General features: G+C 50.7%; 2 protein-coding genes across 2 annotated transcripts in view; both read right to left on the minus strand.

Moving 5' to 3' along the window:
- Positions 1 to 293: 293 nt before the first annotated feature.
- FOXK1 (forkhead box K1) lies at positions 294 to 69,571 on the minus strand. The gene is made up of 9 exons (XM_081255568.1): positions 69,023 to 69,571; positions 23,162 to 23,347; positions 12,238 to 12,394; positions 11,623 to 11,769; positions 10,892 to 11,085; positions 9,484 to 9,650; positions 9,092 to 9,376; positions 8,020 to 8,244; positions 294 to 7,445 (listed from the first exon to the last, which is right to left on the minus strand). The coding sequence occupies exons 1-9, from the start codon at positions 69,541 to 69,543 to the stop codon at positions 7,177 to 7,179; spliced, it is 2,151 nt and encodes a 716-aa protein (XP_081111694.1). The 5' UTR covers positions 69,544 to 69,571; the 3' UTR covers positions 294 to 7,176.
- Positions 69,572 to 79,323: 9,752 nt separating this feature from the next.
- LOC308629024 (uncharacterized protein) overlaps positions 79,324 to 143,851 on the minus strand; it is a 159,136-nt gene continuing 94,608 nt past the window's right edge. The window contains exons 4-7 of the mRNA XM_081256471.1: positions 98,976 to 99,322; positions 98,472 to 98,553; positions 93,852 to 93,984; positions 79,324 to 79,402 (exon numbers count right to left, since the gene is read on the minus strand). Coding sequence (XP_081112597.1) covers positions 99,292 to 99,322 — 31 coding nt within the window. The 3' untranslated portion in view covers positions 79,324 to 79,402; positions 93,852 to 93,984; positions 98,472 to 98,553; positions 98,976 to 99,291. The remainder of the gene's footprint in view (positions 79,403 to 93,851; positions 93,985 to 98,471; positions 98,554 to 98,975; positions 99,323 to 143,851) is intronic.

Consider the following 143,851-nt stretch of genomic DNA (forward strand, 5'->3'; position numbering starts at 1 on the left):
AATGAAGAGTAGCCCCACTCACCGCAACTAGAGAAAGCCCGCGCGCAGCAACAAAGACCCAACGCAGCCAAAAATAAATAAATAAATAAAAGAGGAAATTGTTAAAAAAAAGATGCGAATTAGCCAATGTAACTCCTAAAACTCATTATTCTCACTCTTGCTTGCTCTCTAGCTAAAATCCTAACCTGTGATTAATCTCTCACTGTTGTATGAAGGCTTCATCTGGAGCGGTGATGGAGCACCAGAGGGAGGAAGAGAAGTCCTCAAACCTTAGTCAGCACCGTCGACCACTGTGAAATCTGAGAAAGGCACGTCATCAGCTGAACGAGGGGATGAGTCCCACGCACAAACATGAGGGAAACTTGAAGATCATGGATTTGTGACAAACCCCAAGTCAAGAGCCAGTCTGCGGCACCAACGCCCAAGCGCCCCCTTCCGGTGACTGTCAATCCAGCAGCACCCCGAAAAGAGCAGGCGGCGATTTCCCCGCAGCTGAGGGGGCGGAGCTGCCGCTCCCAAGACCACACAGAGCCCCGTGTCGTTTCTTTAATATATAATTTTATTTCTGGTTATAGAAACAAATGCTAAGAGGAGAAACAAAACTTCCCCATCCACATACAACAATTTAATAGATAAAAGAACAGTTAAAATGAATGAGAAACAAAAAGTAGAAATTTTAAACTTTGTTATAGCTTTAAAACATTAACGTCTGGTACAATTAGAAATCACATTCAGATCTCAAACTTAAAAAAAAAAAAGTATGGCTCCTTATTAAAAAAATACTGTATCCCATTTGAAATGAAAACGCAGGCCGGCCCAGCTGCGGTGGGCCCCGCCCCATCCTCTCGTTCCCGGGCCGGGGTTCGAGCCGACCCTCCTGGGTGTCCCACAGGCCCGATCACACTCACAGGTGGTGCAACTTCCCATCCAACGCTCTGGGACCTAATTCACTGTACAGGATACCACCACTTTTTAAAGCACTGATGATTAAACATGTTGTGAAAAATACTCTAGACAACCACCATAAAAAAAAAAAAAAAAACCACTCACACACAGACACGCCCCTAACAACACCCGCCCCCCCAAATGATCTTTACAGGAGAATTCTCAGTCAGATAAGAAGGAACGATCCGTGCTGGGTTTAACCCTCCCCCACGTGCGCCAAGCTGCCCAAGGTCAGGGCCTGAGTGTAAGCCACGAGCAGGGACACACTTTCTTCTTTCCTCCCGGATCCCCGTCCTGAGCTAGAAATCGAGCCAGGTCAGTTCTGGGCTACCAGGTACTCAGAAAGCCCTTCTGGAAGGAAGCTGGGAGGGGAGGAGGTCAGGTCCAAACTTAAAGTGTTGGGAGTTTTAAATCCTATTTTAACTGATCAAAAAAATTTTTTTGGACCAGTTAACCCAGAAATTTGGAGGCCAAGATCGTAAGAGGCCACAGGTGTAGTTCGATCCCCTTTAGGCGAATTAACTTCAAGCACAAAAAATCCATTTCAGAGTCACAGGCCTCATTCCAGCTCAGCCAATATGTTCAGAATTTGGGGACAGGTCACAGCACTCCTCGTGGCTCTGGGCAACAGCTCAGAGGAGCAAGTCCTATTACTGCAGGTAAGAAAACCTTTACACAGGAAGCACAGAATCTTTTTAAAGTGTCAGACCACTGGAACGTTAACCCCGGGGGGCGGGGGTCGCAGGTCTAAATGGCCATGTCCCTCTCAGGTCTGGCCTCCCCTGCACTTTTTACTGTTTCTGACACACAGTAAACCACCAATAAATATTTGGACGAATCAAGTGAGCCAACGATTCCGGAAAAGATTCTCAAATAAAGAATAATGAATTAGAATTCTTCCAATTCTACCTTGACTCTTAAAATAACTGGGTTGGGGCAAAAAGGCGAGAGTAGTTTGGAGACCTCTCACGTCTCCCTTGGACGCGAAAGGGAGACTAAAACCCGCAGGCATAAACTGAAGACACCCTGGCTCATCCGGCCGCGGGTGCGGGCCCCGTGCAGCCAGCTTTTGGCACGTCAGCCCAAGTAGAGAAGCGTGTCTGCTTCATCTTCTCTCGACCTCTTCCCAATCGCTACCAGCATGGTAAGCAGGTACAAGGAATGAATGAAACCCTCTGAGTGGGGCTCCTCCCTGGAGAGAAAGAGAGAAGCCTAGAAACAAAGTGACTGCTGCCTTCACTCTCTTCTAAAACACTGAGCAGCGAAAACCGTGAGGGAGAAGAAAAGACACTGAGGGTCCTGAGGCTCGCTCACTCGAAGAGTTCTTCATTCCAGCCCCGCGTGAGAACACAGCACCAGCGCCCTGCTCCTGGCCAGGGGCCAGTCTGCAGGCCGCCTCCCATCAGCAGGCCACAGGGTCACCGTGCTGCTCGGGGCGGGAACAGGGACAGTTTTCCCGACAGATCAGACCTCCACTCGGATGTGATGGGGACACGGGGGTCTCGTCACACCTAGAGGCACGAATCCTTCCAACCTCTCTCTTCTGCTGAGTCGCCCTGTGCCCCCGGAGCAGGCACGGGGGGCGGGGAGGGGCGGTGGTGGCGCAGCAGGACGCGGTCTGATGGCAGGAGGGGACCGTCCCTGCGGAGGCAGGGCTGAACTGCGGCCTGAGCCCGGCTGGGAGGCCTTCTGCAGAGACGCCCCCGACAGCCCGGCGGTGCTGGGGACACGACAACTCGGCAAGTGACCGTCCTTTCTTTGCAGCATAAGAGCAAAACTACTTTCCCTAAACACACTCGGCAGACGGCCCGTTTTCTATTTCCGTTCGGAGGAAATGCTGGTGGTGTGTCACACACCCTGCGCTGCAGAGCGGCTGAGACTCCGGGGCTGGACAGAGCGGGTGGCCGCTCTCTGCAGAGACCCTCACAGTCGGCCAAGGTCACCCGAGGGGCCGCGCGGTTACCGATGGCCGAGGACACCTGCAGGCGTCGGGCCCAGACCCGCCGCCCTTGGACCCAGAGGGAGCAGCTTCTGGTGGTAAAAGAAAACGCGAGAAGCGGGGCCCTGACAGGAAGGGCGGGCACACACGCAATGGCGAGAGCTGCGTCCTGAGCATTTTGAACCCTAACGCGGGAAGCAAGGCCTCGAGAAAGGAACCTGTGAGATGAGAGTAATTTCTAGAACATGGGGAAGCAACCTGAGGACCATGGACAGAAACCACTGCTGTGCCCACCGCACCCCAGCCCCGGGCCTCCCTCCCTCCCTCTCGGGCCCTCCCACCTTTACAGCAGCACGTGTGAATGGTTTAAATGGTGCTTTTATTAAACACCATCGTCTCTCTCGGCAGAGGTATCATGAGGGCGGCTTCGAGCAGCCGTGGAGAAGCCACTTTCACTGTCAGCCATGCGGGGACGGGGCCTCGGTTTAGCAACTCTGGCCGTTTCTACTTGCAGAGCCTCATGATCATTTTGGGTAACTTATTCTAGAACAAGCAGCGCACTGTTTACCCAGCACTGAAGCAAGGGGCGGCCGCCATGGTCCGTGGCGCCCGAAGCCCGTTCCCGGGGGCACGACAGTCCCTCATCCCAGATGAAGCCATCCCAGGGCAGAGCAGAACTTGAGGCTTTTGGAGAAAAACAGCTCATTCCCCTGCATCAACTGTACGTAAGTCTAAACCCTAAAAGCCCCGCAAACAAACCTCTCTTCTCTAACACGCTCTCACATTTGGTCTGTTCTTTGTCTGCATAAAGGAAGAAACTGACCAAAGTAAAAAGCCAAAAAAAAATTAAGAAAAAAGTCTTTCTCCTCCTTCTGAACTCCAAGCGGCCAAGAAAGGGGTTTCTGTCCACAGAGGTCTCACAACACGCCCCAGGAGATGCACAGCTCCCTCTGAATGGTCCCCGCAGAGCTACCTTTAGAGGAAGTAAGAGCATTAGCTGAACGATGTCTGCGACCTTGAACTAGTCTTTCGCCAGGACCAGTGAGGTCCAGAGAAGGGACCAGGCAGCCGGGGGGTCCCCACAAACCCATTCCCTTCCAGCCTGAGAATCACCGATGCACGTTTAGCAACTCAGAAATCCACTTTCACCAAACTCCCACAAACAGCAAGCCCCAAACATGAACCAACCAGGCCCCGGGAGGGAGACCGAGGGCCCCCCTGCAGCGAGCGAAGTCAGAGACGACGGCGTCCGGCCTAGGGACCACCCCCCTCCACCAAGCACGACTCTGATCTCATGGGGAATGCAGGCTGTGTACGCTTTACGGACCTAAGAAGAAGTGAAGCTGGATAGACTGTCTGAGCACTGATCACAGGTTCTGCCCTCGACGGCGCTGTGACTGGGAGCTTCGCATGGGGAGAAAGCTGCAGATGGCGGACGAGGGACACTCGGTGTCCACTCCGGGGCAGCTGATGAGCTCCTAGGTGCAGCCCTTCCCACTGCCGACGCTGGACCCAACTGTCTTGAAGGAGACACTTAACTGTTTAAGAGCAGTGATTTTCGTGACTTCCTTCCTGTGCAAAGAGCATGTTTTCCTGTATCTGGCACTGGTAAAGGTGATGACTCGTCAAGCACAGCCAGACAGGTGGACCCAGGTACCCGGATAGAGAGGGAGCCGCTGTGACAACAGGGGCCCAAGTGCCCTGCCCCGAGCCGCACCCGCCTGGCTGATCCTCTGTGCAGATCCCAGCCCCTGGGTGCCCTGAGGCTGCAGTGACAGGACCATCAGGCCAGGTCGACTTGCTTGCGCTTCCTGTCCCAGCCTCAGCTGGCTCAGCGCACGTGCCGCAGTGCATGCTTGTGGCGGGCCAAGGCACCGGGCCCTGAGGGCGGCGGCTCCCGTAGCTCTGGCCTGCCGCCCTTGCTCCCGTGGACGGGTCTGGCGGGGGGAGGGGGTGTGGAACCATCTGAGGACATCGGCGACCATTCCGGCCACGACGTGCATCTTCCCTGGGGAGCTGGCCACTCCTGGGCCCCGTGGCTACCAGTCCCAGGACAAGTGCTGGCGGGAGCCACGCATGCCATCTGGTCAGGTGACCAAAGGCCCATCCGGAAGCATACCATGAACCTGGAGTGGTAGGTCCCCCGAGACCGGGCTCCACAGGGTCCCTTCTTCTCCTTCCCAGGAGGAGCGAAAAAGGCACAAGCTCTCCACGTGGCAGAATGTCACCGAAGGATACCCTGTCCTGTCTCCCTTCCAGTTCCGGTCACCCCCCGCCCTCCGCTCCCTTCTCCCTGAACCACGGCCAGAATAAACAGTGGGATCGCCGCTGATGACAGACAGAAACTAAAGAACCTCAGAAATCAGGAAAGCACAGGGTCAGGGCCAGACTGGCCAGACCAGGCAGTGAGGCCCGGAGCTGAGGGCGTCCTGTGGCCTCAGCTGTCCTGGGCATCTGTTCTCCGTGGGGGGCGCCAGCTCTCCCTAGGAGGGCAGCCCGCGAGCAAAAAGCCCGTGCGGGAGGCCTGCGCGGCCCCGGGACCGAGCAGCAACGAAGGGTAAGGAAGCGATGGCCACCCCGGAGCCTGGCCGAGGACCCACGGGGGCCAGGCCACCGGCGTCGGGACGCCCGCCTCGGCCTCACTCGCTCTCACACTCGCCCACACACACCAGGCGCAGCCAAAGACACAGTCCACGCGACGCAACGCACAACGTCAGCGGGGCGTGAGCGCCTCTCACCCTGGGGCGGGAACAGGGCCGAGGCGCCACCCCTCCCCGTCTTGGCCGCGTCACAGGAGAGCTCCTTCCCACGTGGGTTCAGTGCCGCGGACGCCGGACCAGGCGTTTCCCGGGCCAGGCGTGCAGGGACAACCGCGACAGCTAGAGCACCTGGCCACGCCTGGCCCTGCTGTCGGGGGCCCTGATGTGGACGGGGCTCTGTGAGGGAGGAACCGTTTCCGCCGGGGCCTCCGGAGCTCGTGTGGAAGGGCTGACGCGGGGCGCCAGGCCAAGTTGAAAGCCACTTTTCACAGAGACGTGCGTAACATTTCCTGAGAACGTTCTCCCAGCGGAGCCGAAGGACTGCGGGCTCCCCCTGCTCTGCTCACGTCTCCGGGGGGCACAGGGGGGTCCCACCGAGGCGGCGGGAGCTGCGGGCCGAGCCCAGGGCCTCCGGCGCCGCGGGCGGCCGACACGGTTCCGATGGGAAACGCCAGGCAGGCTGTCGGGCGGTGAAGACAGCGGAACCTGGTGGGCGGCCACGTGGCAGCCAGCCATCAGAGCCACCGGGAAACGGGGGCCACTCGACGTGACAGCCCTCCTGTCGAACAGCCACCTCCTTCCCCCGAGGACCAGTGGCCGCGTGTCCCCCGTGTGGCCGGGACGCAGGCCAGACGCTGCAGCCACTGGCTCAGGTGGATCTTTCGTGTGAACGGCTTGCTGCCTTGAACACCAGTCCGGGAGGCCGTCAGTCTTTCTTGAAGTTAACAGACAGGGCAGCAGGTTTATCTCCGTGGGATTAATGCCAGTAAGAAGCCCAGACCTACGGCCGCTAAACTGTCTACAGACGAAAACCGCAGAAACTGATGATCCCCTCTGTGTCTGCCTCAGGTTGACGATGAAGCCTGAATTCCGTGTTTCAACAAAACCAGAAACACTTGGGGCCCAAAGCCAAACCAGGCCCCTCCCCTCCGTCCCATTAATGCCAATACTTTCTATGTCACTTTTAGGAGAAGAAACCATAGGACAGTCTGGAATCTGGCGGTGCTGCCTTTCTCTCACCTCTTTCCAATCTCTTACAAACAGGGCTGGATCCCCAGGCCTGTGCTCTCCTTTGGAGGCCCGTATGCACCAGGCTGCATCTCTGTCCCGTCCTCGGGGCGAAGGCTGCTCTGGGAGCCTGGCTCCTGTGCGGGGTCGGGGCCGCCTGGACGTGGTCCCGGAGACGCTGAGCTACCACCTTCTCCCCACGCCCTGGACGAAAGGCAGGGGGAGAAAAGGTGCTGCTCGGGGAGAAGGAAACGAAAACAAAGAATTCCCAGAACCGTACAATCAGCTGTCTGAACGTGTTTATGGGTTTTTGTTTTAAACCAGAGAGGGGGCAGGAGATAAGACGCCGGGAGGATGAGTGTGTCCGGGTGCACGTGGACGGAGCCGTCCTGCCCGTTTGGCACTGAGCTCGGTCCGCGTGGCGCCCTCTCATCTCGGTCCCGAGCGGCGGTGGTGTCGGCCGCCTCGGCCCAGCTCCGGAACTCCTTATGGCGTGTGTCCCACTCCACCTCCACGCGGGCGACGTCACTCCCCGGTCCCGGGGCCCTGTGGGCCGGCAGCCGCAATCGCCCCGGCCTGAGTGGTCACAGTCCCCACGGGCTCCTCCACTCGGGACCTCTTGAGCTCGGGTTCCCCGGGGGGAGAAGCGGAGGGGCCGGTGGCGGCGGTGCTGGTGGCCGCCGCTGCTGCCGCTGCTGCCGGCTCCTCAGGCCCCACCTCGCGCACACGCGTGACCACCACCGGGGTGGACGAACTAGCCTGAGCCGCGAGGAGCTGCAGGGGGCTGGCGAGGGCTAGGGCGGAGGAGAAAGAGTCACGTTGGGAGGCCGGCTGGGAGCGGCGCCCGTCTGTCCTGAACACAGGCCAGCGCGGCCACACGAGGGCCGAGGGACGCAGGGGCCCAGCTCCCTGGCACGCCGGGCGCCTCTGGGCAAAGCCAGCGGCAGCGCTTGGCCGCCAGCCCCTCCCGGACCCCGGCCCACTCCCCGCCCCGGGGGCTCCATCCCTGTCTCCTCCTCGCGCTGCCGCCTGTGAGTGTGGATCCCTCTAGACACCCCGCTGGCTCCCGCCTCCCCCCGGGCAGGGCCTGCCGGCACCATGAGCTCTCCTGCGTGGCGCTCAGGGTGCCAGTGGCGTTTCACTTCCCTCTCTGACCTCTATCCCCAGCAGGGCATGAGCCCCGTGACCTGGGGATTTTGCCTGTTCCCTCGGGGCTGCCCTGGCATCGTATCCCAGTGCCCGGCACACAGCAGGTGCTCGATAAACTGAATGGATGACTGCACGAACTGGGAAAATGTTCTTGCTGCACTGACCCTGGTCAAACCACAGAGCTTAAGGCCAGGAAGTGGACGCCGGGCAGGGCCTCACCGTAAGCGCTTCCGGCTAGGCTACTCGTGGGAACGGTGTGCTTGCCGTTCTGAGTGACGGCCCGGACCGGAAGGTGGTGCTGCCCGATGGTCACTGGTGTGGCCGGCTGCAGGATGGTGACCGTGTGTCCGGGGACCCCTGGGGCCATCTGGCTGGCCACCGTCTGGATCACTCGGCTGGCGGCAGGGATGGTGGCAAACGCGATGGTGGGCTTCTCTTCCAAGCCTGCGGGGACAGCGTGCGTCAGAGCCACACTCGTGGCACCCGCGGTGGCACTCACAGGCGTCCCAGCCTAAGCCTGTCCATGTGGGGAAGGGGGCCCTGAAGCAGGGACACTGGGAAAAGACCCTGGTTCTCAACTTCCATTCCAAAACTTCCAGTGATGGAATGCTTTGACAAGATAAAAACAAGTAGTAGGGCTTTAGGAAAAAATGTAAATACCTTGCACTTTAACCAAAGCAAGTTTAATCTAAGAAAAAAAGCATATTGTTTGGAATGAAAGGATTTGCACTTGGAGCCATAACTAAGTTTTCTTTCCCCAAAACGCATGTGTCGTGAGGATGGTATTACAGAAGATGTAGCCGCTGAGATCAGCCATCAGTGGTCAGTAGGATGCTGCTTCATTCAAAAGTGTTCCCTCGAGGGTCTCTGACAGCATTGGTTGCATTTTCAACATTTACCTCATTAATTCCCTGGGATCCAGAGTTCTAACTCAGGACTTTGTTTTTTACTTTGAACGCCTCCTAAGGACCCCTGCTGGGGGTTCTACAGGACTCTTCCTTCGACTCCAAGCTGAGGCCCCGTACCTAGTTCAGGGGCACCTGGGGGCGCTGGGCATCCGAGGTGCTGCGCACAGGGAGGGAGCAGCATTTCAGAGGACGATCAGTGCTGCTTCATAGGACGCGCTTCCCGAGAAAGAGGAGTGGGGAGGAAAGGCCACAGCCCGGGAGCCACTGTCCCCCAGAGACAGCCTGGGCCCCACGCCTGGGCTCTGCAGCCCCCCTGGCCCAAGCTGACAGCTCCACCTTCTGGAGACCCACGTCCCCACCAAGGGACTGCGTGGCGAAGTTACCTCTCGCCTCACTGCCCAGGTCCAGCACGGCCGTGCCCGCCGCTTCGTGGGCAGCCCCCGCCGAGGCCTGGCTGGCGAGGATGTATCCGTTGGCGGAGCTGGCGGAGCTGGTGACCACCCTGAGCATGGTGACAGGGGGCGCCTGCTGCACCACGTGGATGGCGTGGCCCGAGGGCTGCTGGGCCGTCACTAGGGAAGCCGGCATGTAGGCGACGGGCTTGGCCACCAGATTGGGCGGTCGGGGCGGCACGGCCATGATCACCGGCTGGGCGCTGACGGGAGAGCCTGCGGAGGAGGATGCGGGTCAGCGGAGACCCCCGCGTGCCCCCTTCCTGGGTGGGGCGTGGCTCTGAGTTCCGCCACATCAGACCAGAGGACAAGACCCTTCTTACCGGGTGCGCTTTGGGAATACCGATACTCGGGAACAGAAGCTAACTTTGCCCCAAAGTCAGGGTCGTGCGGAATGGGTGAGCCCTCCCGGGATAGGCACTCTGGAGTCTGCAGGCCACTGGAACGCGGGGACATGAGCCCGGGGTGGGTGGGTGAAGCTGGGGCGCTCCTAGGAGGGGGGAGACAGGACCACAGCAGTGAGTACATACGACAAGAAACGAAGACGCCACTTATCAAAACGGGAGATGTCTCAACACCCGTGCCCTACATGCTGCCTTTGCCCAACTTTTCCCGATGCTTCTCTGTCCTCATGAGGGACTTCCGACCCTGGCACTCCGCCCGGTACACGTAACATCACCCAGCGTTTAAAGGCCCAGCGAAGGCCACGATCCAAAGTGTTTACCTCCTGAAGGCCCGGGCCAGCCTCCCAGGAAAGCGGCTCGGGCTTCTGGGTGAAAAACAGCAGCTTTGCTGGGATGGGCACCAACCTCCCCCTGGACAAATCGACACCCGGAGAGTAAAGCACATGCTGGGAGCCCAGCCGTTTTGTCTCGCACAGGTTAATAATCCACAGAACACTTCGCCTGGGTCTAAAATCGAGCATCTCGCCCAGCTCCTGCCCAGAGCACTGCCGGGATGGGCTGGACAGTAGACTCTCCCCGACCCAGGCCTAGCGGCCTCATCTGACCTGTCTGACGCTCAAACTGGTGGCCACTGGGTCACTCTCCAGCCCTCGTGTCTGTGACGGCCCTCTCACCATGAGGCTCCGAGCTCCCATCAGGGCCTTGCTAATCCGGCTTTGCTCCACCCGCAGCACAGGCACCCCTGCCTTCTCTCCCTGAGACGTGGCGCATGCCAAGCTCTGGCTGAGCTCTCCTCCTGGCCTGGGGGCTCCTTCCCCGAGCCCCACCCGCCCCAGTGCAAGTTCTACCAGCACAAGAACAGGTTCCCAACTACCAGTGTGACCTTGAGGACGGGCCCCCTTACAGACACTCTTTACGCGGGGTTCCCTGGGCAGCGCTGGACACACAGCGCAGGCCCCGTCACTATCCCCAGCTGGCCGGCGGGCTTGTCTACACGTGACAAGCGGTGTTGGTCACAGGGTTGAACTGTGTCCCCCAAAGACATACTGGGGTGCCACCCTCCAGGGCCTCAGAAGGGGGCCTTCCCTGGAGACAGGGCCTGTGAGAGGTGGTCGAGTCCGGTGAGCGGGAGGGGCCTCATCCGCCTCCGTTTCCCCCCATTCCCAACGCGCATCATCCCAGCGTCGGAGAACCGACGTGGAGGACCAGCTGCCGTGTCTGCTCGCTCCCTATCACAGGGTTGGCTGGACCTGAGCCGGTCTCTCCAAAAACCAGCGAAGAGGTTTGAGTGGCCACGGCCCCCGGAGGCGGTGGGGCAGGGACTTACCTGGACGACAGCGGCCCGAAGGGGGTGCGGAAGCAGGAGACACCCCGCTGCCTCCGCTTCCGGAACGCCTGCTCCACGAGCTTGGCCTCGGAGGCGGGGTCTATCCGCCAAAAGGACCCCTTCCCGGGCTCCTCCTGGGAGCGAGGGACCTTAATGAAGTAGCGGTTCAGAGAGAGGTTGTGGCGGATGGAGTTCTGTGGGCAAAGCAGAGGGAGTCACTGGTCACGGCGGGTCAGACCTGAGCACAGCAGCCAGGACAGCACGGCCCCGGGTCCGGGCCGGAGAGGCCTCCTCGGGGGCAGGGGGCGGCTCACTGGGGAAGGACAGGGGTTTCACAGTGGTTTTTCTTGTGAAAATTCAGCACAGGCTCACGACCACCCCTTATACAGGAAGCAAAACAGAAGGACAAGCCCTGGCCTGGGAGACGCCCAGCTCAGAGCTCGTACTGAACCAACTAGCCAACGGGACAGAGTGGCCCCGGAGGAGACCTGAGCGGCTGTGACGTGCTGGCTGTGGACAAGGCCGGCGACGGTCTGGTGAACCCACACAAGAAACCGTCTGGAAAGAGCGGGGACAGCGTGTTTCCAAGTTAGCGCAGGAGGAGCCGGAGCACCAAGTGCGGGAACGTTTCCGGACCCAAGGGGGCGCTCACTCTGGACACGGCGCGGCCGGCCGGGGAACGAGCCCCCAGCCCCCGGGGGTTGTAGAGTCGGGGCCCGGGCGCACCGCACCTGCCAGCCCTTGTCGGCTGTCCGGTAGTACGGGTAATGCTTGGTGATGTGTGCATAGATGCCGCTCAGCGTCAGCTGCCGGTCCTGCGCCGAGGAGATGGCCTGCACAATCAGCTGTGCGTAGGAGTACGGCGGCTTCGACTCGTCCTGAGGACACAGCCAGCGTGGGGTGAGCCTGGAAAGATGTTTCCGGTCCGACCCCCCCCCCCGCCCCGCCACAGGCCACCTGCTCACGGAGAAAACCCTCCAATGAGCGCGCAGATTTGCAGGGTATCCGCTAAAACCAATCCCCACGACCTCCTCTTGTTTAATCCATGTGGTTTAAGCTAGGAAGAGCTGTGTCTCCCCCATGGGGGTAAAAATTAGGTTTATTCATAGTTTAATTCTGAAATTTCTCACCTCCTCTGCAAACTGATTTAAAAACAGTTGTCAGATGGGAACGAACTAAGACAAGGCTGTAAGGCGAGAGCCTGACATTCTTCTCAGAGACTGTAATTACGCTCGGAGCCAACCCGTCCCCGTGGGCGGGACGAGGGGAGGACGAGGGAGGGAGGGACGGACAGGGACGCCAGCACCCCACGCCCGGTCACCGGCCAACGCGCCGAGGGCTGAGACCTTGGGGCTGTCCCCTCCGGACGCGTCGGCCTGCTGCTCCGAGGCGGCCTTCGCGGCGAACTCCGCCGCCAGCTGCAGGTCCGAGGTCACGTTCTGGACGAAGCGGTAGCTGGAGGACCCGGCCCCTCGGGGGCTGGCCGGGCAGGAGTTGGGGACACTGCGGAGAGAAAGGACACGTCCTGAGTTCTGACCCTGAGCTGAGAAGGTGGGCCCGGTGCTACAGGATGCCCAGACCCCCGGACGGCGCGGGCGGCCGGAGCTCATGTCACTGCCCCATTCCCACTGTCCTGACACCGCACCGAGGGCGGCCAGGGGACTTGGGCGGGTGGTGGCCACACGATGGCGCCCAAGGAGAGGTCAGGAAGCGGGGAAGCACAGTGCCCGCCTCCCCGACCGGTTCCCAGGCCCGCGGTGCCCACCCTCACGGTCAGAAGCTGCAAGCCAATCCGTGGGCGGGAAACATCGGGGCTTCCACTCTGGGTCTCAGCCCGCACGGCCCGACCTGTCTGCGGTCTGTCCCCGCTGCCCTGCAGCTGGCACAGCGGGGCCCGCCAGCCACAGGCGTGGCCCAGTTCCTGCTGCTAACAAGGGGGACTGCGGTCTTCAAGCCATGTCGAAATTTTGATTTTGTAAGTTACAAGTATTCAGAGAAAAACAACACAAGCTCTGAAAGTGGGACCCAAACCCAGGTAAAAAGTGTCCCTGCTGAGAGCTGACCGAGAGCCCGGCGTCGCCCGCCTCCTTCTGCTCTGCCCACACCTACCAGCGCCCCCGGAAGGTGCCCTCCACGCTCCCAACGCGCCCAGGCACTCCCGCCATCGTCCAAATGACAAGACGGCCCCCGAATCCCCACAAGTCAAGCTCATGTGAAAGCTCTTCGTGCCACTGTCCTGGACACACACGCAGAGCCTCCTCTCCGGCTGGGCTGCCCTCACTGGCTTCCCTGCCCAGCTCCTCAGAAGGGGGAGCCGCCTGTGGCTTTGAAGGAGGGGCTCGGGAGATAGTTACTAAACACGGGAAGGGAAGAACGAAAAAATAAAACACTGTGACTGGGAAAAACCTGGCAGTTGATATGAATGGTGAATTCCACTACAGTCGGTAATCACCCCTTTTTCGTCAGGAATCTGCTGCAATCTATGTAGAAATTTTAAGGAATCTTTTTTTTTTTTTTTTTTTGGTGGTACGCGGGCCTCTCACTGCTGTGGCCTCTCCCGTTGTGGAGCACAGGCTCCGGACGCGCAGGCTCAGCGGCCATGGCTCACGGGCCCAGCTGCTCTGCGGCACGTGGGATCTTCCCGGACCAGGGCACGAACCCGTGTCCCCTGCATCGGCAGGCGGACTCTCAACCACTGCGCCACCAGGGAAGCTTTTTTTTTTTTTTTTTTTAATTCTTGTTCTCCTCTCCTCTAGATTCCCCAAACATGGAGACAGTAAGTCCCGTGAGTATAGAAATTGTAACCAACGACCGTAAGGTAGGATGCAGTAATAAAAGCAGCTCTTTCTGAATTTCATTTTGAACGAAACATACAAAACCCCAGCTTATAAAGTAAGGTAGGAGGGGAGAGAAAGCGTCTTACTAGTAACATGCTCACACACTCAGCGTCAGGTCTTCCAAATGCACCCACCCGGGAACCAAATGCCATGGCACACAGTGGTTCAATGAAGGTGCAATGCTGATGGGGCCTGGGGGGAGGGGGTCCCTGAAGACTCTCTGCCCTGCTTCCTCCAACAACGTGGTGCTGCAGGACGTGCCAGCTCAGAAGCGCCGGTGTGCCAGCCCCAGTCCCAGACACGTTCAGCGCCCCTTCTGGACTTGCACACAAGTGAACCGAAACACCACGCCTGGCCCATGCTCTGACCACAGGGGGCGAGAACCGTCCCCCGGAAACACACCGGCCTCAGGACAGATCAGGAAATGTCCAGGTTGGTGGAAACAGACAGTGCAGGGCTTATCTGGGAAAACCTCGCTGACATCTGACCTGTGTGACCCACGGGGCACCCTGACCAGTGCAGACAACAGACAGCGACTTCTGGGCTTGGGCACTGGGGATCCATGGCCTGTCCCAAGTCCATATTTTGTAAAAGATCATAGAAAATTTATATCTGACTCTCAAAAAGCAAAACCCAGAGAAAAGTCTGTCATTCTCCACAGAATGATTTCTAGTGTTAATAATGAACAGCAGGCTCGCAAACGGGAGGAGAGGCCGGGCAGCCGCCACGCCACTTTCCACGACGCGCGCGGGCTTGTGCTGACAAACCCTTCCTGGGGAAGCGTCCGCGGGGACAGGGCACCGCCGATGCCCAGAGGGCCCAGCAGGCCCGGCCTGGAGAACGTGCGTTCGCGCACACCGCCGCACAGACCTCAATAAACCCCATTCAGCCGTCACTGCAGGCTGGCCTCCGCCCAGAGGGCTGTGCCTGGTACCCAGCCACCCTGGCGTCACACGTCCGGAGGGAAGGAGCAGAGGTGGAAGGAGGTGAGCAGGACATCTCTGGGCTGAGAACACGCGAGTCAAAGGCGGGCCTCGTGGGTGTGTGTGTGTGGGGGTGTCTGGGGGGTGTGTTCCACCCTGGGGAAACCGACCAAAACACTGAGTGTCCCCCGAGGGAGTTTCCTAGTCCTCTGCAAAGTCCCTGACAATCAGCAAAATAGGAAAGATTCCTACAGTCTAAACACACACGTTATCTCTAGAGGGGTGGGGGAGTGGAAATGCCGGGCCCCCTGGGACGCCAGGCTTCAGCAAAGAGCCGCCCGCTTCAGGGGCCCCCCAAGTGTCCGGGGTGGGGAAGTCTGATCTGCGGACGGGGTAAAGCAGCAGAAGCCAAGCAGCCTGGAACTACCCGACGTCACGTGATAAACACCGTTCTTCCCACCTTGAGGTTGAAAGTGGTAACGACGTGGAAGACGCACTTTAGGACATCAGTCACTGACCCCCCCCCAACCCCCCTTTTACGGAAAAACAACTCCTAAGTCACATTTCCATCCAGGCAAGAAGGGCCTCGGGTCAGGAGTGGACATGGCTCGTGGCTGGCCCGTCCTGCCAGCGTCTCACCAGGACAAACGTGCCGGGCCCTGGGACAGTCCAGGCCCAGAACATGACTCCTGTGACCGCCCAAGACATACCTGGAACCACACTGCACCCTGTATTCACAGCAGCCTGACGGAGATAGAGCGCCCAGGCCCACTGCGAGGGTGAGAGCCTGAGCTGAGAACAGCACATCTGACCAGAGGCCACTGTCCCCAGAGACGCGCTGACCCTCGTCCGGGCTCCTGCCGTGCCCACGGCGTGGCCCTTGCCGTGCCGCTCAGACGCCTGGCGGTCCGGTTCCGCCTGGGCCTCAGCAAAGCACGCAGGTGGGAGGCTCTGGGTCCTGCCCCTCCCGAGCCAGCCTCCTGGGAAGGAAGTCCTGCTGGTCCTGAACCAGAAACATTTTCTTTCATTGTTACTTGTTTATAAAGCGCTTCAGCCACTTAAAGAAAATCTGCTTATGGCACAATTTGCCTCAAATCGATTCCAAGTTGTAGAAGGGTTTTTCAACAGAAAAAAATTATAATTAAAAAAAAAACAAGGAAGTGGGAATGGATCTGAAATGGAGGTGGGAACGTGGGCTGCCCAGGCGTGGGGGCAGCGTGGCCCCTCCACCCTGGCCCTGTGCCTCGTTTGCCTGGATGGAGGGCAGCTGGGCCAGACAGGACACGGGAAACACACAGAGGAGGGGCTCTCGGAGGACGCCAGACGGCGGGGAGGGGGGTTGCTGGGGGGAAGGCAAAACAAAGCAGCAGGATCACAGCCCCAAAGAGGTGAAGAGGCTGTATTCACAACAGCAGGACACAATTAAGAGGACATCTGGAGAACAAGGAAATGCTTACAGTTTTTAAAAAGAGGAGAAATAAAAGTTCAATAAAGGGTGGAAGGAGAAACTTGAGAAAAGCAGAAAGCAGAAAAGAGAAAGGGACGGACAGAGGAACAACAAGGTGGGAAAAGAAGACGAGGACGCAGGGGGAGAGAACATCACAGAAGTGAGAAGATAACTTCCTAGAAAGGTAGGAAGTGAGTCTTCAGATCCAAAGGGTCCCATTAAATGTCCAGCCCCCTCCTAGGCACCCCGCTGAGACGGGGCCGGTGCTGCGGATGCCGGAGACCCAAGCCCCCCCCCGCCGCCCCCAGGGGGACACACCGTGTACAAAAGGGCCAGGATCACAGGAGCATCAGACTTCTTAACAGACACACTCGAAGCTAGAAAGCGACATCAGTTCTGAGCAAAAACGTTTCCAACCTAGAACTCTCTACCCAGGATAAACATCTATCTAGTGTGAATGGAGAATAATGACAATCTTCAGGTATGGAAGTTTTTATAAAAAAACTTACCTCTCCTGTCCCCTTCCCCAGGACTAGATGTTGTCCAGTAAAAGGAAGGAGAAGATCAGGAAAGGGAAGACCGGGGAGCTGGGAGAGAGGGGATGCCCAGGATGGGGTGGAAGATGATCCCAGGGTCAGAGGCGCCCCCTGCACCTCGGGGCCAGGCCTGGGTTCCAGGTGATGATATAAATGTGAAGGGTGTGCCAGTCGTCCCAGGTACCAGGAGATCAAACCAAACAGAGAAGGGGCCGCTGTAACTCCCGGGAGCGCAGGCCGGGGAGAGGCTGAGCAGTGTGACCGTCACACAGCCGCACTGAGGCCATTAACCGACACTTCTGATGTGATCTCGTTGGGCTGATGGGGTGGGAGGAAAAGCCAAGTCCTTTGTCCCACAGGAAGTCAGTGTATGATGATCTGAAACTGGGACACCAGAAGGTGAGTAGGTGCCGAGGGGCGTGAGGACAGGCTGGGCGTGGCCAGGGGCTGTCTTGTCATCACCAGCCCTGCAGAATCTTCTGCTTTCTGAGATCACATGCACATATTACTTTGATATGAATAAACCTTTAAAAAACACGAATGAAATCAGTACCACCTCTCTCCCTGTGGGCACCTGCTGAACGCGCAGCCCAGCCGTTCTACCCGCTCTGCTGGAGAAGAACCTGTCTCCCATCTGCAAAGTGGGGCTGGCAAGGCTGTGACACCACACGGCAATACCACACAGGACCACCGTGGAGGTGAACGGATGGACTGAGCTCCCAGCCCACCGCACAGGTCCAGCGTGTATGTCAGAGACAGCTCTATTTTTTTTTTTTTTTTTTTTTTTTTTGTGGTACGCGGGCCTCTCACTGTTGTGGCCTCTCCTGCCGTGGAGCACAGGCTCCGGACATGCAGGCTCAGCGGCCATGGCTCACGGGCCCAGCCGCTCCGCGGCACGTGGGATCCTCACGGACCGGGGCACGAACCCATGTCCGCTGCATCGGCAGGCGGACTCTCAACCACTGCGCCACCAGGGAAGCCCACAGCTCTATTTTTATCACTGTTCTTAAAATCTTGTGGCTCACGACCCTAACAAGTGTATTTTAACGAAAATAATCAAACCTGAGGGTTCCATGGCCTCAGCACGGACCGTTTAGACACTTCAGAGAGGTGATTTCAGACCCAGGAAACTAAGAAACTGGAAACAGCTGCCTGGCCCTCGGTGGGGCACTGGTCAACCAAATATAGGACACGTCAAACAGTACACTGTGCAGCCACGAGTGATGCAGTGACACGGAAAGGAGCCCGAGACACAGAGGGACAGGAGAAAAAACAAGCTGCAGGACATTCTGAGCTCCAAGGGACCTTTCTGGGGAGGGGTCACAAGTACTGACACCCGTCAGACAAGCTCTCGGGCATGTTCAGAGAAGATGCACCTGCAAATATGGACTTCTCTCCAAGAAGGTCAGTGCACGATTTTTATTTTCTGAAACATTTCAATTTTGTAGAGTGCACATATATTGTAATATTTCTGTAATCCGGGGGAAAATAAAGGGAAAGAGAGGCCAGTCTCTTAAGAACACCTGTGCTCGCTAAGAGACACTCAGTGCTGTGAAATCCTGGGACACTATTTTATTTTATTTTATTTTATTTTATTTTATTTTTATTTATTTATTTATTTATTTATTTGTACATTGGAAATAATACTTTATTTGAGGACTGAATAAGAGATTAGTATGCACTGCCTGACAGAGTGCTGATTAGATAGCAGACATTCAACATACTTCTCTCTGTACCCCTACTGCTTTTTTTTTCACTCATATCCAACATGGCCAATATTTGTATTTGGATATTTCAACTCCAAGACTCTTTACTTTTAGTGAAATTGGCCTTGCTTTCCAGAACGTTCCCTCCCCCCCCCTTTTTTTTTTTACAACTTTATTGGAGTATAATTGCTTCACAATGGTACTGGGACACTATTTTAAAAGGTTAACTCATTTATGAAACACACCTTGTCCCAGTGAGAACAATAAGCGAACAGGCCTGAGCCCAGAAGTACCAGGTGCATCTCCGAGCAGAGGGCAGATCCGGGCGGGGGGCCCATGCCTCCCTCAGGTCCTCCTCCAGGCTCTGCCTGCTTCCGGAAACCCAGAGCCGCAATCCGGAAAGGAAGGGCTCTCGGCGGCAGGGCACCAGGCCGGGCCTCGCCCAGAAGGCACACCCAAGAACACACTACTTGGCACCCATGCCCCGAAGATGTGCCCGAGAGCAGGGAAACAGCTGCCCCAATGGACACGAGACTAAAGCGCAAGCCCAGTCAACCTCCTCTCAACAATTTAAAGCCAAAAAACACCCGGGCACGGCTGTAGGCAGAAGGAAAACTATAAAGGACAAGGAGGGCCGCACCTTTCTGTGTAGATGAACCAATTTTTATTTCTCCCAAGTTTTCAGATGGGGAAAGGGACCAGGTGGGTGTGAGTGGGGCTGGGGGGTGCGAGGGCCACAGGTGCAGATACGGGTGCGGGACCCACTGAGGGCGGGTCTCCCAGACCAGCCAGGCAGGGCTCCCCACTGTGCAGGCACCTTCCTCTCTGGGTCACTCGGGGGAACTGAGGAAACGCTGCAGCTGGAAACTTCGCAACAGAATAAATCACTCTCAAGGAAGGATCCAAAGTTTGCCAGAAACACAAAGACCTTCCAACAGCCAACTCGACAACCTCCCAACTCAAGACACTTAACACTGCAAAGTGAGTTAGGACCGAATCTCGCGCAGCAGTGAAGCAGGACTGGGCTGCAAGGTCATGGTTAAAAGTGGTTTAGGTTCTGCGGTTGGTTGCTTAATTTTTATTTCCTACAGGGTTCCGCTAACCTTGGCCAAATTCCACAAAACAAATTACTTTTGGTTTTCATCTCTATATTACCAAAATTAAGAAACGCCTTACTCAAGAAATAGCTTCTAAAAACTTAGTATAAATTAGCTGCTCTCCTTCTGTGCTGCTCCCTTTCTCTGGTTGAATTTCAGCATTTTTCTTAACAAGAGAGTTCATTCATTTTCTGGGTGGAGGACTTCAGTGCAGGGAAAAAACCCCGCAGAACCCGCCCGCGCCCCCGCCCGACCCCCTAGGGAAGGAGGGAGGGGGCGGGTCAGCAGGGCGGGGCAGGGCCGCTCCTACAGGTGGGGCCGCTCCCCACACCTCGAGAGGACGGGCCCAGAGCCGGAGGAGGCCGCGCCGGGCCGAGGCCTGCGAGCCTCTGCAGCTGAGCCGCCGGGCGAGCGGGCCAACCTGGCAGCGGGCTCAGACGCTCCAAATGGGGACCGCGGCGGGGCGGGGCGGGGCGGGGATTGCGGAGGGGGCCACGGGGAGGGGAGGGGAGGGAAGGGGGGGAGGAGCAGGGGGAGGGGCGGGCGTAGGGCGTAGGGACGAGTACCCGGACGGGGACCGGGGCGCGGGCCGCTGCCGGCCGGGGTCTGCCAGCCCGCCCGCTTCCCCGGGGATCTGCTATGGGCGACGGGCGCAGGGAGGGTGCCCGGGCGGGGTGGGGGGAGGCAGCTGTTTGTAAACACGCCGGCCTCGCGCCTGCGCCGGGCGCGCCGGAAAAGGATCTGGGCAGCGAAACCTCAAGGGCCTCTGAGGTTTCCAGCGGGCAATCGGATTCCGCGGCGCCAAGATAAACGGATGTAAACAGAAATCCTTTTCTGTGACACTTAAAGGCCCAAGCGTGAAAGAGCCAGTCTCAAAGTTACTACTTTCCCCGCAAAGCTGTTCTACCGGATGAAGACCAGAGAGGCGAGTGCCCCGGGCGGCCCAGCGCCCCAACCCCACTCGGGCCCGCGGTCTCCCCAGTCACATGGCCGCGACTCCCCAGAACTGCGCAGGGACACCCGCCTCATTCTGCGCAGGGACACCATCTACGCCCCTTTAGAACCGCCGGCGCCTCCTACCACACAGGCGGCCGCAGCACGCGGAGCTGCTGCACTGGCTCAGCCTGCCGGCCACTGTTTTTATTCAAAATGTGACTGGGAATTATATCTATTTTATGAAGACCTCCAGGTACAAACCGAAACATTTTTCTTTCTTAAAAAGCGTCGCCAAAAAAAAAAAAGCGTCGATGTGGCTGGATTATGAACTGATGATTAGCAGCCCCAGGCCAGTCTAAGGCTGACCGCGGGCTCGGGTTTCACCAGGCGTGTCAGGGCTCCGAGGCCCACCCGGAGGCCCACACGCCTGTCTGGCTCCCTAAGGCACGTAAAACACACTTGGCCGCTGCTCCTGCAGCCGCTCTGAGGTGCTACTGGATAAAGGTGTCAGTGCATACAAGCTTTTCTATCCGCTTCACTGAGCTACAATTCACACACTACACAATTCACCCGTGTCGAGTGTACAATTCAGTGGTTTGGGTGCCTCCGGAGTGGTGTGACCATCACCTCATTCCACAATACCGTCAGGTCGTCACCCCAGAAAGAAACTCCACAACAGTGCACAGCCCACTCCCTTGAACCCCCAGCCCCCGGCAGCCTGTTTTCTTCCTCTAAGTGTTTGCCTATCCTGGACACTTCGTATCGACAGAATCACACAATGTGTGGTCTCGAGGGACTGGCTGCCTTCGCTCTGCATCATGGTTTCAAGGGTCATCCCTGTTGTACCAGGTGTCAGCACTGCATTCCTGTTTAGGCTGGAATAACCCCCCACCCTGTGGCTGTAACACAATTTCTCTCCACTCAGCAGCTGATGGACACGTGAGCTGTTTCCACTTTGGGGGCTGCTATGAATAACACTGCCATGAACCCTTGTGGATGAGTTTCCACGGAGACCTCACGACCCAGGGCGCTGCCGGCAGTTAAGGGAACCCTTTAACATTTTGAGGACCTGCCAGACTGTATTCCAAAGTGGCTGCTTCATGTTACTACACAAAAGTTTTTACCTATGCATAAATTATACACATGTAAGTAAGCGGAAGAGCATTTTCAGAGCACAGCTTCATCGTTAACTCCAGCGGAGCCCTCATGTTTTAGATTATTTTCAAGGTAGATGTCTCAAAGAACAGTGAGATGACGTGCTGAATTTCGGGTTTGAGAACAGAGCTATTGCTGGAAACCTGAAAAGAACTAAAGGAAAAAATTTATTTCGTAAATCCCTAAGGACTAAATAAAATAACACACGTCCAGCGGCTGAGCACAGGGCCTGGCGTACAGCGGCTCTCCGTCACTCACTGCTCGTCCTTGGCGTCCCAGACGTCTGCGATGCTGGAGGGATTCACCGAGGGAGAAAACGAAGCCCGAGGAGGCTGCAGGGACCCGCCCCCGGTTCTCCCACCAACTGGAGATGCGGCCAGAACCAGAATTCAGGTCTGTGACATTTCAAAGCTGTCCCTGAACTTTCTCTCCGTAAGAGAAACGCGCCCGCTCACGCTCACTGGCTCGGTAGGAAACGGACTCCAAGCAACTCAATGCAAATGACTCCACACATCATGGTAGGAAAACAAAAGGCAAAAGTGAAACCAATGGTGATGCCATGATTAACCCATCTGTGCTTCTAAGTGTAACCCTTAAAGGTGCAAAACCAGGGACCACGAGCCTGGCTGGTCAGCCAGAGGAGAGACCTGGTAAGACCCAGGGACGCAAAGCTCGAGCTCTGCTGGGAAGTGCTTCTCGGAGTGTGGTTCCCAGAGGCACCCCGGGGCCCCGAGACCATCTCAGGGGGCGTGCGAGGCCGAAACGGGCTTCGTGGCGACACCAAGACACGCTGTGCCTCTTCCACGGGCTGACGTTCGACGGCGCCCAGTCCGCGGTGGCAAGCGCAGCGCGTGGCAGGACCCGAGGCACCAGCACCAAATGCACTGGCGCTCGTGACATCGCCGGGGCCGCACACGCCAGTAAGGAACAGGCCAGCTTTGTTTCCCAATGTCCTTGATGCAGCGGTGAACTATTTAAAGTTTATTCAATCTTGATCCTCAAGTCCATGTCTTTCAACGTGTTTTATGACAAAAGGGGAAGAAGGCACAGGACCCCTGTGGTCGCAGAAGTACTTGTGCCCCTCAGAGGGAACAGCTCACCTGTCCCCTCCCCAGTCTCTGGCTACACACTTCACCCTCAGACCTGCCCCCAGGGACCCTCTCTGTATAACACGCCAAGGATGAGAAAGTTCGAGGACTTCCCTTTCTTCAAAATCTAGATTAATTTCTAAAACTTTGCAAAGGATTTCTACAAATAAAGTGTAGAAAAACCTAGTCCACCAAATCCTGGTATACAAATATTCCTTTTAAATAGTTGCACTGTCTTTTAAGACTGATACCTAAGCTTGTTTTAAAAGACCCTAGTATATAAAACTTCAAACTGGAAAAGTGACTAATTAAGTAGTGATTCTTCACTTTATAAAAGAATTCTCCAGAGAGTTTAAGTCCTCAGGTCCCTTGATGCACTTAAAATAGTTTCAAATTTTCCATCCATGGGCAATTTTCCAGAAACATACTTGATATTGTATGAAACACAGACCACCCATATCACTTTCCTCTTTCTCGGCCGCGTTCTAAAGCACAGGGCCCTGGCTTCTGCAGAGGCAGCCGCGTGAGGGGGCCAGGCCACTCACCTGATGGTGCCAGTCGGGGAGGGGACAGGGCTGACCAGGCTCCGGAGGTCCGGCTCCGGGATGTGGATCTTCAGCGGGGAGATCTGCGGGTAGAGCGGCCGGAGGGGGGACGCCGGGGCCTCCTCCTGATGGTACAGCGACGTGAACTGGATCTTTATGGCCGTGCTGGGGAAGCGGAAGGTGCACCTGCAGCGGGAGGGGAGTGGGACGTTAGGTCCAGCGGGGGAGAGGTGTCCCGGCGCGTCTACGCCGCCCGCCGTCACCAGCCGGTGCGTTCTCCGACCACGCCGCGCGCACACACCTGCCCAAACCTGCGCCCAAACCACGCCACCTCCACTCCCCTCAGGACAGGCCGGCGAGGGCACCGGGCTCCCCCCACCACGCGTGCGACAGCAATACCTCCAGCCCGGACAAGCCCCCTGGTGTCCCCTCCCACACGGGCTCCAGATGGCCAGCCGGCTTCCTGTCCGCCACGCTCGCCACGTGGATCCAGCACCTCGCAGAGAATGCTCCTTGGGAAACCGAAACGCCACGGTCACCTCCAGGGCAGCTTTTTAACGACAGGTGCCCGTCACCCAGAAGGTGGAAAGCGAACGCCGCCTGGGAAAAGCGGCAGCGCCACCTGCAGAGGCGCCGGCGGGGGTCTCGGAGGAAGCACCTGGAACCCGAGGGAACCGGCTGCCATCACCGTCCGTTCTGGCCTCACGAGCCCCGAGCCTCGTCTCCTCTACTGACAGGGGACCGCCCGCCCCAGGCCACTGCAGACCCCAGTCCCTCCCTGTGTGCGCACAGGAACCCAGGGCTCATCTCCCTCCCACAAACTCTGACCTGTAAAGCGGGGCACTGCTTGTCAAGCACACCTTCTAATGTCTAAACTGACCAGTTATCCACAAGTTGCTAACTGTGGTTAGCAGACACAGGGTGCACACCGAAAAGTCCCTGATATTTGGTCCAGTCAATTCAATTCAATTCACTTCACTGTCTAAGTAGCCAACTCCCTGCCACCTCCCAGCCACACAGCAAGCACTGCTTCAGTCCAATTCCCTTTTCTCTTGGTAAAACAACTTTGAAGAAACAAGACTGAAGAACAGGCTCTGGGACATGGCAGGTGGTGACCTGGCACCCCAGCATCCAACGGGGGTGCTCGAGAGCCTTCCGCCGGGGAGACCCACCTCTCAGGAAATGACTCAGCAGTACAAGCGTCTACTCTTGAGAGCCCCTGCCTGCATCTCACAGAGAAAATCAGGAACTCCAGCTGGCCTCACTGGCCAGTATAGATTCTTCCAGAGACACCAAGCAGAGAGCGGCTGCATGTGGCTGTCCAGGCAGAGCCCTGCAGCAGGCAGTGAGGCACCAAGACACTGGGACCCACGGCTACCAGGTCTGTATTTACAAATCTAGAAGCAGAACAAAGGGATCTTGATACTGTTCCAACAGAAGCTGTTTTCCTGTTTGATGCTGTTTTGATTCTCGGAAATTCAGCCTAAACACCAAAATGTCAGGGATGAGGATGGGGAGGTCTGGAATGGTGACATCATCCCTATGGTTCTGCTTATAGGGCCACCCCAGGCTATCTAAAAAATCGCCTGCCATCTCCTTCGTAAGCCAGTTAAAGAAACGTTTGCTGGGCTTCCCTGGTGGTGCAGTGGTTGAGAGTCCGCCTGCCGATGTAGGGGACACGGGTGCGTGCCCCGGTCCGGGAAGATCCCACATGCCGCGGAGCGGCTGGGCCCGTGAGCCATGGCCGCTGAGCCTGCGCGTCCAGAGCCTGTGCTCCACAACGGGAGAGGCCACAGCAGTGAGAGGCCCGCGTACCGCAAAAAAAAAAAAAAAAAAAAAAAAAAAAGAAACGTTTGCTGTCCTTTCCACTTCCTTTAGTTTCCCCACCCCCCAATGGAAATTTCCTCCGTCAGTATTTTGGCTAGAAAGTGACATCACACATTTGCCTAAGATGCTTTCTGAGGCCGAGGGTCTCTGCAGACCCAGAGGCTGGTCAGCTTTTGTAAGTCAGAGTCAACATTCATGCCCACCAAGTCTGAGATGGGCCCGGTGTCCCCGCGCCTGGGAACTGGCTGAGGGCTCCACACAGGTGAGCAGAGTGTGGCTGAGGTGAGCTCCACCTGTGAAGGACAGGACTGGATGAACAGCAGGGGTGTCTGTGCACATACACACACACACACGAACACCTGTTCCACCAGTGCTAGGTAGGAAGGCAGTAATGCTGACAAACAGTTAAAAAAGCATTTCTACACGTCCCTTTACCATTTGTCTCTTCCTTCAACTGCTGCAAATTAACAAAACAAGCTACGTGTTACTCTCTGCCAGAGGCGCGTGGAGTTCTGACTTCCTGCGTAGTGCAAGTCCCTGTGTTAACGTGAGATCGGACTACAACCTCGAGATCATGTTTCAACTACAACTGTCAGTACCAACTAGAAAGAGGTTGTGGCTTCTGGCCTCGGACAGAGGTCACAAGACAGGGGAATCTTAGAAAATGGGGTTTAGGGTGAAGATGAGGAAAGGCACGAGATCCGGAGAGAGGAGCTCTGGGCGGGGATCAGTGCCTGCCTGGCCCTGGGCTGAGGAGGCAGATGCCGGAGAGCATCGTCAGGCCCCCTTCCCTCTGCTTCCCAGCCTGACTTCTGCTGTGGGACCACCTGCTGTAACCCCTCTGCAGCCCTGGACGCTCTGAGCAGGAGAGATCACCTCCAAGACGCTTTCCAGTTCAAATCCAAGATGCTAGACAGACAGTACATGCGCACAGACTGGGGTTTCCGTGCAACAAAGCACAGCGTTTTATAGGTCAGGGATTTGGGCATGTCATCCGTGGCAAGCTCTACTGCCGTCCATAACGGACAGCAGCAGGACAGCTTCCTACTGGAACGGTGATTTTCCAACTAAGGCTTAACCACAAACATGTTCACATTAGTTACTGCAAGAGCTATCTCGAAAGCGTCTCCTGACTCACTCTTCCAAACGTTATCCTGAGGCAGCTGATCTCCTACCCAGGAGGAGGAGGAGGAGGAGGCAATACCAGGAAGCTGCTTAAGTTTAAACAGATGTCTCCCCAGGGTGCCCACCGAGGTGGCCAGCTGTTACTTCTCTCCCTGGAACATTTTCGTTCTGGTTTAGGGCCCTGGCTGGAGCTTCCGTGAGCGCGTCCTGCAACTAGAGCTCCTCTCCTGAAGGTGCTCCACGTTCAGGCTGGACCCAAGCGCACTCTGCCTGTGCGTCGGGGTTCCTGTGAAGGTGGGGATGCGCGCTGGAAACCGCCGCCCACCAGCCCAAGGGAGGCTCCGTGCAAGCACCCGAGTTCTGCACAGAATTCTCGCCCTGCTTTGCAGAGGCGACAGACAGTAGTCTGGTGGCTGCCCGGCGGGGGTCCTGCAGACGGGCGCGGGGCTTCCTTCCTTCGGAGGCGACGCAAACGCCCAGCCATCGGCTGTGGCGGCAGCTGCACAATTGCCAGGGTCTCCTGAAAACCACTGGCCTGGACGATCCAAGTGGGTTCTTCGTGCAGTGTATGAGCAGCACCCAATCGAGCTGTTTTTACTTTTTCATATAAATTTATTTATTTTTGGCTGCGCTGGGTCTTTGTTGCGGCGTGCGGGCTTCTCACTGCAGTGGAATCACTGTTTTTTAAAACGCTCTTGCCCTGAAGCTCCTACGCCCGGGCCCGCTCTAGTCTGGGAGCGTCCAGAAGCCTGGGCTCCTGGAAGTTGGGCCAAACTGGTATGGCCTCGGTTCCCTGTGAAGCTGCCCTGTTCAGTGTCGGGTCAGAGATCGCTGCATGAAGGCTGGTCTGGCCCCGCTCGGCCACTAATGAGCCTCGGGGCCTCGGGCTGTCACCCACCTTCATTCCCATCTCGTCCTTAGGGAGGAAGCCCCCCACCGGCCTCACCAACAGGAAGTTGTCAGAAAAGAAACATAATTTCCCTGTCGTCATTCAGTCCTCACGGAGAGGACACGGACCACCTGTGTCCCCGGGATGGGAGGGGGGCACCACCTTGGCCACCCACGGGCTGCAGCCCCAAGAGGCACCTCTAGGGAAACACAAGGACCCTGGACAAGTAAATGTGACACAAAAGAAAACTTCATAAGGAAGGCTGGGTGACAGGCTTGAAAACACCTCCCGGAAAAGACGAAGAAAATACAAGAAAACTTTGGAGGCTCAGTCCAGGAGGGAGAGTCACTCTGCAGAGGACGCCCCTCCTCAGGCAGCGACGGGGAGGGCGGCCCGGGACCCTGCTTCGTGGCCGGCACAGAACTGCCGCTGGCCAGGAGTCGCCAGGCGGTCACACAGTTTGAAGTACAGGGTGCAGGCTCGTCAGAGGGCAAGGATGCAAGTGCTGCAAGCTAGAACTCTGGTCACCTTCCCCGTGCCGGGTCCAGCGGTCCCCCGAGGTACCGGAGAGCGGAGCCTGTGTGCCCAGGATGCCACAAGCGGCAGGTGGACCAGGGGGACCACAGGGACCAGCGGCCGGGGCAGGAAACGGTGCCACCGAGCGTGCAGCCTCCGTGGCCTCAAAGGAGCCACGACTCGGGTGAGACAGGTAGAGAGGCCCCAGCCCAACGGCAGCAAAGACCAGAGCAGGGTTTTCAAGAGGGGCCCCCCCCCAGAGACCCTTGCTGTGCACCTGACCTGCAGATGTGACAGAGACAACGTGCTCGGAACAGCCCCGACCGGGCCTGCGAGGAGGCGCGACCGTCCCTCCCCCAGCTGCCCGGCCCGGGGCGCCGCCAGGAAGCACAGCAGTGTCGTCTCTGGAGCACCTCGGAGGAGGAGGAGGCCGGCGGACACAGAACCCTCCACGTGCAGACATGGGGGCAGCCGGGCAGGCCCCCCGGAACCTGCCCCTTTGGGGAGTGCCTTTGAGAGCAGAGTGACTGTGACCATGAGTGTGCGTCCCGCTCCTCCCTTTTCCAGACGGGAGCTGGGACCGCCTTCCTCTGCTTCCCCTCGGCACAGCGCTTCACAGATCCACCACTCGGGGCACCCCGATGCGGGGGCGCACAGGTAACAGAGACCCTGGACGTCCGCGATGCGGTCACCAGGTGGGACTTGGGCCGCCTCCCTTGACAATGGGATGAGTGGTTTTTACGTCAGAATAAGGGTCACAAACACGTGGGGGGCCGAAAGGGCAGACTATGATAGCGATGCCTAGTCCCCTGGACGTGTACCCTCTTCTGCTTCGACACTGAACTCGTTTCAGCTGGACGCACGGCCGCCCGACTACGGACAACGCCTCTCTGCCTCTTGTGCAACCATGAGACTGTGCTGGTTAGCGGGATGCGATGGTTCGTGCCCTTAAGAGGAAGACAGCGTCTTCTTCACTTCTTCCCTTCCTATGGCCAGGATGTGGGTGCAATGGCAGGAGCTGGAGCAGCCACGCTGGGCCATAAAACGGACACTGGGTAACAGAGCAACGGAACAGAAGAGCCTGGAGCTGCCGTATCAGATTACACCAGGACTGTTATACGCAAAAGAAATCCACCTCCCTTGCTATCCGGACCTTCGTTACAAAAACCAAACCTCTGTTCTAATTCTAAACAGCTAAAGAGCTCCCTATGAGGAACAGCTGAATGAACCACAGTGCACATTCACGGAGGAGTATCATGCAGCCATTTGAAAGGACGCCTTCCAGGACTGTTTGTCTCTGGGCAAATCTCTTAATGCATCTGATCTGTTCTCCTCATCAGGAAAACTGGGGTATTTATGGTGTGTACTGTGTAGGGGTCTCGTGTGAGTATCAAATGAAATAAGCAAAGTAGTTAGAAGCTCACACAGTACCTAGCAGGTAATAGGCACTCACTAAAATGGGCCCATGGAGGAACATTAAAAATGCTGATGACACAATGCCAAGTGAAAACAGCAGAGACTAAACGGTCCAGCACTGTGGCTAAAGGCCTGGGATTTGAAATCAGACAGATCTGGTTTGAGAATGGGCCGCTGGGACGCTGTGGGGGACCTGGGGCGAGTGGCTGAATCTCAGGCCCCTCCCTGGTAAACCAGAGACAGACAGGCAGGCCTGGTGCAGCAGGAGCCCTGGGGCAGGCGAGGCGGGCACAGCAAGCAGCCGATGACACTGGCTTCGGTCATTCTTGCAAACATCCCCGGGGTAGGAGTGGTATTTGAAAGACCTCGAGTCTTTCAAAATGTTTTTTAAATGTTGTAACCGTGTCCTTTAAGAAGTGAAAGACTCAAGAATAGGGGGAAAAAGCTGTTACACATTTGATGACCAGTATGTTCAAATTTTGAAAATAACCACAACCTAGTAGTGGAAAAATGGTCAGGCTTGGGGGCCAGCTGACAGCCAGTGGCCCCGCCCTCCCCCGCCGCCGTGTTCTAGGCCAGCAGGCGGCTTTTCCGGGCGGGCCCCAGACAACAAGCAACCCTCATTTACAGAAGGTCTGCAACTGGCACACCAGAGGCTCTGAGTTTTGTAAGAACTCCAAAGAACAGTAAGACAGTTCAGAAAATGGTTTTGAAAAACCTTTTACATATACAGTCCCCAAATCAAAGGATTCTGATCATCTTAAGTGTTTTTAACCTAAAATATCTATTTCTATTAAAAACGTAATACATTTTGCTAGAACATCTTTAAAAAACAAAACCCAAAAACAGAACCGAGCAGAGGAGGCTGGAGGCTGCAGAGGCCACAGTTCACTGCTGTGCTGGGAAGCTGTGCAGACCGGCGAGGGGTGAGCACGTGATCCAAACACAAGCTCCAGCCAGGAAGAGGGAATGAAGCGAAGAGCCCAGGCCCCGGGAGGGCGGGGCGATGACCGTGCTGACCAGGCAGCAGCTCCGCAGAGTCCCAGACACAACAGCAAAGCCTCAAGTCATCCTACTCCAAAAAAACTGACGAGTGCTGGTGTACTGAGAGGCCCCCGTCCCTCCTCCTCGAACCAAGGCCACCCGCAGCCTGGACCTCAGACACAGAGGGTCCCAGCAGAGCCGCACAGGGTCAGGCGCCCTGGGGGGGAACCCAAACCATCTGCCCAGGGACACTCTTATCCCTCAGTGGGGAAGCATCAGGTTTAAGACAAGCAAACAAAAAATGACTGTGTAAGTCGAGCTCCCAAGCTTTACAGTTTGGAAGATCAAATGAAGCAGAAAGTCCAATATATCTGACAAAGCAAATACCTTCCAGATTTGCCTGAAAAACACCAAAGGTTATCCAGTTGGGTGAATGGAGGAACTAAAAGATCAGAATTCCACTTCAAACGTCCTGGCTTCCTAAGGTTCACTGCCAACTGAACGGGCACTGCAGAGGCACATCCTGCACTGGGTGGCTCAAGTGTGGACCACAAGGCCGGGCTCTCCAGGGATGGAGCTTCAGACACAGCACCACCGCTGGGATGGACACGGCGACAGCAGAGCTCGCGGGCGACGGGCTGCCACCAAGCACAGGGCCTGGCCTCGTACCAGCAGACTCACATTCTTCAAGATTCTGTCCCCAAAGGCCACCCCCTGTACGGAGCCCGCCTCAAGGGCCCCTGCTTATCCCCGCTGGGCTTCCCAGACCACGGGCTCCCAGAGGGAAGTGTCACCTCTGCTGCTGCCTGTCACCTCCGCGCTGCGTACACACATGCTGGTGCACACGGCCAGGAGCTCACCACGCTCCCTGTCTCCGTGTAACTTAAGAGTCTATCGGGAGGTAAAGGCGGGTGTGAGGCAGGAGAGCGACTCCTTCCACATGGGTGAGGCACCCCGGAGGGTGTCGGCTGAAACCCAGCGGCCAGACCACAGGGAAACGATCAGACTTTTCTGACCCTGGGTTAACCTTGCAAGGACATTGACAACATGCCTTCTCTGTGTTCAGCAGAATCACTCAGCCAGAGAATCAGAGAACAGCTGGCATCCCTTTATCTCACATGGAGGGCAGGGGCCACTGATTTCACCGCTCAAATCCACGTCCACAGTTTTTACGGAGAGAGACTTGTGTGAAAATGGGAGCGTCTGCTGGCAGCCCGACCACCGCCTGCGGGCTGCAGACACTCCACGTGCAGAGCCCAGCCGGCCACAAGGTCAAGTGCCACGGAAGATGGATGTGGGGGGGTGGGTACTACAGTGGTCTGTGCAGTGATCAACACTGGCCCATTCGGACACTAACCTGATCTGAAGTCAGATGCCAAGATTATCTCCACATTACACATAGCTTCTCCCTCCCGAGGACAGGGTGTCTAAACACGAACATGAAGACCCAGGAAAGAGCCAGGTGTGACGCAACAAGGACTAGCACGAAATAAGTAATAACCACATTTACACTTAAAAATTCCACCCAGAGAGCAGCAGTACCGTGCTTCCTCAGGTCAGGGGCCGCCCCCTCCTGGGAGAGGATGCGGATGTGACACTAGGAACCTGAGACTGGTCAGGGGCTGTGAGCCGCTGGGACGTTAACACTTCCAGTTACCCAATCTGCAAAACCGAGAGTCTACTGCCTAAACCTTAAGCAACATGAAATGCAATAATGTAACATAATACAACCCAATGGAATGATAATACTAATTAAAAAGTAGCACTGGCTATTATTTATTACATGTGCCAGGAAACCATGCACTGAGCAGGTTAAGTATATCGACTAACCGGAATATTCCATCTCTCTGGACACTTGAGATATATTTACATACGTGTCTTTTAAGGACATTACGGTCAGGGCTCTGTGCTATTACAGCACCTATAAACCTGAGGGGCAGGAAGAAGAGCCTCCAGGACAGGGCGGCTGTTGCACTGGGGGGTGGGGGTGGGGAGAAACAAGAGGACAGCAGAACTCTGCTCTGCACGTTGGTTTTCTGGGTCCTGGCAAGGCCCAAGTTCAATTCTGTTAAACTTGGCCAAGGAAGCGCTTCAGAAGCTGAAGGCAGAGCCCAGGAGGCGCTGCCAGAAAGGTGTGGTCGCCACCACTGCCACCGCCCACCGTGAGGGTCGGGAGGGAGCACGTCCTTCCTGAGTGGACCGTTCCAGGCAAACCCACGAGCCTCCTACCCAGGCATTACCACCCAAACCAAGACCTTCCTTTTGATACCAGCCTCGGAGATACAGCAAAGCTCGAGAGGGGACCCCAAACACAAACCTCGGCTCCACCTCCAAAGAGAGCAAACAGCCTTTGCTGTTAAGGAAAAAGAAGAGACAAAAGTTCCATTTGTCGGAACACGACAGGAGCCGCGTGTGACTGCTTCCGGCCCGGCTCGGCTCCCATTCCGAATTTGGGAAATCCGACAGGCACCCTCGGAAACCGGACGGAGCGGCCCTGCACAGAGGCTGGGGAGGGCGGGCGGCTCCCCTGCCCCCCACCCCCAAGCACCGCACGAGGCGTCCAGCCCATTTCCCTTAAGAACTGAAACCGTGAAAGCTGTCGAAGCGCCCAGGGAGGTATCACAGTCGACAGAGGTGGAGAAAACCTTGCCGCCTGCCGAGGCCGAGGCCGAGTGGGATGGAAGTGCACCGCCCTCGCCCTCGTTCCCAGGGCAGCCCTGCTGATGTCAACACACAGCTCCCCCCGTCCTCCCCAATGGGCCCCAGCAAGGGGAGAACGGGGCGGGGGTCCAAGGGCCTCCCTGCCGGGGAGTTGGGGGTGTTCCCCCAGGGCAGCTCCCACACCCAAAGGAACCCAGGCTTCACAGGGGAGCCGATCACGGGGCCGCCAGGGGAAGGCTGGTGAGTGAAGTTTGCCAGGCAAGTTTCCATAATTTCCTTGTAAATCAGGTCTTTGAGGGAGGCCCCTGAAAACCTCCTGTGCTGTAATGAGCGAACCCCAGGCCGTCAGCTGCCCACACGACACTGAGTCTGCCCACGGCCAGCACCGTGGCCCTGCTCTCAGCACGGTCACCACTGGGGGCTCCAGACGTCCTCTGGCTAAGATTTCAGGGAAAACCTACTCACAGAGCACTCCCTTCACTAAGGAAGTACTGCCAACAAACGTCAGAGGCTACAGTGAGAACCCGGGCACAGCTTCTGAGGGTTTCTAGAACCACACACCTTGGACAGTCCCTGCAGCAGGGACATTGGGAAGGAGAGAGGACACAGACCGCAGCCCCACCTCGTGGGGTTTGTCTTCGGGCAGCAATGGAGGCGACATCAAATGTTCACTTGGACACACACACCCCCGACACGACCAAGCCCCAGGCCCAGGGCCTAACCCAGGTCACCTCTCCCACGAGGTCCCTGTCAGCCAGGACCAGGGCGCAGGCGGCAGGGCAGCCACGCCACTCACAGCTAAGCTCAGTTCCCCTGGGAAGGGTCTGCGCAGGTCCCAGCTCCCGCAGGAGAAAGGGCTGCGTTGCTGTTTAAGAAGTCTAATTCTGAAATGAAAACTGAACGGACAGCTCTCATCATCCTCCTTATTTTTCAGTTGTTCCCCAGTTTTCCTGTGCTCCTTCAACGGAAATCTAGGGGAGCATCCAATCCATCTCTTCCGCAAAGTCCAAGGTGAGCTGAGGTACTCACACCTTTTTTTTTTTTGCGGTACGCGGGCCTCTCACCGTTGTGGCCTCTCCTGTTGCAGAGCACAGGCTCCGGACGCGCAGGCTCAGCGGCCATGGCTCACGGGCCCAGCCGCTCCGCGGCATGTGGGATCCTCCCGGACCGGGGTACGAACCCGTGTCCCCTGCATCGGCAGGCGGACTCTCAACCACTGCGCCACCAGGGAAGCCCACTCACACCTTTAAAAGTCAATTACTTTCATGACGTTGAACGTGGGTCACTGTTCAAAGGAAGAAGAAACAGACCACGCAACACAGAGACCTGATTCTAGGTTTGCCGTGGATGCACCAGCCAAGGAGGAGAGTCATCCTGCAAGGACTCTGTGGTAGTCTACTGGTGGGAAGCAAGTATTTTTCTTTTTTCTAAGGGCCAACTCAGGCAAGATTTAAATATTCAGAGGCTTTTTTACAATTAAAAATTAAAATAATATTAAATTCCATGCAAAAACCCATACATTCATCAGATGCTGGCCTGGAGCACGTGAGCCCACCTGTGGGTCAGGACTTCTCATCACTAAGCTTTTCCACCCGCATCGCCCCTCAGGACAATGTCCTGGCACCACCACCTGATTACGCACACTTGCTTACTTCTTTATGAACTACGTTCATGATGCCGTCTGCTAACATACACTTGATGCCACATGACACACACACTATAAGCGGAGAAGATTAACAATAACCAAATGCAAGTTCTGACGTCACCTCCTGCACCCCGGGGACTCTGCTCCCGGGTGACAGGTCAGCCCCAAGGGCTTTCTGCCGCTTCCCACCCCTCCCGCCACCAGGCCAGCAGGACAGACTGGGCGAAACCCCACAACAAACCGGGTCCTTGCTCAGCTCAGGAACCGCCCACAGTTCTTGGGAAACAAGGCAGACTTTGGGCCCCGCCAGCCTCTCTGATGCCACCCTGCTCCCTCCCGTGCCTCCTCACCAGGCCTCCTGGCACTAGCGGCCTCGCTCAGAGAGGTCGCCTCCGTCCTCCCTCAGGGCGCTCAGGCAGCTCCCTCCCAGGACAGGGCCCAGGCCTCCTGCTGGCTGTCATATGCCAGGAGAGGCAAGACGGAGAGACAGGAAAACTGCCTCTGAGCCACCCGCTGTGGAGACTCGCAGGTCAGGGGCTGGCATTAATCTCACTCTCAAAGTTTAGGAAAATTCTTTATGTGATTTATTTATTGATTTATGGCTGCGTTGGGTCTTCGTTGCTGCGCGCAGGCCTCCTCTAGTTATGGTGAGCGGGGGCTGCTCTTTGTTGCGGTGCACGGGCTTCTCATTGTGGTGGCTTCTCTTGTTGTGGAGCACGGGCTCTAGGCATGTGGGCTTCAGTAGTTGTGGCTCGGAGGCTCAGTAGTTGTGGCGCACGGGCTCAGCTGCTCCGCAGCATGTGGGATCTTCCCAGCCACCGTCTCACCAAGGAGGCTGGAGGGGGTTACACCCTCCTCAGAGGCCATGAAGCCGCAAGGGCCTCCTGGGAAATTCTGGTGGGATTTTCCATCCACTTCAACAGCACACACAATGCAAGGCCTCCAAAGAGCCGAGGACCCCGTGTTAATCTGGGGCAGCTTCATAATAAAGCACAGCTAGATTTCGACAGAGACCTACTTCAAGGCAGCAATAACAGCACCCGGAGTTTCACAGCAGAATGCTGTTAATTAAGTGGAAAACTCTGAAAGCAACAATGATGACAACAGAATAAAACAGAAGTCTCAGATATGCAACACCTTTATGGAGAAAAACTATAAAACTTAATTTAAGGACAAAAAAAGACCTACCTGAATGGGAAGACAGGTCACACAGCTTATAACCGTTTACTGTAGGTTTGTCTAATCCTGTTGGCCGGGAGGAAGGGCACTGAAATGGGTGGCAGGATGAGATGGCACCACGGCGAGTGAGGCTGGCGATTTGCGAGGCCTGGCTCAGCCACCGACCCACGATGGAGACCGGCCCCTGCCAATCGCACCATCCCCCCTGGAGGGCAGGGACACACATCCTCCCCATCCTGGGTGGGGACACAGTATGTCCCCACCCAGGACAGGGGGCTCACACCACCCCCACTGAGGACCAGAGAACACATGCCATCCACACCAAGGACAGGGGACACAGGCTGTGCCCACGGAGGGGCTAGGAGACACGTCATTCCCACTGAGGACTCGGGGACACACAGGCCAGTGCAGAGAGCAAGCAGCAAGGGTGGGAGCAGCACGGGTGCACCTGCACTCGCCCTCAGCATCAGTGGTAGCCACGTGGAAATAACAGGGGGTGTCCCCCCTTCTCCCAGAGCCATGTCAGAGGAGTGCTAATAAAATACTGGATTTAAATAAGATCCAAAGTCTTCAAAGATTATACCCCAAATGTGCAGATTTCAATTATGAGGAAAATCTCAAACAAAATGAGAAAAGGCGTCAACAGACACCAACACAGGATGACACCGGTGTCAGAATTATCTTTCCAGGACTTTAGAGCAGCCATTATAAAAACTCCAATGAGCAATTATAAGAAATAGAAAATCTCAGTAAAGAACAGATATAAGGAAGAACCAAAGGGAATTTTAGAACTCAAAAAAAATATAATAACTGAAACAAATAGTCAGTGACTAGGCTGAAACAGAAGGAAAAGAACAGAGAAAGTAATCAGTGAACTCAAAGCTACAACAATAAAAATTACCCAACCCGAAACACAAAGAGAAAAGAGACTGAAATAAATGACTGGAGTCTCAGGTGCCCCTGGGACTACAACAAAAGGTCTAACCTTCATGTTATCCAAGTCCCAGAAGGAGAACAGAAACTAGGTGGGGTAAAAAAAAAAAAATAGCTGAAAATTCCCCAAATTTGGCAATAAAGTAAACTTACGGATTCATGACGATGACTGAACCCCAAACAGGATAAACTCAAAGAAATCCACACCAACCTTTTGAAAACTGAAGACAAAGAAAATGTCTTAAAGGCAGCCAGAGAGAAATGATATATTGTCTATGGGAGGAAAACAATTCAAAAATTAAAAAAAAAGGCACCTAGGGCTTGATGAAGGCACGACACCAAAAGCATGATCTATAAAAGAAGAAGAAAAAAAAATCAAACTGGACTTTGTCAACAGTAAAAACTCTTGCTGTACAAAGAGCCCATCAGAGGATGATGACAAGCTTCCGGCTGGGAGAAGGAATGTCAAACCACACATCGCACAAAGGACCATCCAGAATGTGTAAGGAACTCTCAAAACCCAACAGTAAAAAACAAACAATTCAGTTAGAAAGTGGACAAAAGGTACGAAGGGACACTTCACTGCAGAGGACGCCCAGATGGCAAATAAGCACACGGATAGGCGTGCAGCACCGCCAGCCAACTGGAAGTGCAAAGTGATGGCGACGCACCTAGAAGAGGAGCTAAAATAGAAAGCAGGGGCTTCCCTGGTGGCGCAGTGGTTGGGAGTCCGCCTGCCGATGCAGGGGACACGGGTTCATGCCCCGGTCCGGGAAGATCCCACATGCCACGGAGTGGCTGGGCCCGTGAGCCATGGCTGCTGAGCCTGCGCGTCCGGAGCCTGTGCTCCGCAACGGGAGAGGCCACAGCAGTGAGAGGCCCGCGTACCGCAGCAAAAAAAAAAAGTCTTTTTAAAAATAAATAAATAAATAAAACAGAAAGCAGCCACACCACCAGATGCCGGCGAGGAGGCTGAGAAGCCGAGTCTCCCCTGCCCTGGTGCTGGGAACGGAAAACGGCACAGCCCCTGTGGGAGATGAGTCAGCAGCTTCTTAAGCTAAACATACCCTGATGATGCAACTGATCAACTGCACTCCTGGGCATTTCTCCCAGAGAAAGGAAGATTACGTCTACTCTAAACCTGCCCGTGACTGTTCAAAGCAGCTTTATCTGTAGGAGCCAAACACTGGGATCAGCCACTGTGTCCCTCAGGAAACACAGGTGGAACCCCACGGGGTGCGATGCTGATGACTCAGCAATAAGAAGGAACGAACTACTGCCCTACACAGCCTGGATGGAAGGCATGATGCCGAGCCTGGACGAGCCAAACTCCCATTTATGTCACATCTCAAAATGACAAAGTCACAGCGACAGAGAACAGATTCGTGGCTGCCAGGGGTTTCGGGGCGGGGGGCGGTTAGGTGTGACGAGTGCAAGGGAGAACTGGGTGGTGGGGTGAGAGCCATGTGTCTCGGGGGAGGCGGTGATCACACAGACCTACGTGTGCGGGAACATGACAAAGAACGACACACACCTTGTACCAACGTCAGCTCCCTGGCTTTGATACTGTCCTACAGCCACGTAAGCTGTAAGTAGTAGGGGGAAGCGGGTGAGGAATACAGGGGACCTCTTGGAACGTGCTTAGAACTTCCTGTGAACCTATCCAAGTAACAAGTGCACCTGTGGAGCTGGAGCCCACTGTGGAAAGCCATGTAACCACGGGGTCTCACACGGGCAGCAACCGACACTCCACCCTGGACTGTAACACGTGCGGAGGGCATTCGCTCCCCTTTATGTCAAAACGAAGTCATCATGTAGAAGGAATAAAAAACCTTACAGCTGGTTCACTCACATAAAACAGCGTCTGCAGACACCCATGAAGAGAAGGTGAACGTAAAGATGCTTAATAATCCACTGCGTTTGCGACAGAAAAAAACAAAACAACACCTGACACATCTAATGAACAAAGCACATTATCAACTCAAGGGCTGCGTTCTTCATATCCTGTAGGAATTTTAATTATTCTACAAGGGAACGTGGACTAACATCCCATAACTACAAATGCATTGGCACAATCACGTTTTAGAATCAACAGTACTTAGCCATGTGGCTCAAGCACTTGCTTTTATAGATGAGGAACTGCATTCCAGGAGACAGGAAGGGGCCGCCCAGGCCCAGCTGGCAGCAGGGGTCAGGGGTGGGCACAGGGCCTCGCCTCTGGGCCAGGGTGCCTGGTCACAGCACGCGGGTCCCATGCGCTGCAAACCTCCCCTCTGGCTGTAGAGGGGCTTCACTAAGAAAATCAGACGTAAACCAATTATGGGCTTTAACTTTTACTTAAAAAAAAGAAAAGTCAAGCAATCAGCTTCAAATGATACATAAAATTAAACCCCGTAGGTGTCCTTCCTCCTCACCTTTCTCAGCCAGCGGCGAACCTGAGATGGAGATGCCCACGCTCTCGCTCACGGGCTGCGGAAGGCGCACACACGCCTGATGGAAGCCTGTGGGTCCAGCCGGCCGGCCCTTGGAGCGCCCCGTCCAAGGACGCGGCGGGCTCCCTTCCTCTCCCTCCCCCCGGGAACTAGACAGACTGGGCTGTGCGTTCTGACCGAGCACATGCCCAGTGCCGCCCAGCCCACTGGGATGTGGGAAGCCTGCTATAGCACACGGACCACGGCGGCCCAGGAGCTCTGCAGAGACACGCTATGCTGCGGCCCTCATTTCTGGCCCTTTAATTACAGCTTCCAGACGGTGGGGTCCAGGCTGAAGTCTGGCAGTCCCACCCTGGACCAGCCGCTGGGGGCACTGCTTTCGCTCATCTTGTTTTCCCTACATTTCTCGTCTTCAAGGAACTGGCTGTGGATGTGGGCGCTCTTGCTGGTGGAATCTGTGAGCCGCCCCAGGCTCCCAACTTGATAACATGCCCTGCTCAGCCACTTGGCAAGACCTGGATCCCATCGGTCAGTTACAGCGAGAAACAAAGAACTGGCAGCTTCCTGTTTCACAAACCAGAATACTCACATCATCCTGTTCATTCATTCTGAACTGGGCTCTGCTCAAGGCAAAAGCTGATAAACAGACGGCTTCTCGTAGGTCAGGCTTCGTAGCCTGTGCCCCCGGCCGGAGGAGGCCCGCGTCCCGGCCAGTGCGCAGGCAGAGCGGGGCCGGCAGGGCACACAGACGTCCCTGGAGCCGGGCCCGCGGCACACGTGGGCCTGACACTAATGGCTTCGCCCCGAGACACACTTTGCCAGCAGACGGAAGCTGTCAGTCGTGACCCCTCCTTGAGATGAAACACCCAGACATACAGCACAATCCCAGCTAAGCTCCCTCCGAGGGTTTTCCGCCAGCAGACTCAGCTGACCAGAGAAGCTCCCCTCCCTGCCCGGGGGAAGCCTGATTATCGCTGCGAGCCGCGCTTCTGACTGTGTTCTGCTTCCGCGTGCGCCCGCTTCCAGCTGCACTTCCGCCTATGCTTCCCCGGGCACTTCCGCGCGCGCCCCCGCGGCACACACACTTCCCGCAGGGCAGGTGAGAACACACGCTCCCCACGGCTGTCTCCGGGGAAACGGAGCCCCTCCCGGGTGAGACACCTGGGCGGGTCTGTGGGACGGAGGCCGCGGTGAGAAGATGAGGAAGCCCGCTGACCGCACAACTGCAGCTCTGAGCTGCGGCCGTGAATCACCTCCTCAAAAAGTACTTACATCAGAACTTAAGATGTGCCTTAGAGACGAGACAAAACAAACAGCACCCCGACTTTTATTAGAACAGAACGTGAGAAGAGCAAGAGGGTAGAGGACACCATGAATCTGCAGAGACGACTCCCCACCGCCCCCCACCCCGTCCCGTCCCCGTGATGAGGTCCAGGAGTCACTCAAAAACATCCTCTCGGAGACGCTTGAGACATCAGAGGACAGGGCTCCCAGCACCCTTCTGTTTAGGAAGTCGACCTCTCGAGGGCTTTCCTAGGATGAGCAGCTGCGTGGGCTTCGCGTCTCCTGATTCTTCTCCTGCCTCGGCTTTTCCGGGAGCCCCGACCCCGGGCCAGCTCAAGGCCTCTCACTCAACCATGCTGAACTAATTATATAAAACATTTCCCACTATTTAAAGTTTACACAGTTAAAGGTTATGAACAGTTATGAACTTTCTCTGTTGACTATTTAAAAATGTAAGCAACTATCAAATTAATTGGGTAGGAAAAGAATTTTTTAATAAGCTTTTTTTTTTTTTATTTATTTTCGGCTGCGTTGGGTCTTCGTTGCTGCGCGCGGGCTTCCTCTAGTTGCGGCGAGCGGGGGCTACGCTTCGTTGCGGTGCACATGCTTCTCATTGCGGTGGCTTCTCTTGCTGCGGAGCATGGGCTCTAGGTGCGTGGGCTTCAGTAGCTGTGGCTCACGGGCTCTAGAGCGCAGGCTCAGTAGTTGTGGCTCTCAGGCTCTAGAGAGCTGGCTCAGTAGTTCTGGCTCACGGGCTTAGTTGCTCCACAGCATGTGGGATCTTCCCGGACCAGGGATCGAATCCATGTCCCCTGCATTGGCAGGTAGATTCTTAACCACTGCACCACCAGGGAAGCCCCCCAAATTTTTGTTTTAAGTCACAAATTTACTTGGATAAATTACCTGGGCATCGGATTATGAATCTGGATGTGAAGTTTATCAGCCAAAGGGGGCCAGGGAGTTGGCCTGCCCCTCAGAATACTGACCATTGTCTGTTTTTTTTACCATAATTTAAAAATGAAATCTTGTTTGTAGTTCTGCAGAAGTCACAGAGCTATGAGCACAATTTAAAAATAAATGCCATCTCTTGTCAACTGAAAATAAAAGAGAGAAATGATGCACACCCCCCGCCCCCCACCCTCATCAGCCCTACTCTGCGTCAATAAATCTCACCCTGAATGTTTGAACAGTGTTTAATCATAAATGGATTCGAACGCACTCAGAAGCATGAACAGAACTAAGTATCTGTCCCCGTCCAGGAGAGGAGCAGGTTACAAGGTCAGAGGACAGAAAACCCCAGCTGTAAATGAGAAGCCAGGGAGCTGGCACATGTAAATCCAGTGCAGACAGGACCATTTTCAAGATTACAAGAATAAATCCAGAATTCACACAGTGGTAGTCTGATTGTCAACTACCAGTATTCTTTCCCAAGGACGTATGAAAGGCAGAACAAATTGGGTTTCACTGTGTCTCAGAAATGCTTATCCCTTGATGGTAAATGACCAGACTGACCTTAACTTGTCCCGTCTGCCGTGGGCAATGCTGCTCTGTACACACAGGGCGAGTGGTGCTGGGAAGCCCTAGCGAAGGCCAGCCCCACTCTCCAGAGGGCGGCGCAGTCCTCAGTCTGTATTATTCAAAACCAGCGCGCTCAAAACTACACACAAAGCAGACACAACTCACAGCACCCTGCACGTTTCTGTCTAAAGTAACCGCACTTGGGACTTCCCTGGTGGCGCAGTGGTTAAGAATCCGCCTGCCAACGCAGGGGACACGGGTTCGAGCCCTGGTCCGGGAAGATCCCACATGCCACGGAGCAACTAAGCCCGTGCGCCACAACTACTGAGCCCACGTGCCACAACTACTGAAGCCTGCGCACCTAGAGCCCGTGCTCCGCAACAAGAGAAGCCACTGCAATGAGAAGCCCGCACACAACAATGAAGAGTAGACCCCGCTCACCGCAACTAGAGAAAGCCCACGTGCAGCGACAAAGACCCAACGCAGCCAAAAATAAATAAATAAACAAATAAATAAAGTAACCACACTTATGAGCAGGCACCAAATGCTGGAGTGACCCGAGTGGGCACCGCAGCCCACAGGACCACACACGAGATGCCAAACGCCGGCTCGGACCTCGTCCCCACTCTCCTGGCCTGTCTCACGCATGAGGGCGAGTAACAAATAAGCACAAACAACCCACCTCAAATATCTAAGAACCACGTGCCTGGCTTCGGCCTCACTGGGAAAGAAATCCAGAGCCCCCCCCATTGCCACTGTCCCGCCTCTGTGCACCAGCCCTCCGGCTCTAGTCCCGCCCACCTTGACCTCCCTCCAAAAGCACATCTTGATTCCCTGTCACCTGGGTCCCTGCCCCACACACACACACCCTGAGTCCACCTTAACCAAAATCAGCTCATTAAGGCCCAGCTCGAGTCTCCAGCCCTGAGCCCTGATGCCCGGCCCCTGTTCTCTGGGGCCACAGCACTCCTCATCTGCACACCTGAAGGTTTGCTTCCTGGTGATCCAGAGCTGTGTGGCCTCGGGAAGGTCCTTCCTCTCTCTAAACCAGGCCCCTCCTCCGTCAAGCGTGGGAACACACACCACACCGACCTCGTGGGGCCACGGCGATAACCGTGAGACAGCACGTGTGACGCGCACAGGGCTCGAGCCAAGGGCCAGGAAATACACGCAGTGACCGTCGCCCTCACGGCTCTCCTACGGGTTTGATGTTTAGGTCTTTCCTCACAAAGTGCCCACCTCACTGCACTCCCATCTGCAGGCTGGTGCTGACTTGGGTTCCTGAAACACGGGCTAATCGCATCGCTTGCTTACTATGAAACCTCCAAGGGTCCCCCACCGGCCTTGGGATTGAGCATACGTTTCCACCCTCCCACGTGCCAAGCTGTCTGAGGTCCACGGGGGGCACCCCATCCTCCTTTACTCAAGGCCCCGCCCCTGCAACATCCACAGCACTCTCTCACGCTACAGTAACCGCTAGCTGCTCAGGGCACAGAGTTAAACATTTCTCAGCACCCCGTGTGGTTCTGTGCATCCCTGACACGCGTTCTCACCAAGAAAATGTCAGCAGAGGATACAAACCATCTCTGGGCCAAGGCTCGAGGAAGGCAGTGTGCCCGCTCCTGTGCCGGCCCCCTGGGAAGGCGCTCTCCTCCCTGTACCACCTGGAAGGGGCTGGCGACTTACTTCCTCTGTGTTTGAGCCGCTGGTACATTTGTTACGACACCCTCGCCTCCCTGATACCTCACAATACAGACCACAAGCAGCCTTCACCTCTGCTTTACTCACTGCCCTCGTGTTTCTGGTGGCACCTGCAGGACAAATGCCAGCACAGTGATTCTTACACTGAACTAGATTAAACTGTCTTAGGCATAACATCCCAAAGAAACAAGCTGTTTTAGTAGAAAAAGCAATGGCGACTAAGGGTCAGGAGATGCGGGGTCCAGTCCCAGCTTTGCCACCTGTAACCGACTCATGGGTCAGGGTCTTGGTGCCTCTGCTCTGTGTTCTCCAGGGCCCTTCTGAGCTCTGAAACTCCCTGAGGTCCAGGAATCACGACCTGCTCTCCATACACCCCAAGGGCAAGGGCGGTGGCCAACCAGCGCCCATCGGTCACATCCACTGATGCACACACACCCCCCCACCTCCAAGGAGGAACAACACACATCCACTGATGCACACACACACACACACCTCCAAGGAGGAACGACACAGAACGGGAGAAGTGAGAACGGGACAGCAATAAGTAACTACAATGACAGATGGAAGACAATCAATGAAGGCGGAGAAACTTGAGACGTGTAACTCCACGTGGGGGAGAGAAGAGGCTCTGAGTTCAGTTTCTATTAAAAGCAGCCTCGGCCGCGCAGACAGATCAGGCCCCTCTCGCCGCCGGGCAGCCAGCCTGGCCCCCGCGTGCTGCCCCCCTCCATGGCCAGGACCAGACAGCCTGCGGTGCCAGAAACGAGGGCCACGGCGATGTTTTTTCATTACAAGCATCAGACGGGTCGTCGACGCAGATTCCCAGCACTCCGCCCCTAATCCAAATGCTGATTAAAACCCGGATGGATGCGCTATCCCTGAAGCCAACGTGTGGGTCCTGGAAGGAAACTTCCTTTAAACAGAACCTTCACTGAGGCGGCCGTGATCTCAGAGGGAAGCCGGCATCTGCACTGCTCTGCAGACAGGATACCATGGCTAAGACGTACAGGTCACTCCTCCAAAGTCACCAAGTCATCCAGAGGGCAAAGGGCAGCTCCTGTGCAAGCTCTGACCTCCTAACTCCTCAGAGGATGAAGCAAAGAAACTGGATTTTGTGAAACAAAGTTGACAATAAAACCATAAAAAACGCCTGCTGAATCAACCTACCACCACGAAATTTATTTTAAAAAGCCATTTCCGTGCTGCCACTGGGCTTCAGAGCAGCACTGACCGGAGCACTGGCCCTCGCCCCTGCTGTCCCCTGTCCCCACCCACGGGCAAGGGGCTGTCATCGTACTGAGGAATCTCACTGCTCAAGCACGCGGGCCAACGGCCTAACGGGCAACTTGAACTCTATGGTGGCAAAATTAACCAGAGTTCAATTCTGAAACTTTGCCCCGTCTTGCCTCGCAGGCCACACGTGCTGTCACAAAAGCAAGAAGTATTCCAGGTGGGGAGGACGCGGGTGGGGCCTGCCCGGTGGCCGGGTCCCCAGGCCCGGGCAGGGCCGTCTGGTCCACCGGGCGTCCGCTCAGCCTTTCACTCACCAACGCAGGTACCGAGCGCTTGTTGACAAACAAGTGCTGACCCCGCACGGGCCCCGAGAATGAAAGTGATGGACTCTCCGAGGAGATGGGGCCTGCGACCTGGGCGAGGAGGCCCGTGACACAGCAGCAAGGCGGTGGATGCTGCGCAAGAGAATAAAGAGGACGACGGGCCCGGCAAAGGGCCCCCTGAGCCAGCAACCCCCTGCGGGGCGGAGGTGGAGGGAGGCTGGCCGGGGGCTGCACGGGGGCCCGACAGTGCAGACGAGGCTCCAGGTGACACCCAGCGCTCACCCGGAGTCCACATGTCACCAGCCAGGAGCAGCGCTTCACTGCCACCCTCACCCCCGCCCCAAACTCCCCAAGAGCGGGGAACCCAGGGGCCGGGGGCCACCCCCAGCAGCCAGGGCTTCACCAAATATCCGGGAGAAAATTCCTTCCCAGATCGCATGCAAGTTGAAGTGTACACCACTTGGAGCAAACGTCCGTGTTTTTATTACACCAATTTGCTATACTTTCATTACCTCGGTTCTCGTTGTGTCACAGGGTGTTCCACACCAAACCAAGAAAATTACTTTCCATCATTTAAGGTCAAGTTAGTCTTTAACCCCTTCAACCTTTCCCAAGGGAGTGGTGTTTGTCTGCGACCCTCTCCGACTGACCGCAGGCCACTGATACAACAGAAGCTGGATCCGAGAGCCAGGAAGCGAGCCCAGGTCTCCTCAGGGAGACGGGGTCCTCTCTGGTAACCAGCTGCGTTTACGAAGCAGTGGGGCTTGTTTAGAGACCCCCGGGTTTGCCCTGGAGAAAGCACACAACAAAGCCCAGCGAGCAGCTATCAGCACAGGCCGAATGTGAAAAGGCCTGTATCTGGCTCAGGACTCAGGCCCTCCCCAGAGCACATTCCTCACATCCCGGGGGCCGGGAGAAAAGGCCGCCACATCCCCCAGCTAATCCCCAGCATCCGTCCAAGCGGTGGGGCCCGGCTCTCCCTCCACTCAACTCAGAACTGGCAGGAGACCTGGAAACGGTGCTGATGGACAACATGCTTCCACACACGTGGAGCAGAAGACGGGGAGGCGGAGGGACCCCCCCCCCGCCAGCAAACAGCCGGCCCTCCATGGGGGCTCTGAAAACCACCGGCTCGCTACGGCAGATCCCCACAACTCTGCACGTATTTGAGCACCGTGGAGAAGAAACGATCCATTTGGGGAAAGTGGGTCATAAAACAGATTAGTAACACCGGATAACTGTGCAGGGAGAAGCCTGGTTTCAGCAGCGTGGGGATAAACCAAACTGGTTTAATTGTTCTGTAAACTGCACCCTCAAACCCACCAATTTATCCCTGATGGCCTATTCGTCAGAATGGTTTTCTCTGAAATCAAAACTGAGCCAGACGCTTTTCAGGGGTACACACCCACCCTCGCGACACAGCCAGCCCCCGGCCTGGATCTCCAGTGGCGCTTAGTGTCTGAGCAGCACCCGCCTCCACAGGGCCAGGGCACTGGATGGAGAACCAGGCACACAGTCTTCTCTCCCCGAGGCTGGAGGCTGACGCTCCGCCCAGTATCACCGCCCTGGGATCTGCGCGGGGACCAAGGCAGCATCTCTTCTCCACAGGGACGAAGGCAGGAAACCCTTAGGTTTTAATTTTCATTTTTACAAAGAAAATGCAATGGAGTTCAGTTAAGGTATAAACCAGAGAAGTAACAAGCTCTTGTGTTACTTGTTCAGTTTCAATAAAATTCTTGTAGACCCTGCAAAAAGTGTTCAGAACAGCGGGACGTCTCTGTGGGCCCCTCGTGAGGGAGCCACGTATGGAAGGAGAGGATGTATGGCGTGTGGTACCCAGGCCTGACCTCGGGGTCGAACAGGACTCAAGGGCACTTACAGCAAAGGAAATAATCCCTCACGCTTCCAAACACGCCACCCCGTGATAGGTCCCTAACAAGATGCATCTTTTATCTTCCACATTTCTCCACGCTGAAGACAATCCAGAAAAAATTAGAAATCACATATTGGTTTTGGTTACCATGAGCATTATCTGATCCAGTTGGTAGAAATTGGGGCCCACGATGATGGAGCTGGGTGCGGAGGGAAGCACAGAAGCCAGGTCCTGCCCTGACTCGGCCTGGCCATAGCTGTCAGTGTCCAGTGGCCTCTGCCAGCCAGGCCACACCGCCCGTCTGCATTCGAGACCCTGCTGGGGCTCCCAACTCAGGGCGGTCCAGGATCCTAACCTACTCAGCCACACAGACATTAACATAAAAAAGGTGCTTTAAAGCCCCTGGCTAATTGAATTTCGATCCCCCAGCAGCAGTGATTGCAAATATGCAGTTTTCAGCACAGTGCCTGCTCCGGTTTTTTAAAAGGAAACAGGCATGAGGAAAACATGCTGAATGCCATAGCGGCCACCTCCGTGAAGAGCAGGTATACACGGCTTTTCTCCTTCCCACATTTCTGTATTTTCCAAATTTTTTGTAAGCGTGTCTGTGACACCAAAAAGTTTGAAAAAATAAAGGTTGCATAGATATGTAACATCAAAGCTAAAGTGCACTTTTCTTTTTTTTTTTTGATTTCTTTTAAAGACTGGATCCTCCGGAAAGAAATAACACCGAACAATTTTGACTTTTAAGAAAATTAGAGGATGCAGGCTGATAAAGTAAGCTCTCCAAAAAGCTTGAGAACTCAAGATTTTTAACTTTCTGTTAACTACCACGTCACTAATACGGAATCCTCTGGAGAGAAGTCATTGTGGACAGAAGAGTTCTCCAAAGAGACCCTCGTCTGTTCCTTTAAAAAGTGACTGACTTTAAAATCTTTACCCCTCCCCCCCTGTTTTTAGTTATCATGTTAAAGACACGTCAAACTTCCTTGGCTGCTTAAATGACAGTGAACAAATTGAAATTACAATTCTGAAAATTATAAAAGGTGAAGTCTGAAAAGATGAAGACCACAGGAGTTAAATAAAGAAACTGGTAGAACTGCTCAGGAAAGGTAAATACGACCACAGGCATCAACTCCCCAAATGTCAGGATTATGGTTCAATCCCTTACAGGCTAGAGGTGTATCAGAAGAAACTTGAAGAATTAATTATCCCCAAATACGGGCTGAACGTCTCATCGGGGTCCCATACTCGCAGATGATAAACAATGAGCGATGCAGGAGCTGAGAGCATGGGAGACACCAGCCCGGGACGGGGACGGGGCGGAGACGGGGCGCGGACGGGGCGGGGACGGGGCGCGGACGGGGGTGGGGGGGGAGGGCAGGGCACTTCCGGGGCGGCCACATGTTCAGCAGGGAAAAGGCCCAGACAAACCCTTAGGAACCGCCGCAGAAACACTTCCACACACGGCCTCACCCTCAGGGCCTTCTAGATTAATGGGGCAGGAAGTGGGGAGGGGAGGACACACAAATACATCACATGGGAAATAAACAATTATAAACCACAGGAACACCTGGGGAAACAAGGCGTGCAGACAGTGAGTGCCCCAACCCGGCCCCGAGGCAGTGACACTGGGTGACCCCACGGAAGAAGGTGGACGCGCTCCAGGCAGGGCATGGCAGGGAAGGCACGGGGTGCTGGGGCCACTGAGCAGCGATGGGTGTGTGAGAAACGCTTAGGTTAAACGGCTGTATCTGCCCGGACCGACAGCAGCGTGAAAGCGAAGGGCGCACAGGGACGCGAGAGGGGTCGGGCCCGCAGAGGGCGGGTGCCAGGGGCTGGGGGAGCGGGCTGGGGTGCGGGTGGTCAGAGGGGACCGAGCGGCAGCTTGGGGAGATGAGAAACTCTGCAGGTGGACGGTGGTGATGGCTGCACGACAATGTGAATGCACTGGATGCCCCTGAACTTACACTTAGAAATGGTGAAGATGGTCAATTTGATGCCACTGCAAATCTCACGGGCATTTAAGAAACAAAACAAAAACAATCTGCTTTACAAAAATGAAATGCGCCCCACGGATACAAGCTCATAGATCAAAATGACATCAGGGAAAGTCTTACAAGTTAGCACAACATATAAAACAGGAGGGAGGGCCTTCCCCGGTGGCACAGCGGTTGAGAGTCCGCCTGCCGATGCAGGGGACACGGGTTTGTGCCCCGGTCCGGGAAGATCCCACGTGCCGCAGAGTGGCTGGGCCCGTGAGCCATGGCCGCTGAGCCTGCGCGTCGGGAGCCTGTGCTCCGCAACGGGAGAGGCCACAACAGGGAGAGGCCCGAGTACTGCAAAACAAAAAACAAAAAACAAAAAACAGGAGGGAGAAGCTGTTCTGTCTCACAGTCCATCCTCACGGCCCTTCCCGCCCACCCCAGGACGCCGCACCAGGCCAGGGGCTCCTGGGACCCAGTGCGACAGCGGGCTGGAGAGAGACGCCATCTCGGGGCCCGGGAAGAAGTGCCCCTGCGGGTGGACGCGGCCAGCCCTGTGCCCGTCCCTCGTAGATGGTGACCGGGGCTGAGGACAGACCCCGGCACACAGAAGGCGCTCAGCAGCTAGAGACAAATCCTCCGGGTTTCACTCGGAAACGATGGGCAGAGCCCAGGTCTCCGTGGAGCTGGGGAGTCGGCGAGGAGCTGGCCAGAGGGGGACGGGGCCCCCCGTGCTGCCGGGGCCGCGGCTGGGCCACGGTGCACACGCACGCCTCCCACGAGCGGCCCGGGAGCAATGCACCTCAGCCTGGCACGTAGAAGGAAGGGCACCTAGAACCCGGACTGAGGGACGACCAAAGGTTCCAGCCACTGCCCCAGCCTTTTTGGTGACATCTGGACGAGCCCACGGTGGGCTGGATCTCAGCCCGCGGGCTCAGAAACAGGGAGAACGATTACTCGTAATCCTGTGAGCGAGATGCTTTCAGCACTGCTGCCGTCAAAAAGGCTCCAAGGGCAGGATCTGAAGCCGCACCGTCCACTGTCTGAGTACTTCCTTCCCAGGTTATTTTATTAAGTGAGTAGTAGCCGATTTTCCAAATATTCAGATAGCTACTCTCAAAACAAACAAAAAACACACACAATTTCTCTACGATGTCTGGCTTTCTGTATCCGCGACTAGCAGGGTCTTCAGCCTCCGTAACCTTAATCTTACGTGGCTCTCACAAACTTCCTTCTGCAAGTGGAATCACGCGTCAGGTAGTTTCCCTCGTTTTCATGGACTATTCTCCAGGCGCTGCATCGCGAAAGATGAGCTGGACACACGCCCAGAGTCCTGGAGGGACTTCCCGCAGAGCAGGTGCCACTCTGAAGGTCACGGAGCGCCAGTCCCCGGGCCGGGGCTTCCCTACATCATGTGGTTTATTACTGGTGCTTTTAGATTTGTCACACAGAATAAAACCACCCTTCCTAACAATGTTCTGGCACTGACGCTCAGGTGAATAAAATCCACCCGTCTCCTGGGCTCTGTACATTGTGTGTACACTTCCTTGCCACCCCACGACAAGGTCAGGCGACGCGGGACGAACCTGTGTAGGCTGAGGACCTGAGCTGGAGGCCGCCGGCTGCCCCTGGGGGCTCCGGGGGCCATCCTCCCCCACCCTCCCCCACCCTCAGAGGCAGCCCGTCACTCAGCCCGCGGGCCACGTCCCGAATGGCCTTCAGGGTTATGAGCCTTTGCCACGGCCGCAGCCAGCACCCTGGTCCCCGTGCCAGAGCGTGGCCCCCACGGTCCGTCCCACTGGGTGGCCATGGCGGTGCCCACATCACGTCTCTCCTCTGAACCTGCAGGGGGACCCCGAGGCTGTCCGCTCCATCCCTGGCTTCCCCATCACAGCACCCCCCACCCCGGCCCCCGAGCCTCTGCCCCGGCTCTTCCCGTCACCAGCTCGTAACTCAGACCTCAGTTAAGACATCACTTCCCAGGAAGGCCTGCCACCCACGGTCTCCCCCGCCCCCTGCAGGGCCTTCCTTCCTCACTGCGCCCGCATCCCCCGAAGTCTCACTGTCACTCGCTCTCCGTGGCCACAGTGTCGCCCTCCTGCTTCCCGGGAGCGGGGAGGCAGAGTGTCCTGCTCGCCCTGCACACCCATCCCCGCAGTGCCTTGCACACAGGAGCGCTCCCGAGGAAAGGAAACCAGAGACCTCAGGAACCTAAAGGCCACTGGGGTGTGGGCAGGGGTTCCGTCCAGGTCCAGCACGGAGACGCCCAGGGGCCCCCAGATCCGGCCAGGAGCTCAGGGGAGGCGGCTGCGGGTGAGCCCGGGGCCCCCGGGATGGGACAGGAGCCGGAGCCAACGGGTCAAAGGGTGGGCAGGGATGCTCTGTCTGAGGCCTGGGAGTGCGCAAGCGCATGGGGGCTGAGCGGCTAGAGCGACGAGAACAGGGGAAGGAATGCCGGGAAGGAGGCCACAGGGCCGGGAAGGGCTGTGGTCAGACGGTGGGGCTGCGAAGACACAGACAGTTATGTGTCTGACAGTCTCACCCACGAAGCAGTCTTTCTGGAGCCGTGGAAAGCACACACATTATAACGAAGTAGACTGTATGACACAACGTGTGTAAATCACCCCCCCCTCCACACACACAACTAAAAGCATCACTCGCAGACGTCTCTGGGTGTGGAAGGTACGAGAAAGGCCTAGAATCAAACTCCCACGGGTCTCGGGAACTCAGAGGACCCCAACGTCAACTGTAACCTGTCGTTTTTCTTATTTAAAAAAAATATGACAGGACGTGAACGAGGACACGTTACATTATCCTCTACACTTCTCTGTATTTTTTAAATGCCTTGCAGTACGTATGAGGTGTTTCATCGGTTCTGGGCATCCATCTCCAAGTCCCAGCTTTTCCTTTGCCAGATGCCCTGCATCCCAGCTGGTGGGGGACAAAACACCGCGGTGACAAACAGCGAATCCGAGGCTGGCTTGAGATCAAGGCCCCGGCCCTGCTTGCCTCTCGGTGTCCTGCCCAAGTGTAAGCCAGTCCCCGCACCCTGCAGAGGCTACTCAAGCCGATTCAAGGTAAAATCCCCTGTGCTCTGAGATCCCATCCTCCGGACGAGCAGCTCAGAGACACACAAGAATACACACCCGCCTAATTCACTCTGATCATACAACCTTAGCAGCCGGGAGACATCCTGGTGGAACCGAGCCCGACCCACAGCCCACGCGCGAAGGCCGCCCTCTACAGAGCCCCACTGGCGACCGGCGCCCTGGTGGGAGAGCACAGGGCCGGTCCACCCCAGCATGACCAGCCTGAGGCACGGCAATGGCTTCCTGAGCAACAAGCCAGATCTCACTGCTGACGCCAGACGCCTCACCAAGCACACACAGTCCCTCTCCTACTTGGTCACAGTGACAGCAGGGACGATGACAACGATGGGGGCTTGCGGGCTTGCGCCGGGTGTATCTGGCGCCAGGCACTGCAGCTAGGACTGTGAACACGCTGCTCCCAGTTCTCAGGGCCCAGGAAGTGGGTAGCGTGCCCATCTTACAGATGGCGAAACGGGAGCTTGAGTCGGGTCACCTGTTCAAGGGCACCCAGCTGGAAGGTCTTTTAAAAGCTAAGCTACTATGTAAGCTTCAGCCACTTTCTTTGGCCGGCTTAGTTCTCTACTGTTTGTTTATTAATTTTGCCAAGAATTTATGAACTGCCAACTATGTGGCAAACACACTGGTAGGTACTGGGTTTACAGTAACGAACCAGAAACGCAGTCCTGCTCCCCTGACGCTCAGACTGTACCAGATGATCATTAACTACAAACCCTTCAGTAACAACGAGACGGTGCTACCCTGGGGCGCTGGGCGGCGCTGCCCGTGGGACCTCACTCAGAGAAGCGTCGGGAAGGCTGCCTTGAGAAAGCGGATTTCAAGGTCCTATTGTACAGCACAGGGAACTGCATTTGGTATCCTGTAATAACCCATAATGGGAAAGAATCTGAAGAAGAATATATATATGTATATATATACATGTGCGTATATGTATGTACGTATGTGTGCGTGTATATATACGTATATACACATAAAGCTGAATCACTTTGCTGTACACCTGAAACTAACAGAACATTGTAAATCAACTATATTTCAAAAAAAACACCTAATGAAATCTGGGGAAAAGAAGAAAGTGGATCTCGGCAGCAAAGCTCCATTTGCTCTGAACCAGCTTGTAAGCTCTCCTTGTCAGAAATGAGAAAGGAGCCCATCATCATGGTATATTTATTTAGCAACACTTGGAGGCTATAGCCAACTGAACAAGACAACAAAAGTGAACGAGATATGAAATAGTGGAAGAAAGAGACAAAATAATCATTATGTGCAGATGAAGGTTATGACCTAGAAAACACATCTGAAAAGTGAATTTAAAAACTGTTACTAGAAATGGTAAATGTGCCTGAATACGAAATTAACATTTTATTCCAGTACCACAAAAATTACTTATTAATTACAAGGAGAAAAACAGTTAACTGTTTGGTGGAGGAGCCTGACAACACCTAAACCAAGTGACCCTATGACCCCGTCGATAAGGCCCCATGTGCCTGGGTGACACTCCCCCAAAGGACACACGGCCCCTTCCTAGTACTTCAGCCAAAGATGCTTCACCAGAACCTGATCAGGATGTTGTCAAATTAGACAAACCTAAACTGAAAGACATCCGATAAAATAACCCCTGTGGACACGAGCAGGGCTGAGGAGATGGGCACCTGAGCGCAGCCTCCAGCCCGGACCCGGCCTGGACGGTGCGGGAAACCACGAAGGAGGCCGCCAGACAACTGGCAGAAGTGGCATCTGGGCTGAGGATGTGGTAAAGCGTCACAGTTACTGTGACGTTTCCTGAACTCACTGCCAGGACTGTGGTTATGGAAGCATCCTTGTTCTGAGGAAATACATACTGTAGTACAAAGGCAAAAGAGGCCCCTCTCTCCTACCTGTGAGCACTGACCCTTTAGAAAATAACGAGGGAAGAAAGATCCCATCATATTAACCATCCCCTAAAGAAATACATAAAATGCCCAGGATTCAGCGTAACAAGAAACATGGGGGTTCTGTGTAAAGGGAACCAGGCACACAAAGGTGCCGGCTGTGACGCTGGTGGCCGTGTACTGTGAGCAGCACGCTGTCTTAGGCTTTTGTGCCGTGTGGTAGCCCGTCAACGAGTGGGTGTGGCCGTGCACCGAGAAGACTTGACCAACAGGAGCCTGGGGGGCTTTGCCTACACTGGCGGCCCAAGCCCATCACACGCCCCCGCACGACCTCCCGGCAGGCCTGGTGTAGACACCACTGCCGCCAGAGGCTGAGCTGACCAGGGGGCGGGGACGAGGGGACATGACGCTGGACAGTGCCGGCCTGGCGCCCGGCATCACCACCACTGATCAGAAACCCCTATTTTGGACTTTCCATAAGCAAGCTGTTGGAATGGACCCTTCCAGCCGCCTGCAGGCCACACAAGGTCAGGTACGTGGGTAAACGCTCAGCCGACGTTTAGCGTCTCCCAAGGGCCAGGCGTGTGCTGGCCCTGGGGACGCAGCGCCACCCTCACGGAACCTCCAGCTCCCCGAGCGGGACAGACGCGGACCAGCGCTCTCACAGTACGGCGGCTGACCCCGGGAAGCCCCAAGGGCTCGACGCGCGGGCCCCGCGTGGGCACACGGAGCAGCACCATCCGGTCCGAGCAGGCGCCCGTGCGGACACGCGACAGGCACACGTCCACCTGTGAAGGAATTAAAAGTCTGCGAGGACAGAAACGTAAACACTAGCGTTGAGGAGTTGGACTCGCAGGGGATCCATCCGTAACCAACACGGACCGTAAACCCAGGGCTATGAAGGGCCAGGGAGAGGGTTTTTTAAATTTCCCTCAAAGCTGCAAACCTGTCTCCATCTTTACCTGCCATTCACAGGGGTCGTGTCTCAGACCCTCACTTTCTTCCTCTGGTGTCAGGAACAAGGGCAACGAAGGGAAGAACAGAGCCCGTCCCTCCGGCCTGGGTGCAGGCGGGGAAGGGGGGCCCTCCGGGGCCGCCCACCCCGCACACAGCCTGACCCCACGGCCTGGGTGCAGGCAGGGAAGGGGGGCCTCTCCCCGCGCACACAGCCTGACCCCACGGCCTGGGTGCAGGCGGGGAAGGGGGGCCCTCCGGGGCCGCCCGCCCCGCACACAGCCTGACCCCACGGCCTGGACCAGGCCTTCCCATCCCTGCACCTCGAAGCACACAGCAGAAAGCAAGACTCGTGCCTCGGAGGCGAGCGGGTAACCTGAGGCATCAGCCACACCCCTGGGCCTGGGCACCCACGGACCTCCCATGTCCCCAAGAACACCCGGGGGCCGCAGCACATGCGCTCAGTTTAACTTAAATTAACTGAAAAACGAAACACAAATTAAAATTCAGGGACTTCCCAGGTGGTCCAGTGGTTAAGACTCGGTGCTTCCACTGTAGGGGGCACAGGTTTGATCCCTGGTCGGGGAACTAAGATCCCATACGCTGTGCGATGCAGCCAAAAAAAGAAAAAAAAAAACTAGAATTCAGTTCTTTGGTCACATTCGCCACATTTCAAGTGTCAACAGCCACGCAGGACCCGGGCTGCCCTGCTGGCCGCTTCTATCATTGCAGGCCGTTCCAGACTCCAGGAGATCCCTGCCCGGCCAACCAAGGGTGGGCAGGCCTGGAAAATCTGCTCACGCCGCAACGCCAGAGAAAAACAGAATCGCTGAGAAAGTTGAACAATCAGTCGAGTCATGCTGCAGGCCAGGAGCTAACAGGGCAGCCAGCGCTCCTGGTCAACACGGAATCAATCAAAGAGCTGGGCACCCTGAAGGGAAGGTGCTTTCCTCCGGCTGCGATGAGTCACTGTTCCCTGCGTCGGGGACGTAACTGCCAAGCAGACCAGATATCTACATCCCCACGGGTGGAGGTGGAGGAGAGCTCGAACTTCTGCTGTGCGATCTTCCTTTGCATGTCGCCCCGATGGCTCCAGCCTGTCTGCTCTGTCATCTGCTTTGTCATCAGTATTATCGGATTTCATTCTGACATCCTTTCAAAATCAGCTCCAAAAAGTTACTAAATGTACAAATTATTTTTCACTGAGGAAAGTTCCAGCCAAGACTTCCTGGTAACACATAGGAGGCTCCTTAATTTCCTTAGTCAACTGTATCCAAACCATACTCGGGAGGGAGGATTTCTGGGCAGGCTTTCTACAGACAACAGCCTGGCCCCGGGAACGTGCGTTTGTCTGCGGTGACTCATGCCTGGCTCCCGAGGCTGGTCTCCCCGCAGCTCACCCCGAAACCCAGCGCTGCGGGTTCCCCAGCAAAGGTACACCCGCCCCATCAGGTCAGCACCATCCACCTTACACGACGACTGGCACAAAATCCCAACTGAAAGATATACAATCACTTTTTGAATCCTATATGCTGCTCCTCAACCAAACACAACCTGTGAAACAGAACAATGCAAGTGGGGGGCGGCAAGGGAGGCCTCCCAGCACGTTTGATGTTACAGCCGTCCACCTGGAAAACAGCAAGTTTCGGGCTTCCCTGGTGGCGCAGTGGTTGGGGGTCCGCCTGCCGATGCGGGGGGCGCGGGTTCGTGCCCCGGTCCGGGAGGATCCCGCGTGCTGCGGAGCGGCTGGGCCTGTGGGCCGTGGCTGCTGGGCCTGCGCGTCTGGAGCCTGTGCTCCGCGGCGGGAGAGGCCGCAGCGGTGAGAGGCCCGCATATCGCAAAAAAACAAAAAAACAAAAAAAACCCCAGCAAGTCCCGTTGGTTTTCATGATGCAAGTCACAAAAGGCAAAGCTTTATCAGCATAGACGAAAAATGGGTTTTATCCTATGTGTGATACTGACTTACTGGGAGGAAGAGAGAGAAAAAGACCAGATTGGGAAGGAGTAGAATGAGGTTTATGTATATCAAAAAGGGGCCCAGTTTTTCACAACTGTGCTCAGAAAGGTCACACGAAAAACCCCCAAAAAGGAATAATGTCCATAAAAGCCCGTTTTGTCACTGACATCCCTTGAGGGCTGAGTCACTCCATGTCCACCCGCTTCACTCTGTTGTCTCCTGGTGGGTCCACACCCACGGCTGAAGGGAAAAAGCAGGGGTGTCATCCAGGAACCCCAGAGCACCCTACTTGGTTGTGGGAAAATAACAGAAATAACTGACAAGCTGGATAGTTCCACCTGAAATAATCAAGAACTGATTGTACATACAAAAAACACTAAATTTAAGCCAAATCATGCCACCAGATGCTAATAAAGGCCAATGACAAAATTATGACTTCTTTACTTCTACAAAACGTGCTGTGTCACTCAACTTCTAAAGCAAATTTAAAAAGCAAATTACATCAAAAAGCCTGATCCTTTCATAGATTGCTATTTTCAAAAACATGAGTTGTGGGACTTCCCTGGTGGCGCAGTGGTTAAGAATCCGCCTGCCAGTGCAGGGGACACAGGTTCGAAGATCCCACGTGCCGCAGAGCAGCTAAGCCCGGTGTCACAACTACTGAGCCTGCGCTCTAGAGCCCGCGAGCCACAACTACTGAAGCCCACGCACCTAGAGCCCGTACTCCGCAACAAGAGAAGCCACTGCAATGAGAAGCCCACTCACCACAACAAAGAGTAGCCCCCGCTCGCCACAACTAGAGAAAGCCTGCACGCAGCAACGAAGACCCAACACAGCCAAAAATAAACAAATAAATACATTAAAAAAAAAAAAGAGGGCTTCCCTGGTGGTGCAGTGGTTGGGAGTCCGCCTGCCGATGCAGGGGACATGGGTTCGTGCCCCAGTCCGGGAAGATCCCACATGCAGCGGAGTGACTGGGCCCGTGAGCCACGGCCACTGAGCCTGCGCGTCCGGAGCCTGTGCTCCGCAACGGGAGAGGCCGCAACAGTGTGAGAGGCCCGCGTACCACAAAAAAAAAAAAAAAAAAAAAAAAAAAATGAGTTGTTGGGTTCAAGGGGATCAATTTAACTACCAATCGAAGATAAAACATTTGTATAGTAAGATATATGGACATTAGATCTACATAATTCAATCAGTATTTTTCTCAATGACCAATGCAAGAGGTTACAAATTCACACATGCGTAAAAGATTTATTCAAAATGCACGAGAAAGCAACGGATTTCACGGAGTTTCACCAAAACTCCACTGATGAGGTTTCAGATTCCATCCTGCAATTAACGTTTAAGAAACTACTACTGTCCAGTTCTGTAGAGGCATCAAAGAACATCCGCAATTTCCTGAAAGGCTACTACAACACTCCTCCCTTTCCCAGCTACATATTTCTGTAAGGCTGGATTTTCTTCATATACTTAACTGAAACAATGTTATCACAACAGACTAAAAGCAGAGGCAGCTATAAAATTCAGCTGTCTTCTATCAAGGCAGACATGAAAGACGTACCAAAAAATGAATACCCCTATCCTAACTTCTTTTGTTGGAAATACAAAATAGACTGAGCTATTTTTTCATAAAAACTTATTTTTGAAATAGGCTTATTATTGCTATTTTTGAATAGATTAATAAATATATAGATTTTAATTTCTCAGTTCTAATTTCGAACACGGTAAGTGTAACAGACAAATCCCACATAAACAAAAGCTCTCTGGGGTCCCCAGTAATGTGTGTGGGCCCCAAACCCTGAGAGTTGATGGACTAAACAGAGGTACGGGATGCCCAGAGGCACCTTTGCCCAAAGGCAGCCACGTACCTTGAAACGCAGGTGGCAGGTGAAGGGAAGGCCTGCAGAAACGCTGGGACCTCTGCTAAGGGGTCGTGGGCAGCAGGGTGGTCAGAGCTCAGCTCTACACACACACATCAGGGGAAACAAATGGTTAAACACGTCACGGATGACTAAGGGCAAAAGTTCCTTCTTAACCAAGTCATGGACAAAATATCCAGACTGAAAATCGTTCTTAGGAGAAGCCGCATATTTGCAAGCAGCTCAGGATTTAGCGCTGGAACCGTCAGGTCTAAGGGAGGCAAGCCCCGCACTGGCTCACCCCCATCGCACCCAGGGAAAGAAAGCCTGTGATGGCCACCTCAGGGGTGCAGCCACAGCCTGTCACCACCAAACCAGCCGGGACGCCTACTGCGCAGCCGCTCTGCAGAGCCCTGGACAACACCCAGCATGCCTACCTGGCTTCCCTTTACACGGTCATGAACATGTGCACACAGGCAGATTACATTTTTCTTTCTTTTTAGATCAACTGGCAACCTCTTACCAGAAAACTAGAAACTCGTGAAAAGCGATAGCAGCAATGAAAATTAACTACAAAATCTCCTAACAAGTCACAATGCAAGGGCCTATTTTCCAGGAAATCAAAGTAAAAGCAATTTATAAAATCCTCTCATTTTAATATGAAATCCTTTAAATGTTCGGTAATTATGGAAATGAGGCATCACTGTAATTCGAGTTGTCATTAATTTAGCAAGTTTATCTCCTGATATTCACAAGATGCAAAAACAGCAAATAGTAAATTACTGTATCTCCAGATTAAATGCTTTCCTTTCATTTCAGCACATAATTTTAAACATAGCTGGGTCTTTTTCCAAAGCACTATGAACACCATTAAAACTCTACTCAATACCCTTTTAGCACCTACCAATTCCATTCCTTCATCAGTGACAAAGGCTTTAATAAGTTTAGTATAAACTCAACACATACTACACGATAAATACCATCCTTCTCACAGACTGATTTTTTAAAGACTATAGAAACTTTCTTATATGGGTGATAAGCCCAAAAACTCCATGTGAACTCAATACTATTACATAGATTCAACGTACTAGCTCCCAATTCGCTACACTCCTATCAACATTTTTTTTAATTAAAAAAATTCTTTTTTATTTTTTAATAGACCTTTACTGGAGTATAATCGCTTCACAATACTGTGTTAGTTTCTGTTGTGCAGCAAAGCGAATCAGCCATATGCATACACATGTCCCCAGATCCCCTCCCTCTCGAGCCTCCCTCCCGCCCTCCCTGTCCCACCCCTCTAGGTGGTCACAAAGCACCGAGCCGATCTCCCTGTGCTGTGCGGCTGCTTCCCACCAGCTATGTTACGTTCAGTCGTGTGTATATGTCGATGCGACTCTCACTTTGCCCCAGCTTCCCCCTCCCACCCCGTGTCCTCAAGTCTGTTCTCTATATCGACCTCTTTATTCCTGCCCTGCAACTAGGTTCATCAGTACCATTTCTTTTTTTTTTTTAGATTCCATATATATGAGTTAGCATACAGTATTTCTTTTTCTCTTTCTGACTTACTTCTCTGTGTATGACAGACTCTAGGTCCATCCAGCTCACTACAAATAACTCAATTTCATTTCTTTTTATGGCAGAGTAATATTCCATTGAATATATGTGCCACATCTTCTTTACCCATTCACATCTGTCGATGGATGCTTAGGTTGCTTCCATGTCCTGGCTGTTGTAAATAGTGCTGCAATGAACACTGTGGTACATGACTCTTTTTGAGTTATGGTTTTCTCAGGGCATGTGCCCAGTAGTGGGATTGCTGGTCCTATGGTAGTTCTATTTTTAATTTTTTAAGGAACCTCCATACTGTTCTCCATAGTGGTTTTATCAATTTACATTCTCACCAGCAGTGCAGGAGGGTTCCCTTTTCACCACACCCTTTCCAGCATTTATTGTTTGTAGATTTTTTGATAATGACCATTCTGACCATCGTGAGGTGATATACCTCACTGTAGTTTTGACTTGCATTTCTCTAAAAATTAGTGATGTTGAGCACCTTGTCATGTGCCTCCTGGCCATCTGTATGTCTTCCTTGGTGAAATATAAACCTTTTTAAAGAAAGGACTTAATTGATATTTATAGGACATTCCATCCAAAAACAACAGAATACACATTTTTCTCAAGTGCTCATGGAACATTCTCCAGGATAGCTCATATCTTGGGTCACAAATCAAGCCTTGGTAAATTTAAGAAAATTGAAATAGTATCAAGTATCTTTTCTGACCACAATGCTATGAGACTACATATCAATTACAGGAAAAGATCTGTAAAAAATACAAACACATGGAGGCTAAACAATACACTACTTAATAACGAAGTGATCACTGAAGAAATCAAAGAGGAAATAAAAGAATACCTAGAAACAAATAACAATGGAGACACGACGACCCAAAACCTATGGGACGCAGCAAAAGCAGTTCTAACAGGGAAGTTTATAGCAATACAATCCTACCTTAAGAAACAGGAAACATCTCGAATAAACAACCTAAACTTGCACCTAAAGCAATTAGAGAAAGAAGAACGAAAAGCCCCCAAAGTTAGCAAAAGGAAAGAAATCATAAAGATCAGATCAGAAATAAATGAAAAACAAATGAGGGAAACGATAGCAAAGATCAATAAAACTAAAAGCTGGTTCTTTGACAAGATAAACAAAATTGATAAACCATTAGCCAGACTCATCAAGAAATAAAGGGAGAAGACTCAAATCAATAGCATTAGAAATGAAAAAGGAGAAGTAACAACTGACACTGCAGAAATACAAAAGATCATGAGAGATTACTACAAGCAACTCTATGCCAATAAAATGGACAACCTGGAAGAAATGGACACATTCTTAGAAATGCACAACATTCTGAGACAGAACCAGGAAGAAACAGAAAATATGAACAGACCAATCACAAGCACTGAAATTGAAACTGTGATAAAAAATCTTCCAACAAACAAAAGCCCAGGACCAGATGGCTTCACAGGCGCATTCTATCAAACATTTAGAGAAGAGCTAAAACCTGTCCTTTTCAAACTCTTCCAAAATATAGCAGAGGGAGGAACACTCCCAAACTCATTCTACGAGGCCAGCATCACCTTGATACCAAAACCAGACAAGGATGTCAAAAGAAAGAAAAGTACAGGCCAATATCACTGATGAACATAGATGCAAAAATCCTCAACAAAATACTAGCAAACAGAATCCAACAGCACATTAAAAGGATCATACACCATGATCAAGTCGGGTTTATTCCAAGAATGCAAGGATTCTTCAATATATGCAAATCAATCAACGTGATATACCATATTAACAAACTGAAGGAGAAAAACCATATGATCATCTCAATAGATGCAGAGAAAGCTTTTGACAAAATTCAACACCCATGTATGATAAAAACCCTGCAGAAAGTAGGCATAGAGGGAACTTTCCTCAACATAATAAAGGCCATATATGACAAACCCACAGCCAACACTGTCCTCAACGGTGAAAAACTGAAAGCATTTCCACTAAGATCAGGAACAAGACAAGGTTGCCCACTCTCACCACTCTTATTCAACATAGTTTTGGAAGTTTTAGCCACAGCCATCAGAGAAGAAAAGGAAATAAAAGGAATCCAAATCAGAAAAGAAGAAGTAAAGCTGTCACTGTTTGCAGATGGCATTATACTATACATAGAGAATCCTAAAGATGCTACCAGAACACTACAAGAGCTAATCAATGATTTTGGTAAAGTAGCAGGATACAAAATTAATGCACAGAAATCTCTGGCATTCCTATATACTAATGATGAAAAATCTGAAAGTGAAATCAAGAAAACACTCCCATTTACCATTGCAACAAAAAGAATAAAATATCTAGGAATAAACCTACCTAAGGAGACAAAAGACCTGTATGCAGAAAATTATAAGACACTGATGAAAGAAATTAAAGATGATACAAATAGATGGAGAGATATACCATGTTCTTGGATTGGAAGAATCAACATTGTGAAAATGACTCTACTACCCAAAGCAATCTACAGATTCAATGCAATCCCTATCAAACTACCACTGGCATTTTTCACAGAACTAGAACAAAAAATTACACAATTTGTATGGAAACACAAAAGACCCCGAATAGCCAAAGCAATCTTGAGAACGAAAAACGGAGCTGGAGGAATCAGGCTCCTTGACTTCAGATTATACTACAAAGCTACAGTAATCAAGACACTATGGTACTGGCACAAAAACAGAAAGATAGATCAATGCAACAGGATAGAAAGCCCAGAGATAAACCCACGCACATATGGTCACCTTATCTTTGATAAAGGAGGCAGGAATGTACAGTGGAGAAAGGACAGCCTCTTCAATAAGTGGTGCTGGGAAAACTGGACAGGTACATGTAAAAGTATGAGATTAGATCACTCCCTAACACCACACAAAAATAAGCTCAAAATGGACTAAAGACCTAAATGTAAGGCCAGACACTATCAAACTCTTAGAGGAAAACATAGGCAGAACACTCTATGACATAAATCACAGCAAGATCCTTTCTGACCCACCTCCTAGAGAAATGGAAATAAAGACAAAAATAAACACATGGGACCTAATGAAACTTCAAAGCTTTTGCACAGCAAAGGAAACCATAAACAAGACCAAAAGACAACCCTCAGAATGGGAGAAAATATTTGCAAATGAAGCAACTGACAAAGGATTAATCTCCAAAATTTACAAGCAGCTCATGCAGCTCAATAACAAAAAAACAAACAACCCAATCCAAAAATGGGCAGAGGACCTAAATAGACATTTCTCTAAAGAAGATATACAGACTGCCAACAAACACATGAAAGAATGCTCAACATCATTAATCATTAGAGAAATGCAAATCAAAACTACAATGAGTTATCATCTCACACCGGTCAGAATGGCCATCATCAAAAAATCTAGAAACAATAAATGCTGGAGAGGGTGTGGAGAAAAGGGAACACTCTTGCACTGCTGGTGGGAATGTGAATTGGTACAGCCACTATGGAGAAGAGTATGGAGGTTCCTTAAAAAACTAAAAATAGAACTACCATATGACCCAGCAATCCAACCACTGGGCATATACCCTGAGAAAACCATAATTCAAAAAGAGTCATGTACTAAAATGTTCATTGCAGCTCTATTTACAATAGCCCGGAGATGGAAACAACCTAAGTGTCCATCATCGGGTGAATGGATAAAGAAGATGTGGCACATATATACAATGGAATATGACTCAGCCATAAAATGAAACGAAATTGAGCTATTTGTAATGAGGTGGATAGACCTAGAGTCTGTCACACAGAGTGAAGTAAGTCCGAAAGAGAAAGACAAATACCGTATGCTAACACATATATATGGAATTTAAGGAAAAAAATGTCATGAAGAACCTAGGGGTAAGACAGGAATAAAGACACAGACGTAGAGAATGGACTTGAGGACATGGGGAGGGGGAAGGGTAAGCTGTGACAAAGTGAGAGAGTGACATGGACATATACACACTACCAAACGTAAAATAGATAGCTAGTGGGAAGCAGCCGCATAGCACAGGGAGATCAGCTCGGTGCTTTGTGACCACCTAGAGGGGTGGGATAGGGAGGGTGGGAGGGGAAAAAAAAAAGAAAAAGAAAGTCTTTAACAAGACACAGTCTAACTTTGAACAAATACACGTGACACACAATAACCGCCAACTAGCAAGAAAAGCAGAAGACAGCTTTTATTGAGAGAAAATGCCACAATTCGTATTCTGACCACACCATCCAGATGCAGCCGAAGTCTAAAGCTCCGTTCCCGTCACGGCACGTTCCCCGCTCCCCTGAACCCCCCAGCTTCATTCTGCGTGGTTATCATCCCTCCGGCTTCCAGACGCAAACCGTCTCTTCTACCCCGTCACCAGATCAGAACGTTCTTCCATCAGATCTCTCAGCTGAATCTCTTCCTCGCCAGTCCCCGGGCCACCCTCCCGCAGGTCCTGCCGGGTCAGGCCTGCATGACCGGCTGGCTCCGGGGCGCCCCCAGCTCCGAGCAGGCCCACACGTGTCACTGCCCCCTGATCACCGCTCTCCTCTCCACGTGGAAACACAGCTGGTGCAGTCTCAGTCTCCACATCTTCAGCCACTGGCAACGGACTGATGTGATGCCCTCTCTTGCCCCATGGGCACCCCCAGCTCAGCACACAGATCCACTCCTGAACCAACCACCCAGGAAGAAGGCATCGGGTCACGGAAGGACCCCATAGCTCCCAGCAGACTGGGGAGGCACAGTGAGGAGGCTGGGGGAGGAAAGGAACATGGCTGCTGTTTCTGGGACGCTGGGCCCTGAGGCATTCGGCAGACACCTGCTGTCTTCACTAAGTCTGGGGCATTTTCCAGTTAATTTCAATATAATCTCAATCTGAGAACTACTGTAAGATGGTTAGTAACAAATTCGATATTCTTCACGTGACCAGCTGGAACAGCAATGAGAAACTATGTCCTGTACGTTTTCATGGGGCCTAAACAACTATTTATGTAGTAAAATGCCTTGGTGGTTACTGTTAATTACTTTTTATCACAGTGCGCGTGCGGAGGCCGTGATCCGCAACACCTGCCGTTCAAAACATGCCTTTCAGAGGGCAGAATGCGTCAGCATGCTGAGGTCCACGTGCTGGCAGCCAAAATGAGTGACAAGAGTGCAGGTGATAATAGATTTACGGACGTAGGCAGTGCCCATCAAAAGCTGCCACAGGGACAAACAGATGGGCCTGCTTCCTGACAGACCGACGCACCACTGCCTGTGCGGCAGTTCCAGCAAAACACATCGAACCCGCGTCTGATCAAATCTCCACGTCCGACAGCCAATTTACAGGAACGACAGGGGAGAGGACGCAGTGAATGGACACCCCGGGAACCCAATCTGTACAACGAGACCGTGGGAAAGCGTACAGGACAAATGACCCTGTGTCTTCATTGAGAAAAGGAAAAAAAAAAAGAGTGAGATGAAGCCTATAGATTGAGAGAGATGTAAGAGATACGCCAACCAATCATAGTGTCTGGACCTGATTTGGCTCCTGATTAAACAAACACACTGCAAGAAAAGAAAAAAAAAATTCATGAGATGGTAAGGGAAATCCACACTCATTGGAAGTTTGATGATAGTAAGAAATTGTTATCAATTTTCTAGGTGTGATAAGGACATTGTGGTTAGGTTTTAAAAAAGGAATCTTTACCTTTTACTGAAATATTTACAGATGGAGTGATAGGACATTTGTGATTTTCTTCCAAATACCTGGGGGTCGGGGTGGGGGGGCGGAACAAAGATGAAACAAGCTTGGCCACAACATGATAGCTGTAGAGGCTGGGTGATGGCACGTGGAACTCACTCCTCTGTTTTTATGCTTGAAACTTTCTGTAATAAGAAGTGTTGAAAAGAAAAACAAGAGCCATGCTCATCCCAGAAAATTTGGGACACAAAGAAAAGTAAAAAGAAGAAAAGAATCCCATACATCTTACCACTCACAGAAACCACCACAAACAGAAGTCTAGTTTTTACTGTAATTATTCATATAGTCCATGATTATTTTATAACAGTATCAGGAAAGAAGGTTGGAAGAAAGAAAGGAAGAGCAAGTACAAGGCTGTGCATGGGCCTTTTTCCTGTAGTTCACAGATTACATCTAATTCAAACTCCAAATCTGCTGGTATCCAGACCTACGGTCACACACACGCACCATGTCCACCCACAGACCCAGGAAGGCCTGGTGACCGCCCACCTCAGAAACCCATTAAGTTGGTGACACTGCTTCTCCCCCGGGGAGGCTGCATATTCACTCACGGATTTTTCATTGAACAAACGTTAACTCCTCTGTGCGCACCTACTGCCAGCCAGCTCCTGTGCTGTGTCTCCACTTAAAGATAAAAAGTGCCCAGCCCAGCTCTGGGGAACGAGGGCCGGAGAATCGCACAGGAGGGGCTACACCAGGACCCCCTGCACCTCCCTCTGCACGCACCCACAGTCATGGATCAAGGTCAGCTCTAAGTTGTGTCACGTGGAATTTTTTCCCTACCAGTAGTTTCAAAATTATTTCATTTTAGTTTTGGAAAAACTTACTTGTAGTCACAAGTGTGGGTGGACTCTGGGGCTCCTCTCCACCTCGTGCTTCCCTGAGTGGGGGCTGGAAAGGGAGGGGCGGCCCGGGGAGCCGTGCCCTGGGGGTGCTGGAGGGGGAATGCGGCCTCACAGGGCAGGAAAGGGTGAAACGCCACACACAAGGAAGAGCTCCAAGTCTCAGGCAGCTGTAGCCACAAAATGCAGACGGATAAGAACTCTGAATTTATGGTGGAGAAATTCACAACTTCGAACACTCATGGCAAAACCGTGCACCAACGCCTGAGAGGAAACAGACAATAACTGCTGCTGTTCTTTGAAAGTCAGCACTGAATTTCCCATTTCGAGGTGACAAGGACGTACATGTCCAACTTCCTTCCTCTGAATTCATTAGCATTTCTTGATTACTCTCCACGTGGTGGTCCAAAGCACCCTGAGCTAATTCTAAAAAGCAGCTTCCAACAGCCTGTCCTACAGATGCTACCACCTACAGGTTAAGTTTCCTCAAAAAGAACGTAAAACCGCTCAGACTGCTAACATGTTTGTCCACGGGCTTTGACGGTTTCAGAAGCAAACTGCCCTCTGCTGGGAGGGCAGACATGGACATCCACGTGGTGTTTCTCCGCCAGCATGTTTCTCCTGTTCCTGTAAATTCTCCATCACCACCTGCGCGGCTGTTGCTCAGAGCACCGCTGAACTTGAACCCAGCCAGACGCGCACCGTGGGCAAAGCCCCAGCCAGAGGGCAGGGGACATCTGGGCTGCTGGCTACACGGGCTAGGAAGGCAGCATGAACACCAACCACGTTTCATAAACAACGGACTCGGTACTCGCACGTGATCTGAGGACTCCTCCAGCTGTAATGTCCTACCCTTGAGTTAGAGAAAAGACTAGTGCATTCGAGACTCGGTAAGCTGGGGCCTCTTCGGGGCTGCACCCACTCAACAGCTAGGCAGGGAACTCTGAAAACAAGGTTGCTGGATGGACGCCCTTACAGAACCTGAATTATAAAAAGAGGCCTGAGCAGAACGGGCCTCTAAGAACCACCGGGCAGGGAGGGGAAGGCGCTGTTTACCTGTCACTTTCTCACCGTGAGGGACTGGCCCCAGAATGCATTTAAGGGCCCAGAAATGGAGAGAGTGTGTAGGTCACAGAAAAGGCAGAACAGAGTAACAGCAACCATGGGATCAAACAACTCTGTCATTCACCAAGTCCTGATTTTACAGAAACACATACACACCTTTCACGTTTGGAAAACAAAGGCTGTATACGCCACCCCCCTCACGCCCCGAGCACCAGTGAGTCATCGTTGATGTTGAAAAGTATTCAGTACAATACTTACAACCAAACGTGCCAATACCCTCGAAAGGGGAGATGGTTACAGAAACAGGCAATCACCCCGGCAAACACTCCCTGGACCCAGGGTGCTTATAAAAGCGAGAGTAATTAGTCAGAGACAACTCCGGAACACAAGCACGCTGGAGAAATATAAACACTGCCGAGGAGTTAGAAGCAACTACTACACAGAAAAAGAAAGAGCTTAAGGACCGCACGAGTAACCAAACAGGCTTTCTCCTGATCAAAAGATCTCCGGAAAGCAAGATCTCCTGGGGCAGAGCAGCTGCCCCGGGAACCGGAAGAGCCCGGGAACACGAGGATGTTGCTAAAGCACCGTGGGGCATCCGCGGCCTGTCCCCAAGTGCGCCGGGTCCCCCCTCTCCTTGCCCTGCCTCCCCGCCCGGCCTCTTCCCCTCCTGCCCAGGAACCCCAACTGTGCGGTGAACGCCCCCAGCGCTGGCGACCCCTGACCTGCGTCCTCAAGTCCAGGGAGGGGAGGGCACTTCCTGTCCCGACCCCAGCCCACTCTCCGGCCGTCCCCTCCCGGCCCAAGTTCACAGCTGGCCCCTATGGCCGGGGGCTCGGGCCTTCCGGGGGCACTGGCGCTGCCCCCGGGGACCCCGCACCTCCCGGAGCGACACCGCCTGACGCCAACCCTTCTCGGGAGTGCGTTTGGCGGCGACCCGGGTCCAAACAGGGTGGCGGGGGGAGAGCGACCCTGGTGTCCAGCTCGGGGAGGGGCAACGGCGACCCTCGGGGCCCAGGCCGGGCGGGGGCAGGGGGCAGGAGTGACCCATGTCCAGGTCCGTCGGGGATGGGGGCCACCCCAAGCCCTGCTGCAGGGAGGAGCAAGGGCGACCCTTGGGGCCCAGGCCGGGCGGGGGTCGGGGTGGCTCCCGGCCCAAGGCGAGCAGGGGTCAGGAGGCGACTCCGTAACCAGGCCGGGCGGGGATGGGGGCGACCCTAAGCCCAGGTGGGGGGAGGGGCAAGGGCGACCCTCGGGGCCCGGTCCTCGGGGCTCCCGGGGCCGTCCCCGGGGGTCGGGTTGATCTCGGGCCCAGGCCCGGGGGCGGTCGGGGCGGGGGTGACCCGGGGCCCGGGCCAGGCGGGGGCCGCGGCACTCACTGTTTGGGCAACTGCAGGGCGGGCGCGCCGCGACGCTGGAAGGCCCCGTCCACGAAGACGCCGTTCTTGCCGAGGCAGCGCAGGTAGAAGTGCGGCTCCTGGAAGCTGAGCTGCAGGTGGCGCCGCGAGATGAAGCTGGACAGGCCCATACTCAGGTCCACCGAGCCCTGCGACGAGTTGCGGCCGATGGTGACGCTGGGCTGCCGCATGAGAAACTCGAACTCGCGGCCCTCCAGGCGCGCCAGCGCGGGCCCGGGGCTCCGGCGCACCGAGGCGGCCGCCGCGGCCACCAGGGCCTCGCCCGCCGCGCCCCCCGCGCCCCCGGCAATCGAGCCCGGCGGCGGCGGCGGCGGGGGCGGGGGCTGGGCGGGCGGCGGCGGCGACGGCGCGGCGGGCCCGGGCGCGGGGGCGGCGGCGGCGGGGAAGGCGGCGGCGGCGGCGGCGCACAGCACGGGGCTGCAGGGTGCCGAGCGCAACGCCAGCAGGGCGCGGGCCCCGCTGTCCTCGCCGACTTCGGCCATGTTCGCACAGCTCCAAGCGGCCTCCGGCGGCGGCGGCACGGCGCAGGGGGCGGGGCTCCGCGGGGCGCGGCGGGCGCGGGATCCCGGTCCGGATCGCGGCGGAGCGGAGCCTGCGGGCCGCGCGCCCCGCCCGCCGGGGCTCGCGGGGGCGCGCGGGGCGGGGTGGGGGACGGTGTCCGCGCCCGGCCCGCCTCGCCGGCCCCCTGGTAGCGCCTCGCCCACCGCCCCCGGCTGTGGGTTGTCCCTTCCTCCGTGCCGGGACTGGGGCGGGGAACCCCCGAAAAAGTCTCCCTGGAAAGTTTTGATCCTGGGTCACTCACTGGAGAAGGGAAACTGACGTCAGCAGTCTCCGGGGCCCTAGTGGCTCCATCCGCCAACCCTAAAGTGCGATACTTAATCACCAGATTTAAGGGGTTTCGAGCTGTAACTGAAGTTTGTCTAAAGATGCTTGCGATCCCTGATGCCCTGTGTTCCTTTCTGGAGTCATACATTCACTCAACAAGTATCTAGACAAGTATCCTGGGACCCATACTAGGGCCCGGTGCAGTCGCCGCCGGCCCTTTACACCTCTTACAGTCTCGTGGAGGAAGGCAGACGCCTGCAGAGGGGTCTTCTGTGAAAACGCGGAATTGGCCACCTTAGGCATCCTTCAGATCCCGCAGTGCTTCAGGCATTCCTAATTCAGCCAGGGCCCCCTACAAAAAGGTGGCAGTGTCTGCACACTGCCATCATTTAATAATTATCGAGTGGGAGAAAACAGACCCTCCCTGGTAGAGCTTACGGTGTACTGGGAGATGTGGACAGGAATCAAGTAACGTTCTAATAAATACATACAAAATTACAGCTGTCTCAAGTCCCGTGAGGCATTGTTGCCCAGTGACACGTGCAGGGAGTGTGGCCCCCCTAGGGTGGGAAGCTTGTCTGCGTACCCACTGTCCAGCCTGGGGCTGCAACAGATATTAGCCCACCTGCCACATGATTGAATATATAGGTACAAACAGAATTAGTGCTTGGGGGGCAAGTAAGACATGTTTACAAGAAGCTGTAACGGGAGAACCTACTTGAAGGTGGAGGAAGACAAAAACGGGGTCAGGGATCTCTTCCCTAAGGAGTGACACTTGAACTGAAGTCCAGCGATGATTAGGAGAGGGGGTTGGAGTCCGGGGACGGCATTCCAGCCAAGGAACAGCGCGTGCTAAGGAACGGAGCATGGTGCCCTCCCAGGATTGACAGGTGGAAAAGAGAGAGTGACCACGTCAGCTGAACAACATCAGTCATGTAATTTGGGTCTGATCCCCAAAGCAATGGGAACCACTGAGGGGCTGTAAGCAGAAGGGCAACATGCAGACCCACATATTGGATTTAGGATCACTGGCCGTCGGGCTGAGCCTGAATCCGAAAGGGGTCTGCGTGACCATAGGAGGCCAGCTAGGAAACTCGCAGACCAGGCCAGGGGCTGAATTGGGGAGATGGGGAGAAGTTGAGGGAGTCAAGCAATATTTATCTCAAAGACGTTTACAGACACATTGCTGGCGGGAATGGAGAACGCTGCAGCCCCTCTAGAAAGCAGTTTGGTGGAAAACATACGATCATCTGATTCAGCGATTCCACTTTTCGGTCTATACCCACGAGAATTGAAAGCAGGGTCTTTATTTGTGTTTAAATAAATTTGTTTATTTATTTTTGGCTGTGTTGGGTTTTCATTGCTGCACGCGGGCTTTCTCTAGTTGCAGCGAGTGGGGGCTACTCTTCGTTTCCATGCATGGGCTTCTCATTGCGGTGGCTTCTCTTGTTGTGGAGCACGGGCTCCAGGCGTGCGGGCTTCAGTAGTTGCAGCACGCGGGCTCAGTAGTTGTGGCTCGCGGGCTCTAGAGTGCAGGCTCAGTAGTTGTGGTGCATGGGCTTAGTTGCTCTGCGGCATGTGGGATCTTCCCAGACCAGGGCTTGAACCCGTGTCCCCCGCACTGGCAGGCGGCTTCCTAACCACTGCGCCTCCAGAGAAGTTCCAAAAGCAGGGTCTTGAAAGGACATTTGTACACTCACGTTCATAGCAGTGTTATTCACAATATCCAAAAGATGGAAACAAGCCAAGGGTCCAGCGACATGTCCGATGGGACATTATTCAGCCTTAAAAACAAAGGAAATTCTGACACCTGCTACAACGTGTCTGAACCCTGGAGACATGGGGCTAAGTGAAATCAACTGGTCACGAAAAGAGAGATCCTGTATGATTCCGCTTATGTGGGGTCCCTAGGGGAGTCAAGTTCATAGAGACAAAAAGTAGTAGGGTGGGGCTTCCCTGGTGGCGCAGTGGTTGAGAGTCCGCCTGCCGATGCAGGGGACACGGGTTCATGCCCCGGTCCGGGAAGATCCCACATGCTGCGGAGCGGCTAGGCCCGTGAGCCATGGCAGCTGAGCCTGCGCGTCCGGAGCCTGTGCTCCGCAAGGGGAGAGACCACAACAGTGAGAGGCCCGCGTACCGCAAAAAAAAAAAAAAAAAAAAAGTAGTAGGGTGGTTATTTCCCAGAGGGACAGGGAATGAATGGGGAGTGAGTGTTTAATGGGGACAGAGCTTCCGTTTTGCAAGATGAGAAAGTTCTGGAGATGACGATGGTGATGGCTGCACAACCATGTGAATGTACTTGACGCTACCGAACTGTACACTTAAAATAGTTAAGATCGTAAATTTTGTGTTACGTGTCTTTTACCACAATTTTTTCTTTAAAGAGACAGATTTACATAAAACCTCCAAAGTTCTTTCCTCTGGCTCATCTGGAGTGACTTCTCTCTTGTTAATGACAGGTCTGTTTGAGAACAAGAGGGATATATGTGCTTCCACAGCCCTCAGGCTTGACGATATTAAATGTGAAGACTTCTTCGCAGACTGACAGACCTGGACAGTTCTTTTCCTGACCAGCAAGAACCTGTACGTGACAATGGCAGGAGCTCCCAGGGCTGACTCACGATGACCCTGCAATCCTAGACGCCCACTGAACCTTGCAATTCCTTTCCTCTTAAACAGCAAGCCTTCGATACACTGACAGCTTCAGCAGAGAGGGCCAGAAAAGGGGCAATAAAAAGCCATTATAGAACCAGAATCGGAGAAAGTGAATTCTTCTCATACTCTCTCCGGGTCTAGAGGGCCTGCTAAAGCTGCTTCATGATGCATTCGCTCAAAAAAGGAAAAATAAAAAATTTGCGAGGGAGAACCCAGTCAATTGCTGGGAGCCCACGACACCCAGGCTCTTACCCTGATGGAAGCCTCTGGAGCTGGCTGCAGGAACAAAAAGGAACAGAATTAACTACAAGACACTAAACCATTTACAAGAAAAACACACTGTATTGGGGAGTGACAATGAAGGCCACGTTAAAAAGAGGCCATGAAATATCTGGAGAAACAATCCATTAAAAACAAACACACATGGGACTTCCTTGGTGGCGCAGTGGTTAGGAATCCGCCTGCCAATGCAGGGGACACGGGTTCGAGCCCTGGTCCAGGAAGATCCCACATGCCATGGAGCAACTAAGCCCGTGCACCATAACTACTGAGCCTGTGCTCTAGAGCCCGCGAGCCACAACTACTGAAGCCCGCACGCCTAGAGCCCGTGCTCCGCAGCAAGAGAAGCAACCGCAATGAGAAGCCGCACACCGCAACGAAGAGTAGTCCCCACTCGCCGCAACTAGAGAAAGCCCATGTGCAGCAACAAAGACCCAACACAGCCAAAAAAAAAAAGATAATTAAAGCCTTAAAAAAAAACCAAAAACACATGAACAGATCCTTCACTAAAGATACAGGCGTGAAAAACAAGCCCAGGAAAAGATGCTCAACATCATTCATTGTTAGGAAGTAGGATAAAACCACGCTGGGATTTCTGTTAAGACTGATGAGAAGGTCTGGAGTTCTCCCGCGTGGCTCGCAGAATTCAAGACAGTGCTGCCGCTTTGGAAAAGTTTGGCAGTTTCTTATACAGTTCAACTAGCTTACCGAATGACCTGAAATCCCATCACTAGCTATTTATCCAAGTGAAATGAAAACTTGTGTGGACACAAAAAGTTGTACATGATTATCTGTAGTGGCTTTTTTTCCTAAAGACCCCAAACTCGACAACCCAACAATCCAAATGCACCTCACTTGGGGAGTGGAAAACACACTTAGGCACAACCGTACGACGGAACATCACGCAGCACTAAAAAGGAGCAAAGAACGCATACACAGAACAACACAGAGGACCCCAAGTGCATCCTGCACGCTTTCATTTGTAGAACTGGAAAAAGCAAAACTATAGAGACAGAAGCAGATGAGTGATTCCAGAGGCTGGAGATCTGGGGAGAGGCCAAGTACAAAATGACACGTGGGAATCCTGGGTGCGAGGTGATGATCGTGGTGATTATATGACTCCATGTATTTGTCAGAAGTAGCAGAACTGTACACAAAAAAAGTGAATTTTACTCCATGTACTTTTTACTTTATGTACATTTAATTTAAAATTTATATATATATATATTTATATATATATATATATATATATATATATATATATATATATATATACACATCTCTAGAGAGTTTGTGATTATAGACCCAAAACAAGGATTGAGGGCCATGTCTTCCAATTCAGAAGCCGCTAGTCACATCTGGCCATCTACACTTATACTCCAATGAAAATGAAATAAAATGAAACCCTTCTTTGTGACGTGGCACGAGCCACATTTCAAGAGCTGGATCTGGAGGCCCACGTGGCTAATGGCTGCTGTACTGAACAGTGCAGATGAAGAAAGTTCCCGTAACTGCAGAAAGTTCTGGACCGTGCTGCTCTGGGGGTGGGGGGTGGCTGGGCTGCCTCTGCCCTCTCCTCCCTTCATCCTCCAAAGTCAGGGAATCACACCAATGTGCTCCGGGCAGAGCCGTACAAGACCTCTGCAAAAAGCGCCGATGGGGTTACCCTCCTGCCTTGAGCCGAAGGGGTCCTCGCTTGGCCTGCTGTTCCCCATCACAAGACAGGGGCCCGGTGGAAACCCCTCCACCTAGTCCTGGCTGGGTCTGAAGGTGGGCAGATGGGCTGAGAAGCCTCAGAATCTGAAAGCGGCGGGTCCACACTCACAGCTTCGAGGGCCTGAAGCTCGACGTGCATCTGGCAAATGACTGATGAGCCCAGACCATTCTCTGTGTTTTCAGCGTCCCCTTCCTCTTCCTGTCTGCTGGATGTCACTTCCTGCTGCTTCTATATCCTCTCAGATCCTCCCTGCATCCCCAGTGCTGCTTCCTGTCTGCTCACTGAGTCCCTGGGGCGTTACATCACACAGTGATGGGCCTCTGACCACTACCAAGAAGGACTGCATTTTTGTATCACTACAGAAGAGAGAGACAGACAGATAATCCTCCAAGAAACTTCCTCACCCATTTGAGGCCCCCCAAACCTGAGAGAGAGGGCCCCTGTGTCCTCAGCTCACTTGGAACAGGTTGGCTTGTTTTTCTTTTACAGCCTCCCCGGGCCACCCTGTCATCTAGAACCGATCATATTTCTTAAACGCTAATTCAGGAAAAGACATGTCTGACTTCGACACCACAGGAAACTTGTTCAAACAAAGCCGGGGTGAAAACTACTCTTGAGAGAGATGTTCTGTGTGTTACTCATCCATGGCTGTGTAACAGCAAACGGTTCCAAAACGTAGCAGCTGAAACCAATCAACGTGTACCATCTCACAGTGCCTGTGCGTCAGGAATTTGGGGGTGACCCAGTGGGGTGGTCCTGGCTCGGGGTCTCTCGTGAGACGCTGGCAGGGCTGCGGCTTCCAGACGTTCGCCTGAGCCTGTAGGCTTCGCCACGTCAAGACAAAGCAGGACGAAGGTGCTGGGGGAGGGGCGCCAGCCCCACTGTTAACCAGCTCTGTGCCCTCGAACAAGTTACTTGGCCACTGGGCCTCAGTTTCCTCTGCTGTGAAATGGGCTTAGGGCTGTTGGGGGACACTGAGTCACTCCTGTGACCTCAACAAATGCAGAGTGTTCTGTAAAAATAGACTTGGAAATAAGGAAAGCAAGACCCTTAGCCCGAGGGCCAGCTCCGCAGAAGCCCCCAGAAGCTGCTCAGCCAGGCAAGCCTTACAGAGAATAGAAAGAACGCACGATGCCTGTTTTCCTCCCCTGATGGAAGGAAGCTCAAGGGGATTTTTTTTTTTCTGATCTTTACTGTGAAAACCTGGCAGGGCTTCGGGTGGTAAAACTCATGTCAGTGTCAGGGACCCCAGAATGGGCTCCCAGGAGTGTGTGATCTGTCCGCCCAGTCCTGGGTCCCCCCCAACCGTTTCCTGTTCTCCGGCTTCGTGCATCGTGACTCTGCATTCATCCGTCTGTCCCAACAACCTAGGGCGGCGGTTTGCCCTGTGACCTCACTGCTCTGGCAGATCTAAGACGAGTTTTGATTCTTCAGCTCATTTAGCTTTTTTCTTGCGTGGCTGGGAGTGGTGTGTTATGGACCAATGTAAGCTCCGTGCGTGCAGGAATGGAAACAGAGGTCATTCCAAGCAGTAATTCAGCAGCTCTGTCTCTGCTTCTCCACGAAGGTTTTTGTGCTGCTATTTCCACCACAAACAGGCTCAATTCTCTGAGCGCTCAGGGGCCCGCTCTTCTGGAGAGACATCCGATGGGCTGCATAAATCACCTTTGTACCGGGTGAACAGGTCACGCCAGATTTTTAAATCAGCGGCCTGAAGTCAGGCCCTCCGAGTGCCCAGTCAGTGGTGTCATCCCAGTGGAGGGTCCCCACTGCAGACAAAACCAGCCCGACTGATGAGCCACTGGGGTTGTGCCCTCAGCGGGAGCCTTTGCTACAATCCTGAGGATGCAGCTGGGCAGAAATGATGGTCCTTCTAAGGCTTCATGATCCAGAACACATGCAGAAACCCCAGAGGGATAATTTATAGCCCCTTTATAATTTATAGCTCTTGAGCACTGGAAATGCGACTCAGCCAAAGTGAGATGTGCTGTCCATGTAAAACACACTAAACACCGATTTCAAAGACCTAGTTAAAAAAAAAGGCAAAAGGTTATTAATAGTATTATATTATAGTTTGAAACGATAATTTTTTGATATTGGGTTAAATAAAATATACTACCCAGATTAATTTCACCTGTTTCTTTTTACCATTTTAAAGCAGTTACTAGAAAATAAAAAATTACCTCTGTGCCTCACATTTGTGGCTCGTATTATACTTCTATCAGACGGGACTGTTATAGACCAATGTAACTTTTTTGTCCCAATAGATGTTTCTGTCTCAATTATGATGGTGCTCTGAATTTGTGTTTTAGCAGAGCTCGGGCTGATCCTATCAATCTGGTGTCTTTGTATCATGTGTATTCCTTCCTTTTTGGTTATCAGAGCACTCTGGGAGTTTTAATGTCCAAAGGGTCTGTGTTTGTGGCTGGATCAGCTGAGGGAGGTGGAGAGATTTAAAAGCACATCGACCACTTGGTGAGCTTTGCTGTCTCCGCCGCTGGGTGCTTCGGTTTTCTGCCACGGAAACCAACTCTGGCCAACTTCAACAAAAAGGGAATGTGTTGGCATGATGCTAGGTTGATCACAGAACTGGAGAAAGCAGAGATCCAGCTTTCAGAAAGGGCTGGAGTCAGAGCAGCCCTGGGGATTTAGCTGCAAAAACCCCAAGGCTGGTCTCCCAGGATGCCTGTGCTGGGATTAACCAGCTACAAGCTTTCCCCTTTCTTGCATCATTCCGTAGGAGATTGGAATTCCCAGGAGAAAGCAGCTGACGGGTTTAGGGAGGTTCTGTGCCCAGGCCTGGGCCAAAGGAGGGGCAGGCACCAGGCAGGGCTGGCCCTGGAAGGCGTCATGCAGCCCACGCTGTGGGGCTGGCCTGTCCACGAAGCAGTCTGGTTACTGTTAGCAGAAGGGGCGGGGACGCGGAGAAGGCAAACAATAGATGTCCACCTCCTCATTCCAACTGGATTCCGTCAGGGACCCGCCAAGAACTGAGCCAATTCAGCATTTTTTCAAAGACCCTTAAGCTCATCTTTTAAAACTTTTAATTGTGGGAACGTTGAACACATAGACAAAAGAAGACAGAATAATACAACAAACCCCCATGTACCCAAAACCCAGCTCCAGCAGGGATCCGTATACACAGCCTTGTTTCATCTATAAGCCGCCCAAATCCTCTCGTATTCGTTTGAAGCCAATCTCAGGCATTATATCATTTCCTATAATTCAGTGTGTATCCCTAAAAGATAAGAGTTGGTTTTTAAAAAAATCACCACAATATTATAATCCATTAAAGAATCGCAATCCTGCCTTAATAGTATACAATTTTTGGCCACTGTTTAGATTTTCATCTTTTAATAACCTTATTGACGGATAATTTACCTCAATTGAGGTATAATTTACATATCACAAAATTCACGCACTGTAACGTACAGTTTGACAAATTTTTGGAGAATTGTACAGTTGTTCAATCATCACCTCAATCCAGTTTCAGAAGTTCCCTCAGGCCCATTTGCAGTCAATCCTCACTCTGACCTTCAGCCTCAGGCAAACATGGATATGCTTTTTTCTCTATGGTTTTTCCTTTTCTACCAATTTCCCATACACAGAATCACACACTATGTGGTCTTTTGTGTCTGGCTTCTTTCACAAAGCGCAGGTTTTGGGGTTCATCCATGTTGCACGGATCAGCAGTTCATCCCTGTTATTGCTGGCAGTGCTTTATTGTATGAATATACCACCGTTTAAAAAAAGAAATCCGTCCACAAGTTGAGAGACACATGTGTTGTTTCCAGTTTGGGTTTTAGTAAAACTTCTGCTATAAACTTTTATGCACTACTTGTTGACATGTGTTTTCATTTCTCTCCAGTAGATTTATAGGGGTGGAATTGCTGGGTTACACGCCGAATGTATACTTAACTTTTAAAGAAATTACCAGACCGTTTTCCCAAGTGACTGCAGAATTTTATGTTCCCAAAACGAGTGAGGATTCTCTTCATCTCTTTTAGTCCATGTTTTCCCTCCACCTCCTTTTCTCCCCCTTTCGATTTATTTTTAAAAACGGGGTCACTTGTTCATTAAAGTTTCCCAGAGTCTGTTTCCCACTTTTGCTGATTGCATCTCATGGAGTCTAAGTTCATCTGAGCTAAAACAAACCAACAAACAAAAACAAGATTAAGCCGCACGTACAGTCAGTACACAAAGTGCAAACCTTAAAGTCTAAGAGAGTTGGTAGAGATAAATCCCGGTTTTAATTCTGAGCTTCCTAACAGCCCAAAGAAGGAAAGAGGTTTGGTTACAAGACTCACTGTCCATAAGATAAAAACAAACTGATTGCTCTGAGGAAGCCGGCTTTTTCCTGCCAGAGACCAAAGAGAAATTTCCACCATCATTCCCTCTTCCTTATTAGGGACGTGGTAGGAATTCGTGGGGCAGCGCCCTGACTGGTGACCCAGCCAGTGTACGACAATGTTCTTTGTCAGGGGATGTCAATGATTAAAGAAAAAAAAAGCCAGTAGGCTCCTTTGGGATCTGATGAGGTAACATAACAAGTCAGACTCCCAATCCCAGGTCAAAAAGGGCAACTTTTGGACTTCCCTGGTGGCGCAGTGGTTGAGAGTCCGCCTGCTGACGCAGGGGACACGGGTTCGTGCCGCGGTTCGGGAAGATCCCACGTGCCGCGGAGCGGCTGGGCCCGTGAGCCATGGCCGCTGAGCCTGTGCGTCCGGAGCCTGTACTCCGCAACGGGAGAGGCCACAACACTGAGAGGCCCGCGTACCGCAAAAAAAAAAAACAAAGGCAACTTTTAACCACGTAATTCAGGTCCTCATGTGAGTGCTCACCATCCAAGCCCCAGTGCTGTGTTGCTGGGAAGAGAAAGAAACATTGTTATAACATAGAGATAATTCCCAACAAAGTGCCTACTATATTAGCTGCCCTTTCAGGTCTGTACCAAACCTCCCCACAAGGCACAAAAACACACAAACAAAACGAAAACAAACAAAAAACCCGCTGTCAAGTCATCCTTTTTTTTAATTCACGTACAGTTGATTTACAATATTGTGTTAGTTTCAGGTGTACAGCATGATGATTCAATTCTTTTTGATTCTTTTCCATTATAGGTTATTACAAGATATTGAATATAGTTCCCTGTGCGCCAAAGTAGGTCCTATGTTGTTTATCTATTTTATATACAGTAATGCGTACCTGCTAACCCCGAGCTCCTAATTTATTCTCCCCCACCCCGCTTTCCCCTTTGATAACCATATGTTTGTTTTCTATGTCTGTGAGTCTATTTCTGTTTTGTAGATAAGTTCATAAGCAGCCTTTAAATGCAGATCATAAGCACCATCCTCTGTGCCCATTCTCTTACCCTCAAGTGACAAACAGGCAACTGTCTGAGATGTAGGGGGACAATGACCAGCAGATGAGTAAGTGGCACCTTCCTGAGGAGGGTGACTTCCTCGGCCAGCTTCCCATGCGGTGGACCTGCCTCTCCCCCCGAGGCCACATTTGGCCAGCTTATCTCGGAGGCCCAAGAAGAGACCTCCCCAGTAAAGGAGATGTTTGGACCTTGCTTGTTGCAAACCTGGCTTAGATAAACTCACGTCCTTTGCATCCTGTTTTTCTTCTAAGTGTCAGCTGTACATCAGGGTCCATGGTCCACCTCAGCACTTTTCTCTCCCTCCTTTCTCACTGCCCACATCACACCTTGGAGGTCTCCACGGTGACGAAAGGCACTGGACAAGAGCGACTTTTCACCCCAAGAAACTTGAACATGGAGTTCCTGGCTTACTTGAAGCCTCACTGTTTATTCCAAGTCCGGCCTTCTCGGCAGGAGCTAAATAATTTCAATATCTTATATTTTTGTAGCAATTTATAAATGTAAGATGTGAGAGAATGAATTCGAATCCAAGCCCCAGGAGGGCGGGGACCATCTTTTGTTTGCTGTGGCTTCCTAGCACCCATAACAGAGTTCGTGCTCAAACTGTTGTTTGAATGGATGCATGACTATGAACGTACAGCCATTCTATGGGATGTAGGAGGTGTCCCTGTGTTTCTACAAAATTTAAAAATAATTCTTTGAGTGCAGACGTGGTGCAAAATTCAGTTTCTCTCTTGCTGGCATCCTCCCTCTAACCCGGAGGTGTGCAGAGGCCTAGATGTCCTGCAGGAGGGCTCAGGCCTTTAGCCCACACTGGGCTTTGCCGATACGTCCTTTGACCAAGACCAATGCGGTCAAGGACCCCCGCAGCTTTGTGGCCAAAGTCAGACACAGCCATTTTTGGCAAGGTTGGAGGCCTTGTTTGTGGGGTCCAACCTTCCCATGTGCGGCCCTGTTCCCTTCTTGGGGCTCTCCAAGAGAGCAGGGCTTGGGTCCCCGTGGCTCACAGCACCCCGAAATCTGGCACCTTCCTTGATCTTGCTTTGTGACCCCTCCTCTGGGAGGAGCTGGGAGCCACGGCTCCTGGGAACTTTTCTCTCGCCTTCTCCCTCCTCGGAGGCCCTAGTATAATCCCTCATTGAAAACTTAGGCTTCACTTCTGCAACCCAAGCTCACCTAAAACAAGAGGACACAAAGCCCGGCTACTTTCAAAAATAAACACAGAGAGGACAAAAATACAAATTTATATATCAGGAAACACCCCGCCGCAGACATTTTGAGGAGCCTGTCTTCATGTCTTATCATTTTCAAAGTTGCTGTTGTTTTTTTTAAAAAATCTGACTTGCTTGCAGAGGCCAACACAGAGGGAGGTGTCACCAGTTCCATTTTACAGCCTGGAGGCTGAGGTTCCAATAGGACTGGTGAGGTGTCCTCGGCTTGCAGAGGTGGGCCTGCAGCCCAGGGTTCTCAGGGTCTTTCCCACCCTCATGAGGGGATTAGAGACTGCTGTCCTGGTTTTACAGCCAAGAAGATGGCCACGCAGACTTGAGTCTCATCTAAGCTCACAGAAGCTGCTAGGGAAATATTAACCAGGCTCGTCCCAGCAGATCTTCCTCTACCAGACCCCCAGCTCTCCTTTCTGGGTCACAATTTACTTTAGTTGACATTTATTGAGCACATACTGTGTGCCAGGCACTGTGCTGGGCGTCTTGGGTATATTATTTAATTCTCCAAGCAACCCTGTGAAAGGCGTTATTAGCAGCTCCATTCCAACAGGACCGAAAAGTGAAACTAAGATCTAGAGAAGGGAAATGACTTGCCAGAGGGCACGTTGCTGGTGTGACTGGCTGAACTGAGGCTTAGCTCTCAGGCCACCTGATGCTAAAGCCGCCTCCAGCTCTTGGTACTCCCTGCTCTTTGCAAAGGGATGGAAACAATTAATTGGAGGGAAAGTTACTAAAATACTTAAGCAAAAAGCTTTCCCTTTGTACTTTCTACAAAATGCTCTGTAACCCATGCAGATGATAATATGCCTGTGTCCTCAGGTTAATGGAGTTGATGGCATGCGGGTGTGTTGGGTGCATGGACAGGCCCTGGAGTCAGAGCCCCTTAGGGTCCAAATGCAGCTCCAACACTTAGTAAGTGCAGGGCCCTGGGCAAGGCACTTAGTCTCCACAGGTCTCAGTTTCCCCTCTTCGCACGAACCTCCAGACCACAGGAGGGCCGTGTTACTGAGTGTCAGGACGACCCAGATGCAATTGCCACTCAGAACTGGGCAAACGCGGTCCATTGGTATTCCTTTCCCATGGTTCAACCTAAACTTATAATCAAAACTGAAGTTGAGGGTCTTCCCTGGTGGTCCAGTGGTTAAGACTTCGCCTTCCAGGACTTCCTGGGTGGTGCAGTGGTTAAGAATCCGCCTGCCAATGCAGGAGATATGGGTTCGAGCCCTGATCCGGGAAGATCCCACATGCCACGGAGCAACTAAGCCTGTACGCCACAACTACTGAGCTCACGTGACACAACTACTGAAGCCCGCGCGCCTAGAGCCCGTGCTCCACAACAAGAGAAGCCACCGCTCGGGGCTTCCCTGGTGGCGCAGTGGTTGAGAATCTGCCTGCTAGTGCAGGGGACACGGGTTCGAGACCTGGTCTGGGAGATTCCCACATGCCGCGGAGCGACTGGGCCCGTGGGCCACGGCTACTGAGCCTGCGCGTCTGGAGCTTGTGCTCTGCAACGGGAGAGGCCGCGATAGTGAGAGGCCCGCGCACCGCGATGAGGAGTGACCCCCGCTTGCCACAACTGGAGAAAGCCCTCGCACAGAAACGAAGACCCACCACAGCAAAGATAAAGAAATTAATTAATAAACTCCTACCCCCAACATCTTAAAAAAAAAAAAAAAAAAAGAGAAGCCACCGCTATGAGAAGCCCGCACGCTGCAACGAAGACCCAACGCAGTCAAAAATAAATAAATAAATAAAATTTAAAAAAAAAAAGACTTTGCCTTCCAACGCAGGGGGTGCAGGTTCAATCCCTGGTCGGGGAGCTAAGATCCCACATGCCTCGCAGCCAAAAACCAAAACATAAGACAGAAGCAATATTGTAACAAATTCAATAAAGACTTTAAAAAGTGGTCCACATCAAAAAAATCTTAAAAAAAAACCAAAACAAAACGGAAGTTGAAACAAATAGGCCCAGGGGTGGGAGTTGAACTGGAAATCTTCAGAGCTGCGAACAGGGAAGAGGATGAAATAAAGACAGTGAGAGAAAACGAAATTGGGCTTCGGTGACTTATGCGCCGTAGGTAGGAAATGCTCGTTTCTCATTCTGCTCCAGGTATATACACTCCTAGTTTTGAAGTCGGAGAAAAGGAAAAAGCAAATGTAGCTTCCCACATCTATGGGGAAACCTGTATCCAAGAGAAGGAAAGGGAATTCAAGAAGCCCTAGCTTTCAGCCCTGCTCTGGCCGTGTGTAAGAAGAGCAGTTGTACTAAACACACATGGTGCTAGGGTGAGGGAAAGCAGAAGAGACGCAGCCTCCTGTTTCGGGTGGACCTTGCGGATACCTAAGCATCATCTCGTCCATATGCAGTTTAATCTACCCACGCTTCAAGGGAAAGAACCAGTTGGCTAAGAGAGTCTTACGAAGTTTAAGTTAATCGAAAGATTAAAACTTCAGGACATGATGTCGCCTCCCTCTTTTTATGTTTTTTGTTGCCATAAAGAACAGGCAGCAAGCTGTGGAGATTCAAGTGAGTCAGCATACTGACTTACCGGCTTTGAAATTCTCCCTAGCAAGTGTTTTCCTACCAAGCCAAGAGTAGTAAATGCAGGTACCGAAGGATATTTAGAATAAACCTAGGATACGATAATAATTACCGTTTGAGAAAAGCGCCAAATAAATATAAGATTTAAAAAAGAAAAGAAAAGAAATACAGGACCCAAGATTCCTGAACCCCTCTCAAAAGTAAGAACTGAAAACCCCGATTCCCACTCGTATAGAGCCTTATTGGACTGTAAACACAGAAAGGAAAATAGAACTTATGTAAAACTGCCATGTATCATGTGGTGGGAGGGGTCACTGCCCAGCCCATCGGCTATAGGATTTAAGTAGCCCCTTAAGATTTGAAACACTGAAGGATGGGCATGATTCTCCCCTTCGGGCTGCCAGAGAGGAATCACTGTTTGAATGAGGAAAACAGGCAGCATGTCCCAAGGGAGACCACCATCAAAGGACCTGGCTTCTCGTCACAACCCTGATGACAGCCGTGTCTCAGGCAATGCCCGCGGGTAGTTAGTGGTTACAGCCTGGAGTTAAAAGGGCAAAACCACCAGCAGCCTCCCCTGTGGCCATTCTGCTCTTTTCCCTAATTTTTCCTAGGATGGTAATGCGTCCAGTTAAAAAACTACATTTCCCATCCTTCCTTGAAGCCAAGTGAGGCCATAAGACATAACTAGGGTTAATGCATTTGATGAAGTCACAGGGTTTAGGACGACCAACTCATTGCCTATACTTTCTGAATTTTAGCCACGAAAACCCTGCATCCTGGGAGACTCCTCAGCTCTGGACAAACTGGGACGGCCGGTTATCCTAGTTGAAGGCTCTGTGAAAGGCGAGATGCAGGTGGCACGTGCCGGCTCCTGTCTGCCCGTCCCCTCTTGATGCATGGGGTGTGGACTCCATCCTAGAGGTGACGATGAATCGGCAGACATGAAGACAAGAGCCACCAAGCTATGTTAGCAGCAAGAGCTTGACAGGAAGAACCGTTGACTAGGTCCAAAGCTGTTAACAAGGTAACGGAAAGGGTACAAAGAGAACTCTGTCTCCTGGAGGTCGGGACTAAATGAGATGGATAATTTGGTGGTGGTGATGGGGGCACGAGGTGAAGGGCTTGGGATTATGGAAATGCAGGAAGTCAGAGGAGCTGAAACTCCGGTTCCTGAGGGGGGGCTGGCTGCACTGTCGTTTCCATAGGCGTTCGAAAAGCAGCAGACAAGAAGCTGCTGCTACCCAACGGAACTGACGATGCAGCAGTAGAGAGCCTCTGCTAGAACAGAGTCTATGGGAGTACAGGAGCTGGTGCAGACCTAACGCGCAGGAACCCTTCTTTCCTTCCTCTTCCCTGCCTTGCAGGCTTGGTCTAGCACCACCTATTGGCAGATCCTGCCAGGGAGCCGGCTGGCTAAACAGAAGCATGGTGTGCAGGTCTCAGCCGCAACTCCACAGAGCCCCAGGCTAGGACAATGGGTTTGGGGCTGAGAGGCCGTAACTTAATAACTGGCACACCTTCCCTGGTCACATCACCTTCCCTTCCCCCCAGGAGGAAACCATGGCACCAACTTTTAAGTTGTTTTCTTGCTTTTCCTTAGAGTTTTATCACATACCCATGCAACCCTGAATGACGTGGCTTGATTTTCTTGTTTTTAAACATTTAATGATTGGAATCAAACTGCCTATGATCTATCCTGTCTGGCTTTTTACAGTCGAATTGGAGATGCACCCATATTTTGCAGGTGGGGGTAGTTCATTCATCTCCAATGCTTTACCAGATTCCACTGCACGAACGTGCTGCACTTTATTCATTCAACTGTCGATGGACGTTTTTAGCTACGACTCTGAGGACAGTTCCTGTACGTGTTTCCTGAAGCCCATGAGCACACGTTTCTCCAGGTGGTTCTCAAAGTGTGGCCCCCAGGTCAGCTGCATCAGCGTCACCTGGGAGGGAACTTGTTAGGGATGCAGATTCTGGAGTCCTACCCCACACCTACTGACTCATTCTGGGAATGGGGCCCAGAAGCCCTCTGGGGGATTGTGATGCCGGCTAACGTTCGAGAACCACTTTCCTAGGTTACACATCCAGAAGTAGATCTGTGAGTCATCGGATATTTTTCTAGACAATGTCAAACTGTTTTCCAAGGTCACTGTATCAATCTACGCTCCCACCTGTGCTGTCTTAGAGTCCCCATGGCTGTCTGTCTTTGTGACCACTTGGCTGGATTTTGCCAGTCTGGAAGGTAAAGAGATCTCTCACAGTTTTAACAGGCACGTGGATAACTTCCAGTGAGGGTGAACGAACACCTTTCTCAAAAGTTTCTTGGCCCTTTGGATGGCCCATTTTGTGAAGTGCCCATTTTTTCCTATTGGGTTGTCTATTTTTCCTTATCAGTTTGAAGTTCTTTACATATTTGAAGAACTGGTTTTTCTTGGTTATATTTGTTGCAGGTATCTTCTACCGCTCTGAGACTGGCCTTCTCACCTCAGTTTTCTCTTTGTTGCCATTCTTTGATGAACAACTTCTTGATTTTAACTATCACTATTTTTATGATGAATGCTTTTAATGACTTAAGAAATCATTCCCTACCCCCAAATCCTGAAGATGGTCTCGTTTAATGTCTTTTTAAAACTTTGTAGCTTTGCCTTTCACATTTAATTTTTTTTATATAAAGTATTTTTTTTAAAATTTTTATGTATTTTTGGCTGCGTTGGGTCTTCCTTGCTGCGCACAGGCTTTTCTCTGGTTGCGGTGAGTAGGGGCTACTCTTCGTTGCGGTGCACAGGCTTCTCATCGCAGTGGCTTCTCTTGTTGCAGAGCACAGGCTCTAGGCGCACGGGCTTCAGCAGTTGTGGCACGCGGGCTTAGTAGTTGTGGCACGCGGGCTTAGTTGCTCCGCGGCATGTGGGGTCTTCCCAGACCAGGGCTCGAACCCGTGTCCCCTGCATTGGCAGGCGGATTCTTAACCACTGTGTCACCAGGGAAGCCCCACATTTAATTCCTGAATCCATCTGCAATTGATTTTTGCGTACGACGTGAGGTAGGGGTTCCATTTCATTCTTTTTTTCCGTGTGAATACCTAATTTTCTTAGCACCATTGATTGAAAACTACGCCTCTGCAGTGCCACTTTGGTCATCAATTAAGTGTTTATGCACGTGGATCTGTGTCTGCGTGCTCTGTTGTTTCACGGGTGTATCTGCGCGTACTTGAATGGATACCGCGCTGTACAGGATACCCTGTCACCTCCTCTGCTGCCAGTCTCCACAGAAGGATCCATCCTCTCAGAGGAGCTTGATGCCCTCGAGTTGAGTTGTTCCTTTGCGCCAATATCATTACGGCCAGATGAGGTTAACAGCGTTGTCTGTAATTTTGCTTTGGGCTCACATGTTTCCGTGGGTGTTTCATGCCCTCTCCCCACACAGCATCCCTGCCTGTTGACACCCTACCCTTCCTCCAATGCCTCTGCAAGGCCGACACCGCTGATCTTCTGTGGCCAGAAGGGATCCCTTCCTCCTCAGACATACCTGCAGTAGGATGTCTGTGTGAGTTTGCTGAGGCTGCCGTAATAAAGCACCACAAACGGAGCAACTTAAACCACAGAAATATACTACTGCACAGTTCAGGAGGCCAGAGGTCTGAGATCAAGGTGTCGGCAGGGTTGCGCTTCCTCTGCAGGCTGTAGGGAAGGGTCTGTCCCGGCCTCTCTCCCACCTGCTGGCAGTTTCTTGGCTTGTGGCAGCCTAACTCTCATCTTCCCAGGGCATCCTCCTGTGTGCCTCTCTGTCTCCATCTTCCCCTTTATAGAAGGACACCAATCATATTGGATTTGAGGCCCACCCTACTCCGATACAGTTTCATTTTAACTAATTACATCTGCGACCACCCTATTTCCAAAGAAGGTCCCATTTCGAGTTACTAGCTGTAGGGTTTCAACAGGTGAATTTTTCAGGGACACAACTCATAACAACAACTGTATTAACTGATCATCTGAAACTGGGACGCTCTGGAGAGTGAACCAGGACACTCGTGATAATTATCCCAGGATCCCAGGTTAGACCGTGAGTGCTGGGGACGGTCCACAATGCGTGGGTTACCCCACGAAGGGGGAGGCCAGGTGATCCCCGTCATGCAAACCTTTAGCACTGGCACTGGCTCACGTGGGAGGCTTTTACTGCAAATAACAGAAAGCCCAGCTTGACGTGGCTCCAGCACGGAGCAGGTTTATGACCTCACAGACGAGAACTCAGGAGGAAGGGCGGCCCTAGGGTGACTGACTCAGGGACTCAGGGACGCCAGGAAGGACTCAGCTTCTGGCCAGCACTCGGCTCCTTCGTCCTTGATGGACTGACTCTTGTGATTCTGAGGTGGCTGCAGGGGCCTGAGGCCCCTCATCCTCCCAGCCCAGGATCTGGAGACCGTCTCTGCTTCGTGCATCTCTTTTCTAGGAACAAACACTTTTCTCAGGACCTCCCTGCCCCAGCCCACTTCCCCTCACGTCTCATTCGCCGAAAAGACACCACGTGCCTGTGTTTAAACCACTTCCAGGCAAGGGGTTTGTGACCATCATGCTTTTCTTAGCCCAATCATGGGTTTCTCTTAGGAGCTGGGCCCCAGCTCTCCTGAAGCCGATGGAAAGATGGTACAGGACAAGAATCTGGGTTCTCGTGGCAGGAAAAACAGAAGGGTGGGGAGGAGGCTGCTAGGTTGGTAACTACAACGCATTTGCTGCAACCGGAGAGAGAACAGGGTCCCAGAGACCAGCAGTGTCTCAGGGACAGGTAGAGGAGGTTTTCATGGCTGGGCGTGGCAGCAGAAAGCTAGAAAGCACGGATGTTTAAGGCGTTATTCTTTTTTTTTCTTTTTTTTTTTTTTTTTGCGGTACACGGGCCTCTCACTGTTGTGGCCTCTCCCATTGCGGAGCACAGGCTCCGGACGCGCAGCCTCAGTGGCCATGGCTCACAGGCCCAGCCGCTCCATGGCATGTGGGATCTTCCCGGACTGGGGCACGAACCCATGTCCCCTGCATCAGCAGGCGGACTCTCAACCACTGCGCCACCAGGGATGCCCTAAGGCGTTATTCTTTCTAGTACATTTATTAAAGGTAATGTTTGGGGAAGTTGGTAGCAGTACCCACGTCTCCTATGGTGGAAAGTGGGATAATTGAGGTCAGATCGTTTCGTTTATTGCCCTGGTCTGAAATCATTTCACACCGATTTGCTCTGCAATTCAGCGCCACCACAGAGTACCAATGAGGAAAAGGCAATCAGTAACAATGATTGTTACCAAGCAACAAGCAGCCATAGCAAGAATTAAATAAAAGGAACGTAAATGGACCGGTCAACTCAATCACCAGAAAAAGGTAGCATATGGGAGAAAAAGAATAGGAAAAAGTTTTCCCAGTTTCTGTTAAATTTCATTGAGAAAAACTACATGCCACGATGCAACACACGGTCGCTGCAGAAAATTAGGAAAATATGTATCAGAAAGAAACTAATCACAGGCATGACTTCACCACTCACAGCTTTTAAGAGTTGGGTGCATTTTCTTCAGAACACACACATGCTCAGTTTCCTATCTTGCTTTTTCCACTTCACTTTATACAGTGTTTCCCCATGTTATTAAAAATCCCTAGTGGACATCATGTTAAGTAACCGCATAGCACAGGCATTGATCAATTACTCTTAGCAAAACACTATAAATTGGTGCTTTGGAAGGTCCGCACAGGGGAAAGGAGGTGAATTGAGAACCTAAGCGCCCGCCCTTCCTCACTGTTCTCCTGTGCTGAGTTCTGCCGTTAGGTCAAAGGTGTGGCATCTTGCTAATCTCCAGTTTGGGAAAAATAAAAACCTGTGCTGGGGATGGGGTGGGAGGGAGGTCTCTGAATTTTTTGGTGGCATCCCATGCATTGCTTTGTGCTGCAAACCATAAAGCCAGTACACAAAACTTTCCAATTATTAGTGGCATTTTTTTTTTTTTAAGGTCAGCCATCAAGGGCCTCAGCACTTCCTGGAATCACAGTGAGTGGGCCTTCAGCTGTACCTTAAATTTCCTACCTTCACTGGTGTGATGGCTCCTTCAGAAGCTCTGTAGAGCTATTATTATAATCATCTCTCCTGTTAGCGGGTCATTTTATTTAATTAAAAAAAAACAAACCCTCACAATAGCGAAGCTCCGGAAGTACTTTTTAACTGCCATGCTAGCAATTTCCCCCGCTATGTGATTACAGTGCGTGCCAGGCAAGACCATCCACATTCCAGTCATTTAACTCCGTTAACCTCTGAGGAATGAGCAGGTATCACCGATCGCAAATCAAGTCGCAGAATCTGCCTCTCAGGTTTTTCTTTCTGAGAAGAGCACTGCTAACCCTCTAGGGTTGGGGCAGTGCATTGGTGGTGTCCTGTGAGACTGTGCTCCCCTGGTCTCCTGGGCCGCATCACGTGAGAAGCAGCCTCCCCCCCGCCCCAAAGTGTGTTCTCATAAATTATTCAAGAGGCCAAGTTCAGGGGAAGGAGCACGGACGGCCTCTGGAGCAAGACAGACCTGGGTTTAAATCCTAGGTTTACGCTAAGTGGCCTGTTCTCGTGACTAGACCAGGGCAGCTGCTTGTCCCCTGGGAGCCCTGGTGTTCTCACCTGTAAAACAGGAAAATAATATCCGCTCCACGGAACCCAGAACTCAGCAAGGGCTCAGGACTGGACGAAAATGGCTAGTGGGAGGCTTCTGTGCTCAGAGCCCAAGGTCGTGTTCAAGGTGAGACTGGCATGCATAGGGAGGCCGTATCCCGGGCAGGCCAAAATCTGCACCGTGAATCGCACCCCTGCCTTGAGAGGCCAAGGATGATGCTTTTTCAATAAACTGCGGTCTCTTTATTCATCTGATTTCCCAAGCTCATGCTCTGCGCTGCTTTTGGATGGACTTCTGCCCTCAAATCTAAATGGATGACATGCCGATGCTCTGTGAGCCACCTTTTTTTCTTTCCTTTTTTTCCTTCAAATTGAATTTTAACGAAGAGAACTTGCCTGCACTCAGAGGCATAAACGTCTAGGACTGTTGCCCCTGCTGCCTGATAGGGGCCCAGCACCTGGATAAAAAGGCGATTTCTCTCTGTAACAGGACAATTCAGACACAGACACAGGACCAGAGATAACATGCCCCCTGGTCCCTGGGGGGATGAGGGCTTGCTGGGGAAATGACTGCCTGGTGTTCTGGCCTGGGCCTTCTGTTTAAAAAGAGAAGCCAGGGCTTCCCTGGTGGCGCAGTGGTTGAGAGTCCGCCTGCCGATGCAGGGGACACGGGTTCGTGCCCCGGTCCGGGAGGATCCCACATGCCGCGGAGCGGCTGGGCCCGTGAGCCATGGCCGCTGGGCCTGCGCATCCGGAGCCTGTGCTCCGCAGTGGGAGAGGCCGCAACAGGGAGAGGCCCGCGTACCGCAAAAAAAATAAAAAAAAAGAGAAGCCAAACTTCCTATTTACACATGAACGAATAATGCAGTATCAGTTATTGGTTAAGGCAAGACAACAACACGGGAAAAAAATAGACAAAGGGGTTGAGGTTCAAGGTTACGTCAGAGAAAGAAAGCAGATGGGATTTTGTTTCATCTCTGCCATCCTCCTAGTATGTGTCTACTTTTAAGAAATACCATTTAATTGGGTCTTGTTGGTTTCTAAAATAAAACAAGGCAGGGGCTGCGTGCAGGTGATACCCCTCACTGGCCATCCCTAAACAGCCTTTTGGGGGCACAGGTGCAACCGGCTGAGGTCCAGACCCCTCCCCAGGCAGCTCCTGTTCGTGTGTGTGTGGGTCCGGGAGGCCCCGGCAGGCGTCTTGTTAGTGTTACGCTGGTGAGAGGCGCTGGGGACTCTCTCTGCTCAGCTCTTTCTCTCTCTCTACAAAGCTCCTCCTGCTTAGAAAAAGGTTTTGTTCAACTCCTTTTTTGGCCTCGGAGGCACCAAAGGGACTGATTAAGAGGGAACCAGCTCGGGGTTTCGAGAGGCCACGGCTAGAGCTCCAGGGCCTCGGGGCCTTTGTTCGCTGGGCTGCGGCAGCCCAGGGGTGCGGCCTTGCGCTTCAGGTGGGCCCAGGGGGCGGTGGCTGGGCCTCGCCAAGTGCTAGGGCCCGCTGGGGCCTGGAGACCGGGTTTCTCTTGTGAAATCCAGCAGACAGGAGGCAGGGCTGGAGACGGACAAGCCGATTCCCGGGGGCAGGGTGCAAGGAGGGCTCCTCAGTGGAGGCGGCATGGCGGTCTGGCCTCCAGACCTGGGGACAGGGAGGCGGCACTGGGCCCAGCTCGGCTAAGCTGTGGGCAGGCTGAACGGGGCTCCTAGTGACCACACAAAAGCAAGGCAGGCTTGGGACGCAAGCGGAAGGTGACCAGGCACAGGACGGGGAGTGAGGGGGCGGGTTAAACAGAAAGGAAAGCAGCCTGGCCTGCCCAGGCCTGGAAACCATTGTCCCTGCCCGGGGCACGTGGCTGGATGCTTCCTGGGGCTGCATTTATCCCCGTGGTGGAGCAAGGGGATTAGAAGGTTCTCCTGTGGAGGTTTCCCTTCCTCAGGCCCCAGGCCCCTTTGCTTCATTCATTTGACAACTGCCAGGCCCTCGTTAGGATGGGAGCATCCTTGCAAACTCAAGCCAGGCGCCTGGCAGCGTCTGTGGAGACTGAGTCCGGCCCTGACCACGTTCGCAGGCGCAACGCAGAGGGGAAACGATGACATAGCTGACGGCGACCTCCCTGTAGCATGGAAGTATTTCACGGCATGTTTTCAGAGGAGATAGAGCATGGTTGATGCGGGGAGTGTCTTAGTCAGCTTGGCTGCTGTAACAAAGACACCACGGACTGGGTGGCTTAAACAACAGACATTTATTTCTGACAGTTTGGAGGCTGGGAAGCTCAAGACCAAGGTGTCAGCTGATCAGGTGTCTGGTGAAGCCTGCCTTCTCTCGGTGTCCTCACGTTGAGGGGGGGGAATGAGAAAAATCGCTCTTGTGTCATTTCTTTTTTTTCTTTTTTTGCGGTACGTGGGCCTCTCACTGTTGTGGCCTCTCCCGTTGCGGAGCACAGGCTCCGGACACGCAGGCTCAGCGGCCATGGCTCACGGGCCCAGCCGCTCCGCGGCATGTGGGATCTTCCCGGATCGGGGCACGAACCCGTGTCCCCTGCATCGGCAGGTGGACTCTCAACCACTGCGCCACCAGGGAAGCCCCTTGTGTCTTTTCTTATAAGGGCACCAACCCCATCCACGAGGACTCCACCCTCATGACCTGGTTACCTCCCAAAGGCCCCATCACACTGGGGATTAGTGTTTCAACAAATGAATGGTGGGGGGGTGGATAAACATTCAGTCCACAGCAGGGAGTAAGGCTACCTGGGTGTGAGCCCTGGCCCTGCTCCTTATAAGTCATGTGGCCGCGTGCAAGAGGCATGGCCTCTATTTCAGCATCCTCAGCTGTAAAGTGGGGGTTTGTTGTGGCTGAACTGCATTTCCTCCAAATCCATATGTTGATGGCCTGAGCCCCAGTGCCTCAGAGCGTGACCTTATTATCTGCAGACTGGCTTTACAGAGGTAAGGCAAAGTGAGGGCACAACGTGGACCCTAATCCCATGGGACTGGTGCCCTTATAAGAAGAGGAGGTCAGGACACAGACACGCCCAGAGGGACGACCATGTAGAGGCACAGGGAGAAGACGGCCGTCCCCCAGCCAAGGAGACAGACCTCGGAGGAAACCAATATTGATCTCAAACTTGCAGCCTCCAGAATTGTGAGAAAATAAGTGTCTGTTGTCTAAGCCGTCCCATCTGTGGCATTTATTATAGCCGCCTGAACCAAGATAAGGTGATAACAGTACCTGCCTCCCCCCAAGGCCGTTCTGAGCATGAAGTGACGGAACACCTGGGGAGCAGCTGCAGGCGGCATGTCCATGCCACCAAGGGCTTCAGCCCTGAAAACATGCCACCCCTGTGCCACGCCCGCCCATGTGTAGGCGGAGCTGCAGACACAGTATCCAATGGCCACTGTCCCTCGTCCCCATCCCCGTGTATGGACCTGGTTAATGGCTTTACATGGCGAACGAATCAGGATGCAGGTTCGGCCCATCAGGCACCAGAAAACCCAACTCAGAATGGCCTAAACAATGCCGAAGCGTGTCAGTCACATACCTGGGATCTGGGTGCAGATGGAATTTCGGTGTGGCTTGACCCAGGGCTCCAGCTTCCTCGGTTGATGATGACGCCAGAAGCCCAATGGTTGCAGCGTCCCAGGCTGCGCACGGCTCGTCCTCTGTCATCGCCCCTGGAAGGGAAAGGCCATTTCTTCTCACGGCTGCCTTGTAGAAGATGGGAACCCTTCTCTGGAAACTCCTACCAGATGCCTGTTTCAATTGGACGCCTGATCTTTCCTGAATGGCTCAGGGAATGGCAGACAGTGACTCAGAATCATTTGCTGGCGGGTCACCCTGTGTGGTGTAGAGTCACCCGGACCCACCCCAGAGCTGGGGTCAGCATCTCTTGCCCCTTGATGGCTCTGTAATGGGTGAGGGCTACAGGAATGCTGGCCACTTAACGATGTGGTCCACTGAAAGGGGCCATCTCACCGCACCCTGATGCTGTCCCACAAGGCAGGGACCCCTGTCATCTCCAATTTAAAGGTGAGGAAACAGAGGCTCGTGGACACAGGTAGGCAGGAGGTAAAAACTCAGGCACTGGAATCCAGCTCTCAACCTCATACCCACTTTGCAGTGTAGACAGGCCACAGAGTCAGGACAGTGAGATCACAGGGGCAAACAAACCCACTAAAACCCACTGCCAACTTTCCTCAGAGTCAGACTACCCGAGAACATTCTGGTGCAGTTATTTCCTGCTATTTTTATTGTACTTACATTTCCTCCCCAACCTTTACAGATTGAGAAATGTAACTCACATACAAAAAAGACGCATACGTGCAGTGCTGCAAAACAAAGGACCACAAGTTTAGCAGCTAAAACGTACACACATTTCCAAGCTCGGTGTCTGTGGGGTAGGAGTCCCGGTATACGGCTCAGCTGGTCCTCTGCTCAGGGTCCCACGTGGCCACGATTGAGGTGCTGGCCCAGCTTCTTCTGGGCTGCTGGCTGCCCTCAGGTCCCAGAAGCTCCATGGTCCCCTGCCAAGCGTCCCTCTCTGGGGCCGTTCACAACATGGCTGTTTGCTCCTGAGAGGCCAGCAGGAGAGTCTGTCTCCAGTTGTCATGGGGTCATTGGGGTCCTGGGAGTGATGGGCGTGACATCCAACTCTCTTTACATACGATGCGACCCAAAGGGAAGGGATGACATCACAGCCCTTTCACCAAATTCTACTGGTTAGAAGCACACTGCAGGCCCCACCTACACTCATGGGGAGGTGATGATACAGGGCATTGACTCATTGGGGGGGGGCAGGGGTGTTTCACCTTCCCGTGTGTCTAATTTAACCCAGAAACAGAACATCACCTACCCTCCCAGAAGCCTGGCTTACCCACCCCCAGGTCCACTTAGAGGTAAGACCAGTGTGGAGTTAAGAGCCAGTTATAGCTGATTGTTAAATATTCAGGAATTCCATGAGCTAGCTGTTAAACACAGATGTTATAAAAAGTTGAATTATATAAACTTAGAGTGAAATCAATTCTATCAAAAACAAGCTCTCAAAACTCATCACTTCATGATTACTTTACTAAAACCCGTGCTTTTGAGGTTATACATCTCTTGTACCTGCATGGTGGAAATACTTTCCCTAACTCTGCATTCAAGGTATTTCTCATGTTGGTTCAGATACTCCCAAGTTGGCCATTAGAGAAATAGTTACACTGTGGAACTCTGGAAATGCTACAATTCAGAGCTTGAAGGCCAAACGAGGCCCTTGCTCAAGCTAAGAATGGCTTTTACATTTTTTAAAGGTTCGTAAAAAATAAAACAAAGAACATGTGCCAGAGACCATTGGTGTCCGGCAAATATGTATCTGGCCCTTTGTAGAAAACACTTCCCAACCCCTAGTCTAGTAATGGAGAAAATTAACAGTGCAGCTAAACTTAAAATTGTGTCCAGTTTTTAGCCATTATATTATGACTGGCACAAAACATTCATCCAGTACTGGAAAATGATCCAATACAGCAAAGAAGTTGCTCGCATCACTGATGAATAAAGATCTATATCTTTTTGGTTCATTTCTGTCTTACTCATTGATGTGATTAAATCAACCAAAGTTCATATCACATATTACACTTAATAACAATAAATTTATTGGAAAAACAGTGCGTTGGGAGACAACTCAATTTGATAGATTATGCTTGAATTTTAACCATAGGTTGGCCATGGATACAAGAGTTCAGCAAAAATAAGCAATAGCAACATCTGAGAATCAATTGGCTCCAGGGAATTTACAAGAAAGAGTACTGTATGTTTTACCATTTTTGGTAGGCTGTGTACTGTACGCGCTTTATACTAGTTAAAATTCATAATAAATGTGTCTACAGATGCACTCCTCCCCCTGCCAGCTGTTAAACATGTACCATCAGCCTGAACTTTGGGCGAGATACTTCCTGATTTCCTTTATAATTTAACCACTTTTAGGTTTCCTCTTACCTAGGTGTGGCCCATCTTCCTTAGGACCTGTGGCAACATCTGGTACATACTAGGTATTTTAAAAATACGGAAGTGGGTAAACTTCTGAGAAACACTAATTTTACAGAGCAACCAGCAGTGGCAATGCAACTGAGCAATGCAAGTGAGCCTTTAAGATAAAACGGCAGAAAAAAAGGGGGAAAGTTTCTTTGCTTTTCCATCTCTAAAAGGCCCTGCTCAAATCTTTTTATACTTAACGGAATAAAGTCAAAGGACAAAAAAAAAAAAAAAAAAAAAAGGCAACAGCCGTAACAGTAACTACCACAGACTGCTCGCTTACTATGGGCCCAACAGTGTCTCTCACATAGAATCCCATAAATAAAACCTATAGAATAGGTGATAAAGTAAAAGACCTAAAACACTTCCTGAATATCCTAATAATTAATTCACTCTCCGTTCATGGATTTTACTGAGCATTTTACAGCGCGCCGACAGGAAACCAACGGTGTCGGCCCTCCGGGAACTTAAACTCAGGCTGGGGAGGGGCAGCCAGCCTGCAGCCCCTCCGGCCCGCGCGGATGCCCCCAACGCGCATCACAGCCCGGCCGCCGTGCACATCCGGCCGCAGGCCCCACTTGCGCGGGGCACGGTCTCAAACCTCCGCCAGCCCCGCACGTGCGCCCCCGGAGGCTCGCCCCGCCCCGCCCCCTTGGGGACCGGGGCGCCGCGGACCCGCAGCCATCACGAGGACGCAACGGACCTACGCCCGGCTCCTGCGTAAACCGGAAGGCGCGTCGTGACGCGTTGTGCGCAGGCGCGACGTGCAGCGCAGAGCACCTGGCCTCCGCTAGGGGGCGCTGGGGCCGCCAGCGCCATGGGGGAGGGGAGGCCGCCGCGCCGGGACCGGACCACGTGCACACCACGTGGCGCCCCCTGCAGCCCCGGACCGCAGTAGGGTCGCCGGACCGGCCACGCCGCGCAGCCAGCAGCCCGCAAAGGCGAAGGGATGGGTCTCCCCGCCGGCGCCCCCCTTGACCTCTGACCTCTAACGCCACTACCGTTAGGGTCACCCCCTTGCCGGTGGCCGCGCGGTGTGTTTATAAACAGAACTCCCGGCGGGGCCAAAACCCCGGATCGCGGATTCACGCCCGGGGGAGCGGAGCTTTCCGTGCCGTGCGCCTTCTGCGCATGCGTCCTGCGGGGCGCCGGCCGGTTCCTCCTGCTCTTGCGCACTGGCGGGCGGGGCGGGCCGCCGCGCCGGGCGGGGTCGCGCTGCCGGGAAGGGGCTGGCGGCGGCCGGGAAGAGCTGGATGCGGCGGCTGCAGCTCTGCCCCCGGCCCTGCCCGGTCCTTCCTCACCCTTCCTGGCTGTGTGACCTGGGCAGGCCGTCAGCCTGCTCTGAGCCGGGTCCTCGCCTGAACGGCGGGGCACAGATGGGTGGTCGCGCAAGTGAAATACTGACCTTCCCTGGCTCTGTCCTTGGCCCGTGTTGACCCCTCGGGGCAGTGTCGCCTGGCCCTGAAGCGAGCCTTAAACATTTCCGTCCACCCGCGTTGACGAGTGGGTGAACAAAATGTGGTACCTACCCGCAGTGGAATACTATTCAGCCTTAAAAAGCAACGGAGTAAAATTTGTGTTATGCCTACTTTAATCACAGTATGACATGTGCTGTGTAACATGGGTGGATCTGGAAGAATACTCCAGACACAGAGTGACACGTGCTGTATGATCCCACTTACAGACATCTCTGAAATAGGCAGATTCACAAGTAGCCAGGGGCTGGGGAGGGGACAGGGGCGTTTTGATAGGGACAGAGTCTCAGTTTGGGAGGATGAAAAAGTTCTGGAGAGGGACACTGGTGATGGTTGTACAACAATGTGAATGTACTTAGTGCCCCTGAATCTACACTTCGAACTGGTTAACGCCGTAAATTGCATGTTACGTGTATTTTAAGCCCCGCCTCCCCATCAGTTCACGTTGTGCCTGAAAATATCCTTCCCATGTTTTAAAAGGTCTGGACCTCTCTCACCCTGCCTGTGTCATTTTGAACCCCTCTAGCCTCAACCTGGTGCTTTTCTTACCGGGTACACACCACCCTCCTCACTTCTTGCGGTTCTCTGACAGAAATGTTTGTCCCTCTCATCTTTTTATGGCTGTGTCCTTCTTTGTATATTCATTCGTTTAATCAACATGTATCCATGCTTACCTTGTGCTAGGCTTTATACACGGAGCAGGGGACACACAGGTGATCACAGCAGGGAAGGGCTTTCCTCTCACAGACTTTGTATCTGGCAGAGGGCACAGTCAATAAACACAAACAGAAAAACATCAGATGGTTAAGTGCTTAAGACCCCCCTGGCAATGTGATAGCAGCTGGGGATCGGAGATCTAATCTAGATCAGGTGGTCCTGAGGGGCTCTCTGAGGGCTGACTGTTTGAACTGAGACCTTACAAGACAAGGAGGCGGCCATGGAAGATGCGGGGAGGGAGGGGAATTTCCAGGGAGAGAGAGGAAGCTAGTGGAAAAAACCCTGAGGCCAGAACCATTTCAGTGTGTTTTAGGAACTGAAAAAAGGGCAGGTGGTAGGAGCCCTGAGCAAGGGAGAGGTTTAAGAAGTGAGGGCAGAGAGATAGGTGCTCCCATTACTAAAACCATGGAACAAATTACCCTCAAACTTGTAGTGTAAAACAACCAACTTATTTGACTCACGATTTGATGGCTCAGCAGTTCGTTTAGGGCTCAGCCAGGCAGTTCTCGCTTGCGGGGGGGTGGTCTATGCGGTGACCATAAGACAGTGGTGGGGCTGTGGGCAGCTGAAGGCTGGACGGGGCTGGATGTCCGGGTTGGCAGGCGACACTGGCCGTCAGCTGGGAGCTCAGATGGGGCTGCCCGTCTGTGGCTTCCTTCACGTGGTGATCTGAGATGAAGTGCTCTTTTCTTGCAAAGCAAGGTTCCCAGGGGAACCAGGTGGAAAGGACACCGCCTTTTAAGACTTATCCTTGAAAGTCACGTAGTCTCATTTTTGTCATACTTGGTTGGTCAGAGCAATCAGAAACCTGAACAGATTCAAGGAGAGGGGGAAAAAGAAAAGATGACGAATGCATTTCTACCCTAGGTTCCTAGATTCTCAAACCAGTCCATAAGCACCCTCTGGGAAACGTATGGACTGATCGTCCTCAAAAATAGTTAAACACAGCTGTACCCAATCTAGCATTATGTATTTACTCTTTTAGACTATAACTAATTTAGTGTTACTTTAGTATTGCTTCAAGAATAGCTCACATAATGTTGGTGGAGATAGGGAAAAAAAAAGCAGAGGGGACAGAGACCCCACCTCTCAGCGAGAGGAGTGTCAAAGATTTTTGGAGCCAGGTTTTAAAATCACTGCACAGGTTATCTTAGCTCTTTGTACAGGTGGAGAAAATGATGCTTCCAGGCAAAGTGACTTGCCCAGGGTTACCAGGCAGAGCAGGGCTGGGCTGAGTGAGCCAGGCCCCTCCCACATCTTTCCGACCCTCCTGGGCTCCAGCCACAGGGAAGGGAAGGGAAGGGAGGCTTCAGGATCAGAGTCTCACGACCGCTTTTGGCTTACACGTCTCCTCAGAGAGGCCTTTGGAACACTGCCCAGTTCAAGTAGCGCGAGGCCCTCTGGTTCATGACCCTGATTTAGTGCCTTCACAGCCCTTATCACTCGGGTTATGGGTTCATTGTCTGTCTCGCCCGCTCCCGGGAGCCTCGTGTGTCTCTCACCGCTGCGTTTGCAGCCTCCAGCCGGGGCTTAGCCTGCAAGAAGCATCGCCGAAGCCCCCGCAAGGAGCCTATGGGTTTAACGCAGGGCTGGCTCACCCGGCCTTCCTAACTGCCGCCTGAGACAGCCATATAGACATCCACGTGGTCCTCCCGGCAACCCTTAGGCCCATTTTATAGAACAGGAAATAAAGGCTCTGGAAGGGAGAACCAGGATTGGAGCTGCGGACTGGATCGTTTTTCCACTGACGACAGCCCTCTCCCCCTCTCCCAAACTTGTCACGGGTTAAAGAGGCAGTAAGTGGGGGGCTTTAGTCAACTGTGGGGTCCGACGGGGATGGCTGTGAGGGGTCTTTATTAAAATATGTGTGTCTGGGGACTTCCCCGGTGGTCCAGTGGTTAAGACTCGCGCTTCCACTGCAGAGGGTGAGGGTTCGATCCCTGGTTGGGGAACTAAGATGCCATGTGTCCCGCAGCGCGGCCAAAAAAAAAAAAAAGTTTGTCTGTTTACATCACACCTTATCTCTGAAAGGACAGAGGCTTGCCACACCCTTTGGTGGCATCGCCTTCCTCAGTGGCGCCAATGGTTGCTTTTAGAAGAGGACCCTCGGGGAGTCTAACTGCAGCGTGTTGGCAAGTTTCATCACCGGCCAGCAGGATGGGGAGGCCCGGCCGGGCCCATGGTCCCAAGGATCCCACAGGAAAAATCCTCGGTCTCCCTACCTCATGTGACTTGTCCCCCTGCCAGCAGACTGGAGCAACTGGCAGGGTCCCAGACACCACTCCTCTGAGTGTACCACAAAGAGCTTGTAAGACATGCGGGGGCCAACATGTAATTACAGGATCCCAGACTTGGAGACAATTCTGCTGGTGCAGGAGCCGTGAGGCCATTAATGTCACTTGGGACACGAGTCCACAGTTAACAGGAGACAGCTTCACTGAAGCATCTATTTTTAAAACCTTAGCTTTCCCTACCCACCAAAGTGTAATTTTTAAACCTTAGTTTTTGGCTCAGTTTCCTCTGCCTCACTCCCCCAAATTTGGAGAAAATCTATGAACTCCTTCAGTATCAAGGTATATATCTATCCCTGGACTGGTATCCCTTTTTTCTGCTTTTCGACAGAAAAAGTCCATTACACACACACACACACACACACACACAGAGTACAAGGTAACTTTGCATAAGTAGTATGATCTTGTAGTAATAAACCGAGTTCGGTTGCTGAACATGTGGGAACACATTGTAGGGTATAGATTTGGAATTTGAACATTTAATAACGTTGGAGACAATGTCTAAAGCAATGATCCTCCAAATGAAGTCTGAGGACCACTCCTGGTCTGTCCAATGTTTACTGGTCTCTGACAAAAAAGTACAGAAATCGGAAATAAGGATTTAGAAACTTCTTTAGCAATTTGACCTTTTAATGACATCCAGGAGTGGATTCTGTAGACGTCATTTATTTTACAAAACACATTGGGAAGAAGACTGAAGCCTGGTCCCTCACCACACATAGAACTCACCTAAAATTTTTTGTACATGATGTGAGCTCTACCTAGAAACCCAAGACAGTTGGAAAACTACCATAAGAAGGGTGGGTACACAGCATAAAAAAAAATCGATAGAAGCTCTATATACAAATAATACCTCCTTATAAAACAGAAGATCCCTTTTACAGTAGAAGCTAAAATGAAAATACTCAGGAATAAATGAAGAAATATGCAAAATCTTTATGATTGATTTTTCTCCCTTTAAAAACCGGAAGACACAAGGAATTTTCTTGACAAAATTGAGGTGTTTTAGCTGATCAAGTAGGACTCTGACCACTTTACAATAGTCCAAAAGAACATCCAAGAAAGCCCAGGTGCGAGTCCAGAAACTCATGGCTTCTTGAAGAGCCTGAAGAACACGTCTGCCACCATGAATCTGCCTGTTCCAGATATTTCATGTAAAGGGATCATACACTATTGTTCTCTCCTGTCTAGCCTCTCATTTAGCTTATGATGTTTCCAAGGTTCATCCATGGTGTAGCACGCATCACTACTCCATCCCTTTTTATGGGCGAATAATATTCCATTTTGTGGATAGACCACATGTTGTTTATCCATTCATCTATTGGTGGGCACTTGGGTTGTGTCTATTTTTTGGCTACTGTCAATAATGCTGCAATGAACACGCAGGAATAAATATCTGAATTCCCGTTTTCAATTCTTTGGAGTGTATTCCTAGGAGTGGAATTGCTGGGTCATACGGTAGCTCCATTTTAACTTTTGGAGGAACTGTCAGACTGTCTTACAGCATTACACCATTCTACATCCCATCGGCAACGTGCGAGGGTCCCAATTTCTGCCCATCCTCACTGGCACCTGTTATTTTCCACTGTTACAATGAGATGCATCCTGGTAGGTGGGAGGTGGCATCTCACTGTGGTTTTCTCCTGCGTTTCCCTACTGATTAGTGATGTTGAGCATCTTTTCCTGTGCTTGTTGGCTATTTGTATATCTTCCCTGGAGAAAAAAATCTCCAACAGATATTAAGAAAAATATTAGCAAAACTTAATAAAATATTGATAAAGCATTCTAATAGAAAGCAAAGTGCTTGAACTTTTCTATTAGAATCACCTGGGGAATTTTTTTAAATCCCTGATATGCAGGTTGCAGCCAGTACAGATTAAATTGGGGTCTGTAGGGATTCCCACATCAGCAATTTTTTTTTTTTTTAAGCTTCCCGGGTGGTTTCAATGTGCACCTGAGCTTAAGGACCATGGTTCTTGAGCAGAGCGTCTCAGACTTTACCATGTCTATGAATCATCTACAGATCTGGTTCAAATGCAGGTTGTGATCCAGAAAGTTGGAAGTGGAGCCTGAGACTCTATTTTTAACAAGCTCCCAGGTGATGCTGACGCTGCCCAAATGAGGACAGCATCATGAAGAGCAAAACCCTTCCAGGAATGCTGCTGTCGAGGCTGCTGGCCCTTGGACCACAATTTGAATATAGCGGATGGACTGCTGCGTCAGACCAGCAGCACCAGCATCTGGCATTTGCTACGAATGCAGACTCTCAGGCCCCACCCCAGGCCACTGCCATGGAATCTGCATTTTACACGATTCCGGGTGCTTGCCAGGCGTGTCACCCTGGGATCAGCACTGGTCTGGCGCTGTGGTCTCCCCAGCTTGTGGAGTAGGAGGCAGGCAGTGGGTGTCACCACTGCACAGCAACGATGAGCAAATGCTTCTCGAGTGCTTTGACCTTTCTCGGATCAAAAGCTCTGATTATGAGGGTGATTTTGCGGTTCCAGCCAAGTTGGCTGCACCCTTGATCATCTCGGAGCGCCCTGGTGCCCTGGAGATGGCACTGCAGGATGGGAATTGAACGGGACGGAGCTGAGAAAAACTGCAGCAGCTCCTCCCTGACTTCTTGCCAATGGGTCCAGCTGTAACTGCCAGGACTCGCCGGGGCTCTTCCAGGAGGTCCTCCCCTGACCTCTGGCTTCCCAGATAAATGGGGGGTGTGAGTCACCCCAGCACCCCTCCCTGTGCGATTCTCTAACAGGACGACTTGGACAGACACTGGTGGGAGGTTCACGTTCATTGGCTGGAACCGGAGAGGGTTCATTCAATTACTCAACCAGCATTTATTGATTGATTACTGTGTGACGGGCAGCCCGCTAAGTGCTGGGGACACAGATCGAGGGCAAAGAAAACAGTCGGTGATGAAGCGTCACCCAAATGCATGAAAACTATGAACAAGTGCTACCGAGGAGAGCTGCCCGGTGCTCAGAATGGATAGAAGAAGGGGCTTTGACCTTGTCTGGGAGGAGAGATCTAAGGGATAAACAAGCAGCCAGCTCTGCGGAGTGGGGTGGGCAGGAAGCAAGCGCAGTGACTGTAAAACATAAAGCGTGGCTCTGTGTGCCTGCACGAACGACAGATTTCCTTAGTTTCCCTTTCTCCCCGGTGACAACTGGTCTTGGCCACGCGAAGCTGGAGTTTATGGGTCATTGTGTCACTCGGAAAGTGCCATAAGCTCTTCCATAGGGATGGCCCCAAACTCCAGGGCAATCCCTGACCTCAAAGCAATCAGCATGTGCTGTATCTTGTGCAAGATGTGGCTCCGGGTCATCCCGAGAAGTGCTAGCTGGGCTCTTATCTGCAAAGAGCCACTGATTTTATTGCAAAGATTGGAAACTACCAAGGAAAAGAACAAGAACAGTTTACAAAACGGCCGCTTTGGGAGTTCAGAGGGAAGGAGGGGCTGAGGGAGAATGGAGTGGTCTAGAGGGGCGGGGGCAGGGTGGGAACACAGTACAGACAAGAGGACTAAGGGGGACTGTGAGCCTGACCCTGGAGGGAGGGGTGGAGGGCCTTGTCCCAAGTGCACACGCCTGCACAGGTGTAGATACAGATGGGAACCCAGGTACGACTGGCTGCAGGGACCCCATTCCTCCCATACAGCCAAACTGCTCAGTTGTAGACATGTTGAGTTTGCCAAGATGGCGGGCTTCTAGATGGATACGTCCAAAGGGCACTTGCAGATGTGAAGGGATTGTAGAGGCTGTTGTTGTACCCTTTCATCCAGGACTGAACTCTTGTGTTTCTGTTCATGGAAGGTGGTCATGCAGGGGCTGCTCAAACATACCTGGTGATGGGATTCCCCACCACAAAGGGCCACCCAGTTCTTTTTTCAGAGACGTTTGATTGCTTAAGTTCTTCTTTATCCTGAGCCAATATCTCATTGCGGTGGCTTCTCTTGCTGTGGAGCACAGGCTCTAGGTGCGAGGGCTTCAGTAGTTGCAGCACGTGGGCTTAGTAGTTGTGGCACGCGGGCTCCAGAGCGCAGGCTCAGTAGTTGTGGCGCACGGGCTTCGTTGCTCCGCGGCATGTGGGATCTTCCTGGATCAGGGATCAAACCCGTGTCCCCTGCATTGGCAGGTGGATTCTTAACCACTGCGCCACCAGGGAAGTCCTTTTTTTTTTTTAATGATAAACAGGACAGAGGCAAGAGGAGACCCATGAGATCTCAAGACCTTTCTCTGGCTTGATGTCAACCCATTCATCAAAACTTTGCATCCAGTCCTTCAGCATCTTCTGAATCAGTCTCACTCAACTACCCTTGGCCCATAGTTGTCTAACCCGCCCAGAGGGGCATCAGGAGGACCTCTGGCAAATGTCTGGCTGAAACCCAGACATGCAGTCTCTTTAGTCTTATCCTAAAGATAAGGGAATAAGGCAGGGGAACGAGTTTCCTCTGGTATGAACAGTCTCTGTGGATCCAAGCAGTCTCCTAAGGACCATTTATCTGTGCCTTCTTCTCCCAGAGCCTACAAGAGTGTGGAATTTGTGCCCAGCCAGCCGTCCAGCTGTGCAGCTTCTAGAATCTACCCTTCCTGGCTTTTTGGCAAAGTGGGACAGCTGTCTGTTCATTTCTCCTCTCCTGGCACCTCCCCAGCCCTCGGGGCTCTCTGAGGATGGGGACTACATCTGTCTTGGTCACTGTCCTGTTTGCTGCAGCGCCCCCAGAGCCTGGCAAAGAGACGTGCTCAGTCACGGTGTCGTCTGTGCTGAACTGAACAAGCTCCGATTCTGCAATCTTGTTCCCGAGTTCCGTCCATCCCAACCTGTCTCCTGCTGTTGCTATTCTTAAAAAAAAAAAAAATATATATATATATATATATATATATATATATATATACACACACAACCAAACAAAACCCAGCATATTCTCTTTTGTAACTAGACAAGAAACACATGCCCGCTAAGGATCCTAAAAATAACCAAACAAAAATCATCCACAGTTCAATGCTCAGAGATAATGACTGCCAACATTTGCTTCCTGAGTTTCTGACTGAGATTTGCAACTGCCGGTAGAATATTTCCATCAGGATGTCTCTCAAACATCTCAAGCCCTACCTGACCCCAATCAACCTCATCACCTTCCCCACTCACACTGCTCCTGAGTTCCCTAGATTGGTGGACAGCATCACCATTCACCAGATCACCCAGGACAGAAATCTCGAATTATTTTCCTTTTGACCTCCAACATCCAATTATTCATCGAGACTTGTCCAGTCTAGCTCCCTGCAATGTGGTTTTGCGTTGTTACCCTGGCTTCCCTGGTCTCCAAAGCAGCCCCTTATCATTGCTCATCTGAATGACTGCAACAATATTCCTATGGGTCTCCTAACTTTAAACCTTTCCCACCGGGGCAATCTAATCTCTACACAGCTGCTGAGATAAGACCATATTATCTCTCTGCTCAAAAGCCTTCAGTGACACTCCATTTTCCAAAGAAAACTTCAGCATGACATTCAAAGCTCCACATCCTTTGGTACAAATCTCTATCTTCAGTCTCATCTTCTACTCAAATGTCACCTCCTCCAGGAAGCCTCCTCTGACCTGGAGGGTCAAAAGTTAACAACCCCCTTTCTCTGTTCTCCCACGGTGCTCTGGTCAGGTACCTTTAATAGGTCTTAGAAATCATCTTATGGTTTATCCCATGTATATCTTGTTCCCCCTCTAGATGAGGGACTCATTGATGCCGGGGACCACTTCATTTATCTTTGTGTGACCTGAGAGAACCACAGCGGTGTTCAGGTTGATTTCGAGATTCATCTGGGCATGAAAACTTGAACTCTGTAAATTTTAAATTAATTTTTCTTTTTTAAAAGTTTAATTTAAAATTTGCATATTTAAAAATTTATAAATATATCTATTTCCCAGGTATCCATTTTCTCTGATCTCCCCTGAGGAATTGTCAATCCCTTTCCCATTGGATACAGTTCAGTGGAGGCAGGGTGGAGTTTATAAATAGGAGTCTGCCCTCCCCCAAGAGGGAGTCTGTGACCCACACTAGACCCAACTAGACGCTTCTTCCTCTGGAAACTGAATCTGGGGCAAAAGAATGAAGAGGATAAAAGTGAGTGAAGTTCTTGTCCATCCTCCCCAGCTCTCCTTGTGGGACCTTCTGTCTTAGGGTTAGGGCCCCACCCCTTGTGCGTTAGGTCACACTCTGATTTTTTTGCTAATTACAAAATGGAAATTCCAGGACTCCAGAGGGCTTTGCCATCCACCCATTCCCTGTCAAACACTACGTTAAGCCACATTCGGATATACCCCATAGTACTTCCAATTCTGCCAGAGACAGGCTTCATCACTTGTCTAAACATCCTGGACCTCTGAGCTGGCAAGGTTTACCTGGTGGAGGTGTGGGCGCCAGCCACTGGCTACAGTTTACAGTTCAGCACAGTGGAGACATCATTCACAGTGGAGAAATGTGGGCACATCTATTCATAACACTTGTTTTATTTGAGACACTGAGAGGGTAAGTTTCTCTCTGGAAATATAACAGTAGGCAAGCAAAATCTCCAAAGAGGGACCTTTTAGAAGGCTAACTTATAGACTGGTATGTTCTCTCTCCTCATCCCAACCTATAGCTTAGCTTCCAGGAAAGGGTGTGGTTTGTTTTCACATACCAATGACTGTTTACTAAGCCAGCTGCTCCGTTGAGAAGGAGAATCATCATGTGATGGTGATAAGGTCATCCATAACTTTGCAGATACGGTTCTTGCTTTTTAACTCTTGAGCTGCCTTGGTTCTTGCTCATTTCGAGGCCTGGTTCTCCAGATTCCTACTGCTCCTGTGAGCCCTGGATTGGTTAGGGATGAGTTTGCAGGCAGCAGAAAAAGAGTGGCTTAAATGTCAGAGGTAGACAGCCCAGGTCTGGTCTGTAGCTCCACAGAGTCACCAATGTTCCAGACTCTTCCTCTCTGCTCTAACCATCCTCAGCATGTGGCTTCCATCCTCAAGGTCTCATATGGTCAGAACTGCTGCTGTGGCACCAGTCATCACAATGATATTCCATACAGGAGAAACAAGGAAGGGAGGAGGGTCAAAAGGACTTTGCCAGCATGGCCAACCACTTAAAAAAAGCTTTCCCAGCATTCCAACCCAGTGATTTCCATTTATATCTTATTTGCCATAACATGACAATCCCTAGTTTTAAGAGAAACTGAGAAGTGCAATTTAGCTGGACACATTCCTGGCCTGAAAACCAGGCTTCTGCTAGGAAGGAAGAGCTAGACGATGGACGTTGGGTGGGCAGGTCTTGCGCTTTGTCTCAGCCTCCAATATTCTTCCTTCTTTTTGCCTAGATTAGTTTGAGTTACTTTCCATGGTTTTCAACCAAAGAAGGCTCACGCTATATTTTTCTTCTTATAGAAACAATGCTTTCAGATTTATTGTGGGATAAAAGGAAAATACAGGTTAAAAAAAAAGGAAGATCAAAATCACCTATAATCCCACTATTCAGAGAAAAATATCATGAATAATAGATTCATATTAATAAGTATTCTACTAACTAGCGGTTTTCTAGCTTTAAAAAAAATAAAATCTTAAAGGGATGCTCAGTTCACAAAATAGATAAAATGGAGCTGCTCTGATCCATGTTGGAATGGGAGGCCCAGATCCCTCCCAGTGAGCCCCCTCTCCTCTGGCTAAGTTTTGGATTTAGCTGGGAAACGACGATTTTAAAGGACTTCCCACTGGCCACTGCACTGATACATCGTCGTTTACTTAATCAGTCCCCTATTGATGAGCACGTAGGTTGTTGCCAGTTTTCCACTGTTATAAACTTTGTTATAAACAAACTTTGTTATAAACAAACTCTCTGAACTATTCTTTCCACATAGCCAGGTTTGTTGGAGCTCGTTTACTGCCTTGGAGAAGGTGGCAGGACAAGGGGAGAGATGAGTCCTTCTTCTTCTTCTTTCTCTGCCATTTAGTGGCCTTACACCAAGGAAGTGTGTCCCTTTTCTTCCCTCATTCCCATCTTTAAAGGCACCAAATCTTTTCAGTGCATCCCCTCCTGGGATGCAGCCTTCCACGACACCTCCACTTGGTTTCATCCTGGGGTCTGTGAGAGGCCTATATGCGCCAGTAGGGGGCGACCACACTGGCTGGGCCTGGGCTCTCTTCAGACTGGTTAGTGTCCAGGCAGTACTGGCTCTTCAGCTATTTTAAAAATGCTTTTTATTTTTACATTGTTCTAGATTCACAAGAAGTTTCAAAAAATATGCAGAGGTCACTTGTTCCCTACCTCCAGTTTCCCCCAATGGTAACCTCCTGCATAATTATAATACGACGTCATAACCAGAAATTGACATTTGTACCAGAGCTTATTCAGATTTCACCAGTTACGTGTGTGTGTGTGTGTGTGTGTGTGTGTGTGTAGTTTTATGTAATTTTTACCGCATGTGTAGATCTGCGTAACGACCACCACAATCAAGATACAAAACTGGGGCTTCCCTGATGGCGCAGTGGTTGAGAGTCCGCCTGCCGATGCAGGGAACATGGGTTCGTGCCCTGGTCCGGGAAGATCCCACATGCCGTGGAGCGGCTGGGCCCGTGGGCCATGGCCGCTGAGCCTGCACGTCCGGAGCCTGTGCTCCGCAACGGGAGAGGCCACAACAGTGAGAGGCCCGCGTACCGCAAAAAAAAAAAAAAAAAAAAAAAAAGATACAAAACTGATCACCACCACCGCAAAGATCCCCCTCATGGGAAGGATTGGGAGTTTGGGGTCAGCAGGTGCAAACTCTTATATACAGGATGGATAAACAACAAGGCCCTACTGTATAGCACAGGGAACGATATTTGATATCCTGTGATAAACCACAATGGAAAAGAATATGAAAAAGTATATATATATATATACATATATATGTATAAAACAGAATCACTTTGCTGTACAGCAGAAATTAACACAACATTGTAAATCAACTACACTTCAATAAAATTAAAAAAAAAGTCTCCCTTGTGCTGCTCTGTTATAGCCTCCTATCCACTCACCCCCGTGCCTAACCCCTAGAAACCACTAATCTGTCTCCATCACTATAATTCTGCCTTCTGAAGAATGTTACACAAATGGAATATCATATAATATGTAACCTTTTGGGACTCACTCCTCCCTTCCCCCCAACATAATCCCCTTGAGATGCATAAAAGTTCTTATGTGTATCGACAGTTTGTTCCTTTTGATTGCTAAGTAGTATCCCTGGTGTGGATGTAACAGTTTCCTTAAAGGCAATTAGGTTCTTTCCAGTTTTGGGGCCCGACAAATAAAATTGCTCTGCACAAAAGTTTTTGTGTGGCATAGTTCTCATTTCTGCGTAAATGCCCCAAAGTGTAATTTCTGGGTTGTATGAAAAGTGCGTATTTAGTCTTGTAAGAAAGTGTCAAACAGGGAGTTCCCTGGCGGACCAGTGGTCAGGACTCAGCGCTTTCATGGCCGTGGGTCCGGATTCAATCCTTGGTCAGGAAACCAAGATCCTGCAAGCTGCTCAGCGCAGCCAAAAAACCAAACCAAAACAAAAAACTGTCAAACAATTTTCCAGAGGGGCTGTACCATTTTACTTTCCCACCAGCAACCATGTACAATCCAGTTTCTCCACATCCTTGCCAGGTTTGGGCGCTGTCCCCATTTTTTATTTTAGCCGTCTGGATGTAGTCACACCCCACTGTGCTTTTCATTTGCATTTCTCCTGTGGCTGACAATGCTGAAGTCTTTTCATGGGTTCACCTGCCATCTGTATATATTTTTCAGTGAAATATCTCTTCATGTCTTTCGCCCGTTTTCTAATTAGGTTGTTTTTTTACTATTGACTTCTGAGAGTTCTTTTGTTTTCTTTTAAATAGATTCTAAATACAAGTCAGTTGGTAAATAAATGGTTTGCAAATATTTTCTCTCACTTTGGAGCTTGTTTTTTTTTTCACCCTCTTAATGGGATAATTTTCTTTTCTATTGAGATGTAATTGACATACCATAAATCCACCCTTTTAAAGTGTACAATTGGGTAGTTTTCAGTATATTTGCAAAGTCGTGCAACTGATGCCTCTGTTTAGTTCTAGAACATTTTCATCACCCTTAGAATAAACTCCAGACCCATTAGTAGTCACTCTGCATCCTGTCCCTCCCCACAGGCTCTATAAGCTGCTTTCTGTGTCTATGGATTTGCCTGTTCTGGGTATTTCATTTCATATAAATGGAGTCATACTCTACATGACCTTTTGAGTCCAGCTTCTCCCACTTGGCATCATGCCTTCAGGTTTTACCCACGGTGTAGCATGTGTCAGTATTGCATTCCCTCCCATGGCTGGATCATACCTCATTGTGTAGATACACCACATTTCATTTGTCCATGGTTAGGAGTTGAATTGTGTCCTCCAAAAAAACAAATAAGGGCTTCCCTGGTGGCGCAGTGGTTGAGAGTCCGCCTGCTAATGCAGGGGACACAGGTTCGTGCCCCAGTCCAGGAAGATCCTACATGCCGCACAGCGGCTGGGCCCGTGAGCCATGGCCGCTGAGCCTGCGCGTCCGGAGCCTGTGCTCTGCAACGGGAGAGGCCACGACAGTGAGAGGCCCGCATACCGCAAAAAAAAACAAAACACAAGAAACACAAATGAAACCCTAACCCCTAGTTCCTCAGAATGTGACCTTTTTTGGAAATAGAGCTGTTACAGAGGAATTAGTTAAAATAAGGTCATCCTGAGTGAGCCCTTAATCAGCGATGACCAATGTCCTTACAAGATACATAGAGAGAAGGTGGCCATGTGACAACAGAGCAGAGATTGGAGTGATGCAGCTACAAGCCCAGAAATGCCAAGGATTGCCAGCAAAACCAGAAGCTGGAAGAGGCAGGGAAGGATTCCCCTACAGGTTTCAGCCCTGCCGAAACCTTGATTTCAGACTTCTGGCCTCCAGATCTGTGAGACAATATGTTTCTATTGTTTGAAGTCACTTGGTTTGCTGTAATTTGTTTCAGCAACCCTAGGAAACCCAAACATCCATTCCTCATGTGATGGTTATTTGGATTGTTTCCACCTTAAGGCTGTTAGGAATCATGCTGTTATGAACATTCATGGACAGCTTTTTGTGTGGACACATGTTTTCAATTCTCTGGGCTCTACACTGGAGAGTGGAATTGCTGAGTCATATGGTAACTCCAGGTTTAACTTTTTGTGTGTGCAGCAAAATGCACACAACATAAAATCTCTCATTTGAATCATTTTAAAGTGTACACTTCAGTGGCATCAAGTAATTCACAGTGTTGCAAAACCATCACCGCTATCAAGTTTCAGAACTTTTTCATCACCCCAAACTGAAACCCCACACATGAAGCACTCACTGCCCGCAAATCCCGTCCTCCCCCCTCCCCCACACCCCTTGCCCTCCCAGCCCCTGGAAATCATTCACCTCCTTGCTGTCTCCATGGATTTGTTATTGCACGTATTTCACAGAAATGGAATCACACCACGTGTGTGTCCTTTTGAGTCTGGCTTCTTTCACTTAGCATCACGTTTTCAAGTTCAATCACATTCTAGCATGTATCAGTACTTGACTCCTTTTATGGAGGAATAAAATCTACTGTATGACAAATGAACTTATCTACGAAACGGAAACAGTCTCACAGACGTAGAGAACAGACCTGTGGTTGCCGAGGGGAAGGGGGTGGGGGAGGGATGCATTGGGAGTTTGGGATCAGCAGATGCAAACTCCTATACATAGAATGGATAAGCAACAAGGTCCTACTGTAGAGCACAGGGAACGAGATTCAACATCGTGTAACAAACCATAATGGAAAGGAATATGAAGATGAATATATGTATATGTGTAACTGAATCACTTCGCTGTAGAGCAGAAATTAACACATTATAAATCAACTACACTTCAATCAAAAAAATCTACTGTATGAGAGTGAAATAAGTCAGAAAGAGAAAAACAAATACCATATGCTAACACATATATATGGAATCTAAAAAAAGAAAAATGGTTCTGAAGAACCTAGGAGCAGGACAGGAATAAAGATGCAGACATAGAGAATGGACTTGCGGACACGGTGAGGGGGAAGGGTAAGCTGGGATGAAGTGAGAAACTGGCATGGACATATATACACTACCACATGTGAAACAGATAGCTAGTGGGAAGCAGCCGCATATCACAGGGAGATCAGCTCAGTGCTTTGTGACCACCTAGAGGGGTGGGATAGGGAGGGTGGGAGGGAGATGCAAGAGGAAGAGGATATGGGGATATATGTATACGTATAGCTGATTCACTTTGTTATACAGCAGAAACTAACACACCTTTGTAAAGCAATTATACCCAATAAAGGTGTAAAAAAAATCTATTGTATGGATAGATCACATTTTGTCTATCCATTCATCAACAGATGGACACTTGGGTTGTTTCCACCCTTTGGCTGTGGTGAATAATGCTGCTATGGACATTAGTGTACACATTTTTGTTTCAGCTCCTGTCTTCAGTTCTTTTGGGTACCTACCTAGGAGTGGAATTGCTGGGTTGTGTGGTCATTCTAGTTAAAGGCATTTGCAACCTAGAAGAGGGCCCTCACCAGAACTCAGCCATGCTGGCACCCTGATCCGGGACTTCCAGCCTCCAGAGCTGGGAGAAATAAATTCCTGTTGTTCACAAGCCACCCAGTCCATGGTGCTTTGTTAGAGCAGCCTGAAAGGACTAAGACAGTTTTGCCTGTCTTTGAACTTGATCTGAATGGACTCGTACAGGACATACGCTCTAACTTTGCTCAGTGTGGTGTATGTGAGGCTCACACGTGTTGTCGGAATGGGCTTTGTTCACTCTCACTGCTGTATCATATTTCATTGTTACAGCCTATACACCCATGCTACTTACCCATTCACCGCTGACAGACATTTGAGTTGTTTCCAGCTTTTGCCTGTTGTAAGTAAAGTTGCAGGGACACGCCTGATGGTTCTTTGGGTGGGTCCATGCCCTTCTTCCACTTGCGGATTAGTGAGCTGGCTGGGGCATGGGGAATGTGTATAATTAGCTCCGGCAGGCACTACCAAACAGACTTCCCAAGTAGCTGTACCATGTGGTGCTACCACGTGATGGGAGAGAGTTTACTTTTGCCCAACTTGGTATCGCGTTGTAATTTTTCTTGGCGTTTCTTGGATGATTAGTGCCGTGAAGCACCTTTCCATATGCCAATTTCCCATTTGGTATTATCTGCAACACTCACTATAATCCTGAGAGGTTAGTGTCCTTGGGTCCACTGCACCAAGGACAGAGGCCAGTGGCCGGTCCGGGGGCGGGGGGACTGGCCGGTCCGAGGGTGGGCAGCTGGGAAGCCCTGGATCCCGGGTCTATTCGGATAACAGAGCGAGTTCTCACTCTCTGTCCTGTAGAGAAGCCTTGATTCCAGGAGAGGAAAACGTTCTTTTCCCCCGTCAAACTGGAGGAAGAACTCAGGTGAGCACTTGACAAATTCAAGTTGGGCAATGCATGGGTTAAGAAGGCTTTTTTTGGGGAGAGGGCTTGGTCAGCGGTGGCATGGATACTGATGTTAGCCGTCGCTGTTATTTTTATGGGAAAATGCATCCGAGTTCCACGCTGGGAACAAGGAATGAAGCCTGGGGTCCGGCCTGGGGGAGCACATCTCTGTTCCCAAAGAAAATAGCACAGCTTGAGTAAGAGCAAATCCTGGAAACGATGACAGCCTCTCGCAAGCTTGTTGCAAGCGACTCGCTCTGTTTGCAAAACCGGATCCACAGGCATGTGTGGAAGACAGGAGGCGTGCCGCTCTGGGTCTCAGGTTTCCAAAGCTCCAAGTTGATGAAATCCATTCTCTCCTCCGTTTTAGGTCCGGGTCCCCAGAAGCAAGCCCTGAGATGAGGGTTTATGTGCAGGTCATTTACGTGGGTCGTGGTCCCAGGGAGGTCTGCAGGGGAGACCCGGAGGCCAAGCGGGCCAGGACTTCTGGGCTGGCATCGGCAATTCGAAAGCGTCCTTGGCCTCGTTTTCCAGAGGAAACCAAAGCGATCAGCACATCGTGTAACGATTTATCAATGTCTTGGAGCCAGATGAAGTTGATGTGTGATTCCAGTGAGGCGGGCAGCCTCCCTCTCCCCAGTTCTGAAATGGAGACAGCCGGGAAAAGCTAGGAGGTCAAAGTCTAGACTCAAGGTCCTCATGCCACAGTAGGGCGAGGCTATCCGAGCTCCCCCACGACCCCATGATTCTTTTCACCAAGAGGTGAAAACACCAACGGATGCTTAGCTTTGGATGGCCTGCACCTGAGCGGCTCTGCCTGCCCACACAGAGATCAAGGGGTTTCCATCTCCCAGGTGAGCCCTCGGCCGAGGACCGACAGGTGTGAGAATATGAAAGCCCAGCTCCCTTGCCCGAGTCAAACCCTGAGGTGTAACCTACTTGCCAGAGGCCTGGACTTTGCCCCCAAGTCCTGCCTTCCCTCGACTACTCGGTCTCCCCTACGGATCTCCCGGGAACCGCGACCCACATTAATGACTAGCACACAAGTCCTCGCCTCAGGGAAGCACGGATTCCTGGTCGCCAAACCCTGTACATCGGCCCGTTGACACAGCCCATCCAGGGGTGCTGGTTTTCCTTGGTAACCACACAACACCTGTGATTCCAGGAAGTTCTGGAGTGAATGTTATACCTGGAGGTGGCGATGCAGGAACCTGGGGGTTTCCTCCCCCTCCCCCCTCCGAAGCCCTTGCCTGTCCAAAGCACACGTGGGATTCTCTGCTGTGACACTTGTGTGTTGGACTCATACGTGTACGGAAAGGGAGCAAACCACGAGTGGACCTCCCAAAGGGACCCCATCCGCGTCATCGCCACCAGGTCAAGCGCCAGAACCTTACCAGCACCCCAGCAGAGTCCCTGTGTGCCCTTTGGGTCACCACCCAGGCACCCCTAAGTGCTATCCGGACTTCTGACACCATAGCTGAGCTTTGCCTGCCGTTTGCATTTCACACGAATGAAATTACACAGGACATTCCTTTTTGTGGCTGCCTTCACGTACCTAATATTACTTTCATGAGGTTTGTCCATATCCTGTTTCATTTGCATTGCTGTCTAGTATCCACTCTGTGAATATACAGTTTATTTATCCTTTCTATTACTGATGGACACTGGAGCTCTTTCTAGTTTTGGCTCTAACAAAGGGCATGCCCACCGATGTTCTAGAACATGTTTCCGGGTGCATGTATGCATGTGTGCTGTTGGGCTAACACCTAGTGGAATTGCTGGGTCACGGGTATTTTTTTTTAAGTTTTTTTTTGATGTAGACCGTTGTTTAAAAGTCTTTATTGAATTTGTTACAGTATCGCTTCTAGTTTTTAAAAAATTATTTATTTATTTATTTTTGGCTGCACTGGGTCTTCGTTGCTGCGCGAGGGCTTTCTCTAGTTGAGGTGAGTGGGGCTACTCTTCGTTGCGGTGCACGGGCTTCTCATTGCAGTGGCTTCTCTTGTTGCGGAGCACAGGCTCCAGGCGCACGGGCTTCAGTAGTTGCGGCTCACGGGCTCAGCAGTTGTGGCGCATGGACTTAGCTGCTCCGCGGCATGTGGGATCTTCCCGGACCAGGGATTGAATCCATGTCCCCTGCATTGGCAGGCGGATTCTTAACCACTGAGCCACCAGGGAAGTCTCATTGCTTCTGTTTTATGTTTTGGTTTTTTGGCCACAAGGTATGTGGGATCTTAGCTCCCCGACCAGGGATCCAACCCACACCCCCTGCATTGGAAGGCAAAGTCTTAACCACTGGACCACCAGGGAAGTCCCATGGGTCATGGGTATTTGTATGTCCAGCTTGAGTAGATGCTGTCAAACGGTTTCCAGAGTAGGAGGTGTATCAATTCACACCCCGCCCCCGCTCCCCGGTAGTGCATAGCTCCTGGTTTCTCCATAACCTCACTGACCTTGGTATTTGGAACTTCCATTTTGCAACCTAATCAGAATGGATGGGATCGTTCACTCGAGTATTCTCCACCCTCAGGGCTGCTGCTGGTCGTTACATCCCTTTTGTATGAATTAGAAGAAGGACATCCCTGCCTTAAGACACTTTACATCCATCTGTTGAGAATTTTTGTGATGTGCTGTGTGGTCAGAGCGTGACATGCTACTGCCCTCTGCTGGACAACGGTTGACATTCATAGTACAAATCTTGGATGCCTGGGATAGAAAAGGCAGCCTCTCAGGTGGGGGGCCCTTGGGCAGTGCACTCCCTGGACGACCGCACATGGCGACCCTGGCCTCTCTCCTCTCCTGTTCACACATGCTGGAGGTGATGGTGAGGACTGGCTGGAGGAGGCTTAATGAAATCTCACAAGGTGATGGCTCGCGAGCTGAATCTGGTGTGCAGTTTATGTTTTACTTGACTCACAGTGTAAAAAAAAAAAACGAGCTCAAATTATTTATTGATTTTAAAATTTGGGGGATTTTAAGTAAAAATCTGAAAAATCAGAGAAACTAGAAAAAGTGGGCCCTCATCCTCAAATTATGACCTAGAGGCAGATCTGCTCGGGTCTCCAGTTAGCCTCAGTCTCTACCACGCCCCGCTGTCCTCAACCCCAAAGCCTCTGTCAGTTGGCAGCAACGAGACCAAAACAGCAAGCCAATGCGGTGCCAGATCCCCAGCCCCTCCACCCAAAGCGCTGTCACTTACTTATGGTAACAGCCTTGCTGCTGTGCGGATATACCTTTGGGATCACTGTTTTGACATTGATAAGGGAAGGAAAACCATCCCAAGCTGACCATTAGAGTGTGAGATAAAATAACTCCACTCTTCTGTGTACCGGAGTAAAAATCCCATCTGATAAGGTCTCTATGGAACAGTAGGGCCTTCACGACTAGAGTTTACTGACAGCCCTGCCCAAAGGGGCTGGTGCTTTATGAGCCGGTGGCCAAGAAATGAAGCACGAGGGGTGGGGCAGGAGGGGCTGGGATGAGCAGGTGAAGGGTGAGCAGGTGGCATCTAGAACTTTCTCAGAAAAGCTCTGGTGTCCCAGGAATCAGGGCTGGGGCGGCAGCCTAGCAAGTTAGGGGGCTGAGACTGAGTGGAAAATTCCTTATCTATGTGTTACATAGTTAAACTAGTTTTTTTTTTTTTTTTTTTTTTCCCTGCGGTACGCAGGCCTCTCACTGTTGTGGCCTCTCCCGTTGCGGAGCACAGGCTCCGGATGCGCAGGCTCAGTGGCCATAGCTCACGGGCCCAGCCGCGGCGCGGCATGTGGGATCTTCCCGGACCGGGGCACGAACCTGTGTCCCCTGCATCGGCAGGTGGACTCTCAACCACTGCGCCACCAGGGAAGCCCCTAGGATAACTTCTTGATGACCAAACCCAGGAGACACATTTGAGACACTTCAGATGTTTATTCAACGGAGTGCGGTCCAGAAGGAGGTTGACGGAGGCACAGGTGTGGGTGCGGGCAGAGGACAAATGGCAGAGCCCGGACCTGCAGGTCTTAATCATCGAGGTGAAGGCGAGGCGTCTGGGGCATCGGATGATGGTCTTGACAGGACCGGTGAAAATCAGGTAAGATCAGGAAGAAGAAGAGGGAGATTCGAACATGTCTCCGGGTTCCCTTCACTACCTTCGAGATGTTGTCGTCATGGAGACGGGGAAGAGGAGGAGGTCAGAGGCCCTGCAGGGGTGGGTGTGGGGCAGCCACCTGTGACCGGTACTGAGAGGATAAGGCGCTGAGTCACCTTGCCCGCCTAACCCTTCCCTGTCGGGGGCTTTCTAAGTGCAGTGGGGCAGCGCAGCGATGGGGCTCTGATCCTCAGCTGTGCTATCTAGAGCCTCTTTTGTTGGCTGTTCAAGTCCCCCTTGAGCAAACAGTCCAGCGCACCGCTCCCTCTGCACCTGTCTCATGTCCCCTGGGGGTGAGCGGACGTGTGTGCCCAGCTCTGACAAGGTCACGTCCAGCGTTTTCTGTCTGCAGACCTGAGTGTGGTCTTCCGCTCCAGGAAGGCTCAGGTGACACGACTGACTACAGAAGCCAGGCTTGTGCCTTCGTGTTCTGATGCATTGGGACTCTGGCTTCTCCATCATTTTCTGAACTGGCAGGGCGGCTCCCACATCTGGGAGATCTGTTTTTCCTCCACAGCGTTGGAAGGAAAAAGAATCCCCCTGGCATCTGGCGTTCGCTTGGAGTCTGCCAGGAGAATGGACCATGAGATAGAGTGTGAATGAGGGTCCTAGGATGGAGGCTGAACTCAGACGGCCAAGCATCCCAGGAGGACCTGTGGAGTCCCGGAGGGACCTGGTGAGAGAGGACTCTAAGACTTGAGAGCTGCTGACTTCATGGGGAATCAGGCAGTTTAAGAGTAGAAATACCAAATGGTCACTCATTTAAAGCGAAAGCTCCAGGTTTTCTCTCTCGTTGTGCTGGCCGCTCTGGACTAGGACCCGAACCTCTCCTGGGGGTTTGCACTCACCCTTTGCCCTTGGGGTACCTGAATGAAGATGTGTGAGAAAAAGGGCATTTCTCCAGGGAAGTTGTATCTGTCCAAGGGCCGTGCACATCTTCAGCAGAGGCTGCAGGGGACGCTGCTGGTGCTCAGCCTCTATCCCTTGGGTCCCGGTTATGGTTTGACGGGTCCCTCTCAAGATTCGGTGCACCTGTGCCCTTCTGCAGAGGGTGGCCTCTGGGCCACTGGAACTGCCCCCCACCCCTGCCCCCCATGCTTTGCTGGGTCCCATCCCCGTCTCTGCCCTCCCTTGCTCCCTGGCTTCTGCTGGGAGAGAGTCCTTCATGTGTCCTCCCACTTGACCGAGCTCTTCACTGGTCCCTTCTCACACCCTTGACCACAGAATACTGGCGTTTCCCACCGCCCGGCCTTGGCCTTGCTTTTCCACTTACACTCCCCTCCTTGGTGATCTTGGCTACACTCAGAGCAGATGTCTGTCCAGCTGGAGCTCTGTCCAGTGCAGCTCCTGAGACCATCTCCCCACCCGTGCTCAGGCTACCCTGCCTGATGCCTTCACACCTGTCCACCCCTGACCTGGGCCCCTCTCCTGTGTCACTGTCACACCTGTGCACTGTCCCCTTCCAGGTAGATCTTTGTGACGCTATAGGGATGCCCTCCCATCCCCCTCAGCAGAGAGGGTTCACCAGGTGTCTGGGAGGCCAGGCGGGTCAAAAATCCAAGGTCAAGGTAGAACTGTCCCTTTGAGCCTCGTTCAAACCAGGTCATATCAAACAGAGCCAAACCGACAAACGACACAAAGCAACTTCCTGCAAATCAGACTCAGGGCCACTTAACTAACGTTCCTTGCCTGCAAACGTCTATTAGGATACATCAGCTTTATTTTAACTACTTTTCACAGACAAATGATATAATGTAGAACAGCTTTTTGTTCCGTTTTAAACAGATTGTTTAGTTTATCTATAATTCAAAATACTAAACAGATTCAGTCGGTGCCACAGATTCAAGAATCCTGTACCATTTGTCCAAGTAGCACAGTCTCTCCTCATGCAGGGGATGGCCAACTTCACCTTCTAATTACAAACAGCTCATACTCAATGGAAAAAAATTCAAAAACAAAACAAAACAAAACAACCAACCCACAGAAAACACAAAGATTAAACATCTTTCATGCATCCTGCCTCTCAGAGATAACCACTACTAATATTTTGGTAATGATCTTGTGGTTTTAAAAATATGTATACACCCACCCATACCCACATAAACTATATGTATTTATAACTTGTCAATGATTTATAGATAATTATAAAATTAAATATTTGTGTAAAACTACGAAGTACACACATTTACAAAATTAGTGGCATACTCATCAGCATACTTGGATGTCTCCTTTTTTCTCTTTGCAGTATATTATGAACTTTTTTACATAATAAATATTCTTCCTCAACACCTTTTTTTTTTTAAGGGGAATCTATTATGTGAATTGCCTCATTTTCTTTTTTTTTTTTTTTGGTAAAGGGAGATTTTCTTGTGCATTCTTTTTATCCTTGGGCATGCTCCTATCCTATCTCATTAGGTTCTCATAGCAGCTGGTAAGGAACTCTTATCGTCATTTTGTAGGAAATACACGCCAGCGGCCACGGGTGGCTCATGAAAAGTGGTGAGTGTGACTAAGCAGCCTCAGAGGAACTGGGACGAGGCCACAGAGGCTGGAGCAGAGGGGGCCCATAGCCATGGTGAGGATTCTGGACTCTGCCTTAAGAAGAATGGAAGCAATGCACGGCTGTAAGCAGGGGAGCTGGAAGGATGGAGTGGGGACAGAGTGTGTATGTGGAGACTGGTGAGCAGGTCCCTGCAGTGGGTCAGGCAGAGAGGAGGAGGACAGCCCAGGCCAGGATGCCTGGGGAGACAGAGAGAGGCCGATGGGGTCTGGAGGTATTGGGGTGGCGAAATCGACAGGTCTTGGGCTGGGTGTGGTTACCCTGATTTAGAGAGAGGGGATAAAAGCGCTTTGTAAATGTTGAAACGGAACCGAGATCAAATCGATTATTATGAGAATTAAGGGGGGAGAATCTTAGGGCAATGAATCTTGCAGTCGTGTGTGTTTTTCTTACAACCTCATGAGAAAGCCAAGGCAAGCATAGCTCCCATGTTTAGATGGTTTTATGAGTCAGCATAAGCACCACTAGCTGCTACGACAGATAAACCCTGAGCAAGTTTCTTTCTCTTTCAGGTCACAGACGGATGTAAGCTGGGCAGCTTTCCGGAGTCAGGTCCCTTGTGGAGGGGCAGTTCTGTTGAGAGACAGGGTGCCGCCTGTCTTGGGCACGCTGAGGCCAGGTGAGATGACCCTTCAGTAGAAGCTGGTGTGGCAGAGTAGGTTTTCCAAAGATGCGCCACGTGTTCTTCTACAGACCACTGTGCCACCAGGGAAGCCCTTAGTCATCAATTTTATACACATCAGTGTATACATGTCAATCCCAATTGCCCAATTCATCACACCACCACCTCCACCCCCACCACTTTCCCCCCTTGGTGGCCATACGTTTGTTCTCTACATCTGTGTCTCAGTTTCTGCCCTGCAAACTGCTTCATCTGTACCATTTTTCTAGGTTCCACATGTATGCATTAATACATTTGTTTTTCTCTGACTTACTTCACTCTGTATGACAGTCTCTAGATAATATCCACGTCTCAACAAATGACCCAATTTCATTCCTTTTTATGGCTGAGTGATATTCCATTGTATATATGTACCACAGCTTCTTTATCCATTTGTCTGTCAATGGGCATTTAGGTTGCTTCCATGACCTGGCTATTGTAAATAGTGCTGCAATGAACACTGGGGTGCATGTGTCTTTTTGAATTATGGTTTTCTCTGGGTATATGCTCAGTAGTGGGATTGCTGGATCATATGGTAATTCTATTTTTAGTTTTTTAAGGAACCTCCATACTGTTCTCCATAGTGACTGTATCAATTTACATTCCCACCAACAGGGCAAGAGGGTTCCCTTTTCTCCACACCCTCTCCAGCATTTGTTGTTTGTAGATTTTCTGATGACACCCATTCTAACTGGTGTGAGGTGATACCTCATTGTAGTTTTGATTTGCATTTCTCTAATAATTAGTGATGTTGAGCAGCTTTTCATGTGCTTCCTGGCCATCTGTATGTCTTCTTTGGAGAAATGTCTATTTAGGTCTTCTGCCCATTTTTGGATTGGGTTGTTTTTTTAATATTGAGCTGTATGGCTGTTTATATATTTTGGAGATTAATCCTTTGTCCGTTGATTCGTTTGCAAATATTTTCTCCCATCCTGAGGGTTGTCTTTTCATCTTGTTTATGGTTTCCTTTGCTGTGCAAAAGCTTAGAAGTTTCATTAGGTCTCATTTGTTTACTTTTGTTTTTATTTCCATTACTCTAGGAGGTGGATCAAAAAAGATCTGTGATTTATGTCAAAGAGTGTTCTTCCTATGTTTTCCTCTAAGAGTTTTATAGTGTCCAGTCTTACATTTAGGTCTCGAATCCATTTTGAGTTTATTTTTGTGTATGGTGTTAGGGAGTGTTCTAATTTCATTCTTTTACATGTAGCTGTCCAGTTTTCCCAGCACCACTTGTTGAAGAGACTGTCTTTTCTGCATTGTACATCCTTGCCTCCTTTGTCACAGATTAATTGACCACAGGTGCATGGGTTTACCTCTGGGCTTTCTATCTTGTTCCATTGATCTATGTTTCTGTTTTTGTGCCAGTACCATATTGTCTTGATTACTGTAGCTCTGTAGTATAGTCTGAAGTCAGGGAGTCTGAGTCCTCCAGCTCTGTTTTTTTTCCCTCAAGCCTGCTTTGGCTATTCGGGGTCTTTTGTGTCTCCATACAAATTTTAAGATTTTTTGTTCTAGTTCTGTAAAAAAATGCCATTGGTAATTTGATAGGGATTGCATTGAACCTGTAGATTGCTTTGCGTAGTACAGTCATTTTCACAATATTGATTCTTCCAATCCAAGAACATGGTATATGTCTCCATCTGTCGGTATCATCTTTAATTTCTTTCATCAGTGTCTTACAGTTTTCTGCATACAGGTCTTTTGTCTCCCTAGGTAGGTTTATTCCTAGGTATTTTATTCTTTTTGTTGCAGTGGTAAATGGGAGTGTTTCCTTAATTTCCCTTTCAGATTTTTCATCATTAGTGTATAGGAATGCAAGAGATTTCTGTGCATTAATTTTGTATCCTGCAACTTTGCCAAATTCATTGATTAGCTCTAGTAGTTTTCTGGTGGCATCTTTAGGATTCTCTATGTATAGTATCATGTCATCTGCAAACACTGACAGCTTTACTTCTTCTTTTCCAATCTGTATTCCTTTTATTTCTTTTTCTTCTCTGATTGCCATGGCTAGGACTTCCAAAACTATGTTGAATAATAGTGGTGAGAGTGGACATCCTTGTCTTGTTCCTGATCTTAGAGGAAATGCTTTCAGTTTTTCACCATTGAGAATGATGTTTGCTGTGGTTTTGTCATATATGGCCTTTATTATGTTGAGGTAGGTTCCCTTTATGCCCACTTTCTGGAGAGTTTTTATCATAAATGGGTGTTGAATTTTGTCAACAGCTTTTTTTGCATCTATTGAGATGATCATATGGTTTTTTCCCTTCAATTTGTTAATATGGTGTATCACATTGATTGATTTGCGTGTATTGAAGAATCACTGCATCCCTGGGATAAATCCCACTTGATCATGGTGTATGATCCTTTTAACGTGTTATTGGATTCTGTTTGCTAGTATTTTGTTGAGGATTTTTGCATCTATATTCATTAGTGATATTGGTCTGTAATTTTCTTTTTTTGTAGTATCTTTGTCTGGTTTTGGTATCAGGGTGATGGTGGCCTCATAGAATGAGTTTGGAAGTGTTCCTTCCTCTGCAATTTTTCGGAAGAGCTTGAGAAGGATGGGTGTTACTTCTTCTCTAAATGTTTGATAGAATTCACCTGTGAAGCCATCTGGTCCTGGACTTGTGTTTCTTGGAAGATTTTTAATCACAGTTTCAATTTCATTACTTGTGATTGGTCTATTCATATTTTTTTTTTTTTTTTTTTTTTTTGTTACGTGGGCCTCTCACTGTTGTGGCCTCTCCCCTTGCGGAGCACAGGCTCCGGACGCACAGGCTCAGCGGCCATGGCTCACGGGCCTAGCCGCTCCGCGGCATGTGGGATCTTCCCGGACCGGGGCACGAACCCGTGTCCCCTGCATCGGCAGGCGGACTCTCAACCACTGCGCCACCAGGGAAGCCCCGGTCTATTCATATTTTCTATTTCTTCCTGGTTCAGTCTTGGAAGGTTATACCTTTCTAAGAATTTGTCCATTTCTTCCAGGTTGTCCATTTTATTGGCATAGAGTTGCTTGTAGTAGTCTCTTAGGATGCTTTGTATTTCTGCAGTGTCTGTTGTAACTTCTCCTTTTTCATTTCTAATTTTATTGATTTGAGTCCTCTCCCTCTTTTTTTGATGAGTCTGGCTAATGGTTTATCAATTTTGTTTATCTTCTCAAAGAACCAGCTTTTAGTTTTATTGACCTTTGCTATTATTTTCTTCATTTCTATTTCATTTATTTCTGTTCTGATCTTTATGATTTCTTTCCTTCTGCTAACTTTGGGTTTTGTTTGTTCTTCTTTCTCTAGTTCCTTCAGGTGTAAGGTTAGATTGTTTATTTGAGATTTTTCTTGTTTCTTGAGGTAGGCTTGTATAGCTATAATCCCATAGGTTTTGGATCGTCTTGTTTTCATTGTCATTTGTCTCTAGATATTTTTTGATTTCCTCTTTGATTTCTTCAGTTATCTCTTAGTTATTTAGTAACGTATTGTTTAGCCTCCATGTGTTTGTGTTTTTTATGTTTTTTTCCCTGTAATTCATTTCTAATCTCATAGCGTTGTGGTCAGAAAAGATGCTTGATATGATTTCAATTTTCTTAAATTTACTGAGGCTTGATTTGTGACCCAAGATATGATCTATCCTGGAGAATGTTCCGTGTGCATTTGAGAAGAAAGTGTAATCTGCTGTTTTTGCATGGAATGTTCTATAAATATCAATTAAATCTATCTGGTCTATTGTGTCATTTAAAGCAGTTTCCTTATTTATTTTCTTTTTGGCTGATCTGTCCATTGGTGTAAGTGAGGTGTTAAAGTCCCCCACTATTATTGTGTCACTGTTGATTTCCTCTTTTATAGCTGTTATCAGTTGCCTTATGTATTGAGGTGCTCCTATGTTGGGTGCATATATATTTATAATTGTTATATCTTCTTCTTGGATTGATCCCTTGATTATTATGTAGTGTCCTTCCTTGTCTCTTGTAACATTCTTTAAAGTCTAGTTTATCTGATATGAGTATTGTGACTCCAGCTTTCTTTTCATTTCCGTTTGCATGGAATATCTTCTTCCATCCCCTCACTTTCAGTCTGTATGTGTCCCTAGGTCTGAAGTGGGTCTCTTGTAGACAGCATATACATGGGTCTTGTTTTTGTATCCATTCAGCAAGCCTGTGTCTTTTGGTTGGAGCATTTAATCCATTCATGTTTAAGGTAATTATCGATGTGTATGTTCCTATGACCATTTCCTTAATTGTTTTGGGTTTGTTTTTGTAGGTCCTTTTCTTCTCTTGTGTTTCCCACTTAGAGAAGTTCCTTTAGCATTTGTTGTAGAGCTGGTTTGGTGGTGCTGAATTCTCTTAGCTTTTGCTTGTCTGTAAAGCTTTTGATTTCTCCATTGAATCTGAATGAGATCCTTGCTGGGTAGAGTAATCTTGGTTGTAGGTTCTCCCTTTTCATCACTTTAAGTATATCATACCACTCCCTTCTGGCTTGTAGAGTTTCTGCTGAGAAATCAGCTGTTAACCTTATGGGAGTTCCCTTGTATGTTATTTGTCATTTTCCCCTTGCTGCTTTCAATAATTTTTCTTTGTCTTTAATTTTTGCCAATGGATTACTATGTGTCTCAGCGTGTTTCTCCTTGGGTTTATCCTGTATGGGACTCTCTGCGCTTCCTGGACTTGGGTGGCTATTTCCTTTCCCATGTTAGGGAAGTTTTCGACTATAATCTCTTCAAATATTTTCTCTGGTCCTTTCTCTCTCTCTTCTCCTTCTGGGACCCCTATAATGCGAATGTTGTTGCATTTAATGTTGTCCCAGAGGTCTCTTAGGCTGTCTTCGTTTCTTTTCATTCTTTTTTCTTTATTCTGTTCCGCAGCAGTGAATTACACCATTCTGTCTTTCAGGTCACTTATCAGTTCTTCTGCCTCAGTTATTCTGCTATTGATTCCTTCTAGTGTAGTTTTCATTTCAATTATTGTATTATTCATCTCTGTTTGTTCTTTAATTCTTCTAGGTCTTTGTTAAACATTTCTTGCATCTTCTCAATCTTTGCCTCCATTCTTTTTCTGAGGTCCTGGATCATCTTCACTATCATTATTCTGAATTCTTTTTCTGGAAGGTTGCCTATCTCCACTTCATTTAGTTGTTTTTCTGGGGTTTTATTTTGTTCCTTCATCTGGTACATAGCCCTCTCCCTTTTCATCTTGTCTATCTTTCTGTGAATGTGGTTTTTGTTCCACAGGCTGCAGGATTGTAGTTCTTCTTGCTTCTGCTGTCTGTCCTCTGGTGGATCAGGATGCTTTTTAAAATCCTATTCATCCTATTCCCCCAATCTCTATCTATATATGAGAGAACTTTCTAGGTTTCTGGGGTCCAGGTTTTTGAAACTAAAAGCCAAGAAATGACTGTCTTAGTTTGTTCAGGTTGTTATAACAAGATACCACAGCCTGGGTGGCTTATAACATCAGACATTTATTTCTTACAATTCTGGAGGCTGGAAGTCCAAGATCAAGGCCAGCACGGTTGCATTCTGGTGAGGACCCGCTTCCTGGTTCATAGCTGGAGCCTTCTCAATGAGTCCTCACATGGTGGAAGGGGCAGGGGATCTCTGTGGGACCCCTTTTATAAGAACCCTAATCCCATTCGGGAGGGCTCCATCTTCATGACCTAATCACTCCCAAAGGCCTCACCTCCTAATACCATCACCTTGGGGGTTAGGGTTTCAACATATGAATTTCGGGGGGAGAGAAACATCCAGACCACAGCAATGGCTCATTTTCTTTCTGCATTTCTGCTTTGCATTCTTTCCTTGAGGCACCACAAAGCAAGGTCAAAGGAGATAACAGGCATGAGAAAACGCCAGCTATGATTTGAAATTAGAGGTGAGGGTTGTACAACATTGTGAATGTACCAAATGCCATGGGATTGTACATTTCCAAAAAAAAAAAAGTTCATTTTGTGTTATGTGGGTTACACCCCAATAACAAAGAAAAAAGGAGGCATTAGTTAATCATTCAAAAACATGATTGCACTGCATTACAGCATCATCTCAGAGCCAGGTGGAGGGTGAACTCAGCACATTTAAATCTGTGCTCGCTAATTGGAGTGAGCTCAGGCTTCTGGCAGTGGCGAACGGACTCTATGTGATTAATTCAGCAAATGTCATGGTCAAGAGGACAGGCTGTGGAGAAGACTGGGGGCCAGGGCTTGGGGTCCACTGCCTGGCTCTGCCACTTATGAGGGGTGTGACCTTGGGAAGACTTTTAATTTTAAAAAATTGTTCATTTATTATTAGTGGCCCAAGAGGAAATAGGTGACAATGATCCAATATTCTATGTTTAACTTCTAATGTCTTATGAACTTTCATCCAAGGAAATGTCAAATCCAGCCATGGAACATCCAAGAAAGAGGGTAATCAGAAGTCATAATGTCCCCAAATGTTTCCAAATGTTAGAAAAATGAATCACTGAGGGACTTCCCTGATGGTGCAGTGGTTAAGACTCCATGCTCCCAATGCAGGGGGCCCGGGTTCGATCCCTGGTCAGGGAACTAGTTCCCACATGCATGCCACAACTAAAGAGCCCACATGCCGCAACTAAGAGCCAGCGCAACCAAATAAATAAATATTAAAAAAAAAAGGAAAAATGAATCACCGGCTGACTTTACAAACACTTCTGGGAGTCATAGATACTTAAATTCTCCATGCTTTGGTGTCTTTACTGGGGAATTGGCAGTAATGACACCACCTGTCTGGGTGAGGGTGTGGTGGGATAAAGGTTGTGTAACACCCAGGTCGGCAGATGTCAGCTTTGCTGCTGTTGTTGTAATTATTACTATTTTTAGTTCACCTATTAGTTCTGTGCAAGTTCAGTGATGGCGGGAAAAGTGCACCGTAGACTGGCCGATGGATAGCGTGCCCAGCACTCAATAAACAGTTTAATGGGTAACTGAATGAATTACATTCATATTCAAAATCCCCAAATTCTATGCTCCTTGGAGTTTGAGACTGGGTCATACCTTCTTCTGTGCTCATTTTTGGGTTCCTAACCCCTCATGGTGGCCAGTAGAGGAGCCCCCCACCCCAGGAGGCTCTAAGAACATGTTTGCTGGATGAATGGCCACATCCCAGAAACTGATTCGGGCTTGCTGAAGGTAGGAGATGGTGACGAGCGTGCCTGTCATGGTCGGAAAGAAATATCTCCTGGAAGTTGAGCTTGGTGCCCTAAAGCCAGCAGTGCTCAGGGTGAATCCAGGAGACTTTGGGTCTGGTGGAATCCGGCCAGCTTTGGTCAGCAGCAGCTTGAGGGGGCAAACAAGGCTAACTTGCTCCCGTGTCAAGTCCTGTGACTTGCAGACCCAAGTCAGCCAGAGCTGGTGGGAGAGCAAGAGTCAGTCTCTGCCTTCGATCTCTGGCCGACTCATCGGAACCCTGCAGCAGGAGTCAGTCCACAGTGTGGAATCCTGCCTGATCTCGGGGCTTGGCCAAGAGGGCCAAACTGGGTAGGGTGAGCCAGGACTCCTGACTGGTGGCCCACGGCGGGCAGGAGAGCTCCGAGGGGCCAGTCTGGACCAGGAGAGGCTGCGGCAAACCCGTGGCTGTGAGCATCTGTGGCCGGGAACGTCCAAGCAGATAAAGCTGGTGACCCAGCAGGATGCATGCGGGGAAGCAGCCGGGGTGGCTGACACACACGTTGTCATCTTCTGTTTGTAAACCAGTCTCTACCTCCTACTCCTCCCGTTACTGCTGTAAGTCTGACTCTTGGGGCCCGCCACTTTCGGACACGACTCAGGGGCAGCCCTAACAGACGTCCTTCCCCTACAGTGAGTCCAAATGTCCATCTGTCACCCAATCAAATGACCTACTGCATGCCAGGGGCCCTGCCCAGTCATTCTGGGCAGCGCCATCTTTGTTTTCTGACCAGCAGGGCATGTTTGACCAATGATTTGAACACCTTATTGCATTTCACCCTAGTATTTCATAATAATACTCTTGTAATTCTGTAGTGCTAAATCTAGTGGTAAGAAGAGTGTGGAGGTGACCCAAATTGAGATGAAGAGAGAAAGCACTGGGTGTGGGGAAAATGGTGATCTTTTCCACAGGTGGATTCAACTGGGAACAAGAAAAATATGAAAGAATGTGTAAAATGACCAGAGTCTAACACTGAGGGGTATCTCGACAGGGCCTTCCCCTTCAATTTTGCAGTTATGCTCACAGTTATGGTTTATTACAGTACGAAGATACCGATTAAAATCAGCAAAGGTAAAAGAATCACAGGACAGAGTCCAGGAGAGACCAGGAGCAAGCTTCCAATTGTCTTTTCCCAGTGGAATGGTACAGACAGCTCTTAATTCTCCCAGTAATGATGTGTAATGACACCTATGACATACTGTCATCCAGGGAAGCTCACCCAGGCCTTGGCTTCCAGGTTTGTTACTGGGGTCAGTCACATAAGTATGGACTGTCCATGTGGCTGACTTCAGTTATTCAGTCTCCAGCCCTTCCAGAGGTCAAACTGATACAGCAGGGCCCAAGACCCCAACCATGATTCACACTGTTAGCATAAACTATCTGGTGTGGCCCATGGTCCCCATGTAATACAAAGACACTCTTATCAGGTAAGATATTTCATGACCTTAAAGGTTATCTCCCTGGAGCTGGTCAGGACCAGTCCTTTCTTTGGAAGGTGCAGGGTTTGGGCAACTCAGGCCTTCTGAGCAGTCATTCAAGACCCAATACATGAGAAAACTGTATAATTACATGTAAAAGAATGAAACTAGAACATTCTCTAACACCATACACAAAAATAAACTCAAAATGGATTAAAGACCTAAATGTAAGAGTGGATACTATAAAACTCTTAGAGGAAAACATAGGCAGAACACCCTTTGACATAAATCACAGCAATATCTTTTTGGATCTACCTTCTAAAGGAATGAAAAAAAGAAAAATAAACAAATGGGACCTAACGTAAAAGCTTTTTCACAGCAAAGGAAACCATAAACAAAACAAAAAGACAACCCACAGAATGGGAGAAAATATTTGCAAACTTTGTAACTGACAAGGGATTAATCTCCAAAATATACAAACAGCTCATGCAGCTCTCTGTCAAAAAAAAAAAAACAAAAACCAAACAACCCAATCAAAAAATGGGCAGAAGATCTAAATAGACATTTCTCCAAAGAAGACATACAGATGGCCAAAAGACACATGGAAAGATGCTCAACATCACTAATCATTAGAGAAATGCAAATCAAAACTACAGTGAGGTATCACCTCACACTGGCCAGAGCAGCCATCATCAAAAAATCTACAAACAATAAATGCTGGAGAGGGTGTGGAGAAAAGGGAACCCTCCTATACTGTTGGTGGGAATGTAAATTGGTACAACCATTATGGAGAACAGTATGGAGGTTCCTTAAAAAACTAAAAATAGAATTACCATATGATCCAGCAATCCCACTCCTGGGCATATACCTGGAGAAAACCATAATTCGAAAAGATACATGCACCCCAATTTTCACTGCAGCACTATTTACAATAGCCAAGACATGGAAACAACCTAAATATCCATTGACAGATGAGTGGATAAATAAGATGTGGTACATACACACAATGGAATATTACTCAGCCACAAAAAAGAATGAAATAATGTCATTTGCAGCAACATGGATGGACCTAGAGATTATCATATTAAGTGAAGTAAGTCAGAAAGAGAAAGACAGGGACTTCCCTGGCAGTCCAGTGGTTAAGACTTCACCTTCCAATGCAGAGGGTGTGGGTTCAATCCCTGGTCAGGGAGCTAAGATCCCACATGCCTCAGGGGCCAAAAAACCAAAATATAAAACAGAAGCAATATTGTAACAAATTCAATAAAGACTTTAAAAAAATGGTCCACATCAAAGAAAAAACTTAAAAAATGAGAAAGACTATATCATATGATATCACTTATATGTGGAATCTAAAAAAATGATACAAGTGAAGTTATTTACAAAACAGAAAGAGAGTCATAGACATAGAAAACAAACTTAAGGTTACCAAAGGAGAAAGGTGGAGGGGAGGGATACATTAGGAGTTTGGGATTAACAGATACACACTAGTAAATATAAAATAGATAATCAACAAGGACCTATAGGTGTTAATCAACTATACTCCAATATAAAATAAAAATTAAAAAAAAACAAGACCTAGCACAAACACGACCTCCTCAGAGAAGCTTCTGCTGACCAGCCATCCTGAACTACCCTCTTCACTTCCTATCGTTCTGTCTAGGTTTGTTGTCATCATTGCTCTTGGCCATACTTTTTTCTTGTTTGTGTATCGTCTACCTTCTCCTCTAGAATACAAATTCTTTGAGGGTGGAGACTTTGTTGCTCGAGCTGTATCTGAAATGCCAAGCACAGAGAACGGCAAAGAACAGGCAGGTAATAAACACTTTGATGAATGAAGAAATCTGGACTACCCTGGGCTGATTTCTAAGATCTTTTCTAGCTTTAAACAACCATTAATCAAGTAACTGTATTCCTATTTATTAAACTAGACTTCGAGTTCTTGTAGAGAAAGACTTTTTCTTGTGATTTTTCTACCTGAAAGTTCTGAAGGCTGGTAGACAAGAGCAGGTGCTGAGAAATGCTGGTTGAATGTGTGACTCTTCTTTCCTTGAATGTCCCACAGCCTCATGCTCTCCCGGGGTTTCCCCTTCCTCGCCTTCCTCTCTCTTCCCCCGTTTCACTAATATGACGTGTGAATCGGGCTGCTGACGTCACCTGTGGGTTCTCCCTACTTGGGCCTCTTTGGTAATGAGCTGGCACTTCCTGAGATGACAAGCGTGTCTCTTCCTTAAGAGCTGTGGCTCTCTGACAACTTCACTCCAGCAGGAGGTTCAGAAGATGCCCAGTGGAAGCCAATCTTATTTGATTGGCTCTTTTCTTCTTTTTGCCACAGCAGGTTTGGATGGCAAATGCGTATTAGTGCCCTAGGGCTGCCCTAGCAAATTACCAGAAGCTGGTGGCTTAAGGCAACAGACATTTATTCTCTCACAGTTCTGGAGGCCACAAGTTGGAAGTCAAGCTGTCAGCAGGACCACCTTCCCCAGGAAGGTTTAGGGGAAAATCCTTCCCTGCCTCTTCCAGCTTCTGGAGGCCCCTGGTATTCTTTGGCTTGTGGCTGCATCACTCCAATCTCTGCCCCCATCTTCCCTGCATCTCTCTGTGTCTCAAACCTACGTCTTCTTTCTCGTCTAAGGACACCAGTCTTCAGATATGGGAACCACCCACAAGCCAGGATGATCTCATCTCAAGATCCTTAACTTCATCACATCTGCAAAGACTCTATTCCCAAATAAGGTCATGTTCATAGGTACTAACACTTAGGACTTGGACGTATGTTAATGGGGGATGCAATTCAACCCACAGTAACACTCACGTTGCCTACAACAAGGAAAGCATCTGAACAGTCCTCTTTCAGGGTCTGGCTGGCAGCTGGGTCGTGCAGGCTGGAATCGTGGGGCTGCACAGACGCCAAACTTCCGCGTAGGATTATGCCCACGACTTCGGTCGGCTAATGGGGTCTTCTTCCCCACCTTGATTGTCCTGTTTATACACTTACATACGTCTTTGCAGAAAAACCTCTGAAAATTAGCTGGAAATTAGGTGGTTGGAGATCCCAGGAGCTGGTAGGCTATGTTGGGTGGAAGGGCGGGGAGGTTGGGGTGCATCCAGCACCGGGAAGCAGGTGTCAGGGCCCCCTGTGCAGGAGGCGTGCACTCAGCCCCTGGAGGTGACTATGAGCATCTCACCGGGAGATCCAGGATTTCTGTCATCCGCACCATGGAACGCTGTCTGGTAGAAGAAAGGGATGGTGGTGGACATGTATCCAGGAGTGAGAGGAAGTCTGGGGACAGATGATTGACGAAGAGATGTTTGTCAATTCCTTCCTTTAGCTGAAGCTAAAATCGTTACAAAGCCAGAGGTTCCTTCCCTTCCTCACCTCCTCCTAGGTCATGGTGATCTTCATGTTTGTATCTCAGCGGCTGACTGATTCTTGATTCTTCATGATACACCGTTCATTAAGGAAGGCCTAATTTGGTTACCTAGGGATGGCCTCTATTCTGTTACTGAAATTTAGCCCCCCTTGCATTTCATTTGGAATTCAGAAGGCCAGATAAGCTATACACCCCCTGGTCCTGCCTGTTTTGGTTTAAATTTACCGTCAGATACAGCAATAGAGCATGCAGCCTGCGGATCCCTGCTCTCAGCCCCAAGGCTCTGCAACAAAGTTCTCAAAATTCATTATCAAAAGTCAAATTCAAGCATCACCTCTCCAAATTCAAGGGCAGTGACCCTGAGCAAGCCTGTCATCTGTTTTTACAAGGCTTTATCTAAACCTCAGACTCGGCAGAACATTTTTCAGATTATAAATCTAAAATATGCTTCGTATGAAAATACATTTGTTACATCAAAATATTATACATATTTATAATTATTTTCCTATCTCCAGGAAATCGCTCCCATTTCCCTCAGAGCTCACAAATGTTCAGTTATTTCTTAGGATTACACAAATGCATCTCCAATTTTGTGCCCCCTCCCTCCCTTTTTCTCATATATTTTCTCTTATTCATGTTGGTTCTCCTCTTGAATCTTCCACACCCACATGGGCTTCATCTCTCTGCCTCTAGCCATTATGCTCTGAGCATTGTTCTTTTTCCTTCCCTTCCCCATTTCCCTCTGGGAAAGGCTCCAAAAACTGTTTTTCAAGGCATGACTTGACTACTTTTTCTTTCTTGTAATTTTCACTAACTGGCTCCAAAACCCATTTATTGCAAGGCTTTCATGGACCAGACTTGGTGATTCCCAAAGAGATACTAAGACCATTTAGAACGAAAGACGCATGCAATAAGATGATGGGAAAAGAAAAATAAATCAAAACCATAAAAAGGAACAAATCTGCTCTTTCTAGGACTAAGTTACTGTGATTAAATTTTACCTTGGGCTCTGGGATTCCCGTTGGTCTGGGCATTGAGGGAAAGAGGGCTGCCTAAGTTACACTGTTTTAATAGAGAAGAATGCTGGTCCATTTGTTAGTAAAGATCTTTTCTGGTTTTAAACTACAAAAGGAATTTTTCCAGTGGGTGTCATGCAAGGGACACTGACATAATGGACAAGGCAGAGATTATCTTGACCTAGAAGACTCCTGCCCCTCCAAACAGGAACCTGGGCACCCCCTCCTCAGGATGCTCCTGTGTGACTTAGCTACAGAATGCCCCCCCATGGGACTGAACAAGTTGACCCCCTGAGCAGAGGTGAGAGAACTGACCATTTCCTTGCTGGAAAGCACCCGCCCAGGTCCTACTCAGATGCTGGTGTTGATACAGGTTCTGCTGTGCTATTAATGCTGCTTGTGTCGGATTCCCAGCCAATTGTTTCTTTTTAAAATAATTAATTAGGTTTTGGCTGCGATGGGTCTTCGTTGCTGCACACAGGCTTTCTCTAGTTGTGGCGAGCGGTGGTTACTCTCTGTTGTGGTGTGTGGGCTTCTCACTGCGGTGGTTTCTCTTGTTGCAGAGCATGGGCTCTAGGCGCGCGGGCTTCAGTAGTTGCAGCTCACAGGCTCAACTGTGGTTCGCGGGCTCTAGAGTACGGGCTCAGTAGTTGTGGCGCACGGGCTTAGTTGCTCCGCGGCATGTGAGATCTTCCCAGACTAGGGCTCAGACCCGTGTCCCCTGCATTGGCAGGCGGATTCTTAACCACTGCGCCAACTGGGAAGCCCCCCAATTGCTTTTTTTTTTGTGCGGTATGCAGGCCTCTCACTGCTGTGGCCTCTCCCGCTGCGGAGCACAGGCTCTGGACGCGCAGGCTCAGTGGCCATGGCTCATGGGCCCAGCCGCTCCGTGGCATGTGGGATCCTCCTGGACCAGGGCTTGAACCCGTGTCCCCCGCATCAGCAGGCAGACTCCCAACCACTGCGCCACCAGGGAAGCCCCCCCGCCGATTGCTTCTTGAAGCCACTCCAGGTCCCTGATGATCAAACGAGTTCATTAACTTTACCCGGAAAAGTGGCCACAGGTGGGTTTTCCCATGCACATTGTCCTGCTTTGTGTCACAGGATCTTGTAACTCTGGCTTCCACTGCTTGGACCCCAAATCACTACTTGGCCCAAAGGAAGTTATCAAAAATGATGGTGATGGTGGTGATGATGGTGGTGGTGGTGGTGATGGTGATGACAATATCAGATAACCTCACCTTTTTTTTTTAAAGATTTATTTATTATTTATCTATTTATTTAATTTATTTTATTTATTTATTTTTGCGGTACGCGGGCCTCTCACTGTTGTGGCCTCTCCTGTTGCGGAGCACAGGCTCCGGATGCGCAGGCTCAGCGGCCATGGCTCACGGGCCCAGCCGCTCCGTGGCATGTGGGACCTTCCCGGACCGGAGCACGAACCCGCGTCCCCTGCATCGGCAGGCGGACTCTCAACCACTGCGCCACCAGGGAAGCCCACCTCACCTTTTTTGAGAGCGTAAATCGTGAGTCACTGGGCTAAGTGTTGGTCATGTGTTTTCTCATTTAATTTTGACAATAGTCTCATGAAGCACGTGTTGTTATTATTTTGATCTTCATGACCCAGGAGATCAGAGGCCTAAGATATGGCTGAGCTGGACAGTGACTGTATTGGCGTCCCAGGGCTGCCGTAACAAAACACCACAAACTGGGTGGGTTAAAACGACACACATCTATTCTTCCATGCGAGGACTGCCATAACCAGTCTTGCCTAAGGTGAGAGTGCCAGAAAGGGCAGAACCCTCCAGACCTGGGGCCTTAACCGTTCAGCTGTGCTGTTTCCAAACAACCTCATTAGTCCCCCTGCTGGGGTGGATCACCCAAAGGGCAGGGGGGGCTTTGAGGCTACTGTTGGCACCGTGAGTGTCCCCTCAGGGCCCAGCATGCTGTTGAGCACATTGCAGGCCCTCTGTGAGGACAGCTCCTGGCTGTTCATGAACCACCTGATGGATGCCCGCAGGCACCGCTCAGCCTTACGCCATGTGGGGATTTCCCAGCACCCCCTATCAGGAGTTTCATCTGAACCTCAAACACTTCTGGGAGGTCAGCAGGGGGTTCTTGTCCGGGCTTCTGTTTGGATCCCCAAAGACTTCCTGGGCACCTCTCTGGGTCAGGCATGAGACACTTCCAGTTTGGTGGGGAAACATCAGACCCATGAGCAGACTGATTCAATATGGCGGGAGGTTGGCCCCAGTGCTTTAGGAGCAAGAGACGGAGTGCTTAATCCCAAAGGGGTTTGGGAGGAGGTGACACACCTGATCAGGGATTTAAAATTTTATTTAAAAAAATCAAATTCATATATGTACACGCTTGAAGAAGTGGAACAGTCCTCCATGGTTTACAACAAAATTCGTGGCGCCTTGCTCTACCTGACCCCACTCTAGTTTTTCCCTCCAGTGTCCATTTTCAACCCATTTAGAAGTTTCTTCTGGTGTTTATAACCATGTTATTAAATGACACACGTATCCTACTGTTTCCTGATGAGAGTTCAGGTTTCTGACATCCTCTTCGCCTCACACCCACTTCCGGCCTTCCCAAAACATGGAAAGGAAGGATTCCCATTTGGTGTCTGCATCATCATGACCTAAGTTCTCATCATTCACGCTGGAGCCACGCACACTTCTATGCTTCCATTTCTGTCCTTGACATTTTTTCATTTTCTCTGGATTCAGTAGTTCCTTTTGTAATCTGATGAGTTCTCTCTGTTCCATCATCTGTTTTCCACCAGCACCCTGGACCTGGGCACCTTTTTCTTTTTCTTCCCAGCTTTACTGAAATATAATTTACAAATAATATTGTGTAGCTTTAAGGTATACGATGTGATGACGTGACACACGTATGTACTGTGAAATGTTTACCTTGGTAAGATTAGTTAACATGTGCTTCACCTCCCATCTTGCAGCTTTCTGAGGGATGATTTTGGATAGGGATATAATTTTTTAAGCTGTGTACACTAGAGTCAGGCTTTCCTGTTGGTAGCACGAGCTCCGGGTAGCCTTTTTTTTCCCTTCCTCCTGGATTGATTGGAAATCAGTTTCTAAGGCAGCCCGAGGATTCACCATCGGGTAGTTTGCACGCACTTGGATTCTCTTAAGAACTGCTAATGCCTGCAGTTTTTTCCACGATCTACTCCACCATTTGTACCTGTGACATCTTTTGGGATTTGAGAGGTGGAACAAGAGCTTTCTGTTTTGCATCTGTGCCATCAAAGGAGGCACCTAGTGGGTACGTCAGAGCACGAGTGAGTGTAACTGAGGCAAAGTGGTGGTTGACTATCGACTTCAGATGTTTAACCACTAAATAAATTGTGTTTTCCTTTTTTAAAAAACAAGGCAGAATCATTTATACGAGACCACTAGAAAGGAGATGATCTGACAAAATTATTAAACATTTAACTGAACGGAATGTACTGGGTGACACTGAATTTGGGCTGAGCCTTTGTGGTTCACGATGTCTCCTCCAGGGCCTGGCCCCTGAGCTGAAGGTCATGAGCTGCATCCAGATGACCTTGCGAGCAGGCTGCTCTCTGCCTCGGATTTCCTTTCCTGCAGATGCGGAGCTTGTATCTCAGATCCTGATTCTCCTGACGGAGGTCTTCACTGTCTCCCTACTGCCTAAGAACTTCCTGAACTCTTTTCCCTCTGAAGAAGCAATAATTTCCTCTCCACCTTTTCCAGATGAACTCCTTAGTGGATGCACACCAAGACCCACATTTCTGGGACTCTCTTTTATAAAGTTAAAGCATCCAATATCACAGAAGAAACTCAGCGACAAGATCTTTTGTTTTTTAAGTTACAAGAGTGAAAACTCAGGGTAAGTGTTTTCATCTGCACTGTCCTTTGCTGACCTGTGGCATCTCCCCACCTTTTCGGTGTTGAGCTAGAAAATTAGAAGGGAAGTCCACTCTGTCACTCCCTCACTTTCTCACTCACCACATACCCCTTAGACTTCTTTACATTTGCTAGACCAAAAGAGGTCACTGGTACTTTAACTTCCTAATTCTGCTAGAATTCAAGAGAGGGCTCATGAGATAAATGAAAAGGCTGCTTAACTAGGAGATCAAAGTGTGTGCGGGCCACTCTAATTTCCCCTCACCTGTCCATGGAGGATTAACTCAGAAGGTTATGAGATTTTAGAGATAACACGAGCACAAGCAAAAGCCCTCCAGAAAGACAAGGAGCTACTTAGTATTCATTGCCAAGGGTGAGTGTTCAGTATCTACAATACTCAAAGAAAATTCAAGAGTGATTTTAAATTCTGTTTCAAACATCTCCTCTATTTTCTCTCCTTTCCTCTAAGACATCTCTGAATAAGAGCTTCCCTCCAACTGCCAGGGAAAAATAGTAAGCCTGATCTCACGGGAGTCAAGTCATTTTTGCTCCTAGTAGAGGTAGGGTTCAGGATGTTTAGATTAGTCAAATTTTATTTTCTTTCTCTTTGCAGAGTTTTTGGGATTTTTGACAAAAAATGTTTTAAAAAGTATAGAAAAATGGACGCAGAGATTATCATACTAAGTGAAGTAAGTCAGAAGGAGAAAGACAAATACCCTATGATATCACTTATATATGGAATCTAAAATATGGCACAAATGAACTTATCTATGAAACAGAAACAGACTCAGACATAGAGAACAGACTTGTGGTTGTCAAGAGGGAGGGGGGGAGGGATGGACTGGGAAATTGGCGTTAGTAGATGCAAAACTATAATACACAGGATGGATAAACAACAAGGTCCTACTGTACAGCACAGGCAACTATATCCAATGTCCTGTGATAAACCATAATGGAAAAGAATATGAAAAATAATATATATATGTATAACTGAATCACTTTGCTGTACACCAGAAATTAACACAACAATGTAAATCAACTATAGGTCAATAAAATAAATTTTTTTAAATGTATGGGAACATGTGTGTGTGGGGTCAGTATTCTGGAAGCTTCCATTGCACAGACTTGTTATGATGTGGCCCCCCTTTGTGGTGTGGAGGACAATCTCAGTCCAGAGCTTCTCGAGATGAAGTCATCTATCATAAAGCTTTGGAGGCTTGTTCTACCAGGGATCCCAGATGTCAGCAGGTATCCAGATCCACAGCCTGAATCAGGTCTGGAGAGCTGCAGGTCATCACTTTTCTCCAGACTTTGAGGCCCAGGGACCCCTGGCATCACTTTCTGTCCAGTGTCTCACTATTCTCCTTTTCTCCATTTTCCTTCCTTAGGGCACCTTTAACTGCATAAAATGCATTATTCCAGAACATTCTAATATGTGCTCATAAATGCCTGCCATTACCTCTTTCCCACATGATTCATTTCTAATTAAAAGCAAAAGTCCTTCTACAGTAATCACAGCAGTATGGTAATGGTGCAAAAACAGATATATAGATCAATGGAACAGGACAGAAAGCCCAGAAATAAACCCGTGCACCTATGGTCAATTAATCTATGACAAAAGAAGCAAGAATATACAACGGAGAAAAGACAGACTCTTCAATAAGTGGTGCTGGGAAAACTGGACAGCTATATGTAAAAGAATGAAATTAGAACATTCTCTAACACCATACACAAAAGTAAACTCAATATAGATCAAAGACCTAAATGTAAGGCCGGACACTATAAAACTCTTAGAGGAAAACATAGGCAGAACACTCTATGACAAAAATCACAGCGAGATCCTTCTTGACCCACCTCCTAGAGAAATGGAAATAAAAACAAAAATAAACAAATGGGACCTAATGAAACTTCAAAGCTTTTGCACAGCAAAGGAAACCATAAACAAAACGAAAAGACAACCCACAGAATGGGAGAAAATATCTGCAAACAAAGTGACCAACAAGGGATTAAACTCCAAAATGTACAAATAGCTCATGCAGCTCTAGGTCAAAAAACCAATCAACCCAATCAAAAAATGGGCAGAAGATCTAAATAGACATTTCTCCAAAGAAGACATAGAGACGGCCAAAAAGCACATGAAAAGATGCTCAACATCATTAATTATTAGAGAAATGCAAATCAAAACTACAATGAGGTATCATCTCACATCATCCAAAAGTCTACAAACAATAAATGCTGGAGAGGGTGTGGAGAAAAGGGAACCCTCCCTGTTGGTGGGAATGTAAATTGGTACAACCATTATGGAGAACAGTACGGAGGTTCCTTAAAAAACTAAATATAGGGACTCCCTGGTGGCACAGTAGTTAAGAATCCGCCTGCCAATGCAGGGGACATGGGTTCGAGCCCTGGTACAGGAAGATCCCACATGCTGTGGAGCAACTAAGCCCGTGCACCACAACTACTGAGCCTGCACTCTAGAGCTCGTGAGCCACAACTACTGAGCCCGCGTGCTGCCAACTACTGAAGCCCGCGCGCCTACAGCCCATGCTCTGCAACAAAAGCCACCACAATGAGAAGCCTGCACACTGCAACTAAGAGTAGCCCCCGCTCACTGGAACTAGAGAAAGCCCACGCGCAGCCAGGAAGACCCAACGCAGCCAAAAATAATTAAAAAAAAAAAAAAGTAAAGAGTTTTAAAAAGACAAAATAAAACCCCCTAAAAATAGAGCTACCATATGATCTAGCAATCCTACTCCTGGGCATATATCCAGACAAAATTATAATTCAAAAAGATACATACACCCCTATGTTCATAGCAGCACTATTCACAATAGCCAAGACATGGAAGCAACCTAAATGTCCATCAACAGAGGAATGGATAAAGAAGATGTGGTATATATATACACAATGGAAAATTACTCAGCCATAAAAACGAACAAGATAAACGAATGAAATAATGACATTTGCAGCAATATGGATGGACCTAGAGATTATCATATTAAGTGAAGGAAGTCAGACAAAGAAATACAAATACCATGATATTCATATGTGGAATCTAATTTTAAAAAATGATACAAATGAACGTATTTACAAAACAGAAAGAGACTCACAGAGTTTGAAAACAAACTTATGGTTACCAAAGGGGAAATGTTGGGGAGAGGGATAAATTAGAAGTTTGGGATTAACATACACACACTACTATATATAAAACAGATAACCAACAAGGACCTACTGTATAACACATGGAACGCTACTCAATATTCTCTAATAACCTGTATGGGTAAAGAATCTGAAAAAGAATGAATATATATGTATGTATAACTGAATCACTTTGCTGTACACCTAAAACTAACACAACAGTGTAAATCAAATATACTCTAATAAAATTTAAAAAAAAAAGGAAAAGTCCTTCATTTAAATTTTGGATTTAAGATGTCCTTTCTAAAGAGGGCCTTGGGGGTTTAGGTAAACAGAAGGGGAAACCATTTCTGCTCAGCTTTTGTAACTTTCTCTGCAAGTGTGGAGTTTGCTTCTTTCCATTTTAAGTGAAGGCTTTTCAATAGAAGTATAAACAATTATTGCTTTATCGATGCTGTTCCTCTGACTTTGAACAGATGTGGGATATTTCTAACCCGGAGTGTTTCCGGGGGGCTGATGGCCTTGATGATTTTGTAGAGTGACCTCAGCTGATTGCAGGGGCTGCTCCCTTTTGGAGCTGCTGCAGGTCTGGTGAGCTCAAGGGAGAGGTGTGATGTGGTGCCTGTTCCCTAAACGCCAGTGGGAGAAGGTTTTACTTCCCTTCACCTTTGCATCTTGCTCAGTGGACAAACCTGGGAAACTGGGTATGTTTAAACAGAACTGAGAATAAAAACGTTTCTTTATCTATCCACATCCAGTGAAGTAGACAAGCTTGCTCTCAAAAAAAAAAAAAAGATATGATGTATAGCTTATTTCTGTGACATAAATACTCTCATCACTATCAATTTCAAGCTACCAGTGGTTTGGCAACCAGCTCACAAAATTCCTGAATATTTAACAATTGGTTCTAGAGAACAGGGATGATATATTTACAACATACCACTGTGTCTGTCTTGATCTCTCCATTTACATCTATCACCTGTCTATCTATCATTTACTTATCATTCACCTATACCTATCATTCATTCATCTATATCTATCTTCATTCTATCTACCTATTTATCTATCATCTATCTGCATCTACCTATCTATTTTCATCATCTGTGGATCTATCTAGAAAGATAGAAATGTCTCAAGAACCCCAGGTACCCCAGCCCCTAGCTGTTTGAGTCTTTCCAACCCAGACATATGAAGAGAACATTTCTTTCTTTTTTTCTTTCCTTCCTTCCTTCCTTCCTTCTTTTCTTTCTTTCTTTCTAGCTGTGTTGGGTCTTCGTTGCTACAGGCGGGCTTTCTCTAGTTGTGGCGAGCGGGGGCTATTCTTCGTTGCGGTGCGTGGCATTTTCATTGCGGTGGCTTCTCTTGTTGTGGAGCACGGGCTCTGGAGCACAGGCTCAGTAGTTCTGGCACACGGGCTCAGTAGTTCTGGCACGCGGGCTTGGTAGTTGTGGCTCACGGGCTCTAGAGCACAGGCTCAGTAGTTGTGGCGCACGGGCTTAGTTGTTCTGCGGCACGTGGGATCTTCCCGGACCAGGGCTCGAACCCGTGTCCCCTGCATTGGCAGGAGGATTCTTAACAACTGCGCCACCAGGGAAATCCTGAAGAGAACATTTGGGATGACCCCAGCTCCAGCCTGCCTGCAACCACATGGCAGACCCCAAGCAAGAGCTGCCCAGCTGAGCCCTGTCAACACCAGATTCATGAGCAAATTAAAGGTCACTGCTCTGGGTTGGTCTGTGAGGCCACAGTAGACAACTGGAAGACTCCTCCTTCACTTGAGAGTAAGATGTGTAGGGCCCAGAAGAGAGAGCAGAACGGAGGGGACTGGAGGAAGTGCTAACCCGTCGTGTTTATCACTTGATGGAGGCGGCAGTTGGGTAGTGGGTCAGCTCGGAGGACGGAGTGACAAGGCCTAAGCAGGGATGGCCCTTGAGGGTCACATGGTCAGGACGAAAGGGGAAGAGGGCGCTGACCCTACTGAGGACCTATCATGTGTTAGGGTCCCTCACCCCACGCCTTCTACCCCTAGCAGGCCTTCCAGTAGGGCAACACCGTGGCTGTAGGCTGTGGCAGCCAGCTTTGAAGAGCACGCCAGTGACTCTCTCCTCCTGGCATTTGTAACAGGGAAGAAGCTTTGTATTCTAGTCCAAGTGAATCCCCAAAGGCATGTTGCCTATACGCTTAAATGATAC

Source organism: Mesoplodon bidens, assembly GCF_964165515.1.
Source record: "Mesoplodon bidens genome assembly, chromosome: 15".
Taxonomy (NCBI): Eukaryota; Metazoa; Chordata; class Mammalia; order Artiodactyla; family Ziphiidae; genus Mesoplodon; species Mesoplodon bidens.

What these genes read in the sequence shown, in the direction of transcription:
- FOXK1 (XM_081255568.1), bottom strand. Translation starts at nt 69,543, where the DNA reads ATGGCCGAAGTCGGCGAGGACAGCGGGGCCCGCGCCCTGCTGGCGTTG. An exon ending in GCCCTGCAGTTGCCCAAACA is followed by an intron (nt 23,348 to 69,022) that starts GTGAGTGCCGCG and finishes CTCCCGCTGCAG; the next exon opens with GTGCACCTTCCGCTTCCCCA. An exon ending in CCGGAGGGGACAGCCCCAAG is followed by an intron (nt 11,770 to 12,237) that starts GTCTCAGCCCTC and finishes CTGTGTCCTCAG; the next exon opens with GACGAGTCGAAGCCGCCGTA.